This window comes from Micrasema longulum, unplaced genomic scaffold (genome assembly GCF_059751315.1).
Source record: "Micrasema longulum isolate JH-2025_06_02 unplaced genomic scaffold, ASM5975131v1 h1tg000289l, whole genome shotgun sequence".
Taxonomy (NCBI): domain Eukaryota; kingdom Metazoa; phylum Arthropoda; class Insecta; order Trichoptera; family Brachycentridae; genus Micrasema; species Micrasema longulum.
The window spans coordinates 210,571-354,749 of record NW_028277493.1 but is presented as its reverse complement, the minus strand read 5'-3'; the positions used below and the strand labels follow the sequence as shown (position 1 = coordinate 354,749).

The 144,179-nt window shown below is 33.4% G+C and overlaps 1 protein-coding gene across 1 annotated transcript; it reads left to right on the top strand.

Moving 5' to 3' along the window:
* Positions 1–63,772: 63,772 nt before the first annotated feature.
* LOC148282803 (uncharacterized) lies at positions 63,773–101,182 on the top strand. Its single transcript, XM_088224528.1, is given in 8 exon segments — positions 63,773–64,303; positions 76,712–77,014; positions 85,269–85,329; positions 91,058–91,324; positions 94,882–94,942; positions 96,806–98,266; positions 98,388–98,467; positions 98,470–101,182. Coding segments are annotated over 8 exon segments (2,313 nt in total). The 5' UTR covers positions 63,773–64,246; the 3' UTR covers positions 98,493–101,182.
* Positions 101,183–144,179: the final 42,997 nt, after the last annotated feature.

The window sequence follows — 144,179 nt, the reverse complement described above, 5'->3', positions numbered from 1 at the left end:
AGGCAGAAAGGTGAATGTTAGGTAACAGTAACCAGCCTTGATTTACGTATTTCCTTCTTAAAGGTATTTTTCTTTTTTATCACAACATTAAAAAATGGAAAAAACATCGATTGGATTAATCGACATATAAATATAATATTTATTTTCTCTTCTCTAAACTGTTCAGTAGAAATAATTTGTGTATTTCTTAAGTTTCACATGTTTACTTTCAATTTTTTACAACTAATTGAGCGAAAATGTTATATTTTTGTACAATCAAACGCGTAAATAACAAAACATAGAAACAATAAAACAATAAACAAAATCTGCCGTACTTATATTTAAACACAAGACGTCACTTTCTGAGTTCGTGCGCCCATCACCACCTGTATTCCTAGACAACAACAGTTTAACGGTAACTGCAAAAGTCAAATATCTAGGGCACATACTGACTGATAATTGTGAAGACGATCAGGACATAGAGAGACAGAGAAGAGCCATTAATGTCAGGGCCTCTATGCTAGCGAGACGCTTCTTTCAATGCAGTAACGAAGTGAAGAAAATCATATTTACTTCGTATTTGACGTCCATGTATACAGCGGAACTTTGGAACAACTATACGCAAAGAGCGTGGAATAAATTAAGGATCACGTATAACAACTCATACAGACAATTATTCGGATTGCCTAGGTACTGCAGTGCCTCTGAAATGTTTACAGCTGGACGAATAAACACCTTCGCTGCCCTGCTCCGCCAAAGAGCCTGGAGCCTATGGGAACGCCTAAAAAACTCTAATAACGAAATTCTCCAAGCTACTGCAGAGTGGATCCAATCACCGTTGTTCGAGCGATGGCGCGATATGTTAAGACCAACATAAGTGCTGCAATATAAAATTTTATTTTATGTTTATATTTATGTTTATTGTTATATTTTTGTTTATATTTATATTTATATTATTTATATGTTTAAATGGTAGAATTGGCTCTGCAATTTATAGCCATTTTACTGGAATAAAAAAAATATTTAAAAAAATAAATTAATATAAATATATATAAAAAATAATAAAAAAATATATTTAAAAAAATATATATAAAATTAATGTGTTATATTAATTTTCTTATTATTTTATTGGCGTATTAATTATTAACTCATAAATATCAGTTTTAAAGAAATCCTAAAAATACTCTGGTAATAATTTATCCTTTGGAAAAAAACCAGAGACAGTAAACAAACATCTGTCTTGCCGAAACGTTCAAAAATCGGGGAAAAAATCATGCGAAAACATAACATAAAAAAGATAAAGATAATGGTAAAAAATAAGATGCAGAGGTGTACACAGTTTTGTAGGTGGGTGAGGTAAGGTTAGGATGCATCTTGTATTGTACCTACATAATATATACCTGAGCTTAATAACACAACATCTGCTTATGAACTGGAGATGTTCCAGCCATAAGGCAAACAGTTGGTATGAATTCGGGATCCCCGCCATATGCACCACTTCAGGTATATTAAAGACTTGTTCGTTATACATCTGTAACGGAGGACTCCTAATTAGTGTTATAAGGTAGGTTCGTGGACATCTTGGCTTTATGGTACCAGATTCTGCGTATTTTTTTGTATTTGCATTTACTGTGGATTTATTTATTAACTACTTTTACAAGGATATATTATTATTATGGCATACACAAATAATATAAATAAACACGTAAAAAAATACTTGTGAACATGTCAAATTCTACTGATGATACATTTTTCAGTTTTTTTTAATAAAAAAATAAAAAAACCAATTAAACGTCTAGTAAAATTTTACGTTGGTAAATTTTAAATTGGAATCGAAGAATATAATTTAATGCTCCAATTAAAAAAATGGAAACAAATTGAAATAAATCAGACGCAAAGTTTAAATTAAATTAGTAACAATATGCCGGTTAAGATCAGGTCACGGCTGTTTTCCATCACATTTAATAAAAAATAAATCAGAACTCTTTAATATGTGATTGTGGTGAGAATATTGGTGATTTGAACCATTTAATTTTTAATTGTACTTGTGCAAAGCAGATACGAATTGATTAAGGAAGATCTTATTTACTTTATAACATTACCAATTAACATCCAAATGTTACTTTAATGTATAAGAAACTGGGGTATAATTTCTGCAATATATCAATATTTATTAGATAACAATATGTATGTATAATACCTTAATAATTTCAAATAATTTATTTTCAATAACTTCTTTGTCTATAACACCTTTTAAAATTGCATATATTAATTAATTGTTACATAATGTTTTAAAATTTATTGTAAAATATAATCCACACAATAATTATTATTGTATCTGAATATTTTAAGCTCGTATTATGCAAATAGAAATAAGTTCTCATAAATTACCTTTATCTCTAGAATAGTATACTTATGTCAAATAAGTTTTTATTATGTATTTTTGTTGTAAAATATATATTATCGAGATTTTGGGTGTTTTTCTTAATAATGCATTTTATTATTGCGATTTTTGTTTTATTTCCAATTGTTTTTTTTTTTAATTTTAAGATATATTACGTTACATGTATTTAAAAGTTGTATTTTTAATTTATTTTTGTATTTTATTTTTTCCACAGCAACAGGCCAGGAGGCCCAATTGCAGTTGTGAATCAACTCACAGAACACCCAGGCTTGAGAAAAAAGAAAAAAAAAATTAGTGTTCTCACCGGGAATCGAACCCGGAACCTTTTGTGTGTGAGTCAAGCGTCTTGACCACTACACTACAGAAGCCACCGTTGTTTATGTTTATATGTTTTTTCTGCATTGTCTGTAATATTGTTTTACTCCCAGGCTGGTATTACCAAGAATGGTAAAAGCCATAATAAATTAAATAAAAAAAATAATAATAATGAGGCTGTCGAGAAGTCCTGATTTCTCTTACTAAAAGTAGTCTTGGTTTAGACAATCTTGAATTATTAGAAATAAGTCAATCTTTCAACTAAAAAAATCCCATAATAAATAATATATTAAATTTTACTTCAAGTCGTCTTCAAAACATATTCCAGTTATGATTCATATTATCTTAGTTTCTCTTTTACTGTTTTTTTCTTACAATATTAAATGATATCAATAGAAACTTGAGGATAAAGTTGTAAGTAACATCGAAACCAGTCGACGAATAACTCAAAATTTATGTGGTTTATACAAATTTGTGTATAAGGAAGTAAAAAGTGTATAAATGAACCTTCAATACAATTCTAAAAATTTTAAAACCAGCGCTTATATTTTAAATATTAGCTAGGAATTCAAAAACGCAGATATTACAAAAAAAATGATTTTTTATCATAATAAATGTTCTTACTAATCAGGCAAACGAAAGAGTTTCGAAGGTAGACTTACTGGTGGTTGCTTAGGCGGCAATTTAGCTCTCTAGCATCTGTCATTTTAAGGACCAACTGTCACACTTCAAAAGACCATCTTTTTCTGTGGATCTTTGAAAAATGGGATCCAAGGATCCAAATAACAGATGATGAATGGTCCAAACAGGGACTAATGTCTATTTAATGTAAAAAAGAAACAAATTGCAGTAATTCTTGTCTTATAACTCTATTCTACTTTAATAACAGTATTATTTCAACAATATCTTGAATTTGTCCAAATTTTTGTAGACAAGGATTGGATTCAACTCCTTGGGGAGTTGTTTATATTAACATATTACAACAGAGATGAAGAACATTTAAGAGAAGGTAATATAGAAGTCTAGGCATCTACAGAGCTTATGACCTTTCATTGGCTGGTTTAAGTGGTCACTTTACACTCTGTAACATGACTTGTATATTACCTTCTCTTACATGTTTTTCGTCTCTGTTGTAATATGTTAATATAAACAGCTCCCTGGGAAGTTGAATCCAGTCCTTGTCTACAAAAATTTGAATAAACTCGGCATCTACGGGGCTTCTACAGGGCACAAACATCAACAGATGAAAGAATTGAAGCAATACAGATGTTCAAATATGGGCAGAATGGTGAATGTTACACAGTGTGTAAAGTGGCCACTCAAACCAGCCATTGACATAAGTTCTTCATCTCAGTTGTAATATGTAAATATAAACAGCTCCCCAAGAGTTGAATCCAATCCTTGTCTACAAAAATTTGGACAAATTCAAAATATTGTTGATAAATCCACCTGGTCCATGAAGAAGTATAGAAATTGAAAAAATAACATTTTTAGGTGTTTCCCAGTATGTAGGTGAAATAATTCAATTAGATGAATCTCATCCGCATAAATAAAGATTTCAGCTCTTTAACTTCAAAAACATAAACAGTTGAAAGAATTGAAGGAATATATATGTTCAAATATGGGCAGAATGGTGAATGTTACCCAGTGTGTGAAGTGGCCACTTAAACCAGCCATTGACAGGTCATAAGCCCCGTAGATGCCTAGACTTCTATATTACCTTCTCTTAAATGTTCTTCATCTCTGTTGTAATATGTTAACAGTATTATTTGTTGTCTGTAAAGTTATATCACCAGTTTTTATTTGAGAATATATATTTTTATTAAAAATAATACGTCGCATATATATTTTTTTATTTTTATTTAAATCTTAAAGTAGGGCACACATATCATACATATTGTTATGTGTGTTCTAATAATAACATAACAAATATATTTAATTTATAAATTGTTTATCACATATGTCTTGACCATTATTTTAAATTTTGATATGTTTTTTTCTTCATAAATATTTTTTTCCATTTCGTAATACTTTTCAATTGCTTTAAATAAAATTGAATTTTGTGACTTTGCCTTTTTCCTAAATGGAAGTCTAATTTTGTTCTTTTCTCTAGTATTGTGATCGTGTTCATGCTGGTTCCGATCAATTTTTTTCCAAAATTCTGTTTTTTTATTAGAGTTTATAATTTTATGAACAAATATGATTGTATTGTAAAATATTCTTTGTTTATATGTTAATAATTTCATTTCATTTACCATCGACTTTACCCTCGTATATCTGTTTTTTTTCAAAATGATTCTAAAGGCTTTATTTTGTAATACAGTTAGCATATATGTCCTAGTTACAAGTTTATTTTATTTTGCCAAGTGTTTAAAATCATCATTAACCGTATGTAACATTAATCGTAAGTAAAACGTATAATTATTTTGATAACATAGGAAAATACAATAGTATGGTAATTCATTAATGGATTACGAAGCAAATCTTTGTGACAATCGGAACTATGAAAGGTAAAAGACGCTTTGATTTTACCCATGTAAGAATGGATGCCTGCGATTTTTCATTCAGTTAATATAAAAAAACATTATTGTAAAAACCATTTTTTTTAAATATTTAAAACGTATAAGAATATTGTGTTTTATTTATTTATAACACATAAAATTCATCTATACTTCCAGGAGTTAAAAAAAAAACTTTTTGAGACGGTATTAAAAAAAACATTTGTTGTGACTTATACTTACACTTTTTATACTTTTACATTGTTTGTATTCTTTTTTATACAGAATAATGTTCCCTCACGGGTGTCTCGTGCCGAGGGAAACATTTTGCAAAATGTGAAACATGCCTAAGATTAGCTATTTAACAAAGTTAACATAATAATAACAATAAAAAAAACGTAATTAATCTAATTAACCTAATTATCATTAAGATAATAAACATTAAAAAAATTAAAATAATCCTAAAAACATAACCAATTCATAAAGATCAATATAAAAAATTGTATAAACAGTACACACATTTAACCTATTTGGCTTGATCCACTCATCGATCCGTGCGCAACCCACCTCCACTATCCATTTCTTAATAGCAATTTTATATTGTGAGAACTTACTCATTGTTTTTATGGATAATGGAAGCAGATTGTACACTTTAACCGAGTAGTAGGCCAATCCTCTTTGACCGAATGTTGTATTTATTTTTTTGTTTATTCACCATACATATAATATCAATGAAACACAATCTAATTTAGTATCAAAACAAATTTAAATCATCAATTTTTAGATTTACCCCCCTTTCCGTTTTTTAGTCAATCGAGACTTCATTGATTTGGGAGCCGACAATGTGTCCTAAATATTTTTTTACCAAACTTTGTTTTAAGAAATTTAGATACATGTCAATTTTCTGAATAACGCGTATTGTATGTAGCTGAGGATGTTATTCGATTCAACGTTTATTCCAAATTTTTGTAAGCTGAAAAAATTGTAAAACTCAAAATCGTGTTGGTGATGCAATGCTATGCTATTTACTTTGAAATTAAGTCATTTGTCTGTAGGTAAACCTATCTTTGGCAAAAGATTAATCAAATCAAAATAAATCTTTATATATATGATTCGTCTGTACGTGTGATGTCACTGAACTTCTCCTAAGCGGCTTAACGGATTTACGTGCAGTTTTCAGCGAAATGTAGATCTTTGCGCTGTGCGTGTTTGTAGATATTAAAAATTTCAACCGATTCTGTGAAAAAAAAGTTAGAGAAGCATAAATCTTTTTTTCATCGACCTACAAGGGTTACATTCGATGAGGATGCAAATACAAAAAAATGGAAGGATGTTGTTTTTTTGTGTTGAAAAAAGATTGTTTTTGAATGTTTTCAAAAAACATTTGCTTTTTATGGATCCCGATTAGATTCTTTTCATACAGTCCTTTTAATTTCTACCAATTTGTTTCTTTTTACTAAATTTAGAATAATATTAACTGACATTAAATAAATTTTTGAATGTCGCGTTCATGAATAAAGTGCTCCCCTGCTGGTGAGAAGAGCCGAGTTTGACATTCGCAAAAAGATTTTAAATTGGAAAATTCATTATTTTATGTTTTGGAATTCAACCATAAACAAGTACCTAGGTACCTACTTATCGATGAATAGTTTTTTTCCAAGCTAATAGCAGGCAAGCCAACGTTCGGACAGGACAACGTCTGTCAGGTCCGCTTGTAACATTTAAAAACTTTTGTTAAATAAATAAAACAGATGCTGCTATAAATAAATGTTTTGATATGATATTTTTTTGCCATTCAATTTTGATAAAAATTAAGGTATGTCAAAATTAATAATAATAATTAAAAACGTATCGGAATTTGAAACAAAATAAATATGTAATAATATATTAAATCGAATGCGTGATCAAGGTAAAAAACATTCCAAAGCGTTTCTAAAGTATGTTCTTAATTATTCACGTCTGTTTTAATTAACCATGTTACAAATTGCTTAACATCGAAACGATATATTAACTATATCAATCTATTTATTACGCATTCCGAATTTCCTGTGATCTATCTATGTTAACGATGAACGGATGTACCTAGGTTATTTACAAAATATAAAGCCCCGAAATCGATTATCAAACTTCGGATAACTTGACAACTTTTTTACCTAATGCCATTTTATTAAATTCTTTGAAATAAGGTGTTTTAATAAGTTGTGTGCGTCTGTTTTCAAATTTAAAAATGAGCACTAAAAGAAAAAAAAAATTGTGATGGTTTATCATTCGAATGAAAATGTTCTGTTTTACAAGAAATTGTATTTGCTTTTATGTTAAACGCATTATTTGATTTGATTGCAAGTGTTTAAAAATGAGTAGATAAAAGTGAGCATTTTTGACACCCGTTTCTGTACGCTTTCAATCGAGACAATAAAGCTGTCAAAGCTACTCGCAGTATTTGCGCAGTGTACGGTAAAGATGCTATGAGTTATTGACTATTTTTTGTCAATTAATGAAGGAGAATACTTTATTGATTAATTTGTTGTTATTTGAATAAGTTTTGTCGGTTTTTTTCAAACGAAGAGAGCAAGAAGACACAGCAAAAAAAAACAAATTAATAAAAAATAAAGTGAACATGAAGGATGAACATCTGGGCTGGCGATCTCATACCAATTAACTAAGCCACAAAATATTTTTCAGTCTACACTAACTTAGAAGGTTGCTAAAATTCTTACCCATAATACTAAATGATCACTCGTACAAGCATTACTACTACCCATTCTAGATTACGCTGATGTGTCCAAGGCTGATTTAAGCTGTGAACAACTCGGTAAACTTGAACGACTTCAGAATACATGCGTAAGGTTTATTTTTGGTCATGGGAAATATGACTATTTTTCTAATTATCGTAGGCAACTGAAACGGCTTAGAATTAGACAGCGGAGAGACTATCACTCCCTCTCACTTCTGTTTACTATATTTCATAGTCCTAACGCTCGTATATACCTCCGTGAAAAATTTCAACGCTAATCAGTTCATGGTTTACCTCGTCGTTGTAGTTTTCAAAGCACCTTCTTAATACCCTTCAACAATGACTCTTTCTTCTCTAACTTATTTAGAGTCCATTGTTCATGCAGCTCGACTGTGGAATCATCCACTATTTGAGATGTTACTGTAGTATCTCTGTTTAAATCATGTCTGAAAAAACATCTTATTTCTCTTCCTTAATCTCTTCGTTTTTCCTCTTTCCTCATTATTATTTTTTCCTATTTAGTAATAGCACTGATTTTAGGTCATTTATATACAAATACAATTATTAAAATTTTTGTTTACCTTAACCTTTTTTTAAAATTTTCTTTTGAATATGTTTTGCTACTTGAATTACCAAAATGAAACTTTTATTTTGTTGGCTGGTTGGGAGAAATTGCCATTTGGCGAAAAGCCCACCAATGTACAATTAACGTTGTATACAAAATGTTGAATAAATAAATAAACGTATTCTTCTTTACTCTTTTAGAGCCAAATCGTCAATAATGTATTCTCCTTTATTATTTTGAAAAAAAAAAAACAATAATTCATAGCATTTTCATCGTACACTGCGCAAAACTCGCAAGCAGCTTTATTCCTCGATTGAACACGAACTTTTAAAAATAAAATATTTAAAAAAAACAAATGGTTGCTTACTTCTGCAGGGGAGAAGCGAGGGGGGTGCGGCCGTGTGGTTGACAGTGTATCAGGCTTCCCCCTCCCCCTCCTCGTTTCTCCCCTACAGGAGTAAGCAACCATTTGTTTTTTATTCATCTTTTATTTTTTAAGATTTATTTTCAAACAAACAAACCATCACGCCGTTTCCCCGTAGGAGTAGGGTAGGCAGAGAGGATAAAACGCAATAACACTCTATCTTGGCATACAGACCTCGCTTCCTCTACATTCATACATCTTCTCATCCACGCACGCCGATCATTTCGACTTTTGACATGTACATCTTCAAGTATTTGATAGACTTGATCGTGCCATGTCTTTCTCGGCCTTCTTCATTTCCTGCATCCATCAACATTTGCATAGTAGATCCTTTTAGTCGTTCTTTTGCTGTTCATTCGCTCTACATGTCCAAACCAACGCAGCACCCCTTTCTTGATTCTGTCGATAATGCACGTCTCAGCCTTACACACTTCACGGATCTCGACATTTAAGATTTATTTTAATGTGCCAATATGTCTACTTGCCCATACTGATCATCGTGGTTTCGGATGTGACAGGGTTTAAAGAACATCCTGTATATTATTGCCCAAAATGAGAACAGTCAGGCTAAATTTTACGAGCTATTTTTTTATACGACAAGTAATTAAAAACGATTTTTTTTTGCGCCATTGTAATTATGTTATTAGTATTACGGATGCTGGGAACATTTACACTTGTGGACAAGGTCTCTCCCTTCACTCGTATCCGCTCTATTGCGTCAAAAAGATTATTTTTTATTGGCACTTAAGGGGTGAGCTGACAATCAAATAATCTCTGTCAATATTTGATGACATGTTTTTTTTAAGGAATGGATTTATCCGTGTTTATCATTCAAATTTGCTTTAAAATCAATGCTCTTTGTAGAAACTTCTCCGCATGAAAATATATATGTCCACTGCCGAAATTCCCGCCCTTTCCCAACACTTTTCAGATAAAGGTAGCCTGGAAAGAAAATTCACTTGTAACGTATAAACCTTGTACTTTAGTTTTTTCTTTGAAAAAGTTGCGTTTTGGATAACTCGGAATGCAAAAAATATCAAAAAAATATTTTCTATTACTTTTAGTCCTCAACCAGAGATTGAAGTTTTCGAAAAATTACTTTTTTTGCCCTGCCAACTGGCTGTTATTTTGTATTCATGTAAGAAAATCAGTCCAATTTTGTAATGTGCATTAAACCTCATTAAACATGCATCTAAGGGCGTGAGTTGCACTTTGTTTGGTAATAAATGGGTAGCATCGTTTTAATGAGCCATTGTTTTCATCAATATTAGCCAAGCGCTCAACGGAATCGGTTCCACGTAGTGTAAACTTTATGCATTTCGGTAGTTTTAAAACGTGTTCGAATTAAAAATGTTTAGTTAGTAGTAACAAAAATATAATTTTATCAATTTAGATAATTAACAAAATATTCACACAGTTAAAAACTTCAAACCTCGGTTGAGAGCCAAAAGTAGTAAGGAATATCAACAACAACAAAAAAATACGTTCAATGTGATCCAGAATGAACTTTTTAGACCCCTTTCATTTTGGTGTCTAAAAAAGTTAAAAAAGCTTCATATAAAGCCCACTCTATTGTACGTACATTATAAGTAAGGTCAATAATTATGCAACACATGTAAACAACAACAGTACATATAAATAAAATATGAAAAATCAATAACCCTCTCAATAAAAGTTATTTTTTAAATTAGGTGCTTATTTTTAAAGGTTAAATTATAATTTTAATCCCAAAATCCGATTTGCTTTATTTATTATTTGTTTTACGAGCATTTCACTGTTTTTACATTCAGTCTCGACCTGTTTTAACCTCAACCAATTTAAATAACAGAAATGATCATTACCACCGTATTTATTCTCTTGCCGCACCTAAAGGTGCATGGGGTATTGGAACAAATCGCAGCGTATCTTAATATTTTTTGTTACATGAGGGCAAATCATAGTGCGGATACCAATGCCAAACAGATACCAAACCAGAAACTATGAAAATTTTCAGTGTAAAAACAGCCTTTTAATAAAAATTTTATTTCAACTAATTCGGGAATTGAGCCCGAGATCTGTTGCATGCTAGGTAAATGCGCTGACTACTTGACTACGAGGCAATTACAATTATTATTATTATAACTTTTACAATTATTATTACTCAACGAAAATATTATTTATTGTTATGGTTTTGTTTTGGAATACGGATAATGTACTCTACTCTTAGTGTTTGAGATTACAAAAAGCAATATAGGTACACAATCGAAATGAGAAACTGCAACTGTTTCTCACAGAAGTTTGGTGCATCCGCTTTCAAAATTTGGTGCATTTCCGTTTCTCACAAAGATGAGAAGTATTCCGAACAAACTGAATGCATTTCCGACCGCTGCGCTGCCAGATTCTGTAGAAAATACCAACGTTATTTAGATACGTAGGTATGTCTAATACGAAACTGGTTGTATCAAAAAATTAGAATATTCAGTAATTATTAATATTGTAATATCCAAAATAAGGAAGATAGATAGAAGAATTAAGTAAGAATGTTTGTTTGGATGTTAAAAATAGGCAAATCTAATGAATTTATTATTGAACGATGGACATTTCAATCGCGGGAAAATCGCTTGTATTGCGGACAATGCATACCCCTATAATACCTACATTATGTACACGCATAACTTCTGATGTCAGATCAGAGTCACATTCAGTCGATAAAAGAACACGCTACTAAGCACACGTGTTTACATTTCTCCGCACCTAACCTACCTTCAAAGTGGTGATACCGACGTGATTTTTGAAATTTTTAAAAGAACTTTAATGATTTTAAATTTAAACCATTTCGTTGATTTTTCATTATCAAACTTAATTTAAAATGTTTTGCTTGATTAAAGTAGCTTTTCCAGTAGGGGAAGACATGTTTCAGATAAAACATCCCCTCTAATCAAGCCTTTTTTAATTTTTTTAAATTATTATTAACGTGAACACTAAAGAAGAGGGATATTGCGTACAATGCACATCTCTATCCTACCTACATTATGTACACGCATACTTATTTTGTCAAATAGGAGTCACATATAGTCAATAAAGGAATACGCTGATAAACGTACGCGTTTATAATAAAATAAATAAAACAACTTTGTTTTTAACCAAAAAAAATAACATTTTTTTTCACTGACCGGTTTCTTTATTTATTTTATTAAAATGAATAACCACAAAGTTAGTGCTTCAAATATAAACCTTTTATACGCATTTACATTTTTCCTTACCTCACATACCTCCAAACGTGCATTCAGTTTCAATTTACTTATTTTTCGAAGTAGATAGTTTTTATAGTCAATTGATTAAAAAGGGTTAATTAAAATACTGTTTGATTTCCTTAATAAATAATAATAATAATAAAGAAATAATAAATAAATAATAATTATTCATTGAGCTCGGAATGTCGACGAGTACAAAATGACAAGTTGCACGGAGAGGGACTCGATGTGAAATGCTTCTAAAAATTTATCTGTTGTCGATTAGGTTATGAACAATTTTATAGAGAAAGCTCATATCCAACATTATGCGCCGAGTTGCGGGATTTTGAACCTTATTGCAGCCCTTGCAGAAGTATTTCGTCATGGGACGTTTTCGGTGGAGAAAAAGCTGAAATTTTTTCGCTAACTCGGTAGTTCTAATTGTTAGTTGCCTTCTTGGCAATATCCAATTATACGCCAATATAAATTTTACTTATAAATATATAAGGACAAAACAGTTACAGAACTACCAACCTTTCGTCTGTCAAGTGATAACTACGCGATATACCCCGATCTGATTACCGTGCGTCGGCAATCAACGCGTGCGGGTAACTAATTTCACTATTTACGAAGGTACTAGATGTGAGCAGGGAGGCGGGCGGAGGGAACTTATGGAAACAGCAAAAGCACGGGGTGCCAGTAGTCTATTAGACGAATGGTTAGTGATCTAGGGTTAAACATCAACAAGATGATCAATCCCAATTTTCTCCATCTCTATTGTAATCTACTCCTACTACTACTACTACTACCATCACACCATTTCTTCGTAGGGGAAAGGAGAGAGAATGCACCGCCACACACGTCTATCCTGGCATATATTCCTAACTTTTTCCACATTCATACATCTTGTCATACATACCCTTTGGTTCTGTCTGCTTTTGACATAACCAGACTAAAGATTTTGGTTTATCTGATCATGCCACGTCTTCCTTGGTCGTCCTCGTCTCACGTTACCGGTCATTTTCGCCATATATACTTGTTTTACCATTCTTTCGTCGTCTATTTGTTCTACATGACCAAACCATCTCAGATACCCTTTTTTAATCTCATCAATTAAACTTGACTCAGATTTGCACTCTCGCCTGATTTCATCATTCGTAACCCTGTCACACATTCATCGAAGAGATCGTATTTCAACCACGTTTACTCGGCTTTTATCCTTCCTCTACCAGTTCTATGTTTCACTTCCATACATGAGTGTTGGGACTAAAACTCCGTTGTGCACTACCAGTTTAGCTTAGATTGACATATTTTATTAGCAATTACTGTGCTCAGTACGCCATTCATTTTGTTGCCCGCATTCACTCTTCTTTCGGCATCTTTTTCTACTCTTCAATCTCTTGAAAATATTCTTCCCAGATACACTAATTCTTCTACTTCTACGAGTATATCGATTTTTCAATAAACTAATTTCTAGCCTTTTAATAGTATAGTCATAGAAAATTCTGATTTATATTATCAATAAAATATAAAATGGGTTGGGTTAAAAAAAATGTAAACAATATGCGTTTTTACGTTGACACAATTTTCATGGTAACATTTTTGTTACATTGAAGGTAAGAGGATCAGCCTAACGTTTCAAGTGACAGTCCAGGGACTGTGAAATATTTTAGTGTAAAAACACCTTTTAAGCGCCCTTTAAACTTAAAAAAAACAATAAATGAGTGAATAATCAAAGAGATTTATGTTACAAAAGAATTTGTAATGTTACTCATCTTTACAGAATCTTTCTAAAAGAAAAATACCATAAGTAACATAGCACTTTTAACCTTGGCACCGAATTGCAAAACATTCCCGTAAAATGCGTAACTTTTCTGAGAAGACGTAAATTTTTACAAATGTAAATCGGATTCTATAGGAATGCTCCAAATTCCAATAAACAAAATCATTTTTCCGAAAGAAAATTACGCATACGAATATCAATCTTCAGCATAATGAATAGGTAGGTACATTTTGTTTATTTTTCAATAGGTACCTAATTAGATTTACAGATATTTCAAAATATACAGAACCTATTTAAGAAAATAAGGTTCAGTTATTGTCTTACAAATTTTTTATTATGAATTCAATTATTTGGTTAGATACAATGAAAAATAATACTAATAACAGGAAAGTTTATACAATGCAAAAAATAATTTTTAAATAAATATTTCAAGTCAACAATGTCGGGAATGAAAAGTGAGACCTCTTGCATAGTAAGCAAACGCGTTGACCACTAAACCACGAGGCTGACGAGTGAACGTTGCAGTTAAATCAACCTGGTCAAATAAATGTTTGTCGCAAGAGGCAAAATTAGCAGTTCAAAATGGAGTCCTAGTCCCGACTCTCATTATGGGAGCGAAGTATAGACTTGGGAAAAACAGGGATGAAAGTAGGCTGAATGCTGTCAAAATGCAATCTTTCAGACGAATGTGTAAAAAAACAATGCACGATAGATGCTCAAATGTCAAAATCCGTATATTATGTAAGACTGAGATAAGCATTATCGACAAAATCAAGAAACGAGATTTTCGTTGGTTTGGACATGTAAAATAAACGGACGGCAAAAGAACGGCTAAAAATAATTACAATACGAACGTTGAAGGATGCAGAAATAAAAGAAAACCGAGAAAGAAATGGCATGACGAAATCCAACAAATACTTGAAGATGAACATGCCAAAAGTCGGAATAATCGGCGCGCGTGCATGAGAAGATGTATGAATGTAGAGGAAGCATACGGTGAAGTGGCGTTCTATCCTCTCTCTTACGGGGAAACGGCGTGATGGTTTGTTAATTTGTTGCATAATTAGACATATATTAATATTAGAACATTTGTATATTATAATGTTTGTACTATTTTTAGACCAAATAAAAATATAATAAATTACTGAGACTAATTTTTTGTTTTTTTTTGTTGTGCCCTCTTTTTATCAATATATCTTTTTTTAGTTAATAAAAAATGTAGTATTTATTGAAGTCGCCAAACTTACGGGTTAACTTATGGCCTAGGTTTTATTTTATATTTTATTGATAATTATTTCGCCTCATGAGGTTTTTTCAATCGTCAAAACTTATTTCCATAATTTTATTACCAAACAAAGGTCACGATGCAAGACACTACTTTGTATTATTATAGGCATTCCGAAACTAGTATAAACAAACGTGAGAGGATAAATTCTTGGAAAGATACCGGTATCTTTAGTCACCAAAGATATTGCCAAAATATATTATGTGTTTGGCTTTCTACCAAGTATTTAGTCACTCAGAATCGAGTCTCAATTTTCTTTGAATGTTTTAATTAATGAGTAATAACGCATAAGTTGGTTTCCCAAGCATCAAGAAAAATATGTTTCTCGGAATTGGCTGAAGATTCTTGTGATGTTTGAGAATTTATCAAATCAAAACACGTGGATGTAACAAGGGATCTATCTCAAAACACGTGGAATTAACATGTATTCGGCTTTCGCACATAACTCGGAATTCTGAGCCGCAAGTACAAATATTATCTTCAACGGTACATACCGAGGCTATATATTTAACTTCTCTATTATCTGTACCTTCCTCGGAATGGCGAATTTTGATCTACCGACATGTCAATACGCAATTTATTACGCCATATTCGACCAATAAGTGACACTTAAACTTTACTCCGCGTTCAATGCTAAATTAAAATTAAAATATTTCTCCTTCGTATTTTAAAGTAGGTTCTATCGATACATTGATACGTGCTTTCAGGAAGATATAAAAAAAATGAACCAAGGTCTCAATTACCCCACGGTACACATATCTACTCATTGAAATTAATATTTAAATGTTTTTTTTTCCGCCGAGAAAATTTTACTTCGAATAAATTTTTTTTGGTCTTTCTGAGGCGGCCACTCTTTTTTTAAAAAGCCCATTTAAAATATGAAAGAGAAATAACTCAATTTAAAAATGTCATCGAGGTCGGATAAAATTTTGACAGTTATTTATATTTATATTTAAATAATTTATTTAGTGCCATTTTTGTGAAACTCACCTCATAGGCGCTGTAAAATAAATAAATATCCCAGCACGTCTTGCAGCTACAGAGCGCATGGACGGTTGGGTTCTACGGACGGACGGTTCGAGTTCCTTGTCTCCAATTATGATATATTACAATAAATTATGATATATGAGAGCTAGATTACAGCACGTCTTGCAGCTACAGTGCGCATGGACAGTAATAATTCTAGTTCATTTTTACATTTAAAAAAAATTCTATTTGACAATGAAGTTTAGAGTTTAAGTGATATTTTAAATTACTAAATAACAAACAAATTTATAAAAATTGAAGTTAGATTACAATAAGTCTTGCATCTACTGAGCGTATGAACGGTTAAAATTCTAGACCCCATTTACTTAATTTAGATATTTGATAGTAGATTAAATTTACCTATTGAAGCTAGATTACTAATCGTCTTGCAGCTACAAAGTGCATAAACGAATGAAATTCTAGCAACTGAAAATTAATAATCAATTTACAAAAATAAACATTGAGCATAATAGTAAATTTGTATAGTAATCATGCTAAAAAGTGATTATGATATACAGGAGCTAGATTACAGCACGTCTTGCAGCTACAGAGTTAGTACAGCGCCTGAAGTTTAAAAACTAATGCAAAAAATATATAATATAATATTGTAGCACAAGTGTCAAAAATATATGAAATATGAGGTATAACCTAAGAGTAATAATGCGTCAACCAATAGAGAAGCCCTATCACTATGTTTTATAGAACGCAAGCGATGTTGGTTAGCAATAAATTGGCGGCCATTTTGTTTTATTTGACAACAAACACATAACGGTTCTATCGGATGCTTTCGTCGCTGTGCTTGGCTTTGTTTGTAAATAACTTGGATATTTACGTTAAAATAAATAAAAATTAAATTGAATGCAGTATGAATTGCAGTATGTTTGTTTGCAGCAGTAGGTGCGTCAAAGGTGTTAAAAAGGTCCGTTTTCACAGGAAATTAATTTCAAATATTTTCCTATGATTTACATTGATTTTTGGCATTTATTGTCCCAACACGTGTATTATGTTGCTAAAGAAGTTTTCTTATATAAACATATTTAATTCAGCTACGGTTTTTTCTCAATTAAGGGGATAAATTTGTAAATTAAAGAATGTTTACTGTTGATAATGACAGTTGATTAAGGGTAAAATGTTGGGGCCGCACTAGGCATACACAAAAAGTTGGAGTCTTTATCGAGTAGAGGTCGATTCAAATTTTACTCGGATAAAGCAACGTCAACCTTGAAATCGCATCTTAAAAGACGTGTCAAAATTTCAGGCCGCTACGACTAGCCGTTTCGGAGATGTGACGGACAAACAAACAAATTCAACACAGGTCTTTGGTTCCATGAAATTGGGATTTATGTCGCAATAAATATAACATAAGTTTATTGTGAATAAAATGAATAAATAAATAAAATAATAAACACACACATGTATTTTCAGTTTAATAAAATAAATATAGGCGAATTATAGAAAAATAAATTGGAATAACTCGGCAATAATAAATACACAGGCACATATTTAAACGTATTTGCAATGCAAATTAATATTCATTTTGCAGTTCTCGCCCTTAGTACGGCCTATTGTTTTGCTGCAAACTGTAGCTAACTTAATACCCAATAATCATAGAATGGTTTTTCTACGTTTGGGCTCCTCTATAGATTGGCGCATTATTGCTCTGAGGGTATGACAGATGATTTTATTAATGTAATTTTATTTTTAGATAATTACAGATGAAAACGCAAATTATTTTTAAGCATCATTTATTTTCACCTAAACGTCATGTTAGTTTTTAACCAGCAACAATGTGTAACGTAATCAAACGCGCTTACCACTCCAGTTTGGAGGCGTACTCCGAGTGGATTGTAATCACGGCATGCATTTGAATAATTAGAGTGAATCGAAATTTTTCTTTACACAAGTCTCGTTTAACTGGCGATATAAATTTAGCAAATCGGCCGAGATACGAGTATCGTGTAAGCGAATAAATTATTCGATTTTCAACAGTTAGAAAGAACGGAAGCTACTGAATTAACTTAAATTACGGATCAATTATTGTATTTCGTTATGTAGATTATACATATTCGATAATGCTATCAATCAACTATTCGAAATTGGGAACCGTAAATCATCTGTCTGCAAGCCAAATGCAATATTATAAAAATGCCAGAGGCTTTTTACCAAAAACGCACGTTGGCACTATGGTCGAATATGCATAAAGATTGAGAGTTTCATGACCCTTGGGATCAAATATCATGGAAATCAATATTTTTAATATTGTTGTATTAACAGATACAAAATTTAAATAAGTAATAGTTAATTATGAAAAAAAATTTTTTTTTAATTTTTGCATTTTGTTACCATACCGTTGTAGTGAAGAATGGATAAGGTATACTAATATAATTAATTAATTAATTTACAGACATGGAGAACATTTCAGAAAAATGATGTATAAGTCTAGGTATTTACAGCCCTTATGTCCTTGTTATTGGCTGGTTTAAGATGCCGCTTCACACGCAGTGAAACATTAATCATTTTGCTTATGTTCGAAAATTCATATTTCTTAAATTCTTTGATCTGTCGACATTTTAGTTTTTTCAAATATTTTTAGACTAGGACTGAATTTTACCTCCTTGGAATCAATTAAGATTGGCGGATTAGAACAGAGACAGATAACATATTAGACAAGGAAATTTGAAAGACATGAGGATTTTATATGACCTGAAAAAATATATTATCAGGCGTTACCTAGTACAAAGGGGAAATAATTCAGTCAGATAAAACTCACCCGCTCAATAAAGGTTTCACCTTCTTAACTTCACAAAAATGAACGGATGGATGAATTCAAAGAAATATGGATGTTCAAACTATTATTATAATTATTATGGATAACTTATGTAGCGCCATTTTCGTAAAAAATACCTCAAGGGCGCTTTACATAGTGATTCTTTTAAATTTGTAATTTAATTAAAATAATTTATTTTGTTGTCACATGCTACGGATTTATTCAAATGATTTAGAGAACAAGTGGGTTTTAGGTTTTTTTCGAAACATCACTTCACTTTTACAGCCTCGCACCTCTGCTAGAAGAGCATTCCATGCCATAGGGCCTGCGACTGCAAATGCGCGTTCACTAAATTTAGTGCGCTGTTTGCGTAGAGGTATAATAACTTTTCCTCTCGACGTAGACGTAGCTGATCTAAGCGTGAGATGCCTGTCAGCTAGTTTATCTGGAATGCATAGTTCCCTTAGATATTCCGGAGCAGAGTTGTGTAGTGACTTATACATAAGCAAACATAGGCAAAATCGTGAAAGTTACATAGTGTGTAAAAAGATCACTCACTCAGCTGATGACAAATCATCATCTCGGTAAATGCCTAGAATTCTGTACTCTCAACTACTTTATCTGCATGTTTTTTTTTAAATATCTTACGAAAATTTGTTCGTTTGTGTTTTTACCGCCTCGTTGGTCACAAAAATGATCAGAACACGCTACATTGAGAGGAGATCCTTAAGCCCACCATCCACCCGCAGCTGTTATAGAGTCCTGGGGGACTCTCTTTTAGCTGCGTAAAGAGGAAAGTTATTATAAATATTCCTAAGGAATACAAACTCTATGCAGCTTAAGGAGGCCCCCCTCCCCAGGAGGATGTATGGACAGGGGCCAACACGTCGTCCCCACCCCTCAGGATCCCCTCAGTGCCTCTGTTTTTTTTTCAAAAATATGTATTAGCACAAACAATTTACATAAATAAACGTATCCAAATATACAAAAACAATTCTTTAAACTATAGTAACACAATTAACATAACTTACACAACAAACATAAGTAAAAACACGGATATTTTCAATGAGAGAACGGCCTTGAATAAAGAAAGACTCCCTGGGTGGTCAGAGGCAGAAGATCCGAATACCACCCCCGTAAGGGGAGGACAAAACAAAAGAACGTGTGCGTTCCACTCGGAAGTAAGCACAGTCACAACTGAATGAGCGTCCCACAGGAACAGTTGCCGGTCCCACCATAATTTTACCCACCTGGGCGTCCGCGCATCTGAGGAGCTCCCAACGCGATACCCAAGTCCGGACAAACTGACGGAAGAGTGCGAAATTCACGAATTCACGAAATTCACAACATGTTACAGTTAGTGTACCAAAGCAGTGCCCTATGCACCATTATTTGTGGAGTAAGGATAATTATAATGTTTTTTGAGTGCTTATTGACAGGCGCCGTGGCGCAGTTGATTAGACGGCCAACTGTGAAACTGACGTCGTGGGTTCGAATCCAAATTATTTTCGTAAATGGTTTAGGTGTTGCGATATATTTTTATTACTTTCTTCTATACCCTCTCTTTCGCATACGCTGGTAAGCCTCTAAAATATGGGCTAAGCGGGTTATTCCTAAAAAGAATAAAAACACCCTTTTTATCAAATTTCTAATGCGTTGTTTTTAATTTCCATTTGGAAATAAGCCCGCCAATGCCAAAATATTTTTTTATTTATTTATTTATAAACCATACAACACATAGTACTTTACAAGTATAATACGTTGAATTACATTCCCAGGAGTTACAAAAACTTAATTCGGGAAATAAATAATATGAACATTTAAAAAATAACACATATGGAGAACAACAAAGAAACAAAGCAAGTTTAGCATCTTTATAAATAAATATAGCACAACAATATTTACGCCAAAAACCTTTTCTTTCACAAGCAGAATAAATATAGAAAAAAACGCTTTTAAGAATAAAAAGAGAAATGAATCTACTAAGGGAGATAAGGTCATTAACATCACATGCCATGCAGATGATGCAGCCATAGTGATGATGAGAACATATCCATCTCAGTAAGTAAACATCTAAATGCCTAAAAAATGTCGTAAAGTACAATGAACACATGATTATTGGAAACATAATTCGGATATACAAAACGTGTGTCAGGCCGATCCTGGTATATACAATAGAGGCGAGGATAGATTGAGAGAAAATAAAAATATGAAAAACCAAGAAGAAAAACTAAATAGAAAAACTAAATAACAAAACCAAATAACTGCTTAGAACGTCAGAGATGAAAGTACTAAATGCAATCTTTCGGTATGTATAATAATCGTACATACTGAAAGACGAACGAATAAATAATTTTAAAAGGTTTCGTTCAAAAATAATAAATAATTGATGACAGGCGCACGTAAGGTTGGGTAATTCAGTGTGGGGTGCGTGTTAATATTAAAAACATAAAATCAGATCCTGTTTTAAGGAAATTAACTGTAATTTAACAATCAAACTTGATGTAGGTTTCCTTAAACTCATTTTATGTAATTTTTAAAGGCATACTCAGAAGCTAGAATGGATAAACATCGGAAATCAAATCAGATAATTTCGCTTTTTTATTATTAACTCTTGTGTGGCTCTGGTGCAATACATGTCTACATAGGATACCAGACTTGATAAACGTGTCTTTTTTATTAATTTAGATGATGAAGTTGTATTTTTTACGATCTTCAAATGGACATTTTCACAATGGGATTTGGAAAGTAAATTTGTATCAATACGCTGGATTTCAATACAATTTTTTTTTTAAATTTACTATCCGTAGAATTATGATGCCAATACCAGAATATATCTGTTTTTCTGTACGAGGTCTGCTCAGAAAACACCAGGAATTTTAAAATTTCGCGGGTTTGGAGAGTCCGATTGTCATTTTTTTTATATTGGTATACATGCCTACGTAGCACAAGAAAAAAAAAATGTACAAATGTTTTTTTTCTTTTAAAGCATTTCTGATGCGATTTTTTCGCCAAATGCCGCTGCTCATTTTGTCTCACAAATTGATCCAGTGAATAAACTGGACAATGGTTTTCTTTAGTAGATAATCCGCACTGTGATAGAGTGGCTGAGACCGCGCGGACCGTGTTGCAATTTATTGTTGGTTATTGTGTCTCGTGCTACGAGTTCCCCCTTTTTCTTTACAAACTTCTGGCGTCACAATTTTTCTGGCGTCAAATCCAGTGCTGGAAATGGAAAAAAAACTTTATGAAAAAAAAATTGGTACTTCTAGATTTTTTTCTTTTTGTATCAATGAGCGACATTAGCGGTAAAAAAAAACCTTGATCCGATGAGGAAGTTCAGTGGTTTTTTAATACTTTTTATTTGATAATATACTATCAAGCCAATAAAAATATAAATAAATTCATGTATCGTGTTATCATTGCTATGATTTTGTAAAGTTTTGTCAATAGTTGTCATCGGGGAGTTATTCTGACCGGTGACTTGAATTCCTGGAAACCGGAAATCAATCACAACACTCATTGATGAATTCAAAGTAGTCCGTTTTTATAATTTTTTTCATATGTTTTTGAGAAACTTGCCTTTTAATTAAATGCCCTAATTTTTACCAGGTGATTTTTTTTTCCAATTTCCATTAGCACTGAAATTCCTCATTTTCATCACTGCATCTTAGTTTTACAGTGACCAACCTTTTTTTATTATGTAATTTTCCACTCTAAAATAAGTAGGGTTTTTTATTTTATTGATTTCTTTTTTTTAGCGTAGTATTCTGATTTATACCGAACAATTTATTATAATTTAACATCTAAGGATAAAAAAAAGTTTTTAAAAATTAATTTTATACACTACCAACTTTTTATTCAATAAACGTATTAGCAGTGAAATTAAAAATAAAAAAAACGAAAATTATATTATAAAAACCGCTTTTTTGGTTTGATTAGAATATTTGAAATCATCAGAACTATAATATTTAAATGAAATTTTTTTCGTTACTAATTTCCGGATTCAGTAATTTTTTTAAGTTTCAATACAGTTCTTACTGTTCGGAAATATATCCGCAATACAAGACATCGTTGGTTAGTACGCCCATTTTGTTCCCTGAAGCCGGCAGACGCGCCCATTCTTCGGAACGCTGACCGTCGCGGTGGCTGATCGCCTCCTCTTCCCACTGCATACCCTCGCCGATACTCACCAGACCGGAAACGTCACGCAACAAAACAGTCCACCTCACCAAAAACCCCAACAAGAAACAAAAACACAAACCCGATTAATAACGATCCGTAGACATTTTTTCATACCGCGATCCGGCTCGAAGGATCATTTGGTTCTGTCCGGACCATGCCTCAGGCTAGCACACGCCAAGCGAAGACCATCTTCGGCACGCTCGAGTCGAAGTGGATTTACATATAACACATGCAATATGTGAGGAGTGGTCACGAAAGTAGCAGGGTGAAAGGAGTTTATGGTTTGGAAGAGGAACAGTAAAGACGATTCTAGAATGATATTCATAGAATATTATGTAATTTGATTTGAACAAATTAGCCGATGGAGAAACGCTAGCGGAGAATTCGATTACTCACTGGATGGTTAATTTCTATTATTTCAATGACACAACTGACAATAATTTAAATAAGTAAAATTATGCTTATTAATTTTATCAATGTAACTGAAAATTATTATATAGGCGTAACGCTGTTGAAATTCCAAATATCATCTTCTTCCTTCTGCTTCTCTATGCCGGGTCATTCAAGGTCCTACATTGATACATTGCCTCTGTTACTCCCAAACTTGTCACACCTCAACTTTTGCCAGTAGATACAAAAAAAAAACAATTTTTACGTTTTTGTCGAAATGAACAGAAAGATTTGCAAGAAAAACGTACACTTAAAAACAACTTATTATGTCAAAAGTACATCTTTATTTTTATTATTAGAGCACACATAAGGACTTGTTGATGTGTGCCCTATTTAAAGATTAAAAATATATACTTTTTTTACAAAATTGCTACATCCATTTAACTTCGAACTTAAATTTAGACTTGATAATAGAGAAATATAACTAATCGACAATATCGTAGTTTTAAAAAAAGACTTATGCCTACTACTAATTAACAAAAAATTACATCTATCCGCCATATTTTTAATTTTTAAACAACTTCTATTGATGTTTATTTTCTTTCACTTTTTTGTACTTTGATTAATAACTTTACATATAATTATTATATAATATGGAAACTTCACTGGTCCATTAGAGTTAAGTCTAACTGTGTAAAATATAAAACTATGTAACTGTACTGTATGTTTCCCAAATAGAAGAAAATAAAAGAAATAAAAATAAAATACTACCGATATTTATTCAAGCTAAGTTAGGTTAGGCTTAAGGAACTTATTTATTTACTTATTTAACACTTTATTTACATACAAGGGCGGGCATATTGCCTTAATGCAATTTCTTTCTTCCTACCCAAACCGTTCAGTTTGAAAAAATTAAAAGTACACGGACATATTCTAGGTAATTATGCAGAATCTTACCGGAAACTAAACCGGGTTGCGGTGCCGTGGCTAGTGTCGCGGACTAACGGATCAGAGGTCCGAGGTTCGCACCCCGCTCTACCACAACTGGGTTCCCATTTTCTAATGGTGATTTATTTATAACTCGTTGAAAATGCCCCCAAAATTGAAATGTTTGGGTAAATCATAAGAACGTTAATATATATGTATATATTTTTTTTAATCTTATTTTTTAGCGGATTTACGTAGCACAGATTTTAAAAGAATACGTTATGAAAAAGTCTCTAATTTATTTGAGGCACTAATAAATCTCTCCAGTCTCCTCAAAAATCGTTCAGTCGTTTTAATTTTAAAAGCCCCTTATGAACCCCAGCGTCGAGTTGCTTAAGGAATCCAGGATTTCAGATAGGCAGTTGTATGTTCATAGAAATGTAATGTCTGTAAAAGTAAACGATTCCACTAGATCCCAAAAGGAACACTCTCACACTACCAACCCAGAGGATGGGTCATGGGGTCTACCAAAAACTCTAAACTCTTGACGAAAACATTTCAGATTTTTGAGAGCCAAATTATTCAATGTCTTACCCGAACATTGTCAAACCATGACCTGGAGTCAATTGAATCAATTTGCAAAAAAAATATTACTGGACTTGGGTAGAGCTCAGAAAATTTGCTAAAATACATTTCATAAAAAATAAAAAAGATACTTCACATGGTATAATAATTGTATAATACATTCACTATTAGGTAGTCATGTTTTTATTTATTTTGCTCTACACATAAAAATGTCTGCTTTTAAACAGGTTGTAGGCTAATTAGGCAGCCTACATAGAATCCAGGGAAATCTGTTAGTTTAAAAAATATACTATATAATTATTATTTATTTTATTTATGTAATCAGGATAATTTTTGAAATCCCATTTCTGTGGAAAATCATCTTGTACAATAAACATACCAACACGTCCTGCAGCTACAGAGCGCAAAGGTGGTTGCCATTTTAGTTCCTCTTTTCCAATAGATTACTTTAAATTTGAAAAATACATGGGAACTAGATAAAAACATGTTTTGCAGCTACAGAGCGCACGGACGGTTACAATAAGCAAGGTTTCATTTTGCAAAAAAATACTTTTTATATTTATTAAATCATACAAATTTTTTTTTGTACTCCCAGGAGTTACAACAAACTCACTAAGAAGTGTTTTTCATAAAAACACTCTTTCAAAAAACAATTACAGATATAATCTAATAAGAGTCCAACATATCTTGCAGCTACAGGGCGTATGAACCGTTAGAATCAAGACCCTATTTACAGTTGAAGATTAAGTTAGAAGTAATTTAATAATAAATTTAATTTACATAATATGAAACCTAATATTATGTATTATCTAACATCTTATATGTATACCCATACCCAAAATCTACGAAAGCTACCCTTCGGATATTTTTATCTGTTATGTTATCCGTAGTGTTGAAGTGCTTTATCTGTTTGGTTTTTTATTGTTAACTTTTTAGCACGAACACTTTAAAAATTAACTTTTATGCTCAATGTTTGTTTTTGTAAATTTATTGAAAATTTTAAGTTGCCAGAATTTCACTCGTCCATGCACTTTGTAGCTGCAAGACGATTAGTAATCTAGCTGCAATAGGTAAATGTTATCAACTATCAAATATCCAAATTTAGTAATTGAGGTCTAGAATTCCAACCGTCCATGCGCTCAGTAGCTGCAAGACTTGTTGTTATCTAACTTCTATTTTTATAAATTAGTTTTTTTTATTTTTAAATATGACTAAATCTCATATAAAAAATAAAAAAACGGAATTAAGGGCTAGATTTCTTATTGTCTATGCGCTCTGTAGCTGCAAGACGTGCTGTAATATAGTTCCTGTATATCATAATTGGAGACGAGGAACAAGAATCCCAACCGTTCATGCACTTTGTAGCTGCAAGACGATTAGTAATCTAGCTGCAATAGGTAAATGTTATCAACTATCAAATATCCAAATTTAGTAATTGAGGTCTAGAATTCCAACCATCCATGCGCTCAGTAGCTGCAAGACTTGTTGTTATCTAACTTCTATTTTTATAAATTAGTTTATTTTATTTTTAAATAGGACTAAATCTCATATAAAAAATAAAAAATGTAATAAGGGGCTAGATTTCTTATTGTCTATGCGCTCTGTAGCTGCAAGACGTGGTGGGATATTTATTTACTGTACAGCGCCCTTGAGGTGATTTTCACAAAAACGGCGCTATATAAATTATCCAAGTATTTATATATATATACGTATTTTTCTATTGAGTTTTTTCATCACCAAGATGAAGGTGAACGTATTTAAATAGTTTCTTCCCCAATATTGGTTTGAATCCGTTAATTTGTAGGTAGATCCGAAATGAGTCCCGTTAGGGCTTATTTCCTCGGTCCTACCTATATCTGTAGACACCTGTCTCAATCCGCGTACATCTGTCTACGCCAAGGTGACGCTGATCTCCCTAGACCACGGCCATAGAAGGCCATGGTCTTTAGACTACAGGTGTTTCTAGTTATCGGGGCCACTGGTAAATCTCTGGACGCGGAGTATTCGTTAACTCGTCGAGAAACTTTATTCAGAAATAAAAATAGTCAAAATATTTGGCCATTTTTTTTGTTTTTTACTCGACAGGTATATTTTTACTTAAAGCTTATATGGAGCCCGTTTTCAATGAGAAGGTAAGAGAGTTATCTTCAATTGTCTTCTTAACTTAAGCTGAATACAGATAAAACTAAGTTTATAAACATAGGAAGTACAAAAATCCCCATTTCACCAACAATAGTGATGGATGAAGAACTATTAAAGGAAGTGAAAGAGATAAAATATTTGGGAATTATTATGGATTCTAGATTGACCTATTCCCAGAATACAAGATATGTGACAAATAAGATAGCAAGGAAGGTTTCTCTTATGGGAAGAATCAGAAGATATATAACTGCAGATTCGTGCAGGATGATTTATAACTCCATAATTGTGCCTCATATAAATTATTGTAGTAGTATTTTGTTTTTGGCAACTGAAGGGAAAAAAATAAACTTACTGTTCTGCAGAATAGGGCTATGAGAGTAATTTTGAGGAAACATAAATACACTAGAATAAAGTTGATGCTGAAACAAGCAAAAATTATGACATTACGTCCACTAATATATTTTAATGTAATATTTTTGGTTCATAAAATGATTAATGGTTAAACCTCAAAAGAGTTGACTCAAAACCCTTTTTTCTAATCAATGTGAACATGTATATAAAACAAGAAATAAACATGAAGTAAGACTACCATTTCGTAGGAAAACAAATACACAGAATTCGTTGATGCACCGAGCTGTACAGTTATATTATAAGGAAATACCATTAGAAATAAGAGAGCAAAAAAATATTATTTCATTTAAATGTCAATTAAAAAAACATGTGTTAAGCAGATAAGTTTTAAAAAGTAATCTGATTCGTGTTAGCTTTATAGAAGTTTTCTTTTTAAGTGTACGTTTATTGTTTGGAAATGTTAATAATTAGTATATGTTTTATTCATAATTAGATATAAGTTAATATTAAGACCTTCATTTATTATGTTTGTACTATTTAAAAACAAAAATAAAATAAAAAGTATCACGGCAGCATACACGGTGTAGCGGTGAAGACGCTTGACTCATGCTCGGAAGGTTCTAGATTCGATTCCCAGTGAGAAAACAAATATCGACGAGCCAGGGTGTTCTGGGCTGTAATTCACCACAGCAATTGGGCCTCCTGGCCTGTTGTGGTGCTAGAAAACGAATATTCTGTACGAAAATGTATATATTTGCATAAAAAATTGAGGCATCATCGTCGGAATCCTGTGATTGAACTTGATTTTGGGTTCGATTCCCGTTGAGAACATAAAAAAACAATATGATTTTTCTAAAGCCTGGGTGTTCTGTGATGTAATTATTTACCACTGTAATTGAGCCCCCTAGCGTGTTGTGGTGAAAAAAGAAAAATACTAAATATGTCAGTATTATTATTTTTTATGTTGAAAATATAATGTCACTTTATCGCCAATTAAAGGTAACTCTGTTACCTTCCAATCGTATGTAATACGGGCACAACTTTCTAAATAATTTGAATAAATCAGCGTGTAATAACAATTTATTTATTTTTTCTTGAATTTTATGGTAAATTTAATTAAACATGGCATCACTCTTACAGGGCCCGTAATTTTTTTGTATTTTAAAAATAATTTTTTTTTTTTATACATATTTTTTTTTTCAAACAATTCTTTAACTGACATATGAAATTGAATTTCACTAAACTATTCCGAAATATGAAAAACGCTTTTTGGTTGGATTGTTACGAATTATATTCCGAAAATGGCGCTAATAAGTTATCCATAAAAATATGCATTTTGATCCATGATTGCAAAAACATCGTAACCGACAGGAGCAACATTTTACTGGAGAATATTTTTTCTTCTTAATTATGAAAGAATATACTTTAAGAACCACGTTTTGTTTCGAATATTTATTTCGTTGATATCAATAAATTTAACGGTCGAAACATCGTTTGATTCTTAAATTGAATTCCTTATTTATTCAGAGTTAGAAGCGTTCTCTTGTAAAGTATTGTTTTCGTCGATTACCATGTTTTGGCGATCATGGCTCGATTTATCATTTCCCGTCATGTATTTTAAAGGTCCTTTGAAATAATAATTATCGTCTTCGTCAGTCTCGGGTTCGAATCCCGACATGGTTGACACGAAATATTTATTTTGAAATATTTTATAGACTCTGAGCCGCTATTTTCATCGGTACATATCGAGACATTGCATTCGATATTTATGTACGAAAATGTGTACAATGTGTGAAAATTTAAAACACCTTCGTCGGTAACCTGTAATTGAACATGTTTAGAAAAAATATTGAATGCATATTCTATTTTTCTATTAGAAATCTTACTTTTACTCCACAGATAAAATTGGAGATAAATGTTAACTTTCCATTGTTATACGTGCCCCTAGACTAGGGTTGCCATATTTCGCTAGGGTCTCGTCGGGACGTTCTGGAATGGGGATATGCAGCAACAAAAATAGCAATTTCATAATGGTTTTTCAGAAATATTAAAGATATTTTTTTCTTACATTTTATGTGGTGCTACAATTTATATTTATATATTTTTTGACATAATATTGACATACTGCTATATTGATTCTACAGTCCCCGGCAGCAGACGACATTTTTTATCGTTGTTTTTTACTGGGCCAAAATTAATTATATTACTTTTTTCAGTGTGGTTTTATGAGTGGAAATGGAAATTAACTAAATTTCAAAAATTGAAAAAAAAAATCTTTCATAGAGCCCATCAACTTCCACTCTATCGAAACAAGATGGGTTTCAATGATTTTCTTTTTCTTTTTCCTTAAATGCACCAATTGCTGGAAGCATTTGCAACCATATTTACACATTCATAGTCAGTACGGCCGTGAAAGATTAATGTTGATTAACACTATTGTACTGTGTTAGTTAATTCTAGATCGGGACATTATAGATTTCATCGGGACGTCGGGACAGAGGGCTCAATAACAGTGACAGTCCCGATATATCGGGACGGATGGCAACCCTACCCTAGAATGACATCAGGGCCCCGATTACAATAGGAAGTTAACATTTATCTTCAATTTTATCTACAAAGTAAATCAAAGTTTTCTGTATGAAAAGCAGAATACGCAGACAAGTTTTTCTTTGAAACATGTTCAATTATAGGTTACAGATGAAGATACTTTAAATGTTCATGCAAATATACTCATTTTCGTACACAATTATCGGTTTTTCTTTAAAGACAGTCAAAGATTGTAATCGGGACTCTGAAGCTGGATCATCTTACCTACATGTAACAAAAATAATTAAGATACGCTGGGGGTTGCAATGCACTGGCTTATGCATCATTAAGTGCGATAAGGTAATAATGATCTAAAATGGAAATAAAATATTTCAAAATGAATGATTTTTAACGGAAATACAGATGAATGATTTTAAACAGAAAAACTAATATATAGAGATAAAAACATGAATAAGATTAGTATTGCTTAAATTCCACATTTTTAATGATAATATTAGTCAACTCTATTGAGATATCTCAAAAAAAAACTATTGATGTGACTATTTTAATTTTGCATCAAGGGCTTTCGAAATCTCGTCCCTTCGTTCGGAAGATCGAGCCACGCGTCCGATCTTTGCCGAAGTTGGGCGGAAACGACCGAAGGAGTTGCGAAGAAGCCTCGGGTCGTGTACGTTCTTATTATTATTATTATTAACGATCGGTGAGATAATAGCGGGTGTTTCGGCACAGGCAGATGTGAACAAACTGGCCCGAGAAAGTGCCAGGCCGGTGGTGGAAGAACGGCGGGGAAGGTAGCGGGCCCCAATGGCGCTTAGGGTACCTTGGATCTGGGGAGAATAAGAAGGGATCGTTCTCTTTGATAGACCTCTACCTGATACGTGAAAGCAGGGGTTTCTAAATTTCGGGGCGAGTCAAGGTCAAAATATAAATTAGAAAAATACAGTTTTATTTTTAACATAAAATTAAGCTTCTTATGAACCCCAAAAATTTCCACGATAGGTACTAGATATGTGTACTCGTATTACAATTGATGTACGTAATAATAAAAAAACAATCAAAAATGTATTCATCGGCACAAAACATCCTTTAAGGCTTAACAAATTACAACAGGGATGAAGACCATTTTAGAGAAGGAAATATGGAAGTCTAGGCATTTACAGGGCCATTTTATGACCTGTCATTGGTTGGTTTAAGTAGCCACATTACACACCGCGTAATATTCACCATTTTGCCTATGTTTGAACATCCATGATTCTTCGATTCTTCTAACTGTTGATTTTAGTGAAGTTAAAGAGCTGAAACCTTTATTTGTTGTGAAGAGATTCATCTGATTGAATTTTTTCATATTCTAGGCAATGCCTGAAAAAATGACAAATTTTCAAACTTCTTGGACTAGTTGGTTTAATTACAATATTTTGAGTGTTTCCATATTTTTGTAGACAAAAGACTGGATTTCACTCCCTAGAGAGTCATTAAAATTAACAAATTACTACAGCGATAGAGAACATCTTAGAGAAGGAAATATGGGAGTCTAGGCAAATGCCTTTTAAATACAAGTTTTATGACTTGTCATTGGCTGGTTTAAGTGGCCACTTAACATACGGTGTGACATTCACCATTTTTATGTTTTTTTTATGTTAGCCTTGCTATTTATCGTAATTGGGGATTATATAAATGTGTTTCATCCATTATATATAATGTAAACATATAAATACATATATATAACGTATTTATTGCATAAGTGGGTACATACGCATATTATGTAAATGTATATATATGCCTGAGTATAATAATTTTTAAAAAAAAATCATTTTTAAAGGCGTTGTATTTTTTCAATTTTTATTTGCTTATTCACTTATTATCTACTTATTATTTTTATTTGTTTTGCATTATTGTCTCTGTTTTTATATAATTTTTTACACTTGCCAAACACAAGAGCCTGACTTTTTTTTGGCAAGTGGCCATTTTGGCCTGAATTGTTCTATTTTTTTTCTACAACTTTTATGTTTAATAAAGGTTACCTTAGTAAAATAAATATTATAATAATAATAATAATATTATGGTCGGGAAAACGCAATATTTTAGGGGCGCGATTAGCGTGGGCGAAGCCTTACGGCATCTTTGTTATACTTGCGTAGTGGACTGTAATTTTATGAAGCCTAATGAGTATCCTAGAAGCGATTCAGTATGCGGAGTCAATCGTCAATTACAATCTTAAAACATGGACTAAGAAGAGAAACCACTTACCTGATGCAGTATTTCTCGTCCCTGTAGCACTTAGCTGAATCCCGACACTTGACACTGAAGATGCGGCACCACATACGTGTAACTGAAAGGCCTTCTACAGCGAGCTTCGGGCACTACACTGGCGCGATTGGATGAACAATATATATAAATGCGGCGTGGCGATTGACAAATACTCTCGCGAATGGATAATATGTCTAGTTATGGCGGAAGATAAAGGAAGACTGAGGTAGGGTAGGTAAGGTTATAGGTAAGTTTTACGTTGAAATTGTAACAATAATTGACTCCAATGTATGGCTACATAATTTATGCACAGCCAGTTATCATGTTTCTTTAATGTTAAAATAGGTTTTAAAATTTATATGTGAAGTGAAAACTTTGTGGATATTAAAATAATTATAAAAACACATTGTTTATATAAATATATATTAATTAAACTGTAATGATTGCGAATTAATGGAATAAATAGTAAAAAAATACTTGAGGTGCCTAAACAAAAATATTTTTTTCTGAATTCGCAATCCATCTGAAGAAATCATTTTTTTTATAAAGACACTGGATTAAAAGTTCTTCATTTCAAAAATATAAAATATTCAACTTAGACAGCTTGGATACCTTAGAAATTTAGAAAGCGCTTCATAATAAGAAAAAAAAATGAATTACCAAGTAAACAATATTTCCTTTAGTCCACTCCTAGTTTTAAAGATCGCATCCATCTCACTTCACACTTCTCTTCTTTAAAAAAAAAAACATGACTAAAATACATACTAGTCCCATTTGTATTGATGTAATATTTAGTAAACACTGTTAAAATAAAATAGGATAGAATTCATGAGTTATTTATGCCTTGATAAAGAAGCTTGTGCAGCGTTAGAACCGTTCGGTAGAAACAACGATAAGTAAGTGCAAAAATAAGTAAAAAAACAAGTTTTTTTTAGCTAAAAAAAATATTCGCGTTTTTATAATTTACCCAAATATTTAAATTTTGGTGGCCATCTTTAGCGAGTCGAAAATAAGTCACTATTTTTATTTTTTAATTTTTTATATTGGAGTTTTATTATTTTTTACCTTGCTTATAATTTACAAGGCTTATATTTCAAAAAGAGGATTTTTCTGTTATTACATTATTTTATCTAAACTGTTGGAATCGGGAAGAATATTCAAATGTGGGCCAATCAGATACTTCTCCGCATTTGCTCGTGTGAAATAACTCACTATTGGAAAATGGAAATCGATTTGGGGCAGAGTGGGGTTCGAACCTCAGACCTCTGATCCGTGAGTCCGCAATACTAGCCGCGGGACCACAACCCGATTCAAAAGTTGTTTCATATTTAATTTGTTCTTACAAAATAGGTTACTTAGTATTTATTCGAAATACTACTAAAAATTAAGGGATACATGTATTATTTGAAAATTACATCGCCGGAATAAATATGATTACAATCTTATAAACCCGTTCACTTAGTTAAAATTAAACCGAATCAGTTAAGCATTCAATAAACTGTCTTAATTATTATACTACAATACAATGAACTTCTCCTAACATAATTTGGTCTGTTTACTCAAGACTAGAGTTACTAGACTACGAACTATTAGGCTTTGATACAAGCTAACATTAGGTTTACGGTATAGTAAATATTATACTTACTCAATTTACGTACGTTTGATGTACCACGATACCGTTTTGAATAATTCAATAGCGTAATACGAACATCTTAATCAAAACGTTTTTGCAAAGCGATCACTAAATTGGCTTACTAGTTTATAATGTATTAGATCTAATCGTTTCATCATCCGAAAAATCAATGTAATCCTCGATAATCTGGTTGAGATGTTAAGGAATAACTTTATGATTGTAACATGTATATATAAAATGATGGAAACACTAATTCAAGAAATTATTTCGATTTTGTTTTTGCATGTTGTTTTTGTTTTTCTTAAGGCTTTTAGACACGTGAAGCATTAAAAAAAGCGTTTATCATAAGTTTACGTGCATCAAATAATCAAATAAAAATTGGTAATCAAAATGATTAAATAAAACATTTTCATATGCGAATGTATTTTAAAGCACTATTTTATACAAATTTGATATTTACCTGATGGAATCAAACTGTTTTTTTTTACTACCCCTTACGGATTCATTTTTCAAAAATAATATCTCTTTTTTTTAATCATACTTAGTGGTTGATAATGATATTTTTTACGCCTTTTAAAAAGTTATTCAGACTCTTTTGTTTAGTTTTGTCTGATAGCTTATTGTATAATTTCAGTCCCTTTATTAGTCTCGATTATCCATGTCTCGTTTCGAAATGTTGTATGTGATATTGTTCTGAAATAAGAAATCAAACTTCTTTAATCTTTAACCAGTGAAAGTCGAATAATAAATAATTTTAAAAACCTAGAATGACATTTTTTTTGTGAGTCAATATACCATTTGAAAATCCCAAATATTCCCGTTGCAATATTCTCGTTAAATAAACCCCCACCATTAAAAAACAAAATATTATTTTATTTCAGTATATTTTTGTATTTGTTTGGTTTAAGATAAAGAAATGTGCAGTTTTAAACTATATAGCAGAACTCTTTAATAAATCCAAATGGTCTCATGACAAGTTTTATTGAATAAATTTAATTTACACTTTTTTATTTAAGCCGATTCAATAAATAATACGAATAGATGAAACTAAAAAAACATTAAATTGCATGGTTTAAACTGTGAGTAACTTAAAACTGAATAAAAACCATAAATATTATAAGCTACTTAATTATTCAAAGTAACAAAAAGTTAAAATATATATTGAACAAAAATAGATTTTTTTTCAAATCAATAGAATTTGCGTAAGTGTGATTTATTTTAAATGGCATTAAGACGGAAGTTATTAATAATAAAATTAAGACAACTCAAAGTATAAATAATTTTGAGGTGTGACTTACAAAAAAAATATTTGTTTTCATGACCATAACTTTTATTTTGGAGGTCCCAAAAATCACTTGTATTACTTAGAATATAACATTATATAGTACCTAACTATTAAGTTATGTGGCTTTTAAGATGGTGCAATGCATAACATCGTACTATAATTGTACATTTTTAAAACTAAATATGTTTCTTAACAACCGTAATTTACTATGATTTTTAAGAGATTTAACGTAATGTTTTGTTTATTACCCCTGACAACTAAAGGTTCGGAAAAGAGACACATTACCTATCCAGGATTCTTTCAGCTGCATCTTCCCAGATCCCCTCCCCTGGATCGAGAGCATCTGTTTTATCATCTTCCTTCTCAGCCATCCTTTCTTCTGTTTCCTTCTGTCATATCTTCCGCCGATCACTTCAAGTTTTTACTTAATCTTAATTTGAGGGACTTAAGATAGCGTGGGACTACTGTTTGTGCATGCAGTTTTTTTGAAGATATTTTGAAGTGCTTAAACACTAAGGATTCTTAAGTATTTTAGTCGTTTCAATTAGTTCTTATGATATGAATTGAGAATAGGGCAATGTATTATCCAAGTATCACTGAACTACTCGTATACGTATATGTATTTTACGAGTGTAAATTGTCATTTTTTTATTCCCTTATATGTTTTTTAAAAAAAAAGCTTCTTAATTTTGTCTGTCTCTTGGTGTAGTGCAAAATAGAGATCAGCACGATTTCAACACAAGCATCTGAAGCGTTCTTACGCTTCTTACTTATTTATTACATGAACGACTGGTCTTCTAGTCATTTATGTAATAAATATCTCAAAAGGTGTACAGATGCAGTTGTCGATAGACTGCAATAATGATTATAAAGGAATAAATTCAATAAATAAATAAATATACATAATAACTTCACATGTACGAATACACACGTCAGAATAAAATACAGGAATTTTATGAAAATAAAAATAAAGTAATAGCAACCTTAATTGAATCATTTTATGATCTGTCATTGGCTAGTTAATGTGAGCACTTTACACACTGTTGATCATTCACCATTCTGCCTATGTTTGAAGATCCATATGTATTAAAATTTCCGTCCGTTGATTTTTGTGTAATTGAAGAACTAAAACATGTATTAATGATGAAAGTGAGATTGTGTGATTAATCTAATTGATTTTTTTCACTTAGATACATACTAGTCAAGTCTAAAAACTGTGAATGTTACCCATTGTGTAAAGTGGTCACTCATCCAATGGCAGGTCATAAGTTTTTTAGAAGCCTAGACTTCCATTTTCCATTATCTAAGACGATCTCCATCTCTGTTGTTGTTTGTTAATAAAAATAAATTTAATCATATTATTTTATAAAATAACAATTTTAAAAAAAAAAATTTTTTTCAAAATTGAATTTCTTTTTTTCGTTTGCTTCATGTAAGTTAATAATCTTTTGTCAAACTTTGAATTTTGAAGAAATATTTTTTAGTAGTAAGTAAGTAATTTACGAGGACCCGTCGCCCTGCTAAGCCAAAATGTCGTAACTGTAAAAATTTCCTTTTGCGTTTTTTTTGCTTTTGTAATAGATATTCGATAGTCCAAACATATTTGCTACGCAAACAAATCATTTCTGCTTCTCGAATATGAGCATAAAACAGTAATCTCCTGTAAAATTTGCAATTCAACAAATACGACTTTTTGGATTAGTAGAGCTGAATAGATCTTCACGGGTCACACTCACGTCAGGAGCTTATATAGCACAGACCTCCATCTACACAAGTTATCAAATATAAGTCTCACATTAGGGAGACCACTGATTAAACCTAAGGATGAGACAGCGCTCGCCCCCTACCTAATACCTTAAAACTGAAGTACTCTCTTATGATAAAGAAAATCCAAAAGAAGTTTCTGAGATATCTCTACATGAGAGAGTGCGGGTATTATCCTTGACTCTACCCGACCGAGTTTTCCAGGGAATGCTTGGTATTTGACTACACATTTCTATCGATTGTTGCGCGGTACGATCGATAATTCTGAGATCGTAATTAGCATTGGTTTGTATGTTCCTGATAATTACCTAAGACAGCGTCAGCAAAGATTGCTTCATATTCCGATATACAGGACCAATCTGCCGATGGTTATGCCAGTTGGAAGGGCTACCGCCATGCTGAACAACATCGCTCTGGAAGGGTTTTCCGGAGCAGGATTCTCCTACTACCTTGACATGAGTCTCTTTCATGTATTTTTTTATTTTTTATAACATGAACGTTTTGAATATATGTTTAAAATGTATATGTTTTCTTTAATTAAATTAATTGAATTGAATCGAATACTTTAAGGACATTCATTTAGCCACAGATTTATTTATTTTATTTATTTATTATTTCACATTTTACATAAAACTTTTTTTTAAATATGATTACCTCACTGGGCACAACCCGTGTCGGGCATTCATTTACATGATTTAATATATGATACTTATAGTGTCTAAAAAATATATACAAAATACATATAAAATATTACATACTCACATTTAAATCCACACAGATATATATACATATACATATAATAGTAATAGAGAAAAAAACAAATTTAAAAAAGAAAGAAAAAGAAAACAACATTATATTATTAGTACAGCTCGCATATTTAACTACTGTGCAGACATTAGGTCAAGTAACAAGCTACCGTCAGCTCCCGGTGGTCCAACATCCGCACAAATGCCAAATATACGAGTATATGACATATATTCATAGAAACACTGTGTGGATACAAATACAAAACACAAAAAGCAAAAATAATTATATAATTAAATATAAATAATTATATGTAAGCACTCACTCTCCTCTCAGTAGCTAGGCTCTTAGGCTTGGAGGGCAAGAATTCATTTACGGGGACCCGTCATAATGTATTAAGTAGATTTACATTGGTCGCAGTGACATCGGGAGCTTGTTTAGAACTGACTCCCATCTACAAGAAGTAATCAAATGCAAAGTGTATGTTTTTTGGATGAGTTACTCTTGTGTTGTTCCATTCGTTGTTCACTTGTTTACAGCGCTAGTCAATTTACATAATTTTATGCTGGTACTTCCACATACGCATACTCGTATTACACCGCGCTCCATTTCACGAGAATTATGATAAAACAAGTGCAATAATCTAATAATATCTTCAATTTCTCCAGAGCAATTATATCAGTTGCAAAAGTCGACTATACGCCATTATTCTGTGCATTGGAGGAAGGATAATCGTCAATAGAATTACGATGGAAAGAGATAATAATCTTAGGTATGAATGAAATTCATATCACAACTCACAACTCCTTACCTGATCTCACATTCTTCGCATTTCCTTCCTTATCTTCGCACTTCGGCGGCATTCAGTCTATTTTCCTCCTCGTTTTTCCAATTCCATACTTTGCTTCCTTACATTAGGATCCGCACCAGAACTACATTAACTTGTAATTTCTTCTCTAACTGATAATTTATGTTATTTTATTTATTATTTATTTATTTATTTACTTAAGTTAGTTAATATTACATTGTATATTAACTAATATATTTACAATTATAACAAATACTAATTAAATATTTCTTACATAACTACATTATTACAATAAACATAACTTTTTTTTTTTAAATCCGTAAGTTTTCTTTCATTCTTCATACTTTCAGGCATCTCATCATACAGTTTTAACCCTTTATACATTAAGCTATTTTGTGATTTTGTTTTTTTCTTAAGTGGTAGTCTTATCCTATTTCTATTTCTTGTCCTATATTTATGTACATTTCTATTTAATATAATTTCACTTATAAAATACTTTGGCATGAGATTATTAAACACTTTATATATAAATACAAATACATTGTACAATAGTCTTTTCTTTATTCCTATCCAGTTCAATTGTTTTCTCATTTTTTCAACACTATTATATTTGCTTTTTTTCAGTATAATTCTCATTGCTCTATTTTGTAGTATTTCAAACTTGTTTATGTTAACATTTAAATAAAAAATAAAAAGAGGATTGCGGAAATACAGATTCTACAAAACAGACCAATAAGAAATGTGTTTTGTTTTCCAAGAGATAAAAACGTAAAAGAAATATATTCTGAAACAAATATAATTCCGTTTGGTGTTTTACCTTCATATGAAATAACAGGGCTGATGACCTTTCATTGGCTGGTTTAAGTGGTCACTTTACACACTGTAACATTAACCATTCTGCCCATATTTGAACATCTATATTTCCTCGATTCGTTCATCTGTTGATGTTTGTGAAGTTAAAGAGCTGAAACCTTTATTTATGCGGGTGAGATTCATTTGATTGAATTATTTCACCTACATACTAGGCAACACCTAAAAATGTTATTTTTTCAATTTCTAAACTTCTTCATGGACCAAGTGCATTTATCAACAATATTTTGAGCTTGTCCAAACTTTTGTAGACAAAAACTGGATTCAACTCCCTGGAGAGCTGTTTTCATTAACATACTACAACAGAGATGAAGAACATTTTAAAGAAGGTAATATAGAAGTCTAGGCATCTACAGAGCTTATGACCTTTCATTGGCTGGTTTAAGTGGTCACTTTACACTCTGTAACATGAATTGTATATTACCTTCTCTTACATGTTTTTCGTCTCTGCTGTAATATGTTAATATAAACAGCTCCCTGGGAAGTTGAATCCAGTCCTTGTCTACAAAAATTTGAATAAACTCAAAATATTTTTGATAATTAATGCTGATTGATTATTAACATTAAAAGTAAGAGTAAGATTCACAAAGCGCGCGTAAGACCAAAAATAACATGGCGTTGAAGTAAGGGCGGACACGGTCAGCACTAAACAAGCGTTGAAGACTTCCAAGATGAAGACAGTAAATATGATAGCAGATAAGTCTCTAAGTGATTGCGTGAAAAACATCGAAGTACGAGCGATTTTTGAGGCTGAGTACATCGTGAGATGGAGTAGACAGCAATAAAGAGACTAGTACGGTCATGTCCAAAGAATGGATAACACCAGACTTTTTTATATTGAACAACATAATCAGTGTTAAAGTCATCCTCGTGGTCTTAAAAGATGGAAGGTCAGCTAGGAATCTACCTCACAGGAGGAATATTCCTCTAAAGAACAGACAACACTTGTCTAAATCAAGGAAGAAGAATTCACAGATTTACCCATATTGATTTTTTGCGAATGTGACTTGCTTATCAAATAAACAATTCAAATAACTGTTTATAGTTTACCAATACGGTTCTTTGCAATAGTCATTCATGATATTATTACGTATATTAAGCAAAACCATACATATGGTAATTCAGCTTGAACACATGCATATAAAATTTACCGTTTCGCGGACTGAGCTTCGTACACCCGCATAGTATTAAAGCACCTTTCAAATCGGATGTATGCATGTAGAACATTGCTATCAACAAATAGAGCGTTGAATGATGTGTAGCATTGTGTCAAGTATTGTAAATGTGCGGAGACAAGGTGGAAGAAGGAAGGAGGAATAAAAGGACGGTTGTGTTAGAGGAATCAGGTAGTCAAGGTGTCTATATCAGGAAACATGTGCCGGATCATAACTGTATCAAGGATACTGAAAAGAAAGAATAATAGAAGGATCCAGTCACAGTAAACAGTTTAAGAAGATAAAAAGAAACAAAGGAAAGAAAGAGTATAATAATTTCAAAGGGTTTTGTAACATCTGTGAACTAGTCACAAAAGATGCAAACAGTATTTAAATTCAATTTATTTACATCTTAAAAATATCGTGTGCTTATGCTTTTTTTAAACTTATAAATTGGAAACAGGATTTTCTATGATGTTTTTTTTTATTATACTTATTTATTTTTTCCGAGCCTTGTAGTGTATAGCACACTGTTTTTTTTATTTGCATAATATCTTAATAATTTTATTGCGTGAATGCAGGATGATGATTATTGATTTAAAAAATGCAGAATAGTTGATCCTCTGTTTCATAAAGGTAAGATGATCAGTCCCTCGATTAAGGTGCCAGTCCAGGAACAATGAAATATTGTAGCTCAAAAAACCTTTAAAATCTACATTTCTCGTACACCCTGGCAGGAATCAAACTCGGGACCTCAAGACTGGTGGGTGAACGCATCAACCACTACAAAACGAGGCGGCTTATCGCTACTCGATTTTCTTATGCATGAGTTTTACCTTAGAGCAGCCGTCGAGTTGAACACTCATCCACGGCTTATGCACTATACCTGAATACAGAAATCTTTTTTTTTTTCGTATGCTTGGTCACAGATAACTTTTTTTTAAACTAATCTCCAGCAAATACCTCTTTGTATGCTATTTTTTAAATTGTACCAAAGCGGTTTTTCAGATTATTCTCTGCCGAATTTATTAAAAGGTTCGACATTATTGAACATTTATACCCCACAACTAGTACAAAATCTACTCATGAACATAATTGTAAGATAATTTATAAATATTAATTATGCTTATCTACCTTAATTTATTAATCAGAACGTATAACTTTTAATTAATAAAACTCGTTATTTTGAGAAAGTCTTGGATGTATAAAAGCTGAGAGAATGTAAACAATAAAGCCATGTATTTATGTATGTTGTAAAAAAATGTATGAGTTTATTAGATCTTAATGTTATTTATTGTAAGAAAGGGTGTTTAATTTGGTAGAAAAATATAAATATGTGTGTTAAATTGGGTTTTAATTAGAATACGTTTTTTCTACGCGTAAAGTTGTGTTTTTAATTGAAAAAAATAATCAAAAAGTTAGTTAAGTTGTAATGCCTTCTTGGTAAAGACGTTTAAATATACATAAATCTTAGATATAGAAAATATGGCGTTGGTTTCGAGAATATGGAAAAAAAATCACGATAGGTTCACATGCAATCATTCCCGTACAAAAAAGATTGCTTTTTGCGATTGATTTTTCTGTGTTCAATAAATATTTGTTATTAAATAATAATTTATTTTCACCGATACGTGAACGTGTGACGGAGGAATACCGAAATTTTTTACCCAGTATTTATCATGTTTAAATTATAAAATGGTAGAATATGTGAATGGTACATATTGCCGGGAACGAGGGTTACAGAAATAATATAAAATATTACACAAGATTATAAAAAGTACTGCAAGAAGGTTGAGGATATGGAGATAAGGCGAAAAGATTATTTTAATACAATTCAATTATATAAAAAAATACCTTAACCTCATATTATATTTATTTTTTGTTTTTTTTATTTAAGATTATTTCTATACTCTCTCTGTAAAGATAATAGAAATTGTAAAGCCTCCGACACGTGACAACTAAATGAGAAAAGATTAATTTTAAAATATTACTTTTATACCTGTTTTATAAATAATACTAAAGTTTGTGGCTTTCGGTTCATTTACTGTCTATGGATCCGAGTGCAGGCTGCATTTTACAGTGCACATGTTCGAGATGAGATTGCGGTACCATCGAATCTTTAAACTCCACCGCAAACCACTCAGCCATGAAAAACACATGCTCTTTTTTATACCTTTAGGAAGAAGAAAGACATTAGGAAATAAAATTGATGTTTTTTGAAGACATTTTTAAAAAAACGCCATATTAAGTTAATTTGATGCAAAACGTCATCAAACTTCTTGGTTAAGTCAACAATTTATTTTTATCTATTTATTCATTCAAATTACAATCGTTTACCTATACATGAACTTATTAAGGCTTTTTAGGCTGTGCCCATTTTAAGCCATAATAATTAACATTGAAAAGTACATAATAAAATTTATTAAATCGTAATAACATGTAATGCAGTAGAATAACAATCCAGAAAAAACTTATTATAACATTCATAAGAGGATGACATAAAAAATAATCAGATTTAGGTATTAAAATTCAAAAAAAGATGAGTTCAAAAATAATCAGATTTTTTAAAATATAAATTATACAAATCAAGTTATATACATAATCAAATATAAAAAATAATAGTATTATTGAAATCAATATAAAATGATACAAAATATATTTTAATGATAATTGAGTAATGTTTTCTATAAACTCACTTTATACTATAGTAAGAAACTAGAGTAATAAATAATTTGCCAAACACCAGTAAGTACTAAATTAAATAAAACACAAATAAATCATGAAAAAAACATCATAATACGAGTATCAAGATATATAATAAGCAGCTTGCCCACCACATACCGCACACCGCATCTGAGGACATAAGTCTCCTTGGCGGTGCCCACATACACGGAAAATTTGCTCGTTGCCGAAAGAGAAAAGCTGCCCGAAGGAGCTCTCTGTAAGTTGGTAGCCGTAGCAACTTTGTGCTGAAAAAAAGTAATCCAGGGGTGGTATTCAGAACCACTCTCGCGGCACGAGAAAACCGTTTCACTCGTGTATTTTGTATGTAAATTCACGAGATAATACGGCCGCGAGAGCGTTTGGAATACCAGTCCTGAAGTACATAATATGTGCTTTATTGGATTGAGAAAGCAAGTGAATTTTCCACTGTCTGGGATTAAATTGATTGGACATGATCAATTCGCTGAAATGATTACAAAACTTAAAAAGCTTCGAAATTCTTTTTCGAAGCCGCCAGATCGGTATATCCGACAGGACCTATAACAGGCCCACGAATAGTAGCGAAAAGCTCTGTTCGGTAATCATAGATGGGGGAAAAGGGACAAGACCACAGGATGTTTTCAGAAGACTGATTAGGATATCCGCAGCACCACGAAGGGAAATCAATATTATAATAACAAAATAAAGGATGGAAGAAAAGCAGATTAGTGAATTTTCACAAGTATCGAACTTTAAAAAAATTGACAAACTCGTCCCTATTGATGTCCAGCAGCCAATTGCAAACATTTTTCTTTAAAACGTTGGCACTGGTGGAGTTCTTTATGACTGCCGGAAGATGTTGAAGGTGGAAGATCGAATTTTTTTTTAGTTAACTTTGAGTTAGTCCAAATGTTCGTAGACTAGGATTGAATTTTACTCCCTAGGTAGTTCATAAGAATACTATCAAGCCATATGCACTGTAAATACCTAGACTTCAATATTCTCTTTTCAACAATATTTTATATCACTATCCTAATATGTCTATATTAATGACCCCCTAGAAGATGAAATCGAGTCCTTGTGTACAATTAAACAAACTAAAAATATTTTTTATAAAACAAACGGGTCCAAGAAGAAGCGTAATAATTGAAAAATATTTTTTAAGGCATTATCTGGTACGTAGGTAATATAATTAAGTGCGATAAATCTTATCTGTGTTAATAAAGGTTTCGGCTCTTCAACTTTACAAAAATCAACTTACGGAAAAATTTTTAAAAAAAAGGATATTCAAACTTAGGCTGAAACGTTAATGTTACACATTGTGTGAAGTGGTCACATTAAGCAGCCAACGACAGGTCGTAAGCCTTGTAAATGACTAAACTTCTACATTCCTTCTTTAGAATGTTCTCCAAATATGTGTTTCTTGGTTTTGTATTATAATTTCATGTAGTGACGTTATAATATGTTAATTATACGTCATTGCGTAGAATCGAATCAGCGTTTAATTAAACATTGAGTTTCTAACTTAAACGGAATTCTACAAAATAAATGCTAAGTCAGTAAATAAAAATATTTAATTCATTTTATCGTTTACCTCTTCTTAATTAACGCATTGTATCACGAAAAATAATGGTATCTTTTTCAATCAAAATTACTATTATTCTATAATTATTCTTATTCATAGATTATTCGTTAAGCCCACTTTAATCAAATTCCTCTACTTCCCACTGTAAAGGTTTAAGCATTACCAGTTTTAACTCATAAATACCTTTGAAAACGTAACGTAATACGTCTTTATGAATATTAAATCTCTCCCCACCTAATTAAATAGATATATTTAATTAAATACACGAATAATTTTTTTCTCTCTTTAGAACAAACAATTTTGGTATGGCATAATGACGTAAAATTAAATAGACGCATCACAAGCGCGTACTAGATGGCATTTCAATTCATGGGTAATTGTCTTCCTTTCCTCCTTGACGCCACTCAGAAAAATGCCGCAGTCTGAAATAAAAAAAAACAGAACAGATATCGTTCTTTTTTTATTGATATTTTTTTCTTACTTATAATATAATCTTTTTTTCTAAAGCACTATTTTCATTTTAAGACCACGAGGCGGACGATGAAGAAAAAAACAGTAGATAGGTTAAAACTTACCTAGGTAAAACTGACGTATTTAAATTTTTTATTATTTTATTTATTGTGTATTATTGTGTATGCAGACATTGTATATTTTATAAAAAATAAAGTAGAATTACAATCCAATAAACTTGTTTTATTTTAGATACATTACCAAATTAAGTATTTAAATTTGTTGCAACAGAGAGAAAAAACATTTTTGAGAACGAAATATGGGAGTCTAGGCATTTACAGGGCTTATTGGACATACTCAAAACATTGTTGAAAACTGACGTACTTATGTCTACATTATTTGTTTTACTTATTAATTTATTTAGCCGTGTGATCTTAATTCAAAATTTCGAGTAGATACAAATATTTTTATTTTTTTTGTTTTTTTTACACAACAGGCCAGAACGCCAAATAACAATTATGAATTATAGCACATAACACCAAGGCTTGAAAAAAAACTTTTCTTACCGGTAATCGAACCTGCAACCTTCAGATAATATATGTTGATATAATCTGCACTCTGGCGCAGTTGATAAGACGCCGAATGTGTAGCTGGGGTCCCGGGTTATTCTCCCGCAACTTGCAAGAAAAAATTAAAGATATTGTTTTTTCTCAATTTCTCTGGGTTTTTTTTTCATCTTCTACATCCTCACTTTCCATCTGCTGACAAGCATCTAAAATAGAAGTTTAGCGGACAATTTTTTTTTTTTAATCGAATACATTTTTTTTACCTCGATTGTACGGTTGGTATTGCAAGACTTGGATATTAATAAGATTCTGAGTTTAATTGAAATGGTCAAATAATGATATTGGATTTAACAGTTCGAGTTCTACTATGGCCGGCTGTTTATGGCCAATTACTTAATTTTGACATTATCTAATTTGTCAAAATACATCACTGTCGATTCACGTGAAATGAACATATACTTATTGGGATAGATTTCATAAGTATTTACTTTAAGACGAGAGTCTTACAATAAACACAATTTCCTTTATTTAAAGTTTATATTTGAAGCACTAACTTTGTGGTTATTCATTATAATAAAATAAATAAAACAACTTTGTTTTTAACCACTAATTTTTATTTTTCACCTACCGGTTTCAAAGCAAACAAGCTTCTTCGTCAAGGTTTACGTAACTAATGAATTAATTCATTTTTTTTATTTTTATCATGTTCACTAAATACTACGATTTATTGGGTTCATGTGTAGTATTTAGTGAACATGATAAAAAAAATAAATTCATTATTTACGTAAACCTTGACGAAGAAGCTTGTTTGCTTTGAAACCGGTAGGTGAAAAATAAAAATAAGTGGTTGAAAACAAAGTTGTTTTATTTATTTTATTACAATTTCCTTTATTTTAACGTCTCAAATGACCTATAAAACAACGGCTTTCAATTAATCACGTTTATTTATTATTATTATTTTTTTGCTACATTCAAATACAAATAAAAATAAAGATTTGCTGAAACCTTTTAGAGGAAACATGGTCTTACTTTTTTTTTTTTTTTTTTTTTTTTTTCATACAAACGTATTCCCGTATTTTCTCCCTGGATTATGGCACTAGAGCAATGATTTTTATATACACTATTGATATTTCGGCCTCGTGGTGTACCGGTCAACGCGTTTATCTACCATGCGAGAGGTCTCGGGTTCGATTCCCGACATGTTTAAAATAAAATATTTATTTGAAAAGGGATGTTTTCACATAAGAATATTTCATAGTCCCTGGACTGGTACCTGAAGCGTTAGACTGATAATCTTATCTTCATGTTACAAAAATGTTCAGGATACGCTGGGATTGCTGTATCAACGCAGCGCCCTATGCACCATTGGGTGCAGAAAGGGAATGATGGATTGATATTTACTACTGGCGTGTTTTTTAATAGTAGTTTAATAAATAAATAATTTCTAATGGGAGCTAAGACCATCTAAAACCCTAAAAAAGCGTCCAGTTTTATCTGCCATTTCGGACGTATGATATACAAATATGTTAAATAATTTTGAAAAACAGAAAAACATACAAAAAAGGTAAGTTGAGAATTTAATTCATGTGTTATTTAGTATTTTTTTTAATGCCTACTACATTATAATACATTTCCACCTATCTCATCTATCATGTATATAGGGTATCACTAGCAAAAATCAGATCTCGGAGATACAAGTTCTTCAGAACAGAGCTCTGAGAAACATTTTTGGACTGAAATGGGATTCCCATGTCAAGGATATCTACTTACAAAAATACTTCCATTCAAGGTAATGCCACTGCATGCATCACCAAGACTATTTTGAACATCATAAACTTTTCTTCTCACACAAATTTAAAATACACATTTGGTGATAATATTCACAACCACAATACCACTCACGGAATCTTCATGTATATAAGTTTCGCTCAACTAAGTTCGGCAAAAGGTCTCTGGAAAATATTGGCCATTCCGAATTCGATAAACTGCCCGATGAGCTAAAACATGAAAATTTAAATAGCAAATCTAAAAGTGACGCGATTAAAAAATATTTCTTAAATCTTTTTGATAGTGATAATTAATAATGTAATTATATATATGGTGTAAAGTTCTGTGTTTTATGTTTCTTATTTTATGTTTCTTTATTATTTTGGATTGTATTAACAATGTATGATGTTATGTATTGTAACAAAAATGATTTCTTTTTATGTACGCTCCCAACTATTTATTTTTTTGTAACTACTGGGAGTATCGTATATATTTCATGTTTTATCAATAATAAAAACTAAAAAAAAAGAAACACGTTGACTCTCCTCTTCAGTATACTCATAACGTATTCCCCGATTAGCATTTCACAATCATCTTGCAGCTAAACATCGTGAACTTTTTTATTGAGGAAACATAATTACAGTTTTTGTGAACTACTGTTCATAAAGAAAATTAATTACTTGCATCATATTTACTTTTGTGTTTATAAAATATTCACAGATTGATTTATTGGGTTATCTTTTATAGCTTTATTTTTATTAACGTTTAATATATGACCCATTCAACGCTCTATCAATCATTAAGTTAAACATGAGAATTTAATATGGTTTTTCCGATGCATAACGTTTTTCAAATGTTCCAAAGATACCTGTTTGCAGAGCATAAGCGTAAATTATGCATTTATTAGAAGTTTAGATTAGACAATGGTTTTCTATAAATATGAAATCTGTGCATTGAAAAAACTGGGAGCAAAGCACGCGAAGCTCCAATACTTTTTTTTGAGATAAGTATTGAAAAATGAAAAACATAACTACAAACTTAATATACCCACTGAAAATATTGATTATGAAAATTTATTATCTACACTAAATATGTCAACTCTATGTAAAAGAAGAATTATAAATGATTTATTAAATTTATATAAAATAGCAAATGGCGTATTGGACGTCCCGGAATTAACTAGTGTTATCAGCTTGAAAGTACCTGTTCGAAATACTCGGCAGCTAACGTTATTTTTTGAATCTCCTGGCAGTCACAATTATTATTTCAATTCACCAATACCTAGACTACACCGGCTAGGTAACGAGTATGGTGAAGTTGATATATTTTGTCTGTCTTTATATAAATATAGGTTAAGTATTCAAAAGGTTATAAATTAATTTGTGTAAAATTTCTTAATATTTTGCTTTATTAACTTTTTTTTTTCTCATGTATCTCAATAATAATGTATAAACTTATATGTATGTATATGTATGCGTGTATGTTTTCATATGTAAATTTTTAAATATTTTTCTATGTACCATATTATACCTATGTTGGTACGTTTCCTGATTTTTACTTATTATTGTATCTTTTAGCTTTTCTTATGTTACTTGTATCTTTAATTTTAACTAAATTTACATACTCATGTTTCACTGCTGCACTTAAATGTAATTTCTAAAATATGTAAAAGCCCATTGGGCGTGTAAATAAATAAATAAATAAAATAAATAAATAAATAAATAAATGAATAAATAATAATAACTTTTATTTGATTTGATGAGCATTTTTGTATATATTTTTTTATTATTTTTGAAAACCCGTTATATAATTAATGTGATAAGACCTAGTCATGTTATGTCTCGTCTTGTAAGTGTGGTCATCATGAGCTTTTCCAGGTTGATTTTAAATCTGTCTCCAGTGTAATTTTTCAAGTGATTGTAGCGTATAGTATTTTTGACTGTCCTACGTTCGTTTTTGCTTTTTTAATGTGGTAATGTTGTTGTTATCTGGTATTATATTTGTATATGTCAGCATTTTTGTTGAATGTTATGTCTTGGTAGTAATATTTTTACCGTGTTAATTTTCGTAAGGTTTTTTATATAAAACAAGTCTATTTTTTCATACAGTTCAGTCGTAGGGATCAGGTAGGATATGTTTTCAGGCGTTGCCTAGTATGTAGGTGAAATAATTCCATTAGATGAATCTCACCCACATAAATAAAGGTTTCAGCACTTTAACTTCACAAACATCAACAGATGAAAGAATTGAAGGAATATAGATGTTCAAATATGGGCAGAATGGTGAATGTTACACAGTGTGTAGAGTGGCCACTTAAACTAGCCATTGACAGGTCATAAACCCTGTAGATGCCTAGACTTCTATATTACCTTCTCTTAAATGTTCTTCATCTATGTTGTAATATGTTATATAAACAGCTCCCCAGGGAGTTGAATCCAGTTCTTGTCTACGAAAATTTGGACAAACTCAAAATATTGTTGATAAATCCACCTGCATGAAAAAGTATAGAAATTGAAAAAATAACATTTTCAGGCGTTGCTAGTATGTAGGTGAAATAATTGAATTAGATGAATCTCACCCGCATAAATAAAGGTTTCAGCTCTTTAACTTCACAAACATCCACAGATAAAAGAACTGAAGGAATATAGATGTTCAAATATGCGCAGAATGGTGAATGTTACACAATGTGTAAAGTGGCCACTAAAACCAGCCATTGACAGGTCTTAAGCCTAGACTTCTATATTACATACCTTCTCTTAAATGTTCTTCATCTCTGTTGTAATATGTTAGGATATGTTGTATGTTAGTTTAATTATTGTATTTTTTTGTCTTTGTATCCTAGTTATGTCTGTATTATTCCCGGTTTCTCAAAAGGCGATCGTAAAGTTTTATTTGTTTTATCATAAACTTAGTTCATCCTTATTTTTCCTTTTTTGGTGTGATGTGGTTAATTTAGTAATTATAAAAAATATAACTTACAACCCCTGCTGGCACATGTACATAAAATAGAATTTTTTTTAGTCTCCCGCCATTCTGATGATGTCGGTTACTTCACAATCCGGACATATGTAAATAAAAATATAAATAAAAGTGTTATTATTATTTTAACACTTATTTTTCTTTAATTACCGACTGGTTTTAAATCTACACAAGCTCCCTTATTAAGGTAGAATTTGGAAATCAATATTATCCTATTTTTACAGTTAACAGTGCCTAATAAATAGTAAATCTAATTTTTATGAAGGTAATAAGTGAAGTAGTATTTTGTTTTTGTAGAGGTATGATTTGAGGAGTGAGAGGGGTTGAAATTCAAAGCTTTAAATAGACGAGGGTCAGTCAAAAACTATGCTCCTAGAAAAATGAATTTGAACATTCTTCTACAATCTACTATAGTAATTATTTGATGCGTCAACAGTCAGCAGCACTACAGTCGCTTGCAAAATGGCTGACATCGTTGTTTGTATGAGACAGCGTTCTGTGATTGAATTCTTGAATACAGAAGATTGTAACGCCCATTCGCATTTTATGTAAGACAGAAAAATGTGTACGGTGATACAACAGTGGATGTCAGCACTGTAAGACGATAGGTTTGTCTGTGCAATGAAGTTGGAAAACAAACATTGTAGGCTGACAAAAAGCAAAGCGGCAGGCCGTTGACTGCAGTGATTCCACGCAATATTCCGCAATCATTCGTGATGACCACCGGATAGCTACAGATTAATGGTGTCGCATTCTCTCCCTCAGTAAAAGCAGTGTTATGATGAATTTTGGCAACTGAGAGACTCAAAGTTTTTGCTTTTTACCACATGTATTTCACATTACATGTCTTCGTTAAAAGATGGACCAAAACTGTTGAAATGGGTGGAGATTACATTGAAAAGTGAAAAATTTATTGTCAATACGTGGTTTTTAACATATGCAATTTCATTTTATTTGTTAATATTTGTGGATAATTTAAAGGAACTTGAGGCATTCGTTTTTGGTTGACCCTTGTATATATTTTTGCTTAATACATTTTAAATAAATCGTGAGAAAGTGTTTTTTTTCTTGATTAAATTAGGTAAAAACTAAATAACAGTAATCTGATGCAATCTTCCAACTTCAAAATAATCGATTTGTATTTCATAGTACCTTGTGTTTATCATAAATCACCAGTAATCAATTATCTGAGCCCAAGTGATGTGCGAATAGCAATGTTTGATTTGTTTTTTAAATAAAAATTGGTACTAGTGAAATCCCTTTTTTACCCACTGTAATTAAAGTAACAAGTTAAAAAATCTTGCCGCGATGTTCCAATACTTGCAGACAGATGCAAAGTTGCCGATTAAAAGCTCGTACTTGACACGTGGTTGATTTGAATGGCTTCAATGAGATCACACTGTTTTTCAAATGAAGTTTAATAATTAATCGGGATTAATATAAGCACATGACCATAAACTTTTCAAACTTTAAATATTATAACTAATATAACTAAGCATAAAACCTAATGTTATTTTTAAATGTAGATCCTTATAGTTTAAGTAAGTTGTATTTATTTTTATACGAATAGTTTAATCATATGTTTTTTATGTGAAGGATCTTCAGGACAAGCTATATAAATTGACTTGGTGAGTCTTGTAATAAAAACATTACAAAATGTACGTATGTAACTAATGGTGTTATTGTATTAAGATATCAGTTGAACTAGCCAATAACAGATCAGGAGCCTGTAAATGCCTAGATTTCAATATTACCTTCTCTAAAATGTTTATCATCCCCGTTGTAATTTGTTAATATACGTTTGTTTAAAAGGAAATTTAAAATGATGTGTCATAACCCGTTTCGACTGTTCATGTCGGACAAAGATGCCTGGAGGCTTTATGTTGACACTATATGCTCCAACTAGGTAGCGGATATGGAATGATGAAGATGATTGGTAATATCAGAACAATATCACATACAACATTAAATAACTTGACAATTACAATCGCTACTAATAAACCAGGGACTGATTTTGTACAGTAACTGTCTGACGAACTAAACAAAAGACGCAGACAACCTTTTTAAAAGATGTGAAAAATATTATCATTAACAAAGAGTATGACATAAAAAAAAATGGTAAATGAATGTTATAATTCCGTAAGGGCTTATAAATTAGTTACAAATAGAAAATGTTTATTTTTATCAAAATATCTGAAATCGTGACGAATAAAACTCATTCTCTGCCCGGCAAAAAGTGTGCACGCCATAAACGCCGTTCGACAAACATGGCCAGTAGTAATTATTGTAGTTCCGCGGAACAAGGTTGTGTTCTGATATTTGGGTGAAAAGCGGGCGACATCCCACCTGTCATTTGGCGGACCGGGACCAGACCGGTGCGCAGTGGCGACGCAAGGTGTGCCAAATGCGCACTACGAGCTCCTTTCTCCAACCAATCTAGTCTATTATCTCTCTTCTTAAGATTTTTTCACCTCCACAGCGATTGAAACACCCGGCGCGCGCATGTGTCTCCCGCAACTGATAGTTCCCGATTGTGTTTCTAAGATGAACACGCGCTAGATCGACAGATGCGAATCGCGTCTTTAATGACTAAATTCAATACCAGTATCACCTGCTTCTTGAAGCGACTTTTCACTAAAACGGCACTATGCGTATTTGAAAATGATTAAATCATAGTTTTTGTAAATGATGCATCCGTGTATGAGAGTAATTAGCATATTACATTTTCTTAACCCATTAATTTATTTTCATAAACAGAATCCAATTATTTTTAAACCAACAGAAATTTAAATAAAGACAGCGCATTTATTTTATATTTATTATTACCATTGTTTTTTCAAATCAACATCCTATTGATTTTAAATGCGTTTGTGAGAATTTTGTAAACGCGCCGGCACTTGTTAATCGATCTGTAGGTAAGTACGACTTTGTAATTTAAAGTAGCGTTCACACGAGGACAGGAAAATATAATTCTGTCTAATGCATTATACTCGTCTGAACCCAGCTTTAAACATCGCAAATCCAAAAGAAGACATATTTATTTCCAAAAATCGTTTTTTTAATGAAAAAATTGGTTTCAAATACAGGAACATAACTTTTTTAATTCGTGGTAGTTTTTTCCATGTCGTTTTTTTATCTTTAGTCTTTGAGTAAATTCATTTTTCATAATATGCTTATGGCCAAAAATAAAATATTTGAGGTTTGAGGTCCTACTATTTACCCAAATATTTCAACTTTCATACCATTTCCAAAATTTCCTTAAATTTTCTTTTAAAAAGTGCTGAATAAATGGGAATCGCGTTGTGGTAGAGGGGGATCCGGCTCGATATTTTTACTTGCACATGATTTATCACTGCTTTTGTAATTGTTTATGTTTATGTTAGTGTAGGTAAACAAGTATTGCGGTTTAAAAAAACATTGTCGTCCTTATTTATTAGAGAACAATATTAATTTAATTTAGTTCAGTGTAAATAATCGAATATTGACAAATAATTAATTGTTTGACTCATTAATGTTTGTTGATTTGATTCCCAGCTAAGTTGTACTGTGATCAAGACGCTTGACTCCACGCACGGAAGGTTCCGGGTTCGATTGCCGGTGAGAACACAAAAATTAAAATGTGGTTTTTCTCAAGCCTGGGTGTTCTGTGATGTAATTGACCACTGTAATTCGGCCTCCTGGTCTGTTGTAATGCAAAAAAAAACAAACAAACAAACCGTCATGCCGTTTCCCCGTAGTGGTAGGCAGAGAGAATAGAACACTATATCTCTCTGTCTTGCATACAGACCTCGCTTCCTCTAAATTCATACATCTTCTCATGCACGCACGCCGATTATTCCTCCTCTTGACATGTCCATCTTCAAGTATTTGATGGACTTGATCGCGCCTTGTCTTTCTTGGTCTTCCTCGTTTTGTGCATCCATCAACGTTCGCATCGTAGATCAGCCTTACACAGTTCACGGATCTCGACATTTGTGCACCTATCATACATCGTTTTACCACCCATTTGCCGAGGGATCACATTTCAACAGCATTTTACCTACTTTCATCAACATTTTTCCAATTACATACTTCGCTCCCATATATTCGAGTTGGCACTAGAACTCCATTGTGAACTGTTAGTTTTGTTCCTGCCGTAAACATTTGATTGCCAAAGTAGACTTTAGTGTACCGTTCACCCTCTTCCGGCAATCACCCACCTTTCAATATCTTTCTTAGTTTTTCCATCCCTAGGAAACATACTTCCCAGATACACAAATTCTTCTACCTGATTCCGAATATCTCCGTTCACACTGATCTTACATTTAGTTATACTTTTATCCCTTTCAAAAACCGTCACTTTTGATTTATCAACATTTGTAAACAAATCGCTTTTCTTGCATACATCGTAGACTTTTGTTACCAAGAATAATTCTTATAGGTCTTCTTTGCTGTTAGCAAGAAGCACGGCATCATCAGCATACAGAAGACAGTAAACATATATACCACTTATTTTTGCTCCCATTCTTACATCTTTCAGTTCTTTCATACAGTTATCGATGTATATGTTAAACAACTATGGTGACATTACACGTTCCTGTTTGACTCGTTATTTATTTATTTTTTTAAGAAACAATTTCCACTCACAATCTGCAATTAAATTAATTACCTAATCGAATTTTCAATCGAGAAAAAGTTTATGTTTTTCTTTTAATTTCCCATAATGGAACACATGAAGTACATTAATTTAAGATTACTCACCTTTTTAATTATCATTGTTTATACCCGAGATGTTTATTTTTACGCTTCGACAGTTTAATTATCCAAAATATGCAGCTAATTTAAATTTATCATTTTCACATCCTTGGAAATAATTCATATTATTAATAAAAGGCCTTAAAATACTAACCGAATACTGTATATTCATTTTTATAGCAATATTCATCATTAATTTATTTTATCGCTTCCTCAAATTCGGACGACGCCATCAAAGCACAGACGCCATCAAAGCACAATTTATTAATTCCCATCGAAAATAATTATAATGGCTGCCTTTTTATGTATAATATCGTGTATAATTGCTTTATTTGACTTGATATATATTTTTTCAATAAATCGTTTTTAATTAACAAACTCGATGACGCAAATAAGCACACTCTTGATTAAAAGAACCTTATTTATTAGTTTCCAAATGAAATATTTATCAATAGTGTAGAAGATACTGATTTTTTTAAAATTGTTTTTTCAACGGTGTCTTGAGTCTGTAGTCTGATAAAAAGAAAGGAAATCATACGAATTTGTGATTTTAAAACGCCATCATTTCAAAATCACGCCGTTAAATAAATTAAATAATTTTAAAATATGTAAATTTGTTCTAGGGTATTTCCGATAAAAAGTACACTTTGATGTTTTAGATAACTAAAATATGATTACTTTTAAGCAATCAAAAACATTTACATTTTCAGAATAATGCAATGAGGATAGGAGGATAAAAGATATAATACTCAAAACGAATAAAAATCTTAATAGTATAACAAATATTTGCTTTGAGTAAAATCAATAAATATTTTTTATTTGTTGACCGGTTTTAAAACATTATATTGTTAAAAAATTCCAAAATTAAATTACCAATTTTAGTTAAAATTAAACTTTATTTAATTATTTTTTGTTTCGATCTTTAAATAGGGCAGATATAAATATATTATTATGTGTGCTTTAATAATAACAATTAACATGATTTTTAATTTATTTTACACATGTTTCTTTACCTCCTGTTTGAATTTAGATTTTTTTTTCTTCATAAATGATTTCTCCATTTCATAATATTTTTTTACTCCCTTATATTAAATTGAATTTTGTATCTTAACCTTTTTTCCGAATGGGAGTCCGATTTTATAGAATCACTTTGTAAAGCGCCCTTGAGAGGGCTTGTATTACGTAAGTGGCGCTATTTGAGTTATCCGTAATATAAATAATAATATTCATTATTTATTTGACACTTTATGTAATATACAAATAAGGGCGGGCATATTGCCTTAATTGAAGCAATTTCTTCCTACCAACCCAAACCGTTCTGTTTGAGAAAATTACAAGTATGTGGACATATTTGAACAGAATCTTATAATGTATATTTGTGCACTATGTGTTAGGTTTATATGTGCATCCAGCAACTGATCTGCACCTATAATAGTGCACCCAAGTGATCAATTTTCGTACATCTGTCGGCGCGTGCCGTATGGTACCTACTTGAGATCTCTTCTTTCTTATCTAGAGAGCAGGTGGTGCTTTTTGGGTAGCATTACTCCCATTCCACTGCTGACTGCTTGTCGCTAGTTCATGTCAGAACTACGGGACGGGAACCTGATTAAAAAGGATGCTCAGGAGCTGCCGGAGGGGCTTGTATGCTCCAACTGGGGAGTGGACATGGAACGATAGCTCCCATTTCAACCAAAAAACAGAGGGAAAATAATGTGTATTAGCTGATTGAAATATATCGTCGGGGAAAAGAAAACGTTACTAAGCGACATGTCGTCGCTTCAGTTAGTTTTTGTCCAACAGACCAAAACACAAATCTGCAGAAACAGAGCTTAAAGTTTTTTTAACGAATTAGGCATTAATAATAACCGCTACCTGAAAAAAAATTATTTTTCAAAACCCTTGAACAATTTGAATTTTTTTTTTCATTTAATTTTAAAATAAAATCTTTTATAGAACTCCTGTACACTTAACTCAATTTTGTTAAAAATGGTCCGTTGGACAAAAACTAAGTAAAGCGACGATCTAGCAGAAGAGCCAATTAAAGTTTTTTTTTATTAATTAAAAAATCTTAAATATATACATATTATTTTAGCGTAATTCTTACATAATTTAAATCAAAATCTATATAAAATATCACTAGCATCATTCCCTTTCCGCACGAAATGGTGCATAGGGCACTGCATTAGTACACCAATCGCGGCGTATCTTGATGATTTTTGTTACATAAAGATAAGATGAACAGTATTACGCTTCAGGTACCAGTCCAGGGACTATGACATATTTTAGTGTAAAAACACCCTTCAAAACAAATATTTCAAATCAACCATGTCGAGAATCGAACCCGAGACCTCTTGCATGGTAGGCAAACGCGCTGATCACAAAACCACGGGGTCGACAAAACATACATGATAGAAATTCTATTATTAATAAAACAACGCCTTTTTTGGGGTCAAACCTAGAAATTAAAAAAAAAATCAAACTTTGAAAATTTCCACTAACCACAAATAAACACAAGCGCGTGCCAGATACCATGTTACTATTATTTTAATAAAAATAAACCCTTTCATACTTATACATTTTTTTTTCTAAAAACGTACATTTTTTTCTTTTCTTTCGCTTTGCATCTGTCTATCTCCTACCGTATGCCTCTCGAAACATCTTACGCTTTTTTCCTGACAAAAACCTTTTTTCGTTTCAATGAGGCACAGAATCCCGCGTTTTTAGTTACAGTTGTACCTACATGCATTGTGCTCTCAAACTGCACATGCAGCGTGCAGTATCTAAACTAAAACATTAATAATGCAAAATATTTTACGTGCACAAAAAATAGTCATGAAAGATTTCGATCAGGAGAATTTGTTTGAAAAACAAACCAGGTGCCACCGGGCCATGTGTTATATAATAATAATAATAATAATTTAAAAAAACTTTATTAACCCTAATACATACAATGTGATAAACACAAAAAAAAGTATTCTTAAATAAAACAACGGTATACACGGTTAAATAGCGGACTTATTGCCACTAGCAATTTCTTACAGTCTGACCAAAAACAAATAAAAAATACAACAATGAAAAAAAAAAAAAAAATACATATATAAAAATATGAAAAATCCAGAAAACATAAACATTAAATTTGTTATGGTGTCTTTTGCTTACGTTATTTTCATGCAATACTTGTTTCTTTTTAAAAAAAAAAACAAATTTTTGCTTCCTTATAACTTACCCAAATATTTAAATTTTGGTGGCCATTTTCAAAGAGTTGTAAATAACTTACTATTAGAAAATGGAAATCAAGTTGAGGTAGAGTAGGGTTCGAACCTCGTACGTTTGATCCGTAAGTCCGCAACACTAGCCACGAGACCACAACCCGATTCAATTGCATCTTGCAAATATTTTTTTTTACATGTTTTTATTAGAAAATATATTTCTTTATTTTTTTTGGGAAGCTGATTATAAATTTTGACTGCCATGCATATGGGTATAAATGTATAAATGATTGTTTCGTCAATGGAATTCATAATTTATTTTTATTTCAAGCTAATTCCAAAACCAAACAATAGCACCGCTTGTTTAAAAGTTATTACCCATACCAAGTACTGCAATATTTCACAACACGAAAGGATTGTTAGTGAAATATAGAAGTAAACACCACCTCACAAAAACGAATATTTATATTTCATGTTGACCCTAACAGTAATCGAATTCAGGACCTTAAGTGATCGCACCTTTAGCCAAAAGCTGATGGACGCTCGAATTGCTGGTTCTTGGATTTGCATTATCTTTAAATTCTTTGTCACTGAACCCATTATACAAACGAATGCAATTACCTACCTTGTACTGGGGTTCTTGGCACCTCATTGTTCGAAACTTCTCTCGCGGCAGGCAGGATCATTTCCCGTGGTCAGGAAGGATCGGCACTGGTCGGTTTCTTGATTATTAATATGCGATAACACGACACATTGGCTAAAACAAATTATTCGCAATCGCACTGGGAATATGAAATCACATGTTCACTCGGTGACAGTTCGGTTGAATTTATGTCCGAAATATGGTACCCACAGTAGGAATTACACAATTTTTTCCAGGGTCAAGTAATTAGCTAATAAATCTAACGCCGCAATATAGTACATGTGCTATACACAAACACATATAGTAAATATGGTGTAACCATCAAGCATGGTAGGCGAACACGCCAACCATTACCCATCAAGGTGGACTTTTCTCCACTTGATTTCTTTTTTTAGGGTTTTTACCTGAGAGTAGCCATCGAGTCGAAAACGCTCTTCCAGGATTCTGGTTCTATTTCACATACGGAACTGATTCTATATCTGCCCGGACGCAGACAACCGCATAAATCAAGTTAAAATTATATTCAGTAAAAAATATACAATAAGTTAGACAATGGATTAAATTAATGTAAACCATAAAAAAAGTGTCATTAATAGAACTGACAGTAAAATACGCTGTTGGGTAGCCATAGGTAAACAGTAGCAAGGTTATATACGTGAACCCTTCACAATTTAATAAGCACTTTAGTAGGGCATGTGTGTCATATATACTACACATCCGGTATTCATAACTTTTAAATGAGACCAAGGTCAGTTCGTCCTAGAATTTTTTTAAAATTTTAACTTACGAGTGTTGCCAGATATCATTTGTTAATTTTTTAAAATCAAAAAGTACTCACCCAGCTAAATAGTCAGATATTCATATTTAATAATCTCACAATTTAAATTTTATCTATCCAGAAGTGATTCTGGCATCATGAATGACGTTAGAATCGTTTTATATTTAAGCAAATGTTTAGAATTTTTTATATTTTATTTGATTTAAACACTTTATATATATATATATATTTACAGTTTCATAAGCATAAGGGTGGGCATATTGCCTTAAGGAAATCCTACCTACCCAAACCGTTCAATTTGAGAAAATCATTGGCATATGAACAAATTGTTGGTATATTATAATATTTTCATTGTAGAACAAAATATTACTAAACATGTAATTTAAAAATAAAATAAAAATTGACTTAATATCTACACTATACTATGAAGAGAGGAGGGGGTAAAGAGGAAAGGAAAGGCGGAGGAGAAAGTAAAAACTCAAATCTTCAGGAAGTGACATTTCATACGTGATTTGAGTGTAAATAAAGTCACTTCTGTTGTAAAAGTATAAATAAATCAAATAAATGTACGGCTATAGATCCAAATAACTATCGACAGATGAAAAGACATGTAAATTTCTATAATTTTCATCATCATCATCATTTTCTTTCCGAACCTAATGGTGTATAGGACACTGCATTGATTACACCAATCGCAGCGTATCTTGATCATTTTTGTTACAGGAAGGTAAGATGATCAGTTTTACCCTTTAGGAGCCAGTCCAGGGACTATGAAACATTCTAGAGTAAAAACACATTTTTCATATAAATATTTTGAGGATCGAACCCATGAGTTTTTGCATGGTAGGCAAACGCGCTGAGTATTACACCAAAACTATTTTTTTTATTACCTCTAAAATAATCTTCGTCTCGGTTAAAATGTCAATTGTGTTTTCAAATGGGTCAGTTTAGATTACTACTACAGTGTCCATCTGACGCCATGTTTGCCCGTCAATCAATCACGTTTACGCGCGCAATTCGAAAAGGGGCGCCAAAGTGCACAATATTCTGAATTGGAAACCTGAGTGTTTCCCGCTTTAATGTGGATATTAAATAAACCGCGCGACTGCGCGAGTTCCTATGTAATATAGACCCAATAATATTAATTTAGTTAGGGGTGAAACACATCGCAAAACGACGACACACCGAGACATCAATGTTCGAAGCATTAAAGTAAACATAACAAAACATGATTTTTATAATTTGTTTAATATGTTAATAGTACAATCAAATGATTTTATTAGTACATATTTGTATTTTTACACACCTTCCTAAAACTATAATATCCCTCCCTAAAACAATAATATCATAATAATTTAAGTTCATAATTTAAGAAAAACTTTTTTCATACTCGTTTTGTAGCGGTTGGCAATGTTCGACACCTGTGTAGGTCGACGTGAAATATTGATTAAAAAGGTGGTCCTACACTGCAATATTTCATGTTCTTGGACTGGACCCTGAAGCGAAATGCTGATTTTACTTTCATGTAACAGGTGATAAAAATGCGCTGCATTTTGACTGCAATAAAGTGGCCTATGCACCACTGGGTGCGGATAGTCGAACGATGATGATGCGATTCCAAAATTAGGGGTGACACGGGGAAATTACGATAGTAAATGTGAAATGAAAATAAATAATATTTCGTTCGACAAATGTAAAATAGTATGTAGCGTATAGTCTCAAAACAGCCCGACAACATTAAATAGAATAGGTAGAGTCGTCGCCAGTAAATAATGCCTACTCTAACACATATTTAACACTGCGGTCACTATGTGAGCGTGGGCATTCCCATCTGGCGACGACTTTACCTTCCCACCAATTTACAAATGGTAGTATACTATAATATTATACTAAACATTTATGATAAATATGAAGAGTATTCAAATCTGGGTGATATTATATATTTTTGTACTGCACTTTGCCACAAAACTTCAGGAATATAATAATGAGGAAGTTTAGTAGTTTTCTTTATTTTTTATTTGTTAATAATAGCAACTTTATGTGTATCGTATAATCAGCGCTATGATTTTTTTAAGTTATGTATTTCTAAAATGAATCCGCGTGTTACGTCTCAAGTTTTTCTCGGTCAGTTCTGCCGATTGGTCCGTTGACGGCAACAAATCTTCCACAATTCTCTTATCATTGGTTAATTCATATGAACTAGTGACGTCGTTCAAAGCAGTTCGAATATTTAATTAAATTATTTTTTAAAAATTGTTATGTACATTTTTTAAAGTTTTTTTTTAAAGAGATATTTGCGTTTTTATGATTTACTCAAGTACATAATTTTGAGCGCCATTTTCAACGAGTTATAAATAACTCAGTATTAAAAAATAGGAAGCAAGATGGGGTCGAGTGGTATTCGTGAGTCCGAGACACTAGCCACGGGACCACAACCCGATTCAAGAATTTGATTCAACCCGATTTTAAGAACCTTTGCCGTATAATTCAATGACTTTTAATTTTTACCGCGGGTAAAAAAACATTTTTTGGATCCAATTTTCATTAGGGCTGAAGTTCCTCACTATAAATTTCACTTTAATACCCGTTTAATTATTATTTATTTTCCCAGTTTTATTTACAATTATCCGTAAAATGATTGAACGTCTTAAATTTTTTTTTTCGATGTTTTAAAAACATCTATGCAAGTATGCACCCCTATTATTTGTAGTAGTGCTGTATTATGGCTATAAGGTTGGGTAGTGTGGAGTAGGTACGCAGCTGCGCTTTTATCACCTGCCAATTCACTCGGTCAAAACAATTGACCCATACACGAGCCTTGTGACGAAACGATTTACTTAAAAATCATTATTTTTCACTCTGTAGGTAGGTCCAAATTTAATAACTTTCAAGACGTTTTAGCCGCTATCTACTACTACTATCATTGCGCTATTTCAGCAGGGGTAGGCAGTAGACAGAGAGAATGGAACGCCTCACACGTCATTACTTTTCCTAATTACTAACGAAATCGTGTCTGATTTTCTCATTATTATTTTCATGTCAAAGAACCAAATAAGCATTATTGTGGCGGTCATTTTTAGCTAAATAAAACCTACCTAAAAATTATTTCGGAATAAGTAAGTACCCATATTTTTTATTTTAAATATCTAGGTAATGTTTGTTTATTAGAAAAAAAAATTCGCAATGTATGCAATGAATAATTTTCAGGAGTTTCCTAAAATCACTTTCGCGTAAATTGTATTTTCAGAATAATATTGTTTTTATAAAATTACTTGTTTGATTTTTCATGTTTTAAATGTTTTTTATTACATGTTCTACTATACGTTGATATGCCATGTATTTTTAATGATGTTTTTGTTATGTACAATAAATATGGTGATATGTATGTTGTTATGTGTTATGGGTACATATTTTATTCGTCCCAACTCATTTGTGATTTGTGTCTTGATAAATGTTACATAAATATATTGCGAATAAAATAAAATAGCCCTAATCAAAATGAAATACCTGCAAAAAATCATCCTGTTTCATTCCCCTATTAAACTCGGTTACACCTTTCGCGTGTCATTTTTTTACAATCTTCTGGATCCTTGCATTTTGTACGGCGTTTATATTATGCAGCGGTTATGGGTACCATCTATGGGTGAAAAAAACAGTCGGGTAGTTCGGGCTTTTGACCGCTAGAGGCGCTATAAGTCCTCGGGAAGCGAGCACCGTGAAGTTAGCGCGTCAGTCTATCGCTAGCCACGTTTGGGATATGTTCGGTCGGTTGTCGCAGCGGTCCTGTACTCACGAAACGTGTGTGATTGTTTTGCGAAACGGGACTGATCGCTTCGCACCGATTTATCTAATCGATAATTACGCATTTTTTTAAACTACCCGCTACGTGTTTTAATTCAGTGTACTGTGAAATACCGGTGCCGTTTTCGACTTACATCGTGATCGAATGTGCCCTCAATGGATAACAACAATATTCGGAATTTTCGCGTGTGTGTATCTTAACTCGTTGAATATCGTGTTTTTTGGAACCTGCGAGGATCTTAGCGAGAGTGTGACACAACGAGTTTTTTTGTTTTAATTTTGAGTTTGTCATTCTACGACTTGTGTTCTTGTTTAGTGTTGAGACTGTGTGAGCCGGTGTCCTATAAGCCGCAGCGGCCCTTCCGGTCGCGTATGGCGGGATTTTGGAGAACCTAACATCAGGGATGATGATGGCCACCTGGCTCCTCGTCCTCGCTCTCGTCTTCTGCTGCACTCTTCAGGTACCTTCTACCGTCCATCTTCACCGTCTTCGCACCCGCGAACTGTCACCGACTTACCACTTCAAACTTTGTCGCTGTGTGCTCGATCTAAAACTTTTACCCGTCATTTGAAAGTTAGAATTCGCGATTCATCATTTGCGTGAATGAAAAAGGCTAAGTTATATCACTTTGTAAAAGTTCAATGCATTTTTCTACAAGTATCTACCAAACTTTTACAAAGTAGGGTACATTTTAATTCATAAAAACCATAAGGATCCAACCAAAAAACTAAAATTACGCACGCGGTAAAAACGTTTGCGTTTGTCGGTAAACAGTTTTTTTTTAAATTGGTATCCCTGTTTTTTCGTTAATTGTGCTAATTCAAATTTAATTCATTCACCGTTTAGGTAACAAACATAATAAATTTTAGGAAATCTATTTTTTTATTTCCATTTATTATGAGTAAATGTAATTTTTGCACAGTTTTAAAATATCAAGTATTTTTAATATATGTATTAGAAATCTCAATTCGAAAATCTTAATACAACGTTCAAATAATTATTTGACAGTAAAATTCAAATAAGTTTTTATGTGACTAAAAACATTTAAAATTAGTATGACTGATAAAGATTTTGTAAGGTTTCTTTAAATGCAACGCATTTTTGTTTAAACACATTTTTTTATAAATAATATTTTACCTCAGACAAGCATCGTTACTTGTTATTTACCCGGTTACACCAGTAAAAAAACATCAGATTCATAATCATTCAAATAATTTTAATGATGTACGGTGTTTGTACTAAAAATCAAACATTTTTTTCGTTAAAAATACTTCTAGTTTTGTTCCAACTGATTCTGACCGACCGGACGTGTTCGAATTCAGATTTTGTCCATCGTATTTTATTTTTCTCAAGGATACGTTTTTTATTTGCCTCTATCTGCCAGTTTTTTTTTTAACCGACATCATTGGACTCTGATTAATTAAAGTTTATTTATATTCAAATTAATTTAAATGCCAATAAAGTCAAGTTTTGGCCCATAATAAAACTCGTAAGAGATAAACCGTATCGAGACCCGTCAAAAATAACCGATCAATCAACATTACGTGTGCACCACATTCGATTTGTTTTAAATGTTTTGTTTTACTTGATCCTCGTTTTTTGATATTATATTGATAAATATAAATACAAAACGGTATTTGTAAAAAAAATATGATCTTTCAAATCTACCAGAGAAAGACAACACGAATGTTGGCCCATGGACCCTGTAAACTGCCTTCGGGCTGAACCTTTTAACGCTGTATCAATATTATTGTTTTTTTTTGTTTTTTAATTGTCATGATTGAGTCATTATTTTTAAAACCTATAATAGTTACACTGTTTTGCATTAAAAGTGATTTCTCGCGTTGCAGACGTGTGCACGAAAATAATTTTTATAAAAAAAATCATTAAAAGCTTCTTACTAAAATTAACTTATATTATGCATTATCGTGTTTTTAAATGCCACAAATACTTAGTGCAAAATGTTATATCAGTAGAGCCAAATACGATGTAAACTACATCTTTCAAATAATATTTATCAATCTTTATTTATTTATTTTTAAGCAGTAACATATTGGGTACCAGTAAAACTTCCAGCGGGTAACGTTGTTCTTTAAATTTGCTGTCTGCATTATCTTTTTTTGTAAAAAAATAAAAATTGCATTCTAAAGTGAGGTTTTGCCTTTTTAAAAGTAAAATTGAATAAATAAATAAAAACAAAACAAATATTAGTAAGTAATATGTATTATTATAGCTATGCAAAATTTATTTTATTGCGTTGTATTTTTGGTACTTTTTAGCATCTCGGAATTTTTCGAATTAAAAAAATAAATATTTATGTTCTAATGATTTACCCAAATATTTCAATTTCCAAGAGCAGTAAATAACTCTATTAAATGTAAATGTTTCGTGATGAACCAAAATATGGATTGTATTTATAAGTAAAATTTCTGTGTTATTTTAATAAGTTATGTATACCTGTCATAGAAAATAGAAATCCCATTCCTAATTCTAATTCCTAACTTTATATCATAATAAATAAGTACTTTCTTCACGGGCACGTTACGGGAGAGTATCTTTATTTTTGTGCAATTGAAAAAACTTCATAAAATGTTTTATTTACCTTCTTCACCTACGTTTAATAGTTCAAATCTTGTTATTGACGTCATTTCACAGAAATAGTTTTTTTTTCCCATATCGACAAATATCTCAATGAATATCGGTACTTATTACTACCGTACAGTACGGTACTTAAAATCTGATTATATGTTATCATTTTTAATTTTATAATATGCATTATTTGCGTTAATTATATGAACCCTCAAATCAACATTACTATAGTGTAGGTATTATGGATATAGCGTTATTTTTGAAGGGCGCCATACAAATGATTTTATGCAGCACTAAATTGAATTACAAATAAAATTTACATACTAATAATAGTTTATCAAGATGATTTCCATATTGTCATATTTATAATGTTAATGTCAAATGTTGGAACTTATCTTAATATCTTTTTGCGATTTATTTAACTATATTATCCCGTTTAAATAAAATAGTAATTATTTGTAATTTTTATAATTTTTGTTTATCTGCGATCCCGCGGCAGTGTCGCGTACTTGCGTATCTGTTTGAACCCTGCTCTACCACAACTTGATTCCTATTCTTTGAATGTTATTTACTATTCGAAAATCACCACGACATTGAAATATTTTACTAATCATAAGAATCAAAATATCTACTTCCCTTTTTTTTAAATAAACAAATGAAATCTTGTAAAATAATATACATTACATAGGTACATGTCATTAATTTTGTGATGTTATGAATTTTTTAATCTCGATTTAGACATGGCAAATTCGTATCATTCTGAATTTCATTTGAGAAAGGGAATTTTTGTATTCATGTCTCTTGATGTTTTATTATTATTTCTATAGAAACATTTTTAAGGCACTTAAATCTATGTTTTTAAGAGTATCTTGTATCACTAACTGAAGATTATTGATTTTACATGCTTACGCATCAACAATTAAACTTTTTTATTTGATGTAGATGATAGTTCGAATCGGATTGGAATATTTTGATATTTTAACATTTGTTATCGTTACTTTATGAGTTGTAATGAAACATCTCGCTTCCATTTTCTGGCAAGTGCGGTGTACGATGCACAGATTTATAGTTGACTTTATTTATTCGTCTTTACCTGTACCGCTCCCGCTAGCGTGCGCGTGTATCGGTGCAAGGTGTGCGACCGCATCTGTATGTGTGTCTCTATACTGTACACGATCATCACTTTCCCACGCTCGCTGCGCATCCGACCACAGTCCTCGCGCGGAGACCTCGCCCGTCTCTCTCCTGCGCCCGCATCCGGAGGCGCGAAGGACCGAGATGCAGCCAGACCGTCCGGCACTGGTATTCCGAGGCGAGATCGCCCGCTGCGCCGCCGACTGGTTATTCATACCGAACGGAAAGGCATCTCGAGCTTTATCGAATCGCCTCGCTCTAACTTCCGGCGAAGTGGTACCTCTAAAGGAGACGGATGCATCTCGCGCTATTCCGTCCGTCTTCTCCCTCGAAGTTTTCGCGGCTCTGAGCTTTTTGTACTTCGTATGAACATTTCTCGCATTCGTCGGGATGTGTGGATGTCCCCTGAAGAGATTATTTATCTCTTTGTTCGCTCCCTGATTCTCTTGTTTCACAGAATGACTACATCGCTTATTTAGACAAACCCCTGTAATTCCATGATCTTGCGTGTATTTTATTTAACGTTTCCGATAGTTTTTTTCGCATTACTCTACCATAGACCATAAGGATTCTCAGCATAAATGAAGAAATATACGTTTTTTTGTATCGTCAGTTAAAAATACAATATAAAGTAGAAAATCTTCCGAAGTTTTCTCACATGACTCGCAATGAATAAAAGATTTACAGTCAAGTTTGTGTCTGTTTGTTTTTTTACGTTATTTGCCTATCGCGATGGATGGCAAAGTACTAACTTCTATCTGAATTATTCGAGTTTGTCTCTGGCCTTTTTTTATTCTCCAGGTTTAAAAATGACTTCTTCATTGGATTTACTTACTCCGCAAGTTGAAAAGCACTTTTATTTTAAATGTAATTTGAATTAGTTTATACTTTACTTATGTAAGTAGCGAAGTACCATTTACCGTAAAGTCGCGTTGTTTGGGTCTTCTGCCACTCGTCATTTAGTGTATTACTCTTTCCGACCTGAAGATTTATCTCCGGTAAGCGGGTAGAAATGAGACAAGAAGTTATTGGCCAAATATATTATCACGAGACATCTCCGATAAATATCACGCCGTATTTCCACCTGTATCGCGATGCAGTCGGAGAGAGGCGCTTTGCAAAACCCCTTTCGGGAAGAAGTATGGAGTTACAGCGAGCGAAGGCGATAAATTAAACAATCCTCCGCGAGAAACCGTCCAAACCCCGGCATTTATTGCCATTTATTTGTTTCTTTTTTCAATCAATTAACAGAATTTAAATTATGGCCCCTTGACACGCACGATCCCCGTGCGAAAGCCTCGGATCGCATTCGCAATTTCGCCATCCTGTTTTATTTTCCCGATAAGCGAGTAGGTATATGGAACACGAATCCTCGCGAACTTTTCCGCTCGTGTACATAATATATGTATCTCTCGGTTTTATTATTATTATTTCGACATCTCGATATTGTTTCGTTTGACATATTAAAGCAAATGAGTATTCCAATCGATTTTAATGCCACACATGAACGCAATGCTCAACTGTCATGTTTTTTAAAACGACACAGAGTTGAAAGACATTAAAGTTTTACGGAACAGGGCGATGAGAGTGGTATTTAAGTGTGGTCCGTTTACCAGGATTGAAATTTTGTTAGAGAAATTAAATATCCTGGATACTAAAAAGAGAATTCTGTTAAATATTCTGACTTTTATTTACAAGTTAAAAACAGACTGCATATAAATATTAAAAACTATTAAGCCTTTAAAGAAAGTCTCAGGAAAGCTGTAAGCGTCTTAACTTGTCGAACCAAATGCTTTTTGTGTATTACGGATAGTGATAAGTAATTTGTACAATGTGTATATTTATAGATAAATTTAAGTAAGATATATTTATTTATAGTGTAAATTTAAGTTAACTTGTAAATTTACAAACTAAACTATTAAATACAAATGTCACAAATTAGTCAATTCATCATTATTTACATTTGAGCATCTTTACTCGAGTACCAAGGACTTCGCTCCGACAGCGACAGCGACATGACGTTTGTAAGCGGGATTTTTTCGCCCCTCAATCAGACTCAGTCTATCATAGCTTCGCGCTTACTCCACCGGCCCGTCTGCCGTCCACTATCCGCGTCCAGGCGAGGGGTCGCCAGCACCGTTACGTGTGTAGTGTATGCGGTACATCCCTCCTATGGCCTCTAGCCTCGGGCCGCGAGACGCGAAACAGCGCCTCTTATCGCGATGTCTGCTGATGTGGTCCTCCAATCTCCATCTTCCCATGCGTGCCGGGCCGGACTGTTAACAGAACATTTTGGAGATTCTCAATTTAGATTTAGATCATTCCGATGTTCTGTTTATGTAGATTCGCTATTTTAGATACGATTGGCAAAGAAATATTATAAATTATCTACTTACTTTTACGTCGATATTCTCCCGAGAGATTTGATTTTAGATGTTTCTTCTGTTTCTGATATTTTGTAGGAAAGCGGAATGAAGGTCTAGAAAAAATAGCCGTACTTTTGCACCCGCGAAGAGGGAAATATCACACACGACGAATACCGATCAAAATATATGAAATGGATTTAGAATAATTAATTGTATTTTCAAAATCAATATGGATACTGTGGAGAAATGTTTTCATACATAAATGTAAAAAAGAAATTTAATAAAAATACGTTGCCAGAAAAACGCGACGTGTTTGGCCTTGGTTGTTGTGACGTCAAGTATTAGGGGCGTGTCCAATGAAATGACCGTTTTTGCGGGAATATAAAATTACAAATTTAAAAATATTTTTTATGCTTTCGAATAATTAGCAAAATATTTTTTTTTACTTGAACTTTATTACTTTAAAAATGTTTTTTTTTAAACCTAATATTTCCCTATTGTTGGAATTGGAGAAAAATATTTGCAGTGTGGTCTAAATTTGTTAATGTCCCATAATGAGTCGGTTTCGTGACAAGCGGATTACTTAGTACGCTTCACTGGACCCTGCTAATCCGAGCTCTGTGTGTTCCGAGGATTACAGTCTGGTCCACTTAACGGGCCATTTGTTCCGTCCTCCGCCGCCAAAGGCGCCTAGGCATATTAGGAAGCGCTATTTAATGTATTTAGCCCCGGGTTATTTTTACTAAACTTCCCGACCGACTGCTCCATTGTACCGCACTTACTTTCCACGATTTGAAACACTAACCACCTACCGCTGTATAATCATATCACTTAACATCACTCGAAGCGATTACCGATCATCCGGCTAATGGAATGTTTTTATGTTTGTTACTGTCGAATTTGTATTTAAAAGGATTCGAGTGTTGTACCAACTTTGTCATTATTGAAAAGCCGGAATCATGTTTTTTTCACCACGAGTCGCGCTAGCCATTGTTTCCAAATATCGTACGCGACTGCTAATTACATATATTCGCAATTACTCTCTCCTCCCCGCCTCGCTATGTGCGGTGTGGTCCGGAATAATACGAGATGCGAGGTGCATCCTTCCCCTAATGCATTCCTCGTCCATCGGAAGTGAAGACTACTTTTTGTTCTGCGCGTACCTATTCTCTCGCGATGAATGCACTTCGCATCCAGATGAAGTACTCATTCCTCGCCTCTTCCTGCACGCTGCCGTACTGCGGTGTGGATTATACAAGCAACTCAGGTACCGAATCGTGATTCAATGAGTGAGATGCCTCCATTCCGGTTTTGTCGCGGTCTTGTTCTTTTTTCATTTATCCTGTAGGTTTCAGCACGAATTGGATGCGAGTTGCGCAATTTTAAAACTTCGATTCATGATATGCTTTCATTGTATACGTTTCTGAATGTGTATTACTAGCGAATTTACTTTACCCATTTCACACGTATGATCGAAATCCGTACGGTACGGTAAAATTAGGGTGGATTTTTTATTTTTTTTTATTTTTAAATTCAGCGGCTACTCTAGTCTAAAATGAAATCGAGTGAAGATTAGTCGACCTCGTGATATACTGGTTAATGCGTTTGCCTCTCATTAAATAAAAAAAAATATTTTTACGATGACGAAAATCGATCCATCCTATTAAATTGTATCGTTCCATTTTTTAAAAATCCGAATCCCGGCCTTTAAGATTACAATATTTTTTATTGATATTTTTATTTCAACGCATACTTCCCTACTTAATTTCATTTACATTTACAATACCAGTACAAGCAGTTCTAAGTACATTGAATGTGACGTGCGTTACGAACATGTTTCGAGTTATCGAAAGTCTTCGTTTTTACTCTTTCGAATTTGTAGCATCGGCAAGTTGATCGACCTTTTATTTCATTCAAGACGATGAGTAATTTCGGCATAAATTTTCTCCGCGTTTCAGTATAATCAAGTAAACCTTACTACATAGTTTTTCTGCGCGTATATTTCTCCGTTGCGCGATAAATATTTACGTTTTCTTTATTTCCCGCGTCGCGTCTGTCTATAGCGCCGGCGATGTGAGCAATTCCGAGTATTTAGTGCTCGAGATAAATTAAATTATGCCCAGTTTACGCTCCGCTCTGCATGAGATATTCGCTAACAGTCGCCTCGATCACCCCGCGCTCGGGCGATAGTTTAAAGCCTCGGATCAATTTGCTATGATTTTTTATCAATTTAGAAAGTCCCCGAACCTTCTTGTTTCGCTCGTCTATATAATTGGATGGTTAAGACAAAGGTATTATCTAACCCGATTACCGCGATTGTCTCCGCGTTGGGTGTCCCCAGACCTCAAGCCTAGCGCTCTCCATCGCCCGATAGCAGCCTCTCGCAATAAGAGTTCGCGGTTCCGTTTGACTGACCACTCTCGTCTTTGTGTTTTCCGCGTAATCGTTCAACTGGAGGCGCGCTCCTGCGGGCCTCGGTCCCCGATATGAATGGCCGATCCGCAATTAGCTTCGGTTATTGTTCTTTGTGACCGATTACCTCTAATCGGATCTTTGTTTTTCGCCACCGGTATCTGAATGGGCGCGGATTCCGTGGGAACTTCTCCGGCCCCCGAGTATTCCGGAACAATAACGCGCCTGTCGTAATGAAACTATACGGAGGTAACCGCTCGCGCTGGCGCTGTTTAGGAGAACCGACAAACATTTGAATACGCCTCGAACAACTAAGCGATTTCCGTCAATCTCGGCCGACCACTTGATCAAATAATGGCGTTCACGTCTTCATAAGTCTTCTGTACAAACACTTCACTACGTATTTACTTCACACGGAGTTGGGATTTCTTGTTTTTTTTTTGCGCTGACATTGATTTTAATTCCCCGCGTTTATGTAACGCTTACAATCTATAAAAGCGGTGAATAAAATTTTAGTACAATTCGGGACGGGAAAGTTTCCGGCGCCTCTCGGTGTCGTCGTGTGTCGGCTCCAACGGACTATTTCTAGCGAAAACATTTTTATCCTATAATAAGTTACGCATTTTGAAGTGTATATCCATTCTAAATTTAATCTCGACTCGAGAAATCTTTCGGTAGGTAGGTACTTCCGATTGTTTTTATTTTCTCCGAATATCCAGAAGTATTTTAGTCCAGTATTCGGCGTCCTCCGCCCTCGAACGGTGCTCCCGTCCCATGTCCGACTTTTCACTGCACAACTTTCCCGTTACTCCCAACGTCTTATTCGTACAAACATCGCTTTAACAATTAATTGTTAACATCGACTTGAAATGATTTTAGTATGATTTTACAAAATGGTTTTTAACTTAACTCAATGTAAAGATGTTCCCATAAGCGTGCCTAAGCCAAAATTAAAAGTTCTTTTCAATTTATTTCACCTTTTTGAATGAAGTATCTGAAGTAAGTGCAAAACATTTGTCTTTTTATCAGTTTCTTATGGCTGATTATTTGCCAACTTGTAACTCCAATACGGTCTGGAATCGAATCACTCGAGGCTGTTTTGTAATGCATCGCTCGTCTCGGTTTGTAGTTTAGGCTTTGTACGGGAGCTCTCGGTGTAGGAGTGTTACGGCGACGATACTTCGGGGGATTTATAAAGAAGGTAACCTCGAAATCAATCACTGCCTAACACTTTCGCCGTAGAGTGGCTTAAACCGTGTCATCTCTGACGCTGACAAAAGCGGGCGAATGCACCGTGGGAAGAAAATCACTAGGACTAAATTGACTTCGATTACAATATTGATTCCCGCTGTGGGCGGATACGGCAAGTCTTCTCGTAATCCCCGCTTCATTAGCGATCAATATCCGGCGTTCGGCTCCGACTGCCCTCATACGCGATCCAATAAATAATTCCTATCGAGGTGTACCGTGTGTCTGGTTTCGCAACAGCCGCCCACGCCCGCGACTGGTGACTAGCTGATAGTCCGCTCTTGCGTCACAGCGGGGCTGTCCTTTCGGTTCTCTCCTCGTTCCCACACCTCGCCAAGTGAACCTTCCCCGCGTGAACAGTACGCGGAATCGAATATAATGCACCACCATTGCGCTTCTCTAGCGCCGAGTCGTGCACTCTGCGCTTGTGCTCGTGTCTGTTCGTCCTCTAGAACAGATTTGCAGTGCCATGGCGCGATGACTCAGCCGCGAGAGTACCTACATTTACTAATGTGGAATTTTAAGGTTTCGAATGAGAACGTTTCACGGTTGTCTGAATACGATTTACGGCGCATTCGGTAAAGTCGAAAATTTGCAGAGGAATTCAACTGACATCACCGCCGCCAGTTTATTCTAAACTGTGACTTCGCGTTCGGAATAACATGGGTGACCTATAATAATCATTTTAATTATATGTTCTGTCGTACCTATAATAATTTACGCTATTGTGTTTCAGTGCAGCGATATTCGGCGACAGTTGGTAGTAATAAGCCCCGTGGGATGTAATTTTTCCGGCACACAGTAACACACAATTGAGGGTAAACGGCAAGAACGGGATTATTACCAAATAACTAAATTAATTTACAGGAGATCAAAATGAAAAATGAAAAATAAACCTCATTTGTGGGACTCTGGGTTCGTGTATTCAATAAAAATAGGTTTTCAATTAATGCAATATTTTCAGAAAAGAACAAACAAAAACGTCTACTTAATTTTTTTTCAACTTAGAAAATAAGCTCGCTGCAGCAATCGTCATTTTGACAGTTTTTTTTTGCCAGCCGTTTATAAGACAGGGACCTACAATTTGTTGGTCGATCATGGCATTTATATCTCGAAAATCGAAAAAATGCAAAGTGTACCCTTCAATTGAGTAGTAATCCTAAAATAATTAAGTCGCGCAGTACCTAACATATAAAAAAATCGTGCGTTTAATTTATCGAAGAATACTTTCATATTTACGCCTCTAAAATAATAAAAGTAAGCAATTTTAATATCACGTTTTATTTATTGTTTCCATACGCATGTTTGGCGCTCATGGGCTAAATGTACACTATGGGGTAAATTTTATTTGATCCACCGTACCAACATAAAAAGGTGTAATGTTTCAGTGGCTTTCATTATATCAACTATCGATCGAGCTACCCGTTTCCATAACGTTTAATGTACTCAGTACATTCATAAAAAAATATTCTGTCTAACACAAACAACATTTAGTTTGATCGACACCCGCCTTTTATATTATAATTAGTTAATCGTTTCAATGTGTAAAAAATATAAACACTTGAGATAACTGTAAATAATTGGCCACAACTAGTGTGTTCCGTTCGCTCATTGCTAGAAATTTTATCGAAGCAAATGCGAACAAATGTACCTACTATAATATGCACACATGCCCAGAGCACGGTGGCACGCTGGAGGGTCCTCTCCTATCAACCAACTGTCAATATACTTTAGAACAAACCGACAATGGTGTTTGATTAACCCCGCGGCTTCCTCGTCACTACCCCCATGTTTCGCCACTTGCTCTCTACACTCTGGTAAACACACTTTCACCCCAACTTTTCAACCCCGTATGTATTTCGTCCTCAGCAGTCCTACTGAATAGTGCGTTACCGAGTTCGCGGCACAATATTACGCAACCTCTCACCATTCCCTCAGCCCCTGGTATTCTATACAAGAAACATTGTTTGTTTCAGTTTGTTTAGAGCCAGACGTTTCGCCTTCTGCACTATCTTGTTTGCTTCTCGCATGGGGGTGTTCTGTTTTAAACGGATGTGTGCACAAGTCTACCTTTTAGAATATGTCGAATACTATAGAGGGAATGTGTGAATTCATGAAACCCCTAGTTTTTTTTATCCACTTCTAAGAAACCACAGTGGATTCCGTTTTATGACTCGACTACTAAACTTGAACACTTAAGTACTCGAAATACTGATGTTTAAAACTTCACGAAAACTTGCAAAATATATCAATTTAAGGGCTTTACTCATAAACTTAGTAAAAATTGACGCCTAGGCATAGCGGTAGAATACGGATGGGAACACCAACCTTATTATAGTGGTAGAATAAAGATGGTATTCTTATCATTATTCTACCACTATGCCTAACGTAACACTATTCCAGGCTTAAGTAAAGCCCTAAGTAATTATGAATAGTTTTACAGCGTTTAATAGAAATTGACGTAGAAATGTTAAAGATGTAAATTTGGAATCAAATATAGAAATGAATTAATTCCTAGACGAGCAATTTCTCAATTCGCGATCGCTAAATGATGTGTTCGTCTCGACCCACAAAAACTCGTTTCTTTTGTGATTCATGAGAAAACTGGTCTCGAAAACTCGAATAGTCAGTCTAGCCGCGAAAACGATATAATAAAGGGTATGAAAAGAAGTAGACTAGGTGTTGCGCGGATTAATGAAGAGTAATGAGGATATTATGTTGGTCATCGTCAGCACTGGCACTGGGAGCTGGCGCTGGTGGATCGCGCATCGATCGGCCGCGGCCGGCAGCGACTGCGACTCGCCCGGCGGTGTATTTTATACTTTTGGGGTCGGTTGATGCGGGATATGAGGAATGAATAATTACCGCCATCGGAATTCTAGGAAACTTTTCCGCTGTTTGTTAAGCAATTTTGGCTGTCTCACGCCCGCTAGACTCGTTGACCTTGTGCGCTGTTTGCATTTTATTTTAAGCGATCGATTATCCGCGATGATCAGCTAGCGGCTACGACTGTTCATAAATTATTCACTTATCCGGGCGTTAGTTTTTCCCGCTCGTTATTTACAAACGATTTATTATATTTTCCGATATCGATGTTAATCTTTTGTTTCCCGTTTCAGGTGTCCGGCTCGGGGTTGTTCGAGCTGAGGCTGAAGACGTTCACCAACGCGCTGGGCAGAGGGCGAGGGGGCGCGTGCTGCTCGGGGGGGCGTGTGCCCCCCGGCACGCCGTGCCCCACGCCATGCCGCACGCGCTTCCGGGTCTGCCTGAAACACTACCAGGCCAACATCGACCCCACGTCGCCGTGCACCTTCGGTGACGTCACCACTCCTGTCCTCGGAGACAACTCCGTCAACATCTCCGATTCCGGAGTCGAGGGGTTCGTCAACCCCATCAGATTTCCCTTCGACTTCGCCTGGCCGGTAAGCTTTCCTTTTATTAATTAATGTAATCTATGTCGGTATATTAATTTACCCAAATAACAAGCTCATTGCAACAATGATAGTTTTCGCATAGTACTCTTGCGCAATTTACTTAGATAATTTATTAATTAAAAAGACAACAGGATGGAGAGCATTTTGGAGAAGGAAATATGGAAATCTAGGCATTTACTGGGCTTATGACCTACCATTTTCTGGTTTATGTGACCGCTTCGGACACCGTGTTACATTCACTTCAATTATTGTAACTTTTGCGGGTTTCGTACCGGTTGCAGCAGATGGTTTTCACAGAAAAGTGTAGTGTTTACCTGAGTCGAACCATCCCTTCCTAAGTTAAACCCGAGTGAGTAGCGATAGTGAGTAGGTAATAGGTACCTTGACAGGCGACAGATGGCTCTCGTCCCGTCTTGGCTGATGGATCTTTACCGTACCGTTCTGGACTCTGAAAAAACAAATCCAGCCAATCGTAACTGCACTTCCTCGATTCGATTTCTACAAAATAACAGCTCTGTTTTTTTAAACCTCAAACTCACACCCCTATTTAGTGACATCTTCACAATACCTACAAATTAGTTTAAAAATATAACGTTACATTCAAGTTGATTGTCTTAAAATGTATATTAATTTTAAAATAGGTCACTGAATAAGAAAGCGTAGAGTAAATAGTTTGACTGAATACATTGTGGTTATTTTTCCTGTATTTCAACTAACGGTCGGCTGAATTGTACAAATAAACTCGTGTGAAATTCAATTACCGAATAGCCTCTTGAAGGTTTACGAAGCCGTAAAAACAGTATTATGGATTTACTAAGATCTGATTCTTTGTTTTATCGACACTAAAGTGATCCATTAGTACCAATTACCGATTAAAGTTTGATTCGGAATGGGGCGTTTTTTTATGTTTTTCTCGCCTCGCAGATGTCGGGCGGAACTAGTTTTCTGGCTTCACCGGGACCATGTTGTCGGGAAAAGGATTAACCCGACAACTTCGTTTAGCCATAAGGTATAAATCCGCATGCAACTGTTGCATTTACAGTTGCGAAGCACTCCATGCGTAGCAGTAGATCGATACTTATTTGGTTGATAATATAATCTATCATTCATTGAAATACTCTAATGTCTTCATTATTCATCTCGCGTATGGATCTTACAATGCACGCGGTACTCATTATCGGATTAGGTACAAGTAATTCTAATAGAAATAATTGTAAAACCACTACCAACAACTGATTGAATCAGCAACGACTATTATGTTACGTATGTATGTATGTATCTTGTGTTTATCCATCACTGGAAGCAGATGCCAGGTTTCTAGTATTTTTTACGGGGCAATTATTCGCTTTGCCGTTTGCGATGATGATCCCTCATTGTTACTCGGTAATTTATCGGTTAAGAGTTCACTCCAGTTGTATGGTAGAAGTCATTGTACACACACTCACACAGGTAACGGCATCTTCTTGCTATTGTGGTAATCATAATTACCTGCCTCCGATTAACTGGTACTTAATTTCGGTCTAAAGGCATTAGGAATTAAATCGGATCATTAAGCAAAAGATGCTATAAACATAAACCATTGCCGTAATTACAGTCTTGCTCTATATAATTTTAAAACAAATGTAAAATTGCTTTCTTCACTATCCACATTGTAATGACACACTTATTATTCTGGTCAATACGGTTTCACTGTTTCAGTTACGTGTTGGTAGACCATTGCGTGCTAGTTTTTCCTCGAATTCTCGTAAATTGTAGTTAAAACTATCACAAAATCCAATCCGGGAAAAATTAATTTCACGTTTATAAATACATTTAACATTAGCTTTGACGATGTCAAATGAGCTCCAAATACAATTGCTAATAAACGCATTAATCTTGACGAATTACAACCATGTTGTTTTAGATTTAAACAATCACTAAAATAGACCAGATCTTGTCTTGGGATAGTGTTATTATTTTATTTTTTTGTTCTAGTTTAATTTTTCTTTACTTTTATTTTATTTCAATTTTACCTGTTAATATAAAAAACAAAAAAAAAATCGGTTGTTAAATAGACTGAATAAGTCCGTAAAAAATAAAATACTAATAAACATTAAATAATATAGATAATGTATTACTTTACTTTAAAATTTATTCCCATTTTATAGTACTTAAATATAAATACAAGACCAAGAATTTCGACATCCCTTACCTAAATGTATGTACTAGGTTAGTATCCTTACTATACTAGCAATTTACAATGTAAACTCAGAGGGATAAAGCATATTTGCCACTTGAAATAGTATCTTCCACTTGGGTTTTTTTTTTTCTATTTCTTTAATATTTGTTCAATGTTCCTTGGCAAACGTTTCGGAAATGGTATATCCGTCTAAATAAATGTGCATCGGACTTATTCCCCTATTGAGATTTCCTTTGAAACACTAGACGTGTGGGAGATTTTGCCGATCGGAGATTAATGACCATACGGTAGCCAGTAAGTGTATTGTAAAATATTTGCACGTGTAATAACTTTAAACCACTATTTTTTTTAGTAAAATTTTAGGTTTCCTAGTTCGTGTTCAACTAAATATTACAAATGTCAGATTGTTTGTGGTTTTTAGGTTGTTAAAAAAAAAATTGCGACATAATGTTTAATTTTATTTTATTAACATATACGAATATAATAATATAAATTGGGGATTGTATATATAGTCCAGTAGGTATGTCTGTCTGATCCCGTCCACTCCTACGCTAGAATTATTACTCGATGTGTCTCGATTGATAAATTGTTATTTTTTCCCTTGGTTTGACATAAAAGCTAGTTTCACACGGTCTGTCGCGCGGTCTAGTAACGGAATGAATATCGGCCGTTCACGGTTTCGGTTTTACGAGTACACAACTAGGGAATGACGCTGCCGGGATCCGAACCCATTGTCCGATGGACGTGCGGTACTAATCCTCTATCTTCCACACCTCACGACCTGCGTTTTGCCACAGACGGAATCTCCACATCTACGGAGATTTTTTAGAAATACTTTCAAAAATCCAAACTAACCCTACCGGTCATAATTATTAGTAAATATCTTTGATTTAAATATTTATTGGAGTTTGATTTTGAACTAATACATCGCTTGATCCTCGGTAAGAGGTAAGACCACTGGCAGAACGGAGAGATCTCTGCTCCGCTTGGCGCCGTGTCAAATGGGCTTTCAAATGTCGACCGATACAATATCGCTATAAATAATCGACTGAGTACCAAAACGAGAAAATATCGCACTAAACATGGAATCTCTTTATTTTTTTCATCTCGTCTTTCAAATTTAAACATACAAAGTCTATCTATGTATTTTATGTCAAACGTACATCAGCCAAATCTCGATTTACATATTTGCCGCGAATTTAAAGAGAAATACATGTCTCGAAATTAAAGTATCATTTTCGTATTTGACCTCTCGAGACAACCTTAATGTGCGGCCCGTTGGCGAGCTTAAGGCATCTTGACTGCTTAATTGCTGTCGATCAATTAATAGCAAGACAGGACAAGCCATCTGTCTACAGAACAAGGAATTAAAGCAATGGGCCTTTTCCGGTCAGCTGTTGCAATGGGTCGCATCTTTAAATCTGCAGAGCGTCCTTCGGATCAAACGGTCTTAACAGAGACATCACAATGCATATGTCTGTTTTAATCGATTCATCCAGTTCTTCACTGCTGGTCGTAATACTTGCCTTTTTAACACCAGTTTTCGTGTTACCGGCAGATTTGGTATTGTTTTTGGAAGCTGTAGAATCGGCGTGTTCTATCGATCATGTCGTACTTTGTCATGTATTCACGTATTCCGTTTACCCGGAACTGTCCTGTAGATTTACGAGCGTTCGGGACTTTTATTGCTCTACCCCCGCTCCTGTCTATAGTCGATGATATTTTTACAACACCTCTTTCACGGCGATTCATTTCAGTACAGGCAGCTCGTAAAATAATAAATAATACATTAAAAGTCCCTTTGTCCAGAATCAGTAGCTATTTTGCTTTATTCGCCCCGGAGAATAGAGTGACGATGGCTGTATGAAAACGGAACGGCTAATCTGTACAAAAAGTGACAATGACCACTCATAAAGATGTTGAAACTTAATGATTATATGACTCTGTCGTAAATCATCGTCCAATTTCAGTATGCTTCTGCATTCACTCGCTCAAGACATTCCTCGGCTTCATTTCGGAGACAATTCGAGGCGTTTCTCAGTTCCAAATTAGCGATTCGTTTCGGATTATTGATTTCCAGGTAGCGATGTTATACAATTGCGGGCGTCTCTTTTTCTTGTTCAATTTTCCTAATGATGATTTGTGCCAATCGATTTCTCGCTCTATCAAATCCTTTATTTACACCGGGCTATAAAAAATCTCAACGAGCGTTTCCATTTCAGCAATTGTTCGTAAGTTTTTCCCCTAAAGATTATATTGTTGTTGCACCTTGGAATCCGGTTATGTGCATGCATTTTACAAAATACGTTTTTTTCGTCAAAAAAACATTTCAACCACAATTATATGCACTAAAGTATGCTCTAAAAAACTATCAATGTTCCCAGACATCTATCTACTCAAGTCTGCGATGTTTATTGTTTCTCCTGAACATTTTTGTGAATAACACGGCAACGACGATGTATTCTTAACGATAATACGTTTAAATGATAATACGTTTTGAATTTCCTCGGGTCAATTAAGTTTGTAATGGGGCAAGAGTAAATAATCATCATGCCATACTTTATTCTGACGAGACTAGCCATGTGTTCCCGTACCAGAAGGTTTTATGGGTAAAGAAGATTCAGCACCAGTCGAGATGTAGAATAATTCATATCGACCGAGCACTTGAGCTTCTACCGTTACGCGTTGGTGTTGACCAAATAGGTAACACATCCACTAACTTTATGTCATACACTCAATATTATAAAATACACTCAGTTTATGTCATGTTTATTTTCGTAAGATGCTTATTAATTAGGCATTAAATGTTAAATTTACATATACATATTTGATTTCACGTAGCAAAACATTGCGAATTACTTTTTAAAAAGCAATCGTGCTTTATGCGTAGTATATATATGTCGTGACATCCATTTACGTAGTAATAAGAGAACTGAGTGCTAATTACCACGTCCTGTTCCCATGAAACATCACAGGTGTCAGTTTTCATATAATGCGCTATTTTTTTATTTAAATGCTTTTCATTTAGATCCAATTATTTTCTATCTCAAAGGTTACTACGATACTATAACGCGAGAGAAAATTTAGCGAACTCCTTAAATCTGATAGGACAGTAACACTTACCCGGACCGGTTTAATGGGATGCTGTAAGCTGCACCTAAAGCTGTATGCGGCTCAGCCACCCTCCCTACTTCACCTGTCGCGACAACAAGATGCATCTCCACCGAGAATTTAAGATCCTGTACCAGATAGGCTCGTGGATTTTATTTCCAGTCAGTATTTTGTATTTCCACTTGTTCCTTTTTGACAAGCGCGCTTGTTATATGCGGTCATATCTCAGCCCCGTTAAATATTCCGATATCTTACTTTTTATCTCCCCGAAGGAAAATATATTCTTGTATTTCCACTTTCTGTGTCGGGTCATCTGAGGGTTTTAATTTTATTAAAAAACGTTTAATTAATAGTTATAAATTGCCACAGCCTCCACTGACAATTTTACGGCGCTGTAAATCGTTTTTGTTTCGAATAATACTATACTCGTCATGAATCAACTACTCGGAACGGACGATACCTACAGCTTCGTTGGTACTTTATACGAGTCAGTATTAGCATTATTGGCCGACAAAACGTATTGTAAGGTGCACTTTTATTGCATTGTCGTATTTAAATTGCGTTTCCACAGTTCGGTGGCGTTTTCGTTTAGATGCGCTCTTATAATACCCACGCGTCCGCAAATCGCTCGATCCTCTTTGGCTGGTCGCGAATCGGTTCACACGGCTCGCGACTGGCATTAACGATTCCTTTCATTTCGTGCTTTTTATTAATGAAAATATAGGAAGGTCACCGAACAATAATATTGTCGATATTCAATGGCATTCAGATAAATTTTTCCCAGGCTTCGGAACAACGGAGTTAGGTACTAGGTACGTCTAATTATATTACAAAAAGCGGACATATTACGGAAACAAGCGCGGGAGTGTTAGTCGCTTCGGCCTAAATACACCCACACGCCGAGATTCACGTGCTGGTTACTGGGTCAGAAAGGGTGAGGAGTACGCGTGGGTCGTCAGCGCCGCAGCAGCCACCACCCCGCAGGACGCTGGACGCAGAGGACGCCGGTCGCTCGCGCCGTGTGCCCCGCGCCGCCAGCTATCGTGGGAAGCTGCCACGGGCGCGGAATGCGTCCCCCATATTCGATTAACGTATTAATTCCAATTGAAATTTCGTACGGCTAAAATTCGCCGGTGGGAACGGCCGCGCGCATTCCGATCGCGTAGGAGCGCGTTGCTTTGAATACACTACGGCTTTTTAAAAGAGCCAACCTCCTGGCTGTGAAACGCGAACCCGTACTGACTGAGTTTAACCATTTGTTAAAATCCGCCGAACAGTCCATACTACTTGGTGGAAATTTTATTAACTGTTATAATGCCCTTTCGATCATTTGCCAACGGACTCGTGCCGTTTCGGTTCTTACTGTGGACCATGGTTTAGGCAACCCCGTGTCCTGCACATTTTTGCCTATCAAAGGTTTTTTAAAGTCTTATGTGAACGGAAACGAGACATAACGATTTTAAACGTACTAGTATATTGCTAAAACAACCTGTATTTTTTAACTTTTTAATTGGATAATGCAGTAAGTTTATGAAATAATAGTATGCTCTCAATTGATGTGTTTTCACAAAATTAATAAATACGTAATAATAATTTTTAGGCCAAGAAATTAGGAAAATTATGCATAGTTGCTTCCCGTACTTACATACATAATTATCTTTAATAATGCAATGTTTCGTATTTATATTGAATTTTGGTATCTTCATTTATCGGTGCTTGAAATAGTCGTCCTATTTTTTTTAACCGGGCACACAAAACACTTAACTGTCTAACGATTCGCAGAATCAACGTTTTTAACATATCAATAAAGTATGTTGCCCATGCAAAGCGCGTCCTACCTCGAACGTTAAAATGGAAAGCGACCCGCGAAACATTCCGATTATTTGCCTTGTTTGACATCCTCGGGTAATGCCTACACACGTGTATGTAGAAATAAATATAATTATTTGATTAATGCAATCGAGCTATTTATTTGGAATAATTGAAGTCCGCTTTTAACCGCGCGAGTGAAGAGCAGTTAGCAAACAAATTATTTAAAACAAACTGAAGACCACTTGAGAAAACATATTAAAGCCTCATTCCTCTCCGTCCGTTCTATTATTTATCCATCCACTCCACGATGTGTGTCAATATTGATGTTGTCTCTCGAGAGGATCTCGGGTTTTGTTTCTTATTTGCCTAAACATTGTCGGTTGTCGGGCCGGTCGTGTCCGTCGCAGGTAGGTGTGTGCGTGTGCGTGTGCGTGTGCGTGTGCGTGTGCATGTTGTATTCTAGCGACCGCCGAGCGATACATTTTTTTTATTTATTTTCATTTATAAATCCTTAAGGATTACACACATTCATATTCTACTGTTAATGATAATATTTTAAACATCTTTTGTAAAGATTGTCTGAGTTTCTTGTTTAGTTTTGTCTTGTAGTTTGTATAATTTCAGTCCCTGGTCAATTAGTCTCGGCCGTCCTTGTCTCGTTTTAAAAAATTGTATATGGTATTATTCTGATATTCTTGTATTGTGTCTACGCGTTTAATACATTTTTTCAGGTTTTAGTTATTCAACTGCAGTATATCCATTGGCATCTGATGAACGGTATTGTTTGTTTCATTCAGCGCTGAATCCGAAGGGATGAACTCCTCGGGACGAATTCGCTCCACCGATTCGCTCTCATTGTGACCTTACGGCTTACCCACCCCGAACGATGGCCGCGGGGCACTGTCGCGAGCGCGGACACGGACACCCCGACAGCCGTAGCTGACCTGACCAGTCGGTCTGCCGACCGGTGGTGACCGGTGACCGGCGGTAGTACATCCACGATCGATCATCGTAAGCGATTGCGAGTGCCGAGCCGAGCGCTGCGCTGCACAGACATTTCTTAACCCCGGTGACCCACTAGCTCCGCACTGTTCTTTCCTCCGGAATATTTGATCTGATGTCTCGTTTTCTCTTCCACAGGGCACATTCTCTCTCATCGTCGAAGCCTGGCACGACTCCAATGAGACCTCACGATCCGGTGGTAAGTCCAATTTTTTATATTATTATTTTTAATTTATTTGAGGTTAAGTATTTATTGGAGATTTTAGTGAGGCGTAACTCTTTCTCGAAAAGGGATTATGGCTCCTATCGAATACGCTCTCAATTAAAATTCTCCGCTCGGATTATCTTATAAGATTTTTTATTAAATTCTTAGCCCGCCTTTAATTACCGCGGGGAAGATCTATTATACATCACGCCAATTAATACAGGAATCTCCGAAAAGCCATTAATAATGTTGGGAGCCTCGCGACCGCCCCGTGCTCAGCGTGTACGTTATTTTCTGGAACTGAACATGGATTTTCACGCTCCGTGTTAATATGCTTTGTATACTTTCAAATTCCTATAAACTTGGAACACCTATTGCTTATTACTGGTCTACTGCACACAGCTACAGTTACGCAATTATGCATTCTCTGATATATAATACTAACTCGAATTCACCAGGCAACACTAGTTTTAAGACCCCTTTCTACACATGTATAAATATGTTGGTAAAGTTAAACATCTACAACTAATAGTAAAATTCCTCGATGAATTGAGTTGAATCGCAACAAATTAATGCTGTTAATATTAATTTGAGATCTTACTATGCGAGTCTATAAATGTAGATATTCAAAATCTTTTAGCCTGTCGAATGATGAGCATGAGTAATTTAATTCGATGTCGTCTGTTACGTCACAGCCATTCATCGGAATAACGTTTTGGCATTCATTTCTCGATAGCTGTGTCCTTTTAGAGGGTGTCGTGTCGTGTATTGTGTCGTTGACAGTGTGACGGTGACGGTTCACACTGGTCACACGGTTGCCAGTATGTCTCGCATTAGGTATTCTTCCGTCGTCCAGATCGAATCCGTTTGCTGCACGCCGTTTCGAACTTTATACCGATATGCACACTGCTGCATTTGAACTTTTAGTGTCCCGGTGTAATCGCAGCCAACGTTTACTACGCGAGCCTTCTAACAACGAGCGTTAGCTGTTCAGCTGAGAGCCTTCTCGCGAGTCCTTGACTTCTTCCTCGTTTTAAGCTTCGAGCCGCGTAATGGGATCACAATCGTAACACATCATGTTTGCGTCGGGTATTTACCGTGTTCTGTCATTTGTTTGAATCAATTTACATACCTCTAACTAGCGCATTGAATTGATTCGCGCACTTCGCAGTGAGACGGTATCTTCGCTCAATGGGAGAACGGCAATTATCTCTACAAAATCTCTTGTACACTTTCAAATGTGTCAGCGAGTGCAGCTCGGAGCGTACATTGGGTAACGCAACAACGGCGCTGTTTATAGGCCGGGCACAGGCCGCGACAGGTTGTTGATATTAACTTATTTATGACAAGACACACGGCGCGCGTATGACAATCGCACTAAACCCGTTCCATGTGCGAGAGACGGAACGCGCCGCCTGCGCCTAGGCCTGTACTTTACACTCTGTAGGGCCGGCCCGTAATCTGTGTTCATCGATCTCGATAAATTATTTATATCTTCGAGCTCTACGTTATATTATTTCCAGATTCACTACCTAAAATTAGTGTTCACCACAGCGTGAAATTCTAATTGATTTACTTACTACTCTTTTAATTTCGCAATTTTGACTGTTCCACTTTCAGTTATAACAGGCGATTAATACTCTTTCCCAATTAAAGCTATTAATTGGATGATCTAGGTAGCTGTGTAACCTATTGTGTGCCCCTAATGTTTCTGATAATATTTCTGTTCAGTCATTACTCCACTTACTGGTGCGTATCAGTTTGACTCTGCCTGCTCTTCAGACATCTCCGTTCAGCATTCATTTCGATTTGCGGTTGCTTATTATTGGGATTGCTTTTTCTACATTTGTCGAATCGAGTGTTTTTTATTTTTCGTTCCCGGTTTTTTTGTTTTCTTCCGCCACCACAGCGAGCCGTGATGTACGCATGGGTGTCGAACCCGAGACCTCTAGTCCAAACCGACTCGCAATTATTATTGCCAACTGACCGAAACCTCTCGTATTTTACTTTCAAATTGCTTATTAAGTTTTCCGTTTGTTTTTTGGCACAATTTCGCGATAGATTTTCCCAAACCGCGAAGCCCGCTAACCTCGTGTACGATTTTATTATTTACCTATAAAAATATCATAAGCGTGTATTAAGTTACTTTTACAGTAACGACATCAATCACCTTTAATCTAAGACAATGAACATAAAAAGTAAAAAAAGAAATTCAAATATAAACTGAGAAACTATAACAATAACGTAATTGGATAATTGCCGTTTGAACAATAAAAAAATATGTTTTTAAATACGTAAGTTGTTAAAAATAAAAATAAAAACGAATTATGTTTTTTAATAATAATAATAAAATTGAAAATAAAAAATTTGAAATCGAACAAAAAAAAACTTTGAACAAAATGTATAAATTTGTGTGAATGAAAATAGGATTTCAACCCGGGCTTAGGTGGTTTTTATTTTACAGTACTTACTGCTTACCATTGTTTAAATATTTTAACTGGTAATTAATGGCGCTCTTTACCCCCTTTACTTGTTTCAATATGTTTTCTGAGGAAACATTTCCTGAAGAAACATGTGCGTGACATCCGTCACCACCTCTCCCTGTAGTAACCTTCCTGCATCCTCGTGTTTATACCGAGATTAGGTCCCCGCATATGGCTTACCTCCGATCTTTCTGGTAATAAGTAGCTTATCATATTAATTAAACACAGGAAGAGGGTGTTGTAATATCTCGTTCGCTCGCCTCAGATGTTCCGTTATTAAATATAAACCTGCCGCTTATAGACCCTCCTAATAAAAATAGAATATATTCGTATAGGTAGGTACCTGTTATTTAACTTTGTTAAGTTACACGCTCTCGATTTGTAGGACAAGTTACGATGCGTTATTTTTAGTAAAAATATTGTTTACTTGGGAGATTTCTCGCTTTATACCTGTTAGTTCTTATAACCTATACCTATATCTATAATATAATGTTTAACGCGGTGATTTATCGCGTATGCGCGTGGAACGTACAACGCACAACCTAGTAGAGAAAAGATTTCGTGCATCTGCTAACATACTATCTAAACAACAAATATCTTGGACAAACATTCCGTTTAAAGAAGGGCCGCGTGCCTCGCCCTCCGCTCGCCGAGATCTTTCCCCGAAGATTCTTTATATCGCGGACGAAAATGACTCTTAGGTCTGCCTTAGAGAAGCCTATAATTGCACAAGTCCGAAGCCAGGTGTCGGTTGTATCTTTGCGCAAGATGTACCCCGCAACAAAAGAATTCCAACGAGAGACTTCTTCTATTGTAATGATTGCGAGTTTTCTATTATTATGGCGATAACATTTTCTTTGGCAATTGTTTGCACGCGCACAGCTTCTTATTGTATGTCTCCTTCCCGCTTTTATTGAATGCATTTTTCCCGTCATTTCTAAAACGCTAAATCTTATAATATTTGAGTAATGATCCATTTCTGAAGCGCGGGGAGACTTTCTGAAAACAGCTGTCGAAAAATATTTCGTATTCCTTAATTTCTCTCATAAATCTACATAGATATATTTGTTTTTTTTGCTTGAACGAAGAATGATATTTTTTGACTCTTTCAATGCGCTGTGATTCTCATAATATATAATCAGAAATGGAGTACCTTCGTAATACTGTTATAATAATTAGCGTAGTCATAATATTCACCGCAAACGATCTCCCGGTAACGAACGGCGAAAAATATTGCGGTCAGTTGGAAGTATTCTCATTAAATTCCCTGTTCGTCCGAAGTAATATTTCACTTCGAGACTTTGTTCTTCTCAGGGAGCCGTCTCTTGCGCTCCGCCCTTCGAACTCCTCGACGCCCACTTCTGGTCTCCCTATCCCTTCAGCTTCTACGGAATTTTTAATTATTATTATTTTTGGGCGCAATACCTAGCTTCGTAAGGTGAGCACCCTCCAAATCCGATTGTTATAATTGGTTTTAGAGGTACACAATGAATGATCGTGCCCGCCATGAAAACCTATAATCATTTTAACATATATCACTCGACCCGCTCTCCGTATCTTTTAAACATTCTATTTGATATAATTGGTTCCAAAACCATCGATGCGGTCGCTTATTTGAATAGTGATTCGTAAACTTTGATACTCGCTGAATATTTAACTCATCGCTTCGAACTAAAAACTATCGATAGCACGCTACTAAATCCTGTAAGTCGGGAGGGTTGTCCTCGGGGCTCCTTCGTCCCTCACTTTCGATTTCTTTCCAATAACGCACAGAGCGCCCACCGAGCATGAATGGAAGCGAGATCGTCTACAAAAAGTCGGAACTGGCCGCGGGCCAGGACAGGTAATGGCTTCCATCACGATGGAAGTTTCGGACAGCCACGGCAAGAGCGGCACAAACAATACCGTTGCGTGAGGCGCAGACGGGCGCGGGCGGCTCGGGCCAGGCGTGTGGAGCTAGCCCGGGGCTCCACCGCCCGAATAATTATAGAATTAAAGGCACACACGAAGCCAGTAGCCGATGGAGATCTTGCCCGGAGCTAAAATATTATATTCGGACAGTCAAACGTACGCGTTATAACTCGTTAGGCATTATGTTTATTATTCAAATCGATCCTTAAATGCTTACAATGCGTATCCGGTAACGATTTAATAACTCTATGTTGCGCATGAAATATTCGGGATGAGGAAAAAACATCGGGACAAGCATCATCGGCTCATCTCGCAACAATCGGGAGTGATGATCTCGTAGAGATTAATAAACTAGTTGTTCATTTTCGCTCTCTAGATATACTGATTCGACCCTCATTTTTTTGTTTGCATGCTTGGAACGTTAATTTATATTTGGTAGATCGCGTTAAAAGCAAAGTATGCTTGGATCACTAAGGTTAATAATAACACTCATTAGGACCGCGTGGTGCGCTAGTTCCATAGCTCACCCTTGCAGTGGCTGACCGTTAGCGCGGTCGCTGGGACTACGCGAGCTCGCCACTCGCTCCGCCCCTTTGCCTGAACTCCCGATCGCTGATCCGCACTCCTGTTTATTTATTTTTATCTTACTCCGCCCGCCGATCTCATCTCTACTCATAATTACATATTATCCCACAGCCTCCTTGAGTGGTGCGGTACCTCTCACTACCCCAGACCACGGAATTAACTCCACCGCGTATTATCTTAATATTTATTCCGTGCTTTTGAAAACCCCCGTTTTGCCGCCGCCTTCCATTTAAAGGTTAACATTGTTTTTTATTACGTATCAAAAGAAATTACATGGGTCGATTAAACATTAACAAAATGTTATTATTGACATCGTAAATCGTAAATTAATAAGTCATTTGCATGTAACGCGTCATTTGAAAATTTACGTTAATTTTCATCCAGGTAATAAATGTTGTCATTGCATCTCAAAATAAACTTAATCGTAAGAGGTCCAGCCGTATGTCCAAAGTATTTTTTTCTGAAATTATCCTACTCTAGATATCGGCCACTCTGCCTCCTGGTTTGTGACTTTCCTTGCGACCGGAAGGTTAACAGCGTGGGAAAGGAACTCGGAGTTAAAACGCTCGAGGCGGGGTTCGCGTAACCCGCACCTCCTTTTTCTTGGCCCATAAGTTGGCGTGAATCGATGGGAAGTTGCATGCGCGAAAATGATCTCCATGCAACTCTTAAACATGATTACGAACTACTTTTACTAAACTTGCATTAATTTATCTAGATTCTAACCATATTGTTTGTTTTAGGTGGCTCCAGTGGAACTCTGATCTCGAGGATGAGCAAGCAATCGATTCTAGGAGTCTCTGATCAATGGCAAGCTGGAGAACACCGCTCGGCTGATTCCCTCAGGGTACTGCGCTACGAGTATAGGGTGACCTGCGATGCCCATTACTACGGTCAAGGATGTGCCAGTCTCTGTAGACCTAGAGATGATAGCTTCGGCCATTACACTTGCTCTCAAAATGGAGAGAGAATATGCCTTTCCGGGTGGCAGGGAGATTACTGTTCCAAACGTAAGTACTTACTATTTTTCAATACCTTTAAAATAATGTGTTTCTTATTACCGTTATGGCCGTTTTTTTTAGTTTAATTTAAAATTTAAGACAGTATCGTCATCAGGTAGTTAAGTGTACGAGTTTAGTTCTTTTAGACAGTTTTACATGATAATTTCGCATTATAAATAAACAAATCCGCCATTTTTTAATATTTACTCGTTCCCAATAACAGTGTGTGGCCATCTTTCTTTTATTCTGATTTTTTCATGAGAAAAATTTATGAATTTTAAATTTCACGCGATCAATCAGTAAGTGCAATTAGATGGTTCGCCGATTAGGCCCATCCAAACATGCGATACTCGCTCAAATATGAAGTTTTTTTGCACTCGCCACATCACAAATCCGGGACCAAATCGCATCGGAACTAAAAAATTATGAGTATTACCTACGAATCCTACGAAATAGAGCATTTGCTCTCCATTCATCCGTACTAATGAATTCAATTCGTAAATTGACGCTATCGTATGAGCATTTTTAATTTGGCTTCCTCATTATTTTCCCTCTCGTTGTTTGCTTGTTAAATATAACTAACGTTGTTCTGTTGCTTGTTTTGTTCCTTACCGTCATTATATCAATGAGTAAACTAATCGGATTCCAACGATCGAAAGACAATAACAATCAGGAAGATATAGGCACCGAGCAAGATATTGTTACTGCGGGTGGTCAACGTAGGAATAAATAACTTTCTGGTTGTAGTCTAAACGCTAAACGTAAGTATTACAGAGGGAAATAGTACGCTCGATCTCGCTAAGTCTATTCAATCGAGCACATCCCGCATGTTCTTTATGACTTTGTGTATTTCACCTGCCTTCTTTCCATCCTGCCAACCCTTGCTTGGGTATCTTATTGAACGACCGCTGTTGTCCGGCAAGGATTCAGTTCCCACACTGCTTGCAGCCATTAAGCCGCTATTACAGCTGCCCTTTGCAGCGCTCTACGGCTCCTGTTATTAAAAGCCATTTTTAAAAAACGCTTTCCTTCGAAAACGCGATGTTTTTGTTGCGGTTCCGAAATGAACACGGACGTTTGGCGTGATCGGATCGCATTAAACCCTTACATACGCCTTTCATATCTGTTTGTTTTCTGTCGTGCGAAAGATTTCTCTCGTTCTCGATGATATTATACAACTACTTAAAACTTTTTGAATGCATTTTTTAGGTAAACTTATATCATTATTTAAACGTGGAAAAAACGGAAATGCTTCTCAAATATGCTAAATTATGAAAACATTTCACCCGGAAAAGATATCGTTTTAAAGTAAACAGGGGTAGACAAAAAATGATAATGGTGCGTAGTGCACATGTACACATACTAGTCGTAGCCGGGTGTTCCCAACAAAGGGACTGGTGTTAGCTAGAATGAGATGCTCGCAGCGGCAGCGTGGGAAGGTTCTACCACCTACAACTACCTGCTGCGCCCGAATTGGAACAAAAAACTCTTTCTCGCGATCTAAATAGGATGTTATTTTAATAATCGTGTTTTGGTTTCGTTCTTGGGCATATTGCATCCGTCGTGTATTTAATATTCGCAGTTCGATTGTCGTCCAACTAGATTACTTGAGCTTATTTCAATGTTTCATGTTATACATGAGTGCTGTCAATGATTGCGCGATAAATGCCATACCGCACTTAGCGGGACCGAGAAAGCTCTCTGCCAACCACAAAGAGTTCAAAAAACGCATTAAAATGAAACATCCGAACCTCCATCCGGTGGTTAACTCGGTACCTGTTGCCTCCCCTCACCGCTCCATCATCCCACGCCGGCAATCTTAATTGCTTGTTTTGGTTTTTGTCTTATAACATGCAGTTAATTTTAGAACGACTCGCTTCTTCTCTCCGGTCGCTCTCGACTCGATAGCACGACGTGAATCGAGTGACGAATTTACTACAAACAATCGAAATAAGGACTTTCATTATTTCAATAACGATGCGATGAACTTTGAATTTGACTTGTAACATATCAGATTGTACCGTGGTGGTATTTCACATATGTTTTCATCCATCTTCTCATATCTTTCGATCAGAATCTACTCAAATGGACAGCGCCTCTTTATTTGTCCGGTTCGATAGATCCGTAGTATTCATGTTATAAATGATGGTGGATATTTCACAATCAGTTGATTTATAACAGTTTTATACGTATCGCAACATTCATTAAACATGCAATAACTTCGTTACTGATTTTGAAAATTTACTGTATTACGCTTTTTCATATCGACTTAACAACTTTTAAAAGTATCGAAAAAATTACATCGCTTGGCCATTGACTGTATCGTAGAAATTATACATTTTTGATCAGCAGCACCTGCTAATGCTTAAAGGGCGGTCTTGCTCCAGTGACGTTACTACCGCACGTGGCCCGCATCATCAGTACTTTTACGCGACAAAGGTTATCAGGTCGTGTTTTCATAGCATCGTTCTTATACCTCTCGCTTACCCTAACAGTGCAGTACATATACACACGAGTGTATCCCTTTCGCTGTTGGAAATGCAAGGGTTACAAACATGGGACAGCTGTGTATAAGTTGTAGTATGATGACCTCAGTGGATAAATGTTAGATTAAACATTTAATGGAAATATGTTACGCAAATCCTATAAATAACTAACGTACATAATATATTGACCGAATCGCTCAAAGCAGGTATTCAACGTTTCTTAAGATTGCAAAGCAATTATAAAATACGATTGAATCAAAAGTTCACAAATATGTGTTTGTATTAGATAGGACTAGTCTCGTACTTTGTTGGCACAATTACCCTCTTTTATGCCCCCTATCTGCTTATACGAATAGTACCTAGGGGAATACGTACACAAGTCTAAAACGAATAATGCATGTAGTTTGTAACGGTCGTTTTCGAGTTATCACCACGGCTACATTTTTCTAATGTTTATTTTTTATCGGAGTAATACTTGTCCCGGTATTTTTTTCTCAAAATTTTCCAACTAACATAAAATGATGTATTTGTAATATGTACATAATCTGGCCTTCACACGACTATAATTAGATCAGGCGAGTATTCATGATCTTGATGATCTTTCTTCACCTCGTACCAAAATGAAATCATATTTAAGGAAAACCGAAAGTTTGTCGTAGATCAGCTCGGATTCCTAACTCATTCGGCGATGGAAATTGGGTTTTAGTGTCGGCAACGGGCATCCCTGTGTCTGACAGTAAATAAACAAATATAATGTTTGTGGCGCGAGACTGTAGCATTTATGTCGAGTTTTATCACTACCGTGTATTTATAACGTTTGTGCGGCCTTTAATAACGTCTTACTATGCGAGACTTACTGCATCAAAATTTTTAAAGATGCAATCAGTAACTGTTGCGAAATGCAATAATATTTTTAGCAGAATTTCACGCAGTCTCCTGCCACACACGTGCTACGGATTTAGCTTGAATCTCGTCCTTTTTTCGTCGTGATGTGTTTTATTTTTCTGTCTGCTTTTAAAACTTAAATTGCTCTTCTTTCTCCGACCGAGTCAACTAATTGTGTGCTCTTTTTGTCCACAGCTCGCTGCTTGCCTGGATGTGATTCCGACCACGGCCATTGCAACAGACCAGACGAATGCATGTAAGTATACCAATTTTTTACTTTGTATAAAAGTTAAAAGTTTACATTTAAAAAATTCCGCTCATTTTCTCTGTCACCAAATCCAACTTTTCATTGTCTGCCGCAGAACCGTCGAGCAAATACTCGTTTGATAATACTCACTCGGTTGATACGTCGATAGTTGTGTCTGCGGAGGCCGTTCGGAATCACCTGCCTCGCGCATACCTACCAATCCATTCGTAAATAATATCCTCAGTCCATAATTCTCATTCTAATTCCGAAGGCGTAATTCCTTCGCAGCATGTTGTCGTGCGCATTTTTTACAGCCCCATACCGGTATCGCGAATGTTGTAACGAGGTGCATAACCCGAAGTTGCAAAACACGAGAATCGCGCTCATTCCGACCAATATTAATCGCGCTTATCATTACCGATTTGCGGAATATGTCAATTGCGTTCGAACGTTCAATTCGATGGCGCCCGTTTTTTGTTATCTCAATTCGCTCGAGGATCTTTCTGTAAACCGCTCTGCCTATCAATCGCGAGCTTTATTCCGAACCTACTGCAAAACCGGCACTCGTTTATGCGACGCGCTTGTGTTTTGTATCGTTTTCTTATGTCCCACTGTTCCATTGATCGGATATGTGATATGTCGATGAGACCACATTGTTGGATGTTTCATTCACCATTACAATCTCCTACCAAGGTACTCTTCTCTCTCTTATAATATCAACATATTATCGTCTGCTTCGTTATAAATGCGTAGTTAACGAGAAACGAGTGATGATTTTAAGTAGGTAGTAGTTTTTAAAAATAAAAAATATTTTTAAAAAAAAACATAGATCACGCAAAACGGATACACGTTGAATTGAAAATAAAGCGAACTCTTTCGTATTCTCATCTTTCCTAAATCTGTTTTTCATTGTCTACGATGTGCTCTACTGGTTCCCACTTCCGCCCGTTATAGACATTGAATACGTTAACGATCATCGCAACGTCTTCGCCCCTCCGCTTTCATTCCTCATATCAAATCTTTACAAGGGTGGTCTTAAAATCAACCCCTCTTATTGTGTGTTAATGAAGCATTAAATGACTCGAATAACTTTTGTTTTCTCTTAAATTATTTTTCCAAAAGAAAAGTTCTAAGGATTTGTACATGAACTCTTTGTAACATGTTTTGAACTTAATGATAAATAATACATTGCAATATGTAATCGGTAAAGGAAGTCCATTGGCGCCCCTCTCCACTTGACTAACTTCCGTGGCACTTGTACTGACTACTTCATCCCGAAGCTTTTTAATCACTCCGCATTCTATGATTAGTTCATAATGTAGCTTTAAATTAGTAAAGTGTTTCGTCCATCGAATTATGAGAACACATACAAATATACATATATATTCCAGTATATGTATGTGAAAATAGCACATGGTCTAGTAAATTTTTCCATTAATGAATTATTTTCTATCCAAATATCCTTAAAAATAGTGACGCTTAATTGTCGTTGCAGCGTGATCGGCAATCGCTGGATCATTGATCGATGTGGAAGGTTCTTCGCGGCCTCGCCTTGACCCCGGCCACTCGCCGTGGGAACGCGCGCCCCGAAGAGCGACTATCCTCTTCTCTCCATATCTAACCATCTGCGGACTAAGAAAGACGGCGACTGGCAGATCGCGAGGAATGCTAAATTATTGCGCATCCCGAGATGCGCGCGGACTTAGTTATTTATAGGTCATCCTTTTTGCTTTGTATCCACTCCGCGGTGGGCAGGTCTGAGGGGAGGCGGTGGTTAATCGGCTCCGCCCGATTCACTTCGTAATTTTTAGAACTTTATTATTAACAATTTTATTATTTCGACAAATCATTAATATTTATCTTCTTTCACAGATGTCATTCTGGATGGGTTGGCCGATTATGTGACGAATGCGAGAGATACCCAGGCTGCATGCACGGAACCTGTCAAAAACCCTGGGATTGCCTCTGTGACGAAGGTTGGGGTGGTCTCTTCTGTAATCAAGACCTCAACTACTGCACAAATCATAGACCTTGCCAAAACAATGGAACTTGTTTTAACACCGGTCAAGGATCTTACACGTGCGCGTGTCCTGCTGGTTTCACGGGAACAGATTGCGAACTGGAAGTTGATGGTTGTTCTAACAAGCCCTGTAAAAATGGCGGGAAATGCAAAGAAGGTGGTTCCCATTATCGCTGCGAATGTCCCGAAGGCTGGAATGGGGCCCATTGCGAAACGCCTTCGCGCACCTGTTCCGATAAACCCTGCACACACGGAGGAACTTGTCACGTAAGGCACGGAGGCTATTCCTGCTCGTGCCCCCCTGGCCGCACGGGAACTGACTGTGAGAGAGAAATGGATGACTGTGCTTCGTCTCCGTGTCAAAATGGCGGAGTGTGCAATAAGCTATCAACAGGTGGCTTCACGTGTAAATGCCCTGCCGGTTTTGTCGGTGATCGTTGCGAAACTAACGAAGATGATTGCCACGGTAACCCGTGCCTGAATGGTGGTACTTGTGTAGATTTAGTCGGTGCGTTTAGATGCCAGTGTGTTCCTGGGTTTATAGAGCGGTTGTGCCAGACCAAAGTGAATTTGTGCTTAACTCTTCCGTGTGCGAATGGTGGCACTTGCTCAGACTTAGATAATGACTATCGTTGTTCCTGCCGTGCAGGATTCACGGGAAAAGACTGCAGTGTGGATATTGACGAGTGCCTGTCGTCTCCTTGCCTCAATGGAGGTACGTGTATAAACAGAGTTAACAATTTCACGTGCGCTTGCGCCGGTGGCTGGAGCGGATGGCGGTGTGACGAATCAGCTTACTCGGAAGGAGCGGCGATGGCGGGCTCCAACAGGGCAGGGGCCGGCAGTCTCTCCCGTCAAGTGGCAACTGACGGGACGCTGTCAGCGCAACACGTGGCGGCCATCGCGGCTCTAGGCGTCGGGCTACCAGTTCTTCTAGTGTGCGGGGCAGTCGTGGCTGCCTGTCTTCAGCGACGGCGTAAACGAAGGCGAGCGGCGGCTGATCGAGAAGCGCGCATGCAAAATGAGAGAAACGCTCATGTTTCGCTGTCGAAACGCGACCCCCATGTGATCAAGAACACGTGGGGTAAGTGCATCAACAATGTGACGGCTTCCAACAGTCACGTGTCGGAGCTATCCGAGTGCCAGAACGCGCACAATGTGAGCCTCGCGGAGTCCGAGTGCTCGGGTAAAGGGGGCGGAGGGGGCCCCCTGTCCCGCGCGCGCTCGCACAAGCAGCTCAACACGGAGTCGGCGGCGCGCCTGCTCTCGGCCAGGCTCAGTCTGCTCTCGTCGGACTCACTCTGTACAGCGAGGTAAATATACATTTTTTTCCGTATATTTTCTACTAAAAATCAACCACATGTTATAATATTTGAACATCCTTCTCTCCCGATATGTAATATTTTGTCTAACGTGATTGTTTCTTCGTTACAGTGATGCGTCCCTCGTGAAAAGGCCGACGGAGAAAGCGTCCGGTATCTACGTCATAGAAGACCACAACCTCAGGCCGGATCCGGGACGTTTGCCACGCAGGTCTAGCCGCCGGCTGAACTTCTAGACTTAGTAACACTGTACATAGAGAAGCTGCCAATTTGTAATTATCGAACTGTGAATACGCGAAGTGAATAGACTATTTAACCAATTCGAACAACTGCGCGCGGTGTCGCGTCGGCATGACGACGGGTTTGTTCAAACGAGAGAGTGCTTGACGCGAGAGGACTGTTGTACTCTTAGTTGGAGTGATTTGGACTAGTGCGTACTAGGGAAGTGACTCGGTTGAAGAAGATTCAGTGGACGGAAGTCAGACAGTCAGGTTTCGGTCTCCGACGACTCCGCGTACAGGACCTGTACAGCTGCATAGACTAAACTAATTTATTCTGCATGTCTTACCCGCTAGTTTTTCACGAAGGAAATGTTTAGATTTAAGGTGTATCTATGATTAAATCCAGGGCTGTGCGGCCCCGTGCCTCGTGTATATATATACATTCTGTAAATAATATTAGTCCCGAGTATAGAATGGATGGGGCTTATTAGCCTGCTAGGGGGGTGACCGCTGTTAGCACTCGAGTTGTCTTCTTCCGTCTTGGTTATCGACCTTTATAGCATTGTATTGTTATACATTTTACTTGTAATTGATTCTCGATCTAAATTTGTGTTCAAGAACGTGTGTATTCGTTTTATACACAGCATGTCCTTTTTATTTTAACAATTTTTAAATTGTGAAACTTATCGTACCTACTATTTTATAAATATGTTCATTCTCCAGTCTCGATTCTTCACTCTTCGTAATTCAGTGTAGAATCGTGACTGTTCGAATGACTGATGTTTTACTGTTGATTGTTTGATTATGTCTCTTTATATGGTAATTGCATGTTAAAGATTATCGTAATTGAAAGTTGATAGCATTTTGGGAAGAAGACGGCATGTGTTATGATCTCAGGCGAATCGAAATATCGACATTTTGATTCGTCTAACTCCCCGACTTACGAGCCCTGACATTTGCGAAAGTGAACATTTTAAAATGATGTGATCATGTTTTCTTAAGATTAAAAATATAATTTTACTTTTTTTTTTACTAAGTCAAGTCCCACTGAATCTCATTTAACGTGTTTTAATAACTTGATGTTATTTTGTAGAAGTCTTTCTGATTATACATATTATTAGTCTTGCTCCTGTGCCTCTGGAGAACATTCAGGTCTCATTGTTCGGTAGACAAGTCGCATCGAGGACACTTATTCCGACAACTTCCTTGCTCTGAATGTATTGCGGACAAAACTGAATATTGACTGATACTTTTATTTAGACTTTGTCCCCACTTTTTAACTAAATAAATTTTTACGTTGTTTTTACAAAATAGTCAGTATTCGAAACAGAAGTAGTATTTAATTTTTCTTCTTTTGAAGACATCGATGTTGAAATGTACGATTGTTGTATCGCTAAACCATGTTCCTGTTATGTAAATTATAAGTAACTTAATACGATTAGTTAAGTTGATGAAAACTAAGTCATTATAAACAAAAATTATATCTAAAGTTTTATATCTAAAATCGCGACATCCGTTCTTTAAATATGCTCTCATTAAAATAAAGTATTATCATTCCAAATACCTACTTACTTTGCTCTACGGGTTTCATTAACTTATATTATCATTAATTAAATAAATTATTCATGAATTTTTCTTCCGAAACGCTCGATTCAAATTTTAGTAGAACGATACTTATTGTATCGGGTGTCCCGATTTTATCGTGTAGATTGTTAAATTTCACATCTTGTACTTAGCCAAATAGTTATTATATCGAATCATAATTAAATATTCCCACTAGGAAACTGTTACTCAAATTTTAATTATAAATTCCAGTTGATAAATTATTATCGAATCAAAAGACTTAATGAGCGGATACGTTTTATTGTGACTCGCGTCTCATTCAAGGTATTTAGACAGAAGAGGCCAAAAATAATCAAACCAAAAAATATAATAAAAATGTTCGCATTTTGAAAAAACCTTGATCTGTCGATTTACCCGCAGAGCCGATATGATGATATCCGCTTTTTAAATAAAATAAATTAATATATCGATATCCTGTACTTTGTAAAATAAATATGGCCAGATCTAGACATTTTGTAATTATTTATGTAAATATTGATTAACCGACACATTGTCGCAATCAAGATCATTAATTATAGTATTTGTAATTAAAAGAAAATATAATTATATCAATTATCAACATCATCATGTTTATTTTCATTTTGTAGTAATTCCAATTCAAGGAAAACCGATTTTGAAAAAAGCCTGTTAATTCAAAATTAGTTTAATTCTTGTAACTGAAGATGCAAATCAACCCTTTTTTGTAAATTATTATTTTTGTTATTAATATTATTATTTCTTCGCCCTTGTATTGTCTGTGTTCTAATTTATTATAATTTAATCATTTTTTGTAAAATTTTCGACTGTTAAATAATTTAATTTATTCCTAAATTATTTGAATCATCGTGTCATCATGTATCGATTATATTACATGGATTTATTTTGGGTTGTTATTTGTACTTTTCAGTGTACAAGGAAACACTGTTTGCGAGAGGGTCTGTAATACAGTGTAGGAATATTTTCTCTCTGTATTGCCAACTATCCCCTACTTATGTGATGGTTCCTGATACATAATGTGACTACATAATAAAATTGAAAATGTGCGGTATTAAAAATGTTAATAAAACATTGTTTATTAAAAATATTTTTATCTTTGATTTTTCCCACACCCTGTACCCCACTCTACAAAAAGTGTACTTTTATTACTTATAGTACAGTTTTAAAAAATATTTTTTTGAAATTTATCTCGCCTTAGTGCACTACCACTGTGACACATTGTATTAAGGATCCCGGGTTCAATTCCCGAACGGGCACCATTTAAGGAACGAAATTTAGCATTGCCTAAAGCAACTGACGAAATGCGGTAAAGTAAAACAAAGTTGCATTTCATGTTGTCCGCCTCGTGGTTAGTGCAATGAGTTCGATTCTCGGCAAAATCAACGTAAAAAATATTGGATTTGAATACGTAAAATATGATTGATTGATATACCTATTCACGCCGCCCAAAATATTTAAACAATAATAAAATAAAGCGGCTGAACTTGGTAATTCATTAAGCGTTTTTTTTTGTGAAAAAAATTGGTGAAACACGAGATAACTTCGATGATTTCGAAAATGAAGCCAAACTGTCCTGTATATGAACACGAAAGAGATTTTTGACGCAATCGGAAGCGTAAGCTACTTCCTGGTGAGACTAATACGGATGGAGAGATGCAGCAAAAGAATGGTCGGGAAAACCTCAGAACCACTACACTTGAAAGGGGCGGCTGGTACAACACGGCCTAGGGCGGCCGAGACTGCAAATCCGCCCCTGGTTGTAATGAGCGCAAATGATACTCGTACAACAAGCTCATTTAATAATTTCAATTTTAAGCAAGTTTGTCTTGCATAGTATATGACCAACTCCTTTAAGGGGGCGGGCCATTTTTTCTTTTGCAAATATTTCGGGTGCAAATAAATCCAGCCAGTCCGCAAGCATTTGGACATACTCAAACATTGTTGAATTACTACCTGGTAAAAGAAGAAGTATAAAAATTGGAAAATTGTTTTCAGGCGTTGCCTAGTAGGTGATTTGGTTCAGCCGGATGAATCTCACCCACGTGATTCGATTTCATTTTATTTATTCCTATATATGTACATTACAAAATGGGATACCTTAATTCATACATATAGAAATAATTAGGCATATATAAAAAAACACATTAGTATACATAATATACAAAGAATAATATGTTAAAAAAGTAAGAGAATCTTGTAACGAAAAACTCCCTCAGAGACGTGAAAAATATCAATGTCCAAAGTGATATTGTTTAACATAGAGATAGCCCTTCCAACAGGCATAACTATTGGCAGGTTGGTCCTGTATATTGGAATGTGAAACAGTCTATGCTGACACTGTCTAATGTAATTATCAGGAACATAAAAGCTAATGCTCCGCATAATTTCAGGGTTGTCAATAACACCGCTCAACAATCGAAAGAAGTGCGTTGTTAAATACACATTCCTTCTAGTGATAAAGGTTTCAGCTCTTTTACTTCACAACAGATGGAAGAGTTGAGGAAATGTGGATGTTTAAACATGGGCAGAATGGTGAATGTTACACAGTGTGTAAATTGGCTATCTAAACTTGATTGGTTATCTAGCTTTCATATACCAACTTAAAAATACCTAAATTTTATAAATGGGGTCTAGAATTCCAATCGTCTATGCGCTTAGTAGCTGCAAGACGTGTTGTAATCTTACTCCTTTTTACTATTCATATTATTTTTTATTTTTTTTTAGTATCATTAATACACTAAATTTATTTGTCAATTTTTAGAATGTGTAAATGGGGGCTAAATTTCTAACTGTCTATGCGCTCTGTAGCTGCAAGACGTCCTGTAATCTAGCTCCTATCTGTTATATTTTTTTATTGATCTTAATTGAAAACGAGGAACTAGAATCCCAACCGTCCATGCGCTCTGTAGCTGCAAGACGTACTGGGATATTTATTAATTGTACAGCGCCCTTGAGGTGATTTTCACAAAAATGGCGCTATGTAAATTATCCAACTATATATATATAAACCAGCCAATGACAGGTCATAAGCCCTGTAAATGCCTAGACTTCCATATTCCCTTCTCAAAAATGTTTTCCCTCTCAGTTGAAATAAATTAAAAAATAAGTATCAGTTCAGTTTAGTGCTGAAATACGGCGTTTATTGGCAAAATATTAAAGTATATAATTGCAATACAAAATAAAACAAAGTATTCGACATGTAAACATTGCAAGTTAATAATCCTAGCAGCTTCAGTAGATATCTAATATATGTAGCTTTAGAAGCAAACTTACAAATCTCCATTGAAGGAGTTACTGAGATATTCGCGAAACACTTTGAAAAAAGATTTATGAGATTTCCAATTATGTTTCACCAACTTAATGGAAAATAGAGAATGCTGAAAATTTGCAATGTCAAGTATGATTGAAATTTGGTTTTGCAAAATTGAGAGACGGTTTTGAATTACGCCATTATTTAAGTAGGTAAGTTTTTATGTATAGTTTATTTTGGCTAGCTAATTTTCTGTTTTTGGTGGAGATTTCTAAGTTTGCTTCAAATACCCTCATATACACTAAAATTAATACATTACAATATTAATAAACATGAAGAAATTACAATACTTAAAACATTAATTTTTCGTTTCTTTTCTTAATTATTTTATAAGTAAAAAATACTTCTCTTTATCATTTTTTTTTACGTCATTATATATTTTTATACATAAACATATACTATTTACCTAAATATTAGTTTTCAATAATAATACATATATATATATATATATATATATATATATATATATATATGATTAATGTTATTCAAAATTTGCTTCTTAGTTATTTTTTTAATTGGTTCAAAGTATTTCTAATACCAAATTATCTTTTTTTATCCATAATTCTACAACTGCTAATATTTTTATTATTTTATATAGTTTATATTTCTTGGACTTTCTAAATTAATCATATTGTTTTAAATGCTCTGTATTACTTATAATTATGCTTACATGTATGTATATTTAATTGTATTTGTAACTAATATGTAAAGGCACTAAGTGCCGTTTATTTCAATAAAATAAAAAAATAAAAAATAAAATAAAATTAATGAAAAAGTAAAAAAATTAAAAAATTCATGATTGGAAGCATTTCTGAAGGCTTCTTTCGGAAGACCCTTCAGCTGCTCTGTCGTGGCCCTCTCAATGTCGGGACAGGTTTGAAAACGTTTTCCTTTTAGCAGGGTTTTGTTTGGGACGATTAAAGTGATTGATTTGATATTCACGATTTAATTCAATGAAAACGGTCTGACAAAAATCCAATTTCATAGTCCCACTGGCTAGGTAATCGAAACGGGCCTTCTCATTTTTATTCTTATCTAAGAAAAATAATACATTTCCATGTGGCAGGATTAGATTATTTAGTTGAAGTTTATAAGAATTTTTTTTTTCAAATTGAATTTTAATAGTTTTGATGATAATCTATAATTTATCTAAAAATTGTACCAAATACCTTACAGTATCAATAGTAACAATAATAACGTTAAATAAATTGTCGAATATTGATGCTTTTAAACTTTAAATACAATTTGTTGTGACCTTAGAATAATAAACTAATACAGTCGCCCAAACGGAGGAAAACCATTCTATGATTATTGACCACGAGTTTAGCTACTTTTTATTACAGCAATTCAACGGGCCGTAGGTACTTAAGTTAAGAATTTGCAAGCGGTAACCGAAACCGTCCATTACACGTTTATTGTCAAACTAAAAACCAAACTACAATCAAACCAACAATTTGGAACGCTTTTGTTCTTTGCAAAAGAGCTTAAAGGCTTCTCTAGAGAATTATTTCTCTGAGGTTATGAAAGATTAATCATTTTTATTTTTGTTGTCCTGCGTTTTAACGATGAATTAAAACGACGAATATCCCTTTCAACCCTTAGTTACGTCTTCGCTACAACTCCCAGAACTCAGACAAATGCCACACACAGACAGATCAGATCAGTCACACGAGATTAGTTAGATGAGAAAATGATCAATGTTTACTACCTTCGTGATCCATGGCGGGTTAGTTTACTGCTTAGATCTTCTGATAAAGGACCGAGAGATCGATTCAAAGAATGTCTATCATCGAGAGAAAGAAATTAGGAACGGTTGGTAGGTACAAGTTTTTTTATCGTAAAAACTTTATAAGTATTATTTATTTTGTTTTATTCAAAAATACACTATCATCGTCATTCCCCTTACGAGCAGCGTATTTAGATCATCTGTTACATGAACGCAATGCGGTCAGCCTTACGCTTTATATGCCAGTCCAGGAACAATGAAATATTGCAGTTCAAACAACCTTTAAAACTAATATTCCACATCTATTTTGTCAGAAATCGAACACAGGACCTTAACAATAGTAGTTAAGAGCGTCAACCACTACACAACGAGACGTTCTTACACTTATCTCCACTCGATTCCCTGATAAGGTTTTTTATAAATTTCTGATTGATCTAAATGAAACTTAAAAAACAAACCATTTTTTTTAGTAGAACATAGTTTTCTTCCGCTTTTTTATCATAATCATTTTAATTTTAATATTGAGATAATATTGTTCAGCAAACGCTTTACAATCTACAACAATGTCCTTTCTTCACTATTATAGGCTAAATTATTTTCCATGATAAGTCACGTTCAGGGAACAAGAAAAGAATATTACTTTTAAACTTTTTATTAATTTTTTATAAACTGAACATTCAAGATACTTAATAAAGAAAATATTTCAATATGGAAAATACTAAAAAAAATCACATTAAGTCACCTACCATATATTATGGTAATAGTACAATTTAAAGGCATATTAAACAAACTAAGGTATTAGATATTGTTTTTTGAATACATAAAGTGTGCCTGCGCATCAAGTCACAATACGATATTATGTGAACAAATTGAATAAGGTAAGTAATTGGAAATAATTATTTTTCCCACAGCTGTTCAATTCACATACACAGCAACATACGCTTTTTCTTAATTATTTTTACATCTTGAGATTTAATTAATATGATAAACGTTACTTTAATACGTTCATTAATCGTAAGAGTGGTTTTTATCTACAGCAATCAGACCGAAAACAAAGATATTTTCGTAAATCAAACATATCTTACACTTATATTAGCTATAAAATAGGAATACAATGAACGGTAACTAAATATATATGGATTTACTCACACGTAACATTTTAATAGAGTTAACAGTGGTAAGGCTGTGAAAATAAGAAGGTTAATCTTTCAGCTCGGCGTATATTATAATAAACTTGTCATAATTAAAATCTTATAGAAAATACAAACATTTGACAAGTAAGGTCTACTAACAAAAACTAGGATAGGCAGAGGCCCATTTGTATCGGCCAAATCCACACTACGCCGATGCGGTAAATTTAGGGTGGATTATTACATTTACATTTTTTTTTATCCAGTGACTACTGTCAGGAAAAAAGCTCCACAATAAAATCAAGATATATAAGTCAGCCAGTGGAGTGGTTGGGGCGTTTGCCTGGCATTAAATAAATAAAAATAATAAATCACTTTTTTTTTATTTGCCGTAACCTTGTATATACTTCCGGTAGTCTCACTCAAATAACGATCTTTCCAGAGTTGAAGGATCCTGCTTCTTACTTTCCTTTGAAATCGGGGGCTGTCTTCTTGAGCGTAGCCTCCCGAGCCTTTTCGTCAGACTTTTCGTTGCCAAAGATTCCGCTTATTTTATTTTATTTTATTTTATTTGGGATTTTTACAGCTATTACATAAACAAAATAAGTAAAAAAATCTTAACAATACTAAAGCCAATTAAAAAAATCCACTGTAAATATAAATTTGTGTGACGTTTGTATTTATGTGTATGTGAATGTGTGTATGCATGAATGAATGAGGGAGAGGATACATATGCGTGTGGGAATGAATGAAGGAGAGGGTGCGTGTGTGTGGGTGCGTAAGTATAAAAAAATAATTGTTTAAAACTTGTAAATTGTATTAAAAATGGTACAACAGAGAGCTTAGTAAAAAGTTAGAAACCTTTTTGTTAAAATTCAAATGACGAAATGATATAAATTGTATTTTTTTTTTAAAGTATGTTGAATTTCAAAACCGTATTCTGAAAAAAAAAAAAAGAAAAGCATACTATTTTAAAATTTAACATTTATTTTAAAATTATCCAGCCGATGTACATGTTCTGGTGTCTGCATCGTAGATTCTGGATATCTGTTCTGATGTCCATTACAATTTCGGTCAGTTATTGCATGGACGCCAGATTTGCAATCTGTTAGTAACTAAACTGTTTTTCCCTACCATTTTTCATGCCGATGATTTCAGGAGAATGTAGAATGCTGGTTACGAGCTCTCCCAGATGCTTACGGGTCATGGTGGGTTCATGAGCTACCTGCATCCCTTCAAGCTCTCCGAGATTGACAGCTGCCCATGCGACGATGAAACTCCTTAAGATGTCCCTCACTGATGCATTGCCTCTTTTTCAGCTTTCAAAGACAACAGCTGGAGGCGCGATGCAGATGCGAAGATCTATGCGACATACCATCGGTGATTGGTAATAAAGAACTCACACCAGAGGTAGTATCATACATGGTCAATGTAGTGCAGGCAATTGAAATAAACCAAAGTAGGAAACAAAATGCCGAACACTCCTCGAGTGAAACGGAAGACCTGTTGACTACTGCCAACAGGTCGGCTTCTCCTGAAAAGTTTTAAGTGGTTTTCTCTCCGCATGAGCAAATGCTGATAAGTTTCTGATTGGCTCACATTAGTATATCCTTCCGGATTCCAACAGTTTAGATAAATTTAAAGAAATTTAATTGCAGAAAACCTTGAATATTATAAGCAAGGTAAATAAGAAAGCAATTCCCATATATATATTTTTAAAACTTGTATATACATTTTTTGGGGACATAGGCACAGATTATAGTGACACAATCAGGAACGACCCGAGTGAGCCGAAAATCTGTGTTGAGTTGGGGCACGGCTTATTCCCTTAAAAAAGTATAAAAAATATAATCATAAAAACAAAATATAAAACACTCGGGTATATTTAAAAAAATCGTATACATTTAGACCCTTAATTTAAGTACTATGAAAAATAAAATAACAGAAGACTAAAACATATTATTAAACTGTATTCTTCATCCGCCTGGACACGGACGGGGAAATCATTTAACTATTCATGATCATAAGTTTGATGTAGGTACCTACGTGATTCTTTTGATGTTTTTTTTTAACGGCATTATTTTAATCTTAAATGGACTATTTTTCACCTTTTCACATCATTTTGTTTATGTTTTAATTTAGGTAACGTAAGTTTGAAAGCGTAAATAATTTATTTTGATTTCTTTGGGTCGTACCGATTGCGAGTTTAATAAATTTAATTGGATAATCGCACTTCGTAAACACTGATTTATTTTTTTAAAACGTGTATTTTGACGCGTGTCAAAATCTGAATGATCGTATAAATAATACTATTTAGTTCGGCTTTCATTAAAACACGTCATTTATTTGTCATCGTGTCTCATTTATGGAAAATACGAGGCTCAAGAGTAAATATTTATCTACGATAAATAATGTCTTCACAGAGAGCCGAAAGAATTTCCGTACTTGATGGTGACTTCGGCTTAGCCAACATTGCGATACAAGGTGTAGGCACTCGGGGCGGTGTCACCAGTTACAAGACTCAACCCTTCGTTTCATGACATTTTTTGAAAAATCTTTATCATCAAATCAAAATGACATTTAAAAAAAATCATTTTGATAGCATTTTGTGTAGCCGATTACAGGAAAAATAATTTTGCAAATCAGCGTTTAAATGTTTATATTTTAATCAAAAATATATATCTTACAAATATGCACCATAATGACGATAACAATAAAAACATACTCAATAAAATTTAAGGAACTTCTATAAAATGAAATCAGACCCGGAATGATTTGTAGCAATTTTTTTTTTAAGAACTCTTGATTAAAAAAAAAACACTTTTTATAATCCAAGTTTCATAAGTTACGTGCTCCTCAAGTTTCGAATGACACGTAATTGCAGTTATTTTCCTCAATAAACTGAGAACATTTATGCATAAGCTGAGAAGAGATTAATTCAATCGAATTATTTAGGAATTAGGAACGCCTGAAAACAATTTTCGATTTTTTAAACATAGTCCACTGCGTTTGTAAACCAAATGCAGCGTATTTCGATCATCTGATATTTCAAAGTAAGGTGATCAGTCTCACGCTTCAGGTGCTAGTCCAAGAACAATTAAACATTGCAGTTTAAGCAACCTTTGAAATCAGTATTTTAAGTCTACTCTGCCGAGAATCTCCAAGTATCTTAGTAAAATAAAACCTCAAATACATGTATTTGATATTTAAAAAATATGACATATCTGGGTGGGCAATCATACCCAAATACAAGTAAAGAGCACCTTGTTAACAATGTTTTGATTATGTCCAAATGTTTGCAGACTGGCTGGATTTCCATTCTAAGGAGTTATTTAGATCTAAATGTTCAGGCCTCGCCTAGTAGGTGAATTGGTCCAGCCAGATGAATCTCACCGACATTGTAAAAGTTACAGCTTTTTTACTTCACAAAAGTCAACATATGGAAGAGTTGAGGAAGTGTGGGTGTTTAAACATAGGCGGAATGGTGAACGTTACACAGTGTGTAAAGTTGCCACTTAAACCAGCCAACGACAAATCATAAACTCCCTAAATATTTTAATTTATTTGAACAGAGAGGGAAAACATTGTTGATAAGATAATATGGAAGCCTAAGCATTTACAGGGCTTATGACCTGTCATTGGCTGGTTTACGTGGCCACTTTACACACTGTGTAACATTTACCATTCTGCCCATGTTTAAACATCCACATTTCCTCAACTCTTCCATCTGTTGACTTTTGTGAAGTAAAGGAGCTGAAACCTTTATTAACCTGTAAATGCCTGGACTTCCATATTCCCTTATCAACAATGTTTTCCCTCTCGGTTGAAATGAATTAAAAAATGAATAACTCCCTAGGGAGGAAATCCAGCCAGTCTGCAAGCATTTGGACATACTTATACATTGTCCCTAAATATTCCCTTCTCAAAAATGTTCTCCTCACTTTTGCAACAAGTTAAGTTTTATATTGGAACGGGGTATGTACCCTTGTTTGCTGGGTAAATTGAACAAAAATTGTATTTTTGATAAAAGGTGTAAATAAATAAATAAATATTAAAGTGTGTTTCGTATTTTATGTTGGTGTTCGCATAATGTTATTGGCTCAAGGAATACGCTGTTTTCTGCACCATTTTTTTTATCTTGCTTGTTACGGAGACAACCTCCCGGTGAGAGATGCACGAAGAAAGTCAGAAGATGGCCGAGGTCACGAGTTCAGAACGCTTCGGATTCTTACTTCTTGCATTTCAGATTATTAATTAAGGATTAAGGTCATCACGTCTTCCATACATATTTATCACTTTTGGATGCTCTTTTAATGACGCAGCATTCTCAACAATAATTTATTATTTTCTTTCTCACTCGATCTTTTTATTTTTGATCATAATATTCAATTAGGGATTCCGAATCTTGTGCATTGAAAACAATTGAAATATCAAACATTTGAACGCCGCTTTCGGCTATCTTAGAATGCGGTATACATCCCTAATAAATTAGGGAGTCAAAGTATGAAAAAAATGATTCAATAATTTATAATCTATGTTGTATCATATTCAACGGCGGCCCTAGTGTACAGATTAAGTCAGTGTTTCCCAGCCTTCTTTATGTAATGCCCCACCGTAGTCTTTTCAAAAGTCAGATGCCTCACCGGCATCATTTTTAATTAAACAGAGGTAAATTTTCAAATCATATTGTAACGTGTTTGTAAACATATGAATCCCTAATGGAATTAAATAAAACTTATTCGAATATGTATATTATAACTGAAATGATTACAAAACACAAATTAAAAATGAAATTGAGTGGAAATAATTGAAAACAATAATAAAACACGAGTGACAATTGATATTGAGTACAAACACATATCTTGACCCCTAATTCATGATTAAATTAAGTTACGCATGCTGCAAACAAATTATATGTCCGGATCTAACTTAGTTCATTCCAGTCTTAGGTCCCCTCTATACCTCTATTAGTTATATCCAATCGATTTCGTTTTTTAACGAGTAAATCGCTTCTGGCGCTAAAACCACATTTCACCAAATAAGATAAGGGAAAGAGTAATAATAACTTTCTGGCATGCAAAGTAATATTTCCTAATATACTATCTTTATTTTGTGTTAGTTTCTTCGCAAATCCGTGTCATTATTCCTACATCCTGCACAGTTTCTGTGTTTTAATATAATCATTGAATTTGTAACGGGTTTCATTCTATTTTAATTACAATTTGGCGTATATTTCAATTTTGTACATCTCAGGCATTTTTTTGTATGACTGATGAGTATTCCCCTTTATATGTGGAATGCCGACGTGTCTCATCTCTGAAGCGTAGTGCCCCATCTCTGAGGCTTATTGCCCCACCGGTAGGGCGTACGCCCCACCTTGGGAAACACTGCAGTAAGTGGCGACACGTATAAAAAAAATGCGTTTTTCTATGATTTCATTCAGTTTTACAACAACGAAGTAGTACAGTTCAAAAGCTGTTAATTATTTGTCTACACCTTTTTTTACTGATAAGTAATTTTAGTCCCTTTATGTACATATGTTATTTTTGAGTTTTGGAGTAGCGTGGTGGAATGGCGTATCTTTGATTTTGCAATTTCAGTATTTTTTTATTCCTAAATATTTTGTGGTATTTAGGTAAAAGCTAGTAAAAATAGAATTAGTTGAAATAAAGTTAGTAAATAAAAGTACAGTGCAGGTCAGAGTTGTCAAAAATAGTCAAGTAATGAGGAACTTCAGCCATACGGGAAATTGGATCCAAAAAATCTTTACTTTTGCGCGGTAAAAATTAAAGCACTAAATTTTACTGCAAAGTTTCTTGAAAACGTTCAAAAAAAATATCAAAATAAAAACAAACTACTTTGAACGACGTCACTTGTTCATATGTAATTAATTCAATTCATTTATTTTCAATATAACATATACATTACAAAAATATATTCAATACGTACATATTATAAAAAAGAAAAAAAAATACACGAAAGAGACCCATGTCAAAGTAGTAGAAGATTCCTGCTCCGGAAAACCCCTTCGGATACATGGAACAGATCAATATCCAGAGCGATGTTGTTCAGCATAGCGGTAGCCCTTCCAACAGGCATAACCATTGGCAGGTTGGTCCTGAATATCGGAATATGAAACAATCTATGCTGACGCTGTCTTAGGTAATTATCAGGAACATATTAATGCGTTTGTAGTGTCTAGAGTCGATTATTGTAATAGTATATCTACGCAGGGCTACCAATAAACATAGTAACTCGTCTACGGTCTGTATTAAATGCCGCAGCGAGAATTATTTTTGTAATCTCTAAACAAGTCATATCACTTCTGGAATTACACTGGCTACGTTTTCCACAGAAGGTGGAATACAAGCTCTGTTGGCTTATGTATAAGTAACTGCACAACTCTGCTCCGGAGTATCTAAGGGAACTATGTATTCCAGATGAACTAGCCAACTATGATATATTTTGTTACCCTTTAAATAATATTTTTTTAAATTTTTTTTTTATATTTTTTACATCCTTTTTCAACTACTATTTTTAAAAAAATACTTTATGATATTTTACAGAATTTTTTTCTCTCTTTCTTTTGTTACACAACTGTATATTTATTAAAGGAGCAAAAATTTATAAACATTTCTTGTATACCTTCGAACAGGCCTTGCTTTGTGGGTATTTTTACTGTTTATATGTATTTTATTGCTATGTAATTATCCTTTATTTTTTAATACTCTGTTTTACCACTCATTTATATTGTAAAAAAAAAACAAAAAAATGTATAATTAAAAAAAAAAAACAGACGTCTTACGCTTAGATCAGCTACGTCTACTTCGAGAGGAAAAGTTATTATACCTCTACGCTAACAGCCCACTAAATTTTAATAATAATACAACAAATTAATAAATAAATCATATTATGCATAAGTTATTGGAAATAGGTTTACTCAATTATTTTCAGTGTGTTTTATTAGGGGCCGGCTCTCCAAAAAAGTTACTACAAAAAATAATCTTACGAAATAGGTTGCATAAAACAGAAAAAACAACCCATTTTGACAAAAACACAATGATTAATTATATTTTCATTTATTTTTTGGCGCATCTGTCACTTCACCAAAGTACCCATAAGGTGGTGGTTGTAAGTAGGTACTATTGACAAATAAGTACCTTTGTATGTGGTAGTTTGGTAACATATGTAATACATATTAATTACCTCAACACACCTAACAAAGAAACGCGGCTGACATTTGCGATAGAAAAAAATATCCTTAATCAAAAATATGCAAATGTGAACTCATTCACATTTCATGGGCATTGCGACACTTGTAGATCTCAACTACCGCCATTTTGATTTCGGAAACGTATCGTATAGTGTGTTTCTAAAGAATGTATACCTGTTGTAACTCTTGTGTATTCTATTTCGACTCTATGATCTGTTTTTTTTTTAATACCGATGGCACATGATACTTCACACTCTTTAATAAGATCTGGACTCTGGAGAGCTACGGATCCAATCATAGGAATTAAATGTGGTTTTTGTCAAGCCCGGGTGTTCTGTAATTCATCACTGTAAAGCCTGCTGGCAGGGTCGAATTCTTCTAATAACCGAACATTTGCAGCGTCCCTTTTTTTGACATCGAAAGTAATGTTAATAAGTTTATATTTATTTATATTTGGATAATTTAATAATAATTAATTAATTTAATTTAAAAATCATCTCAAGGGCGCTGTACGATAAATAAATATCCCACCACATCTTGCAGCTACAGAGCGCATGGACGGTTAGGATTCTTGTTTCTCGTCTCCAGTTATGATATATAGGAGCTAGATTACACGTCTTGCAGCTACAGAGCGCATGGACAATAAGAAATCTATATTATTATTGGGAAAAAATACATAAAAAACCATCGTTTGTATTTCTTGCGAAAGTTCATTCCATACAGCGAGCCAGTGCGCCTGCGTCGGCCGAAATTATTATCGAGTTAAATACAAAAAACAGTGTCTATATGCACATATTTTAAAATTGAAATAATTGAAATTATTTAATTATTTAAATTGTAAAACTGTACGTATGTTATGCGACTGTTGACTTGAGGGTAAAATCTTAGGTATTAAAACAACACTCAAAATTTTCAAAATTTTGAAACAATCATAATTTTATTGCGTTTCTTGAAAAATTACAGTAAGAGGATGCATATCCAGTTTGTAAACCTATTTATTAATTGAACACATAAAATCTTGAACGAGTAAAGCAAATTAAGTCAAAACTGTAAACGAATTTTGGCTTCTGTTCTAGTTTCGACGGAAACCGAAAACTAAACTTATTTAAATCTCTAAAAATTTCTTCATCTCTGCTGTAATATGTTAATATTAACAGCTTTCTAGGGCGTTGAATCCAGTGCTTGCCTAAAAAAAATTTTGACAAACTCAAACTATTGTTTATAAATCCACCTGGTTCTAGAAATATGAAAATTGAAAAATATCTTTAAGCGTTGCCTAGTATGTAGGTGAAATAAATCAATCATATGAATCTCACCCGCAACAATAAAGGTTTCAGCTAGAACTTCACAAACGTCAACAGATGGAAGAATCGAAAAAATATAGATGTTTAAATATAGGCAGAATGGTGAATGGTCATAAGCCCTGTGGATGCTTATGCTTATATATTACCTTCGCTAAAAAGTTCTTCAACTCTGTTGTGATGTGTTATTTAAACAAGGGAAAGATCACTTCAAAACGCCTTATATTAGGCAATTTATTTGCTAAACCTTACTAGTTTATTAAAATAAGTTTAAAATAAAATATTTTGAAATTAATTTCACTTGGAAGTTTGTTTATTTTTAGCACTTATTATTTCATTTTTATGTTAAACGTATAACTTATATTCAACAATTATTCAATGTACGCTAAAGGAACTTTAACTAATGAACCTTATTAAGTACACAAATATAAGTTTCAAAATATAATAAAAAATAAAATGATATTTTTATTGTACGAGTATTTATCTATAATAAATTTATGAAAATAAAATATAATAGTCATACCCAAAACCCGTACGGCTTTTGCTCAGAGACATCTCTAATTGTCGCACCGAGAGTGTTCAATATTTGGAAGAGCGTATTAAGCACTTAAGGGCAAAAACTATTTTCAAGAGAGGAGTTAAGGACTGGATTTTCTTTAGTTGGAAGGATTTGAGTGGGAAACTCCGTAATGATTTTCCGAATGTTTGGGTTTACTATTAACCATATTGATGTCTCATATATTTGTTTTTCTGAATATTTTTTTGTGTTTCTGATCCTATATTTGTGGTGATGTACTCATGTGTTTGTGTCAATTAATTGCTCGTCCCATCTCAACATAGGACTTGTAGTCCCATGGAGTTGGGACTTATGTCTCAAATAATGTACAATAAACTTATGTGTGTAAATAAATAAATCACTGTCTTAACCGCAACTTTTTGATCCATCTAGATGAACTCTATAGTTGAAATATTCCTCAATACGTTTTTTTTTTCTTTTATTCTTTTATTTTTTATTTTATTTACGAAACATACAGTACAGTTACAAAGTTTTATATTTTACACAATTAGACTTAACTCTAATGGACCAGTGAAGTTTCCATATTATAAAGTAATAATATGTTAGGTTAATTAAAGTACAAAAAAGAAAAGGAAAAAATAAATAAATAGAAAGATGTTTAAAAATTAAAATTAAAGTTAAAAAAGTTATTTTAAAGTTTGTAGTTAGTATTTACAAATGGAAATAATATTAAAAATGAAAAAAATTTGTAAAAGTAGTTAAAAATTAAGAATTAAAATAAAGAATAAAAAACATGCTCAGATGTAAAAATAATAAAAATACGTTTGCTTATACAATGTGTCGTCCCATCTCAACAAAGGACTTATACACTTATTTATTTATTTATTTATTATCATTATATTACATACACAGAATTATAATTTATGTAAAGTTGCTTTGACTGTCTAACTAGGGCTATGTACCCCGTTCTAAAACAGTCAAAAAAATATAAAAAACAGTAATCAATTTATAGAAACAGTTATAAAGATACAGGACAAAGTGAAAAACAAAGTAAAAAATGGAGTAAAAACATGGTAAAAAATGTAGTAAAAACATAGTAAAATTGTAGTAAAAACATAGTAAAAATGTAGTAAAAACATAGTAAAAAATGTAGTAAAAAAAAACGTAGCAAAAAAAAAAAATTAAATTAAAATAAATTATTAAAACAAAGTAATAAATGCAGTGAAAACATAAAAACAGAATACATGGTAAGAAACATATTTAAAGTCATAATAAAAATAATAATGTATGTTGTATAGCAAAAAGCATATTTAAAGAAAGAAAAAAAAAACGTAAGTAAAAGATGTAATAAAAATTTTAAAAAATAAATACATAGTTAAAACAAGTTAAAAAGTCATGAGGATCTTAAAAATTAAATCAGTAAAAAACTAAAAATATATATTAACAATTTAAATTAAAACATGTGTTGGCCATCTAACAGCCGCCATTAACCCCTCAGACTCCCTGCGACCAATTTCTCCAAGGAAAGTAGTCAGCAACCTCTTTAGCTTGTGGTTCTTGCAACATTTCCATGACTCTGGCATTATATTATTAAGCTTTTGTCCTATGTAGGAGTATTGTCTCTGTGCTAAGGAAGTTCTACTTAGCACAGAGACAATACTCCTACTACTATTGTCGAGAAATCAGATTGTTACTGGAACTCCGAGTCTCATATTGATAGGCAACTGATGGATGTATATCTCTGTTAATGTGATAAATTTGTATAAACCACTCAATTTTTTTAATTACATTTTGACCGGTTTCGAGGTTTTAAAACTATTCCCGTTATGATTTATTTTATCTTCTTTCTCTCTCTTTTTTTCAATTTTCTGTCTCTTTCATACAATATTTTATTATATAAATAGCAACGCGTGTAATTATAAGTAAGTTAAATTTCTGACGATGAGGTAGTAACATCGAAACCTTAATATCTTAAAACTCAAGAGACATTAATGCACCCACACACGTCCCGACCGCAAGTTTCGGCTGAGCCGAAGTTTCGAAGAAACTTCTGTCCGTCACTAAAAAATAGTTTTATTATTTGTGAATAAATATTAAAATGACGTTTCTTGTATGCCTGTAGCTGGAAAACACTAACTGGCAATCGATAGAGTTAAACAGACACCTATCATTATTTTTACCCGTCTGTATACTTAACTATACTCAAGTCTTATAGTCTATTCTCCTATACAGTAGGTATACGTGAACAGCATCATATACAATATACACCCAAACTCGGGGTATAGTCTGTTGGATCAGAAAGTTTTATTAAATACAGTGGCGACCCGTGAATAAAAAAAAATACGTATTCTAGATATTACAGTGCAACAAACATATTTCGGGATGGTGAGGATCCTTCGTCCAATACTTATTTATTTATTTAACTTTCTGTACATAATGTTATTTGTACATTGGCGGGCTTATTGCCAAATGGCAATTTCTTCCAACCAACCAATAAAATAAAAGTTTTATTTTTTATAATTCAAGCTACAGAACATATCCAATAGAAAAAAAAAGATTAAAAAGTTAAAAATATATAAAAATAGAAATTAACGTATTTTTTTATAAATTACCTTAAATCAAAACTATTACTCAATGGGAAAAATGAAAAAAGCGGAAAGAGGAAAAAGGAAAGGAGGAGAGATTAAGGAAGAGAAAGGAGATGTTTCTTCAGACGTGATTTAAACAGAGATGATGTAGTAACATCTTTGATGGTGGATGGGAGATGATTCCACAGTCGAGCCGCATGGACACTATATGAGTTAGAGAAGAAATAAGAATTGTGTATGGTAAACCATGAACTGATAAGCGTTGAAATTTTTCACACAGGTATATAGGAGCGTTAGGACTATGAAGTACATTGAACAGAAGTAAGAGGGAGTGATAGTCTCTCCGCTGTCAGAATCAGAAATGTGGTCATATTTCCTAAGACCAAAAATGTACCTTATGCATGTGTTCTGAAGTCGTTCAAGTTTATCGAGTTGCTAACAGCTTAAATCAGTCATACTCCTCTTACATAGGACAAAACTATATTATACATTGCCAGAACCATAGAAATATTGTAAGAGCCTCACGCTTAAGAGGTTATTGACAGCGTTCCTTAGTGAAAATGGTCGCGGAGAGTCTGATAAATGACCATCGCATGCTTAAATAGTTTTTTATTATTATTAAATTTAAATGTCGTTTATTGAGTTTTTGATGTAACCACTTTTGTCTAATAATTATTAAATTAAACATTATGTTTTTGACTATTAAAATAAAAAATTATTGCAACTTTTATATTAATTTCATTATCATATTGATATAATGAGATAAATAAAAAATGAAATAAAAAATATATTCAAAATACTTTAAAGTTTGTATACTTTTACAATGACAAGTTGTTTTATCAACTGTATTTTGATTGCCTATGCTCAAATGTTTGTAGGCAAATGCTGAATTTCAGGCACCGCGCATCGTCTGTTATTTAAAATACTGTATTTTACAAATAATGTTTCAAAATTTTTAAGTTACGACAAATACTAAAAGAAGCTTAAAGAGCAACCGCCATGTCAAGTAAAAGTTTGTTCCAATGAAAGGTATAATTTAGTATCGATCATAAAAAAAATGTTTTTCATATTATTTAAAACACAATCTTCTTCTTCTTTAGCCTTGTTCTCTCCAATGCTGGATAAAGACCTCTTTTAAACGTCTCCATTCCTTCCTATTACCCGCTTTTATCATCCATTTTTTACCGGGTATCGACGCGATGTTAATGATGATTGGCAAAATGCGAAAATCAAATTATTATTTAAAGAATAACTCGTAGTATTTTTTCTTTTTTTTTAAATTTACATTTAATTAATATTCATTTTATGTTCGAGAATCTTTTTTAACTTATTGTGATGCTACTTGTGAGAGCCTGTAATTGGCTTATTTGTTATTTGTTTTGTTATATAAATATGAGATAATTATAGCTGTTGGTTATCCAAAAATAAATAAAAAAAAAAAAAAGAAGGCGATAGTGAAAATTTCGTGAGCTCAAACATCTGAATCTTTACGGATCTTTGTACCGCAGTAATTTTAATATATTTTAGACAAATTTTGTAACAGTTATTATACAATTATACAATTCAAAGTTTTATTAACACGTAAAATAATAACTCAATAACTGTAAAATATTACAAATAAATCAACAAAAAAAAAGAGTACAAAATACCGATTTTTACTGAATAAAAATCAATAGATGCAATAACTGAATAAAAAATATATGAATTAATTACTTTAACCAACCGATTACAAGTAATAGACTTCTATATTCCCTTATTTTAAATATTATCCGAATTCTTACGTCATATCTAAAAACACGTAATATCTTAAATATTTATATATGTTCGTTATTTAATTATTAATTTAAATGTTGTATTTGAAGCACTAACTTTGTGGTTATTCATTATAATTTAATAAATAAATCACATTTGTTATAAACAAGCTTTTTTTGTTTTAATTTGCTAAAAAATAATTATGGATAACTTATATAGCGCCATTTTCGTAATATAATACCTCAAGGGCGCTTTACAAAGTGATTTTATAAAGATATAAATTTAATTTTAACTTTTTAATTTAAGAAAAATAATGTCGGTAGTGAAAATAAAAAAGAAGTGGTTAAAGATAAAGTTGTTTTATTTATTTTTTAAAATGAATAATTATTTAATTAAATGAAAACTGAATTGACGAGCCGCCTTTCTGACTAGACAGTTTTGGGAGCTTGGTTTAGGTAGGTAGTGGAACTAGGTAAGCGGGATCTATAATTTAGGCTTATTGTTTTTGTGGGCATTATTTGTTATTATTGCCTATTAAAGAGCCGCTTGGACCCGAACTCGGATCTCCACGCATCCCAGTCAGGAGCCTAACCTTTCGGCCGAGGGGTCACACGTTTTAATCTCAGAAATGAAACGATTTTTTTTGAAGAAGAAAGGTTTATAATGAGCAGCTACCTCGAAATAACGCACCTCTCAAGGGCATATATTGGATGCAGGCGTACAATCATCATCATTATCATTTCGCCACCGTAATCGGTGGTGCATAAGGCACCGCATTAGTACTAATTTAGACGCCATTCTAGGAACAATAGAATTGAGTAGAACCACCTTTTTTTTCTATAATTAATAATATTGTGAAAAAATTAACGCACAAAGTTGAACTTATTTTTACAAATTGTACATTAATTCTTGTGTGGCTGCGGCGAAACACTAGTCTAAATGGAATGCAATACTTGATATATCTCTCTTATTTATTTAAATGATGAAATTGTATTTTTTGTAATCTTCAGATGGACATTTTCACATCGGATTTGGAAAGTAAAATTTGTATACATTTGCTGGATTTAAATACAAAAATGTTTATCCTTGGCATGCGAAGAATAATGAAAGTGATGCCAATACCATAATAAATATGTTTTACTGTATAAGAAAGAGCACCAGAATAGAACTTAATAAGTTTAGATAATAAAACATGGAACACAGGGACGCTGTTCTATGGCCGGTGTTTGTGTAAAAGAGACAAAAACAAAAGAAGAAATTTGTTCAATCAGTCGGTTATTGGCAGTGAGTAGGGGTGCACGCTAGTTAAATAACCGGTGTATTTCTGATTTTAAATTTATGAGGCTATATAATGGGCCTTAATTATATGTATTTTTTTTTCATAATGGAAAATAAATTATTAAACAGTTTTTTTAAAGGAATAACCCGTTAAACCTCTATTTTGAGGCTTGTCAGCAGGTGGAATAGAGGGGGTATGGAAGGAGGTAATGAAAAATACACCACAATACTCAGACCAATTGAGAAAAAATTCTTTCTTGGATTTTTTTTTCTTGCAACTGGCGGGAATCGAACCCGCGACGCCAGTTTCACAGTTAGCCGTCTAACCAACTGCACCACGGCACTTGTCTATATGTATTTTTTTCGAATGTCCGAACTTCAGAATATTCTGTATTTTGCTTGAGGTAACACGATGTTACATAACCGCTTGTAAATGAATTTTTCGACACCGCCTTTTTTGAGTTAAAATCTGTTTTTGGTATTAATTCCCACATGGCTTAGTAGTTTTGCATAACAAAATAGTCTTATCTACATTATTTTGGATTTCATTTAAAATAAAAAAGTTATTAATTTTCAATAAAAAAAATATCCGTAATTTTATAAAAATAAACGAATAATGATGAGGATGATAGTAGAAGATTGTATAGCTATATCAATATAAATAAAGCGCTTTTATTTACACGTGCAAAATAATACCATTCAAAAATCTAATTATTTTTATGTAAAAACCATAATTTTCATATCAATCGATGATTTATGTGCAAAACGCAGTTAGAAACGATTCAAAGAATATGTGGAACACAGTAATGAATAAAACTCAGGTTTGTGTGACCCCTATTACATAAAATTTTATTCCAGCATGACGAAACTCACCGAAGAGGCTATTAGTAACCGTAGGTGTGTACGGATTATGACTTACACTTGGATCCCACTTTTTGAGGTGGTGGAACTGTTTGATTACCTGTAACTTGTCAGAAGTAAGAAGCTTCATTTCTACGTGATTTGGCGACCGAAGAGATTTTATGCTGTGAAAGAATTATAATGTTGCGATTTCCCACGGGCTGGTCGAAATAATATTTTTTATTTATTTCTTTAATACCACATTCATGTAAATAACGGTAAACTTAGTTCTTGCACAATTAATGACCAGTGGCATTTACAAAAAATATATAATATTTGTTTATATTTACTCTTAATAAGGCAGTACTGAACTGTAAAAATCACACATAAAAAAATACTAATAAATTATTCGTATTATAATTATTAATAAATATAACTTATACAGCATCATTTACGTACTACGGGCGCTTTGCAAAGTGATTATATGAAAAACAATTTAGTTTTTACTTAAAATTTATAATTTTATTAAAACAATTTATTTTGTCTACAATTCACAGTTCGCACCTCAGCTGGAAGAGAATTTTATGCAATATGGCCTGCTACCGCAAATACGCGTTCACCGAATTCAGTGCGATGGTTGCGTACAGCTATAATAACTTTTCCCATCGCCATAGATGTAGCTGATCCTTATGCTTACGTAAGACGTCTTAGCTAATTCATCTGAAATGGATAGTTCTTTTAGATATTCCGGAACAGAGTCGTGCAGTGATTTACTTGTTATACATAAGCCAACAGAGTACATATTTCACTCTCAGTGGAAAACGTAGCCAGTGTAATTCCTGAAGCAGTGGAATGATATGACTGAACTTAGAAAATCCGAAAACTAGTCGCGCTGCGGCATTTAATACAGACTGTAGGCGAGTCATTTTATTCGTTGGTAGACTTGCATAGGTTCCATTACTATAATTGCCCGTATTATAGACACTACAAAAGCTTTTATTTCGATGGGCGGAATCAACTGGCAAATTTTTGCGTATACTTTTATTTTTTCTCAGATTATAGAAGCAAGAACTTATCGTCCTACTTATTTGAGCGTCAAGAGAGAAGTCGGAATTAAGGAAGACTTCCACTAGTTTAACGGTGGGTAAAGCGGTATTCGTTACGTCGGGTTGTGCCGTATCCAGAATCAAATTATGCTGTCTGGTTGAAGCCATCCATAATAGGGAAATATCACGTACTACATTCGTATTCACCGTTAAAAAAAAAAAAAATGGTTAAGAATAATTAATTATATTTTCAAAATCGACATGTATATTGTGTAGAAATGTTACCATATATAACTTTAAAAAAGAAAATATAAAAAAATATGTCACTAGAAAAACGCGACATGTTTGGCATTAATAGCTGTGACGTCAAGGTTTAGTTATTTATTTATTTTTATTTAGTTAATGCACAAAATACGCAATTTTATCATAGAGCAAAATTATATTTTTAAAATTCAATATTAAGTTGAGACTCTTCTATGTATAAATCAAAAACATTTATTAACACTAATGTTTAATAACAATATACAAAATAATCAAAACCATATACAAAATAATAATTTAAAAAAATTATACGTGTCGAAAAATGTAATGCAGAAAAGTTTTATAATAATACATGGCAATATGTTATTAATAATTTATAGTAATTTTGTTATTCAATTTGGTAATTAATTGATAACAAAAATAAATACAAAATGATACAATAAAGTAATAATAGTAACACATCTACAATATCTACATATATGTGAAATTCGTGACGATGTTTTATAAAAATTCGAATGGTTTAGAAAAAAGTTAAAAATTAACATGTTTCGTGACGTATTAGGGGCGTGGTCAACGCAATGACAGTTTTTGCGGGAATTCAAAATACCAAATATAAAATAATTTTTATGCTACTAATAATAAGAAGCAAATTTTTTTATTTTTTTTACTGGACTGTATGACATAAAAAAATAATGCGGTATTTCCCTATTTTTCCGTTTTAAATAGGTTCAATGTTAGTCCATTTTCAGGCATCGTGTTTTCTGTTTTCTCGACGCATCCATCAATTAAGTTAACAAGCACACTCATGTCGTGTGGTTTACTATATATCCTAAGTAAATATTTGCAAAAATTACACTAACTGTTTTATTTTTTTAATTAAAAAAATATGCAATCAAACAGCAACCAAACTTAGTGATACCTTTTGTAAATATACATAAAATATATTTTATTTAGTAATTTAAACCAATATAAAAAAGAAAGTAAGATTGATTTATGAAAAAAGTTTTTCAAAACAAATAGTAATAGTAATAATATAAATAGTGTGTGCTCATAAATGTGATCAAAACGAGATAAAAAATAAGACAAAGTAAATCGAAAATTTCAATTCATGTCTACAGAAAAAAAAAAAGAAAATTAAAAGTACCTATTAAAATAAAGATTTTAAAAATGTAAATAAAATAAGAAAGAAATAAAAGAAAAGGTTAACCTAAGAAAATAACAAAAATGTATTCAATGAGAGATCAAAAAAAATGTTTTACAAAAATAATAAATCAATATAGGAAGTTAACTAAAAAATATGCGAATTTGACTTCATGGTGCAGTTTTGTAAAGTTTTTGACGCTCTACAAACTGGCAAAATAAGTCATATTAAATTTAATTATTCTGTAGTTTTTTAGACCACAATCCGTTTTTTTATTAAAGGTTTAATTAAAGGGTTAAATTAAAGGTTTAGTCGTATACCGGGTATTTTATACAGGCTAAAGGTTTTAAATAACTTAATATTTACTTGGTATAAAATCAAGAAACAGAAAAATTAAATTCATGTTCTTAAATGAGCACTTAACATCTTACTTTATTTCAAGAAGATATAAAAGAGTAAAATTTGAACAAAACTTAGATGCTTGATTTCTCAAAACAGGAATTTGAGGAGGAAAATCAAAAATGCCAGTATACCCACAATTTATTATCTACAATTTGTACAATATAAAATATTTTATATGTAAAATATTGTACAAATTGTAGATATCAGGATTATTTTTGTTCAAGGAAGGTGAGGTGATCAGTACAATGGTTCAGATGCCTGTCCAGAGGGTAAAATATTGCAGTGCAGATATTTCATCTTGCCAGAAATCGAACCCGAGACCTCGAGCATGTCAGTCAAACGCGCTAACCACCTTTTTACGAGTAGTAAGATAATATAAAAAAATTAAAGTAAGGAGATCGACTGTGCACGTAATGATCAAAAAATGCATAAGCTAACTATTTTCTCACCTAATTTCGTCAGTGGTTTGATTCACGGTCAGAATACAAAATAAACATGAACTTTTTCCCGCTAGGTAGACTGCAATGTGACGTCATTTGCGACACGTTAATTTGCCATAAAATACGTGCCAATCATTTCACAGCAATCAATCGACCGCAATTTTAAAAAAAGAACACCGAAAAATGATTGGGTCAGTGATCCTAGTCATTTGGTTTTCTATTCTTTCCCATATTTGTACCTTGTGGTGTATAGGGCGCATTTATTGCAAAAAAGGTGTAAAGGTATACGAGGTTTGATAAAAAAATACACGGAATACATGCATTTCAAATTGAAGTTGTAAGTGTAAGAGCCTATTTCTTTTTCCTAGATTTTTTATTTAAATCTTAAAGTAGGGCACACATATCATACATATTGTTACGTGTGTTCTAATAATAACATTGCAAATATATTTAATTTATAAATTGTTTATCATATATGTCTTGATCATTATTTTTAATTTTGATATGTTTTTTTCATCATAAATATTTTTTTCTATTTCGTAATACTTTTTAATTGCTTTAAATAAAATTGAATTTTGTGACTTTGCCTTTTTCCTAAATGGAAGTCTAATTTTGTTCTTTTCTCTAGTATTGTGATCGTGTTCATGCTGGTTCCGATCAATTTTTTTCCAAAATTCTGTTTTTTTATTAGAGTTTATAATTTTATGAACAAATATCATTGTATCGTAAAATATTCTTTGTTTATATGTTAATAATTTCATTTCATTTACCATCGACTTTACCCTCGTGTATCTGTTTTTTTTTCAAAATGATTCCAAAGGCTTTATTTTGTAATACAGTTGTTTATCTATGTTTTATTTGTTTGATAAAAATAAAATGCTACTACAGTAGTTAACGTGTGGTTCAATAATTGCTTTGTAAATAGTTTTGCAAGAGTCCTTATCAATAAATCTTCTGATCCTTCCCAAAATTGATATTTTTTTTTAAATCTTATTTATTACCATCTTAGCGTTTTGGTGAAATGTAAGTTTTGAATCCAACATTACACCTAAATATTTAATTTCAGTGACTTCATTAAGTTTTTCATTGGTACTCATGTTTATTATTAATCTATCAATTTTCGGTTATTTTGAGAGCGTACTTGGTTTTTGACAAACAAACTAATAAGACGCAATTTAGTGTGCTCGGAAAATGTTCATGATTATTCCAGGGAGAAATGACGAACGTTCGCTCCCGCCTCGCGACTTTTAATGAAAAAACAGACCGTATCGATGACCAGCCACCGTATTCATCGGACTTGGCCACCTGCGACTTTTTCCTGTTCTCAAAGATAAAGAGGACTACTAAAGGGTGACGTTTCGCTACCATTGGGGAAATCAAGACCGAACTGATGACGGTACTAAGCGTCATATCAACTGCGTTTTAGAACCGCGATTGGCCCTGTTCACACATGCCAAGCAAATCCACCCGGCCCGGTAACTTTACCGCGTTCATCCGACAAACGCATACACTACGTGTCACCTTTTGTAGGGTGAACCCGGTAAAATTACCGGGCCGGGTGGATTGGCGTGGCATGTGTGAAAGGGGCCATTCTGTAACTTTACTTACCGTTTTTAAGGCTGTAGTCTGGTAAAACGAACGCAAAATTAGGTAATCATACGATTATGCGAGTTTAAAACGAATTTATTTTTTAATCGCAAAATTTAAAAAAAAAACAAAAATAAGTAAATTAGATAGAAAAAATATTGTTTCAAGGTATTTCTGTTAAAAATGTACTTAAAAGCTTTATGTATCTAAAATATTTTTAGACTAAAGTTAGGTATCTGGGATCTCAATAAAGACGAAGTACTAAACTAAAATTTACTATAATTGTTTGAAGATAATAAGTTGAACATGAAAGTAACCGAAGCCAAATTTTAGTTTTTTGATTTTGAAAAGAAATTCTAGCATTTTAAATCACATACATTTTTCTGACATTTTCCTTTATTTCTACGTAAAATTATGCCTTCGGTATTAGTTAAAAAATAAATAGATTATTAAAATACTTTAGTTGAAACCTTTTTTTATAGAAATATATGCTCTTTTTTTTAAAAAAGAAGATAACTCTGGTTGTAACATTTCATTTATAACAACATCTTATTTACGTTTTTATGACCTTCAGACCTGCCCATATCGTTTTGAGATTCTGTTCTTCTCCTCATTGGTAAACTTTTTTTTTAACCCCTTGTTTCATGTGTATGACATTGTTGGTAAAATTTTATTATTGCTTTTATTTTATTCATCCCCTTAATTATTTTATGTATAAAATTAATAAATTATATTAAATTTGTTGCTTTACTGTGAGCAAGCCAATTTTTCGTGCATTCTTTCCACATTAGAATAGATATTTCTTTTGAGTATAATCCTCATCGCCTTATTTTGAAGAATTTGTATATTTTTAATTTCTCCTTCATTACATAAAAAAAAGAAAGAAAGAACAGTAATTTATGTGTGGACATATAATTTATGTTTTTAATTTTTTTTGTTATTGCGCGATTAAAAAAAAAAACAGTCGTTTTAAAATGGTAAAATCGGATGATTTCCTAATTTTGATCTCGTTTTACTAGACTACAGCCTTAAGGAATCCTTAAGTAAGGATTTTATCCCTTGCGAAAGATGTCTTTAAAAAATATATAATACTCGATCTATTGTTGATAAGGAAAGATCTTTACAATTTGTGGTAAGAATAAATTCTTAATATAATATTTTTCTACTGGTAATACCGCGTCCATTGTCTATGGTTTTATTTTTTAGTCATAGAAATAAGAAATAAACGGTCAAAAGTCAAAATTGTCGCAATCAAGGGACTCGTCTAAAAAATTAAGTAAGTGTTTATTGTTCAACTTTCTAAATAAAACGCTACCTTAATAATGTATTTGGTACGATATAAGAGTCATTTGAATGATTAATATTATTATTTCATTAGAATATTTCGTGGTGTTTATAAATATTCTCTTCTCCTTAAAAGACCATCTTTGAATCGGTTTGTTCGCAGTTCACACTAAGTCATTCTAATAACGTTAACCGAAACGAATAATTGTATGCAAACTTCGATGTGGTTTGCATACAATTATAGGTTATAGTTCATTAAAAATATTGGTTAGAAGACAATCATATGAGTAAATCAAACTCGCTGATAGTAAGCATCTACAATAAATAAATTTGACTTTTATTACAATTTAAAATAAAAAGTTTGATAAATGCATAATTCATGGTAATTATTTGAGGTAGATGGTAATTTATAATGAAAAAAATACATAATTAAGTAACAAACAATTTTTACTTACGTTTATATGCAAAATTAACTATTTGTTGAGTATTTAGAATACTTTTCTGTTAAAAACGAAATTGCACAAAATCCTTAGCGTTAGCGCCGTGTAAAATGGCCGCCTTAAGTAAGGAAAAGTTTTAAGGACTTTCGCCTTCGCGGAAGGAATTCATCAGTCAAATTTTTGATCGAGAATCCTAAACTAAGGATTCGATACTTAAAAGTCGCCTTTAGTTAGGAAACATAGTTACAGAATCGCGGTTTTGAAATGTTCCGATGATCGGAAAAAACGCTGACGTATTTGATTTAAGATCCATCATAAACCGTCGATTAAATAATGTGTAAAAATGAACACTTAGAGTGGTGCTTTCATGTCTCCCAACATTCCCATCTGAGACAGTGTTCCAATATTTAAGAAGGAACTGAAGATTAGATAAATGTTTATAAAAGAATCGTTGACGCATTTTTGGTTATGCGACTACAAGAAAAGGTCTCAGCAGAACGCACTTCAAGGTTTTTCAGTAATGTCAATTACTCAATACCAAAAACTCGTACGATATTTGCTGAAATAAATTTTCCTTTTGTGGCCACTCTGGTTTTTTTCCACAACATAATCCATTTTAAAGATATTTTTTTCAAACTTGATTTTGTCTGGGGAAAAAGACCTTGCAGGAGACAGCTAGGAGACATGTCATAAATTTATTTATTATTAATCATAATAATATGGGGCACGCATAGTGCTTTGTGTTGTGCAGACGGTATATAAAATTGATATTTATGTTATATTTTTAATTTTATATCTTCAAATCATATTTAAGCCTTCACTCCGTGGCCCTGTTATAGATCCTGTCGGATAAACAGATCTGGCGGTTTCCAAAAAGAATTTCAAGGCTTTTTAAAAGTTTTGTAATCATTTTGGCGAATTGATCATGTCCAATCGATTTACTCCCATTTTAGTGTCAAAAAGGGTGTTTTCACACCAAAATATTTCATAGTCCTTGGAGTGGTACGTGAAGCGTAAGACTGATCGTCTTACCTTCATGTAACAAAAATGAGCAAGATACGCTGCGATTGGAGTACCAATTCAGTACCCTATGCACCATTAGGCGCAGAAATGGAATGAAGATGATGATGATATTATAGTGCTTTCCATGTTTACTTTTGTATGGGTACTATTGTGTACCATATTTACGTGTATACTTATTTTTTTAATTACTTTAAATGTCATTAAAATGACTTTTTTTTTTTTGTGACAAAATAATTTTACTGTATATAACATACTTATATTTTGTGCCTTTTAAAGAAAAATATATACATATATATTATTTTCCTTCTAAAATTTTATCTGCCCACATTGTTCACTTATTTTTTTTTATATCTAAATATGTTTTTTATACAAAACTACTCGTTATAAATATAGTATTTATGTAAAATAATACTTTTATATTTAATTTTTAAGTTTTTCACATTACATTTAATGTTTATATTATTTTTAATATGTATCTTTTTAAGGTAAAAGGCACTGCGTGCCGTGTATATTAATAAATAAATAATTATCATGCTTTATTAAGTATTTTTAATGTTGGGTTAATAATTAATCGATAAAAATAAAGACGATTTTTTTGTTTATTTTTCAGGATTATCAGATAGATTCAGGAGTATCTTTGATAAAAAAGATGCTATCATATTAACTTTTAACTTGTGTGGATTTTTTTTATTCCCTAAATGGATTTATATTATATTGACTTATCGTAGAAAATAATTTGACCTGAAGTGTAGACAGAATTTTTTGTAGATTGTAGGGCATTTGTCCAGCCATATTACCTCATCATTAAGTTAAAACAGATTTATTTACTTAATTAGTTTTCGCTGAATTCCCACGATATATGTAAAGGAAATGTATTTCCTTAAAATTTGAATTTTACAGCGTTCCGCGTTGTCGATAAAGCAGTGCTCACAGTTAGAAGGTAAAACAGAAAAAACCAAGATGGCGACATTACGTCAGATTTTTACATGGCCGAAGTAAAAAAAGAATACAAATTGTCGGAATAAAGCATAAAAGCAAATCGGAAAGATATTTTCTAAACTTAAATGACGTTTCTTTGTTATTACAGGTAGGAGCATTGGTAAAAAATGTGCTAATTTGGTGTGATTTGTGATGTAAAACTGATAAAATAAATCGTCGTTTTTTTAGAGCAACATAAGTATTTTATTGATCACCAACAAAAGAAATCGACGCCCAATATTACATTTATAGAGTACTAATTCTTAATTCTATGCTAAAAATGTATTTAACCAGAGATATAAATAGTGAGTTTCTTAAATGAAAGTTTTACGTAAATAAAAAGATATATTATTTTCAAAATATGTGTAAATAAATAAACATAGACTTTTTCCTGTATATGTTATTGAGGATCCTAACACATTAGTTTGGATCTTCTATCACTACGAAGTGCATTGTGCGCTACACAATATAATATACGATTCGGGAGAAGTTTGGCATGCAAACTGGTGACTTGGTTGGCCCAACTGACTCATTACTCACCATGGGAAGATGGCATGGCCAACTTGCAGTAAGGAGTATAAATACCCAATAATGTCACCGCGGCACGAATGTGACTCTCAAATTAAACACGATTACCTGAGAACTGACAACTGACCGACTGGCAACAGGATTGCACGGGCACAAGTATTTGTAATAATTTTTTAATGTATACTTTTATTATATATTTGGATAACAAACAGCTACAATTGGACGTAATTATGCAAAAAGCAGCCACATAATTTTAAAAAAATGAGATGTTCGTGTTATCGAATGAAGTGTGATCAATTCTATGTTCTGCTAAAAACAGCCAGGCCGCCATAGAATTATATTACTTTATAATAAAGCGTTTTTTAAATATATTTATTCTGCTTGTGTAAGAAAAAGTTTTAGGCGTATATATTGTTGTGCTATATTTAGTTATAAATGTGCTAAACTTGCTTTGTTTCTTTGTTGTTCTCAATATGTGTTATTTTCTAAATGTTAATATTATTTATGTCCCGAATTGAGTTGTTGTAACTCCTGGGAATGTAATTCAACGTATTATACTTGTAAAATAATTTGTGTTATACGAATTATAAATAAAAATGTATATATACTCCAGAAACCGCGTACGCACACCAAAAAAAATTTACTCATAAATGTGTTATTTTGTTTCGATTTGGCCATTAGTTACTCTGTAGACGTCGCTTAGTACGCAACTGCCGATTTAAATTTAAGTGCATCGTGTTGTGTAGTTTTTAAGTGTCATAATACTGCTGGGATTAAAGGAGTATACGGTGGGATCACATTTGTATAATATCTATGTGTAATTAACGAATTCACAAAAAACATTATTTAAGAATTCGATTATTTTACCAGACAATTTTTGGCCGAAACAGAATCCACGGCTGAAACTCGTTTTACTAGCCGAAACTGACTGAAACCGAAACCGAAACTTTGGTCGGCAGCCAATGAATAAAAATAATTAAAAAAATTAGAATCCTGACTTGATTTTTTTACAAAAAAACCTATGGAGAATTGTTTTTTTTTTTTTTTATTTAACATTTTACTCATAGAATTAAGAATAGTCCAGAAGGAGCATAGAATCATATTTGAATACATCGGACCGTGTCCAATAATTCCTCTACTATGCCTCACCGCGTGCATTCGTGATGCCGCCGCGTAATGTTGCACGATGGGAAAAAATATAATTATAACACAAATGTAAAGCTAAAAAAAAGCAATCTGTTAATTTCTCTAAAATTTTATTGTGCACGCGGAAATATTGATTGACACAACAGAGTAGATAAGTAAAGAGTCATTTAATAAGAGTAATTGAATTAATGAACTTTAAACTTAAAATATAAAACAAATTTTATTTGACATAAAACGGATATTTTTATATCATGTTAAATAATACTTGATATTTTAAAGGTAATGTCGTTCAAATGTCCCTTACGGCGTTTTTTAATCCGAGGTCTAATTTTTAAAAGTTCTTGCATTAGAAGAGCAAAGTAGAATTAAAAAAAATACTACCCTGGCAACACTAACGAAATGTTCATTTTGTTTCTTCAACAATCTGACAGATGGAAAAATAATTCAATTTTTAAGTAATGCATTTGTAAGATACACATTCATTTGCTAATTACCCATGAAATGTTATTGCATCCTGTTTCTGTTAGATCCTAGCAGTATTTATACACTTTAAAATGACACAACACGGCATAGTTGAATTCAAATCAGGAGTTGCGTACTGAGCGACGTCTGCAAAGAAACTAATGGGTCAAAAAGTAAACCTACTCATTTATGAGTAGTTTAGTCGCCTTCTGTTTGATGAGCGTATGCGGCTTCTGTACTATTCTTAATTCTATGACTTTACTATTTGGAACGATCACTAAAAATAAACGTCTTTTGACTTAAGTGCTTTTTATTTTGAATGTGTTCATATTTACATGGAGTGGTTTGTATGTCTATTTGTGAGCAGGATGCAACATGAAAACATTGAAGAGTTAAAAAGTTGACCTTGTTAATGATAAATTCATATTTGATAAGTTAAGTTAGTGACATTCGGCGTTTACTTTCTCAATGTCTATAAATAATTAACTTACTAAGCACTTGTGTATTTGTATATTGTGATGGAGTTAGGCGTATCATTTCATCTTTCTAGTAGATTAATTCTTCATTTTAACACTGTCAACCACAAACATTCTACATACAGCAATAATTTTGTTAATTTTTTAAAATACTATATTATGATAGGATTAGGAATCATTTTACTTTTCTTTTGCCACGACTGTAATTTATTATATAACATTATAAAAACTTGCATACATAATATGTTAACAGTATGTTTAGATTATTATTGTAATAATGATGATATTGGATATAATCAAAAGTCAAATTATCGGGTTGTGGTCCCGTGGCTAGTGTCTCGGACTCACGGACCAAAGGTCCGTGGTTTGAATCTCACTCTACTCCAACTTGATTCCATTTTCTAATAGTGAGTTATGTACAACTCGCTGAAAATGGCCCTCAAAATGAAATATTTGGGTAAATCATAAGAACGCAAATATTTCTTTAAATAAAAAAAGACTAAAAAGTTTTCAAGATTACTTCTTAATTTTATCACAGTATAGAAAGAAGCCTGTGTACATGATGTGTTAGATGAATTGGTAAAATTTTTGTTATGTTCGAAATTTTATGTTGTAAACCACTAACATACCACATAATATGATTTTTCTTGCCTTTAAGTGTTATGTAAATAATTATGTTATTCGTGCTTAATTTGTAGCATAATCCACAAATACGTTCATTGTAGTTCTTATGGTTTTCATGTAATGTTATTAAATTTTGTTATCACGATTGTTGATCGTTTAATCGTTCGATTCCGTTGCTTTTTTCTTGAGGTCTTTTATTTATTTTCCTTGTAGTTTTCATTATAATAATGATAATTATGTCAAACATGAATGACTATTTTCATCGTGTAATATTTCATAGATTTATTTTATTAGTTCTGATTTTGTATTTATGTTTAACTTCGGTGGAAAAAAAAATATCTACTCGTGACAATTTTAATTTCGGAAAATTCCCTTTAATTTCAGAAAATAGCGGGAATATTCGTTCTTTGAAAAAAAATTATTTATAATAATAAAAATATTCGTCTTCATTAAGGTTTTCGCCTTCAAAATAGTCTCCATTAGATATTATGCACTTTTGCTAGCGCTTCTACCAATCCTCGAAACACTTCTTAACTCTTAAAAGACTGTGGTAAATAATCCCTTTGCGCGCGGTGATGTAACATCGTGTTACCACTAGTAAAAGACGGAATATTCTAATGTTCAGACATTTGAAAAAATGGAAAACATGGAGACTACTGTTTAATAACTCCTTTTCAGTAATTTATGGGAATAAACATATAATTTAATCCTGTTATAGCAAAATAAATTGAAAATCACAAATACGCAGCTCATGTTACGCGCGTGCGTCCACTTTCATTGTCATTAACCGACTGAAGACTAAACCTGTTTTGGATGACACCCACTGCAGAACAGCGTCTCAGTCTTCCCAGTTATGACTTCTATCTTCGTGCTCTGTCTTGTATAAGGTATCTGTATATATGTGTTGCTGAATTAGCGGACATTCATGCTTCGCGTAGCAAGGTTAAATATTTTTTTTATTTACATATAGCATAGTGATACAAATTTTACTTTCCAAATCGGGTGTGAAAACGTCCATTTGAAGATCACAAAAAATACGAATTCATCATTTTAAAAAATAAGAGAGATATATCAAATCTTGTGTCCTATGTCGACTAGTGTGACATCACAGCCACACAAGAGTTAAACTCGATCTTTGGGATAGCTCTTTGAGTGATGTGCTTTTAATGTCATCTATGCTTGTAAAACGACGGCCTTTTAAGGTTCTCTTCATTTTAGAAAATAGGAAAAAATCACACGGAACCATGTCTGGCAAATATAAAGACTGGGACATCGTTACAGTTTGGTTTTAGGCCGAAATGTTACGAACTAGTAATGAAGTGTGAGCAGGTGCATTTTCGTGGGGCAAAAGGCATGAATTGTTTTGCCACAAATCCGGGCGTTTTTTTCGGATTGCTTCACGCAAACGGCGTTGAACTTGTAGGTAATACTCCTTATTGACCGTTTGACCTCGTGGCAAGAATACATTCATGATGCACTATGCTATTAAAATTGAAGAACACAGTGAGCATCACCTTAACGTTCGACCGCACTTGTCGATCCTTTTTCGGTCTTGGCGATCTAGAATGCCTCCACTGAAACAATTGAGTCTTAGTTTTGACATCACATACGTAAACCAATGCTTCGTCACCTGTTACAACACGTTTCAGTAATTCTGCATTGTCGTTGACTTCATTGACACCTGGGCAACTTTCATTCGCCGCTGGTTTTGTTCAAAATTCTACAATTTTGGAACAAATTTTGCGGTTTAAATTTTAAAATAAAAAAAAAAGATTCACCACAATAAATCATCTTGCAATCTGTTTGATTCAGCAGAGTTCAATGAACTAGTATATGAACGGAATTATGTAACAGTAATTCTGCATTGTCGTTGACTTCATTGACACCTGGGCAACTTTCATTCGCCGCTGGTTTTGTTCAAAATTCTACAATTTTGGAACAAATTTTGCGGTTTAAATTTTAAAATAAAAAAAAAAGATTCACCACAATAAATCATCTTGCAATCTGTTTGATTCAGCAGAGTTCAATGAACTAGTATATGAACGGAATTATGTATGTATATAAATTAACTCTAGTCATAGCCAAAGTTGACCTTGTGTGGTAAACATAAAAATATGTATAATGGCATGATAATATTTATAATACCAATTTAGAACTCTCCATGCTGTTATTGATTCACCACTGAAAGGTCAAGCGGGTAAAGAAAAGAGGAAATATTTCAATTAAAACCGAAACCATTCCATACTAGCTCGACCATCAACTAACTAACCTACTCCCTGCTGGGAATCTGTTTAAGGCTCAGAATCTTCAATGCGTATTATTTTAAACCCTTAAATTTGTTTTTTAATAATCGAAGTAGCTTCGATAGATTCGTATCGGAAAAATTTAAAAGGAATGTAATTATTTGGTTTTAGATTTTTCCTTTTCGTTGTCATAAGCCACCATTAAGCCGACTTCTGTTCATATGATTTTGATTTGTAGGATTTTTATCTAAAAAAAGCTACTTAATAATAGGGGGATATCCTTTTTTTTTACAATTTCAATGGGGTCTATGAAATACACAACATAGTTGAAGTATAATAATATTTATTTGTGAAGTTGTTTTTACACTAGTACATTTCAACGACACCTGAAACGTAAGACTAATTATCTAAGCTTCTTAAAACAAAATTATTATTTTTTTTATTTTCAAAATTAATAAATTGATAATCATTTCACGCTTACTAAATTGTAACATTTATTAATGAAATAAATATCTTTACAAAGATCAAAACGATTTTTAAGAAAAGTAAATTAAATAATTATTTATATTATATGGGCTTATCTACCTTAATACTTTCTAGCAATGTAATTTATTTTTTAAAACCTTGTTATTAAAATCGAAAAAGTTGGATAACTGGACGCCATTTCAAATAATTTATACATGAAGATTTTTTACAGAAGCAATAACCATAAAAATAAGCCAAAATATTTTTTGCTGTCGAAAAATACACAAGAGCGTTGTTCAATAATTGCCAGTGTAAAAAAATAATAAAACCATATATGTATGTGAAACAATCCATATATATTTGTACCAAGGGACGCTAAAGGTTAACATGGAAAATCACAAAGTTACTACGGCAAATAATTTTTCTTTTTTTTCAATTTTATTCAATTTATTTATGTTAAATAACACATTTATTACAAACTAAAATTCAAAACGTAAATATTATAGAAATAAAAAATAAATAAAAGAGATTCTTGGCAAAGTAGTGAAATAATCCTGCTCCGGAAAACCCCTTCGGATACATGGAACAGATCAACATCCTTAGTGATGTTTTTCAGCATAGCGGTAGCTCTTCCAACAGACAACCATCGTCTAGTTGGTCCTGTATGTAGTTATATGAAACAATCGACGCTGAAGCTGTCTTACGTAATTATTGGGAACATACAAACCGATGCTCATCATAATCTCAGAATTATCGATCATACCGCGCAACATTCGATAAAAATGTGTAGTCAAATACACATTCCTTCTAGTCTCTAAACTGTTGTAGCCATGCTTACCCCGGAGAAACTCGGTCGGGTAGACACTCCCGCACTCTCTCATGTAGAGATTTTCACAATTTTTTTTTGGATTTTCTCTATCATAAGAGAGTATTTCAGTTCATGTGGCCCCAAAATCATCGAGCCACTCTCGAGTCTACTTCGCACCAAGGAGTTGTAAAGAATTCTCAGTACGCGAGTATTTTTGAATACTCTGGCAGTACGCAGAACAAATTTTAACAACTTCAATGCTTTACCACTGATTGTTTCTATGTGATTGTGAAATGTCAGGTTGCTTCCAAATCAAACGTCCTGATACTTAAAATTCGATGTTTGTAGCAGATTATGGTCATTCATTTTTCGAAAAAATAAAGTCTTTTGGGCCCCAGCGAAGGAAGTGACCGAACACTTGGAAACATTAAACCAAAGTTTGTTTTCACAAATATTACATAGGTGTACCCGCTTGAAAAAGACGAAAATCCTCTAAGAAAAGTTTCAAATAATACGCGAATAACAGAAACCGCAAGTTTTTTTTTCATCTATTAGTTATGTCTTGAGACAAAATAAGCATGTTCTGTTGTTAAAATAGATGAGTACATAATATGTACATTATACAGTTACATTTAAAACATAAGCACAAAAACACGATAAAAAAAGTAACTAAACATTAATTTCACTCTTCTATTTAACCACTAGAAAAGTGCTGTATGAGATTGAAATGATAATTACTATTAGAAATGACTAGTTTTTGGACGTTATTGACCTATTTTTATTTTTTTTTAAATATAATATAAAGTTATAACATGTCAACAAAAAGAAATATATAACAAAGCAAAAGTACAACAACAAAAAACGAAACGGAATACCACACCAAAAAAGAAGCAACTTCTTGTACTTGCTGTGGGATTACAATATTAATATTTTAAGTACAAAATACATACATATTTCAAAAATAAATGATGGTATATAAAACATTTTTTTATAAATAAGTGCATATACATAAGCATGCAAATGAGCATGCGTGCGCACGCATGTATAATTAGACACACATATACACGCACACGCTTAGTCCAAGAACCATGAAATAGTCAAGTGTAAAAACACATTTTTAAAATGCAAACGCTTACACACACCTGAACACTTACTCTCACACAAAAACATAAAAACACACCCTTTTACATATATTTACGCATGCGCATATTAAAAATGCACCATAATTCAATATGTATGATTTTTATTTATAAACTTCGCTGGCCTGTCTTTCAACATTATCTTTATAATGTAATTAAATTATTGTTGACTGTACGTTTCTGTAAAATAAATATTTTTTGTCAACCATATCGGGTATTTAAACTCTTGCATGGTAGGCAAACGCGCTGACCACTACACCACGAGACATATCTGAAAGAAAAATTCCGCGTACTGAAAATGCTCACCAAATTTGAAAACACCTGAAATAAATTTATAAAATGTCTAAAAGATCCTGATATTAAAAACTTGGATTAAAAAAAAATCTTTAAAAGCAATCCCATATTATAAGCTTGTATACCAAATTAAGCATACCTAATAGACATATATAACTAGCAATAGTATTATTAATTGAATCGGCATTCACTTCGTAACACTTCATTATAAAGTATTATGAAAATAAAAATTTGTTATTAGTGTTACACATTTTTTTTCTTTTACAAGAACCCTACTACAGTTTCAGGAGAGCACTCCTCCTATCGACGGGAAATATAAAACTAAAACTACATACATAATATACTTCACGGTGTCATTATAGAATATACACAAACAAGTTTTTGTAGATATGCCATACTGTTTTTGTATTAGTTACTGTTAGTAACTTTTTTATAGATTCTATAATGGCACCGTGAACAATATGTATGAACTATTAGTTTTTTATCACCTGTCGATGGGAGAAGTGCTCTCCCTAAACTGTAGTAGTGTTCTTGTAAAATTATAAAAAATGTGTATTACTAATGACTAAGTTTTATTTTCATAATAATTTAGGAATAGTACCTTCACAGGAAAGCGATTTCACTAGTAGCAACTTTATTTGACATTTACAATTGATTTAAAAAAATAACGTATTTGTTTTTTAGGAGTAATCATGTTGTGAACTTCTTTATCGAGTAGTCAGAAAGGTTTTGATCGACAAATTGGTTCGTCTTTGAATGATTGATTAAAATCATCCTTCCCAACCCTGCGGGAAACATAAAACAAATCAATTTTGATATATGGTATGGAATTCTTGTCATAGAAGCCTATTCACTTCCTGAGCATCTACAAATGAATTAATGTGCCTTATAGGTCCATCTTTTATACTCACTTAACTTTACAGACCCCAGACCAAAAAGGAAAACATGAATGCAATGATTTTATTTCTTTTGATTTTTAGTCCTTTTCTGTTACAATATCAAAAACTTTAATGTTACATCTAATTTAAAACAAATTATTCATATTTAATGCATTGACTTTGTGATCGAACATTAAAAAAAATGTTAGTATATATTTGTTTATAACCACGTACCGACTACTCAATGTTGTCTATTGGTTTCAAGACCTACCGTATTTTTGTCAGGACAATAATTAAAATAACATGCGATTACCACTATACCACATAAATTTAAAATCATTCTTACAAATTCAGCTTAAAATTAAATAATATGGAGATATTTCAAATTAAGAAGGCTTTTGAAAATAGTGAGCTTTCAATCAATAATCAAATACCCTTTCAATATAGCACATTATACATTTTTCCGTTGTTATCGTAATCTTATATTACTTAGTAAATTAATAATCCTGACATCCTACCATCCTTCCCACCCCTTTTTCCTACTTTTTTTCCCTCAATATTGATAATTTATTCTGCTATTATCAGTGCACGTTGGCGTTGGCTTCTTATAGCATGTATCCTATGAGCACGTTGGTTTCATATTTCTGTGCAACTATTTTAATGAAGTATATAATAGGATTTGCATGTTTTATAACAAATGTTTAGGTACTAACGTTTTTTAAAATAAAGATGTTATCAGATAATAGATTGAGTTTTTCTTCTTAGATAAGAAAATGTATACCACTTTAGATTTCTTTTCTTTCCCAATCACTACGAACTTCTTCCTCTCTTTTAGGAAATTTGTTTATTATATATAGATGAATAAGGTTCAAAATCCAATAACTATCGATAAAGATTTAGACATCCTTAAAATATTGTCTCAATAACAAACAAGGTTAATTTCTGTTTTTAAAGCTCATGAGAAAAATTGGGATATTTAAAAAAAAAATAGATAACGTCGTCGAATCATTTTAGAATCCTTTTACTATTTCTTTATAAAATTCCTTCGAGTAGTGTAATTTTACATGAGGATAGCAAATATCTGTAGATACCAATATTATTCTCTAACAAAATATTGGATATTTAAAAAAAAAATACTTATTTTAAAATAGACTTTTTATGGATGTCCAAAAAATGTATGTTATTGTAGTACTTGTATGTTAGCTCCTTAGGCAGTAAAATAAATAAAGAAATTGACCATATAAAACAATGTTACCTTTTAAAGATCTACAATTTTGTCTTCGTGTTGCAATTCTTTTATTTTTTATTTTTTTTATTTTTATTAATAAATTTCACAAAAGGTACATGTTTTAAAAAAAATCTACACATATCTACTTTTACACATCTAGTTAATGTTTTCACAGGAACTCTCCAAAAAAAGAGACTAGCTTTTTTGCTTGGAGAGTGACTTACACTGTTTTAGTTGTTTATTTATAAGAGTTTTTATAATTTTCTATACGAGTACACGAGAAAAAAAAACATAGGAGATATAAAGAAATATCATAAAACAATAATACATTCATACTAATTAAAATTTTATGTAGCTTTTACACGTGTTCAAATTTTTTAAAAATAAATTATATATTTATGGTTTAAGCCAATTACAACAGTAAAATGAAGAAACATTTATACAAGAAACTGAACAAAAAGAACATAAAACTATGTAGCAAAGACGAACAAGGACAATAAAATATTAGTATACAATATAATCATAAACATATCAAACTTCGAGCTAAACCATGCCAATTTATCTTCATGCCACACTGTTTTAGTGACGAAGAGATCTACGAAAAGCCCGAAGATCTATCCCTAAGAATTCCAAGTTGTGTGACGAATTGACCAATCTACACATTATAGACATTGGGGCAAAAACAAAAATTGCTCTTAGAAGATTGAAAAATAGCAGAGTTTGACTTCTGGTGACATGGTTGTCCATTAGATGCTTGCTTCAATTGGTGATATTTTGTAATACCTTATGCACTACTATATGCAGAATGGCCTTTAAATTTCCGGTGTAGTGAAATAATTCTTTTAGCCTTATTCCCTTTTATTTGCTTGTACACTTCTCATTTGGATACGGACGCATCTCCATATATTCTGGGCGTATAGAATTCTACTATCTGGTATAATAAATCGTAGTCCAGCATCCAGCTAAGGATGAAAAAGCATCAAAAGAGAGCTGGAAATTAATTTGACCTCTCAAATGGCCTTTCCTGCCAAGGCCTACCCAGGTTGCGTACCTTTTGTCTATGGACGTGTTTACTTTGCTCACCCCAGAGGTGGTCAAAGCAAGCACTGGATTTACTGCCCTCATTAAGAAATTTCTTAACATTTTATCTTTAATAGGATTTTAAAATGATACAATTTATTACTAAATGTAAATAAATATTTTTATGTACCCACTTACCGACTTTTCTGTGTCTACCGGTTTCAAGACGTACCCGTCTCTTCGTCATGACACCAATTAAACCATCTTGCAAAAACTACAATACATCGTCACCACAGTTGTCGCACAAAAATATAAAACCATCATGACATATATTTTAATAAGCAACCGTTACATGCACCGATTAGGTTATGAAAATATTTTATGTTGAAAGAAATAGTTTAAAAAAGGGAGGGAATAAAGGGAGGGGCATGAGTTTAATATATCTAAGGTTATCATTACAATGGAACATCATATAACGGGCTATATTGAAAGGTTATTTGACTATTGATAGATTATATATTTATTTCCACGATAGATTCCTTTGATTTATTAGTACATATAAATAATTTATTTACCAATACACTACTACTACTATCACGCCGTAGGCAGAGCGAATAGATCGCCACACACGTCTATACTGGCATACATATCTAGCTTCTTCCACATTCATATATCTTGCCATACATGCCCTTCGGAACTGTCTGCTTTAGACCTGACCAGACTCAAGATTTTGGTTTATCTGATCATGCTACGTCTTTTTTCTACAAGTCTCGTTTTTTAAAAAAGAGAATCTGAGATTGGTTGAAGTAAGTTATTTGCGTACGGTAACATTCACGATTCTATCATCGTATGTTTGAGCATTGAATCCCTAAAATTTAAATGAATTATTATTTTTAGTAAATTTAATTTGATTAACACAGAATCAGTTGATTGAAATGTGAAAATGTACCTAGTTAACTCCTCTGCTTCGGGAATTACACTGGCTACGTTTTCCAAAGATGGTGGAATACAAACTCTGTTGGCTCACAATATACACCTCTGTTTTGTAACATCTAAAATAATCCAAATGAACTAGCTGACAGACGTAAGCGTTAGAATCAGCTACATCTACGGCGATAGTAAAAGTTATTATACATACATGTACGCAACCAGACAACTTAATTCGGTGAACGCGCATTTTTGGTAGACGGCTCTATGACATGAAATGCTCTTCAAAGAGATGTTTCGAAAAAAACTGAAAACTCAATTCAAAATCATTTGAATGAATCCGTAGCATGTGAGGAGAAAATAAATTACTTTGATATTGTTATTCATAGAATCACATTGAAAAGCGCCCTTGAGGTATTACAACACGTAAACAGCGCTTTATAAGTTATTCAAAATAATAATAACAACTGTATTTTGAAAACCACCTGAAAACGTGCAATTTTGTCCGCCTATTTTAGTATTTCTTTTTACCCCCATAAGATACGTTTTCCACATTTTTCTTTATGTTCAATTATATTGTAGTCCTTAAAATAAAGCTTGATTATTATGACAGTTGTCGGCAAATAGTGACGACATAACTTTGTAGTGACATCTAAGCAGTGATTTATATTGACACACGAAAAATCATTCGTATCTGGCATGTTAATTTATTTTTTGAATACAATGCTTGACATATAAATCAACATAAATATTTAAAATCAGCTTTAAAACTAAAAAAAAACTAAAATAAATATATTAAAATTTATTTCAATAGAGAGGGAAAACATTTTTGAGAAGGGAATATGTAAGTCTAGGCATTTACAGGGCTTATGACCTGTCATTGGCTGGTTTGTGAGTGGCCACTTTACACACTGCGTAACATTCACCATTCTGCCCATGTTTGAACATCCATATTTCCTCAACTCTTCTATCTGTTGACTTTTGTGAAGTAAAAGAGCTGAAACCTTTATCCCTAGGAAGGAAATCCAGCCAGTCTGCAAGGATTTGGACATACTCAAACATTGTAAAATAAACCTAATTATTAATGACGTTTTTACAAGGTTACACAATTTTACACAAAACGTAAGAGATGGGACAAATTGATCAATGTAAATTGATCGAATAAAAAAATAGTTCATTTGATGTTGTTCATGAAAAAAGTACAAATGTCTTATTTTTGGTGAATAATTGTCTTAAAAATACTATAACAGGCTTATTTTTGCGTTTTTATATCAATTTTTGGAAACAGAGTTTCATTTTTGCATGAAAAAACTGATAAAATCGATTGATCGGTACATGATCAATGATCAGTAATTTCCCATCCCTATTGACAATTGTTTGGCAGCTGTTATTTTAATCAAGCTTTTCAAGCAAATTTAAAGAACGATAGGTAAGATTACATTTAAAAATATTGATTTTGGGCCGCATCCCCAAATTGAGCTTCCCACCTTAACTCTAAGATCACGTACTCCCGCTACCAATCCACAGTTGGAACCCCCTGACGGTAATTAGGAGAGTGACGCGAGATGGTTCATTATTTATTCACATTT